General features: G+C 36.3%; 1 protein-coding gene and 1 long non-coding RNA gene across 3 annotated transcripts; one reads left to right on the top strand and one right to left on the bottom strand.

The window, feature by feature from the left end:
• Positions 1–9474: 9474 nt before the first annotated feature.
• On the bottom strand, positions 9475–108584 carry miga1 (mitoguardin 1). 2 transcript variants are annotated; one of them, XM_039736057.1, is made up of 17 exons: positions 108484–108581; positions 108274–108320; positions 84938–85117; positions 81932–82112; positions 80386–80507; positions 78155–78287; positions 66116–66252; positions 62447–62570; positions 42070–42170; positions 37220–37338; positions 37017–37089; positions 36486–36572; positions 29491–29589; positions 29223–29357; positions 20758–20811; positions 18213–18329; positions 9475–10466 (listed from the first exon to the last, which is right to left on the bottom strand). In XM_039736057.1, the coding sequence occupies exons 3-17, from the start codon at positions 85034–85036 to the stop codon at positions 10248–10250; spliced, it is 1800 nt and encodes a 599-aa protein (XP_039591991.1). In that variant the 5' UTR covers positions 85037–85117; positions 108274–108320; positions 108484–108581; the 3' UTR covers positions 9475–10247. The 2 variants fall into 2 exon arrangements, with proteins under 2 accessions (XP_039591991.1, XP_039591990.1); XM_039736056.1 differs by lacking the exon at positions 108274–108320 and having other exon boundaries at positions 108484–108584.
• LOC120515239 lies at positions 64999–70622 on the top strand. Its single transcript, XR_005630622.1, has 3 exons — positions 64999–65106; positions 70182–70382; positions 70471–70622. It is a non-coding gene; the product is annotated as an uncharacterized LOC120515239 (long non-coding RNA).
• Positions 108585–124218: the final 15634 nt, after the last annotated feature.

The following is a 124218-nucleotide window of genomic DNA, read 5'->3' as shown; positions in this document are numbered from 1 at the left end:
TGATTAAACATTTCAATCCATTGGATATAGGTGACCTTTACTTTTATAGTGCCTTTCTAGAGTGAACTGTAATTGTTTGCCTTTTGTTTTCACAGCAAGACCACTGGGACCTCCAGTGAGGCAACGAGGGGCATCATGTTGGCAAACCTTTCGCTAAGTGATCTGCCACACTGCCTTCTTTTTTAATTGCCATGGCTTTCCATAAAGCCAGAGGGCTGCTTGAAGTTGAAGGTTTTTAATTTGCATTTCTCTCTGGCAAAGCGAAATCCTGACTTTCACGGCCTTGAATGGAGTTTGCCAGTTCTGCCCATGTCCAAGTGGCTTTTTCTCCCACATCCCAAAGACATTAAAGTTAAGTAGTGACACAGAATCAATCCAGTATGGCAGTGAATGTGTCATGTGATAGACTGGCACCACATTCAGGGGTCGTCCAGTGCTCGTCAAACTTACAACATTAAAATACAGAACCTAAGTTTCTGGGTGCTTCCTGCCTTGCCCCCAAGCTGCCGGGTTCGGCTGTTGCCTCCATGACCCTGAATTGGATCACGTGGGGACAGGAGATGAATGGATGTTCTTTTATTTTACACTCTTATTACTTTATACAACGTAAGACTTTAAAAGAAATGAATGAAGTAAAAGTAGGATTATGTGCAGACATGTCGGCTCCATTAAGGTGGCTTTAGGGACCGGGAGTTTAATGAGCAATATTTAACAACTGATCTTTGACAAATCGTATAGTACTAGGATCTAATATCACATGCTGTTTTAAAGGACAGTAAAATTAAAACATAATTAAAGAAGAACAAGAAATCCACACCACTAGCCACCAGGGGGGCATAAAAAATGGGACAAGAGAAGCATGGCCAGTGTTGTATGACGCACCCAAACAGCCATACTTGATCAGAGGACGACTTACCTTTCTGGAAAGGGACTCGAGAAGAAGTAAAATCAGCCCACGAGATCTGCTTCACTAGACGTTTTAAAGCACCTGCCATTAAGTCTACTTAAGTATTAAAAATACACATATAAACAGTATATATGGTCAAAAATATTCTTACAATCTTAAAATAATTCAGGCTACCTTCTTTTTGTTTGTGATGAGCCATGTAAAGGCAGCTTGGAGCAGTGACATTCTGCTGAGCGAGCATCTTAATGATTGTACTTTTAGTTCAGCGGGGTGCGCAGCGCTGACGGACTGCTAATGTTTCAGGAGTGCCATGTTAAACGGCGCGCTTGTTTTTTATACCATCATTTGTTGAGCAGACAGGATGCCAAATGTAAAAATGGTTTTTCTTGTGTAGAATGTGAAATCATTTATTTAAATGGGAAATATATAACTTAAATGGTAAATGTCCAACTTAAACACTAAATATTATGCTTAAATGCTAAAAATCCTGCTTATATTCTAAATATACAGCTTAAATGGTTAAATGTCACAGTTAAATGCTAAATGACCAAATTAAATGGTTAAATTTAACAATTAAATGCTAAATGTACAACTTAAAATAGTTAAATGTCACACATAAATGCTGAATGTCCAACATAAATTGTTAAATATCACACATAAACAAATACTAAATGTCGAAAGAAATAATGATAATCAAATCCTTGATAACAGCAACACTCATAACACTCACAAAACAAATACTGTATATTGACAGTCATGTTACGTTATTTTTAAAATGTTCCCTTTTCTTTTTCATAACTTTTTTAACACACTACTTCTCCGCTGCGAAGCGCGAGTATATATATCTATGTATATATATATACCCCGATCTACATACTCTCAAATAGACAAACCACACGCCGTGGCACAATGGTAGAGGCTTTGCTTCTAGCGCTCGTGACCGAGGTTTGATTACCGAGAGGGGGTGCACCGAGTATGTACGCGCGCTTCCTGATTCATTTTAGCCTCGCATCCCCTTGGTTTGAGACGTATGAAAAAATATGCGGTTAACGCAGAAAGACAGATCACCAATTGAAGCTTTATGAATAATGGATACTTTATTCGCCATCAATGATTGTTTTGGTAAAGCCATACTCAGTGTATTCATTAGATGAACGGTAAAAAAGTAAGAGCGAGGGGAGGGTAACTTATTGAGGCACGCAGGTAAAACCACATTAGCACGCAGGCTCGATGTACTGTAGTGCGCGTCAACTCGATCTGAATTGCGCGATCACATTCGAAAAAATATATCTTTTCAAGTTCTATTTAGTCGACACAAATATCTTTGGTTGGAATGTAAGGCGAATTTACTCTTTACATTTCTATGGTGAAGATTTAACTTACATTCCTACCAAAGACATTTCAGTCGACTAAATAAAAATTCCTTCTATTTAAAATTTAAATAGAACTTGAACAGATATGATAGTTCATAATATCCACGCAGCACTAAGTGCACGTAAGAGCAGGAGTCATCCGTTTTAACAAGCAGCGTATTGCACTGATACGAAATAGCCTGCCCATTTAATTATTTAGGAATGGATAAATAAATTAAGATTTTGTACAAATAATGTTTTTCATTTTTCTTCCTTGATGGATTCTGGCACCCCCAGCAACTGTTGCTCGCACCCCAAAGACTGTATATATATATACACACACAAACCGGATTCCAAAAAAGTTGGGACACTAAACAAATTGTGAATAAAAAGTGAATGCAATGCAATTTGTAATAGAACGTAGATGACAGATCAAACGTTTAATCCGAGTAAATGTATCATTTTAAAGGAAAAATATGTTGATTCAAAATTTCACGGTGTCAACAAATCCCAAAAAAGTTGGGACAAGTAGCAATAAGAGGCTGGAAAAAGTAAATTTGAGCATAACGAAGAGCTGGAAGACCAATAAACACTAATTAGGTCAATTGGCAACATGATTGGGTATAAAAAGAGCTTCTCAGAGTGGCAGTGTCTCTCAGAAGCCAAGATGGGTAGAGGATCACCAATTCCCACAATGTTGCGCAGAAAGATAGTGGAGCAATATCAGAAAGGTGTTACCCAGCGAAAAATTGCAAAGACTTTGCATCTATCATCATCAACTGTGCATAACATCATCCGAAGATTCAGAGAATCTGGAACAATCTCTGTGCGTAAGGGTCAAGGCCGTAAAACCATACTGGATGCCCGTGATCTCCGGCCCTTAAATGACACTGCACCACAAACAGGAATGCTACTGTAAAGGAAATCACAGAATGGGCTCAGGAATACTTCCAGAAACCATTGTCAGTGAACACAATCCACCGTGCCATCCGCTGTTGCCAGCTGAAACTCTACAGTGCAAAGAAGAAGCCATTTCTAAGCAAGATCCACAAGCTCAGGCGTTGTCACTGGGCCAGGGATCATTTAAAATGGAGTGTGGCAAAATGGAAGACTGTTCTGTGGTCAGGCGAGTCACGATTCAAAGTTCTTTTCGGAAATCTGGGACGCCATGTCATCCGGACCAAAGAGGACAAGGACAACCCAAGTTGTTATCAACGCTCAGTTCAGAAGCCTGCATCTCTGATGGTATGGGGTTGCATGAGTGCGTGTGGCATGGGCAGCTTGCATGTCTGGAAAGGCACCATCAATGCAGAAAAATATATTCAGGTTCTAGAACAACATATGCTCCCATCCAGACGTCATCTCTTTCAGGGAAGACCCTGCATTTTTCAACAAGATAATGCCAGACCACATTCTGCATCAATCACAACATCATGGCTGCGAGGAGAAGGATCCGGGTACTGAAATGGCCAGTCTGCAGTCCAGATCTTTCACCTATAGAGAACATTTGGTGCATCATAAAGAGGAAGGTGCGACAAAGAAGGCCCAAGACGATTGAACAGTTAGAGGCCTGTATTAGACAAGAATGGGAGAGCATTCCTATTTCTAAACTTGAGAAACTGGTCTCCTCGGTCCCCAGACGTCTGTTGAGTGTTGTAAGAAGAAGGGGAGATGCCACACAGTGGTGAAAATGGCCTTGTCCCAACTTTTTGGGATTTGTTGACACCATGAAATTCTGAATCAACATATTTTTCCCTTAAAATGATACATTTTCTCAGTTTAAACTTTTGTTCCGTGATTTATGTTCTATTCTGAATAAAATATTAGAGGTTGGCACCTCCACATCATTGCATTCAGTTTTTATTCACGATTTGTATAGTGTCTTTTTTGGAATCCGGTTTGTATATATGTGTGTGTATATGTAGATATGTATGTAAATGTATATATATGTTTAAATATGTGTGTGTATGTATATATATATATATATATATATATATATATATATATATCTGGATGTATGTGTATATATGTGTGTGTGTGTGTATATATATATATATGACAGCAACACTCATCACTCACAACAGTGACAAAACAATTACATTGACAATCATGTTACGTTATTTTCAAAATGTTTCCTTTTCTTTTTCATTACTTCTTTAACACACTACTTCTCCACTGCAAAGCGCGGGTATTTTGCTAGTATTTTATATAAAGGGCAAATGCCTTGTTTTAAAGTTGCATGTGGTACCTAAAGGTAGTCTAAATGATGCAGTTAATTGCAAATGTGAAGTGTCATATGTACAGTAAATAGAAAATGCTTGAACTTTCAATGCCGAGTGTTACACTATATGCTAATAGGTAGCCCCCACCTTCTCTTCCGGCTGCGTATCAGCTCAGACGCCATAAATAAAGTTTGCGCAAATCTAAGCAGAGCACACAACATTCCAAGACCCCACAGCAGATGTGGGAGAAGTCATTGAGTGTGCAGCAGCAGCCAAACTTAAGAGCTGCTTTGTGAGCTCAAGCTGATGCCAGACCACGTCCACTTGTAAATCACACATTGCGACGTTGGTTAATGCCATCAAAGTGACCGATGAGGTTTTTTATTATTATTATTGTTTCCCTGTCTCTCTCTCTCTCTCACTCACTCTCTATCGTTCTTTCCTGCTTATTTTTTAAGCTTGTCTGCTTTTATATCAAATCAGTCTTCCTCTTTAATTTCAATTGGCAGTTTGCATGTTTAGACCGTGCAGAAGTAATTAAATGAGCACTGAACATATTTGATATACAGTGCATCTGGAAAGTATTCACAGCACATCACTTTTTCCACATTTTGTTATGTTACAGCCTTATTACAAAATGGATTAAATTCATTTTTTCCTCAGAATTCTACACACAACACCCCATAATGACAACATGAAAAAAGTTTACTTGAGATTTTTGCAAATTTATTAAAAATCAAAAAACTGAGAAATCACATGTACATAAGCATTCCCAGCCTTTGCCATGAAACTCCAAATTGAGCTCTGGTGCATCCTGTTTCCCCTGATCATCCTTGAGATGTTTCTGCAGCTTCATTGGAGTCCACCTGTGGTAAATTCAGTTGACTGGTCATGATTTGGAAAGGCACACACCTGTCTATAGAAGGTCCCACAGTTGACAGTTCATGTCAGAGCACAAACCAAGCATGAAGTCAAAGGAATTGTCTGTAGACCCCCGGGACAGATTGTCTCGAGGCACAAATCTGGGGAAGGTTACAGAAAAATTTCTGCTGCTTTGAAGGTCCTAATGAGCACAGTGGCCTCCATCATCCGTAAGTGGAAGAAGTTCAAACCACCAGGACTCTTCCTAGAGCTGGCCGGCCATCTAAACTGAGCGATCGGGGGAGAAGGGCCTTAGTCAGGGAGGTTACCAAGAACCCAATGGTCACTCTGTCAGAGCTCCAGAGGTCCTCTGTGGAGAGAGGAGAACCTTCCAGAAGGACAACCATCTCTGTACCAATCCACCAATCAGGCCTGTATTGTAGAGTGGCCAGACGGAAGCCACTCCTTAGTAAAAGGCACATGGCAGCCGCCTGGAGTTTGCCAAAAGGCACCTGAAGGACTCTCAGACCATGAGAAACAAAATTCTCTGGTCTGATGAGACAAAGATTGAACTGTTTGGTGTGAATGCCAGGCGTCACGTTTGGAGGAAACCAGGCACCGCTCATCACCAGGCCAATACCATCCCTACAGTGAAGCATGGTGGTGGCAGCATCATGCTGTGGGGATTTTTTTCAGTGGCAGGAACTGGGAGACTAGTCAGGATAAAGGGAAAGATGACTGCAGCAATGTACAGAGACATCCTGGATGAAAACCTGCTCCAGAGCGCTCTTGACCTCAGACTGGGGCGACGGTTCATCTTTCAGCAGGACAACGACCCTAAGCACACAGCCAAGATATCAAAGGAGTGGCTTCAGGACAACTCTGTGAATGTCCTTGAGTGGCCCAGCCAGAGCCCAGACTTGAATCTGATTGAACATCTCTGGAGAGATCTTAAAATGGCTGTGCACCGACGCTTCCCATCCAACCTGATGGAGCTTGAGAGGTGCTGCAAAGAGGAATGGGTGAAACTGGCCAAGGATAGGTGTGCCAAGCTTGTGGCATCATATTCAAAAAGACTTGAGGCTGTAATTGCTGCCAAAGGTGCATCGGCAAAGTATTGAGCAAAGGCTGTGAATACTTATGTACATGGGATTTCTCAGTTTTTTGATTTTTAATAAATTTGCAAAAACCACAAGTAAACTTTTCTCACATTGTCATTATGGGGTGTTGTGTGTAGAATTCTGAGGAAAAAGATGAATTTAATCCATTTTGTAATAAGGCTGTAACATAACAAAATGTGTAAAAAGTGATGTGCTGTGAATACTTTCCGGATGCACTGTATTAAGCCTCACTTTAAAACTTGTCTCTTTAGAAGATCCCCACTCTAAGGTGTGCTGTCGAGCAAGTACACCTCATCTTAGCGAATATGCAGACATACGAGACAGTGGCCAGAGCTAGTTTGCATATACTGTACTGTAACACTCGGCTTCACATTTTGACATTGAATATTTAAGCATTTTCTGTATAAATAGGACACTTCGAATTTGCATTTAACTTGGTCATTTAGACTCTTCTTCTCACTATCATGTTCTAGTGTAAAGATTAGAACTTAGACTATCATTAGACACTACATGGTACTTTAACACAAGATAGTTGCACTTTATAGGGAAAACCTGCTAGGCAAAGATGAATCTTGACATTTAAGTTGGACAATTAGCATTCAAGTGTGATATTTAACCATTAAAAGTGGACACATACAGTAAGTTGGGCATTTACCATTTAAATTGGATATTTAGCATTTCAGTGGGATATTTAACCATTGAAGTGGGACATTTACTATTTAGAAGGATCATTTAACATTTAAGTTAAATATTTGCCTTTTAAACATGTAACGCCACATTTTGCACATCAAAAATATATATTTGAGAAAAATAGCATTTTTGCATTTGATATCTTGAAATGTACAATAAAATATGGCACAAAAAAAACCAAGTACACCATTTTACAAATGGTATCCCTAAATGTTCAAATCTTGATAATTGTAATTGATTATTTCAGTCTAAGATGGGGACATAACATGTCAGTTTCAGCATGTTTAATAAATAAGGAGTCTTATTCGTGACCTGTTGCGTCTGTCTCGTTCTGCTCACTTGGAGTGTTTAATAATCATTTTTGCATATTGTAAGTCAACCCCATCTCAGCAGCACTACAATATGAATAGCGGAGATGTGCGTGCCTCCCCTGCTTTAAACAAGGGGCAAATGCATTCTTGAAACACCCAATTACAGTTCATTTAAATAGAAAACATTTCTAAGTGTTCCCTGGCCCCATAAAAGACCAATTTTTGTTAAATCAATACTTAACTATATGTAAATTGAAAAAAAATAAATAGCAGTTTTCAAAACAAACCCTAATGAGACATTGTGCTTCATTAAATAATATTTAATAAAGCACTTCCTCACCTTGTCCCTCCTCCAGTGAGTGGAAACACTCGCCGAACTGAACCAAGCGCTGGGATTTGCACATTTCTCTGGATTAAAACCATCAGCTAAACAAATAAAAATAAATAAGCATAACAGCCAGCTTTATGAAATTTACAAATCTTTTCCTATATGGCACAAAAAATATGTATTTATTTTTTAAACACAGATTAAGATGGATGAATGTTAAGAGGTTATCTCACCCAGTGACTTGGGCAACTCCTATCCCATACTGTGCCAGACTTGGAATTTCTTTAGAAGACTAACTGCCAAAAATTAATCATTTCTGTATCCATGAAGATAAACACAGTGAGCTGAATTCTGGCTAACCTCACACTGCATAAGGAGGCCCACTGACTTAGGAAATACTTTTTATTTAGGGTTGATTAATGTCTGGGAATGTCTAGCAGTGAGTGGAAGAATTGTTGACTTAATTTGTCCCCTTGTTGTCCAAGATTATATTGTCAGATCGAAATCTGGCCAAGACATTTGGAGACTGTGTCCTGGGCAAGTTTCTGTTGTGCTGGTTGAGGGCCATCCAAAAACGGGCTTCAGTTCCAATCTCCTTTAATGTAAAAATGAAGCCTCAAGAATAACTATTTCAGGTTCTTTTTGCTGCCTTGTTGAATATCAACAAGTAGCACCACAAAGTCACTGCATCCCTTAAAGTCATTAAAATCGAGGGAGTTTAGCCATTAATACTGGATTGGACTGACTTCAAATTGATAAAACAGCATCACAACTCGCTAATAATCCCAGCACTTCTTAAAGATAGTAATCATTATTTTTATTGTATTCAATAGACACCTGATTACAAAATACATTTTCAACATCAGGAACACTTGTACTGCACAACAAACCCTTTTTCCCAAATGTATATTAAAATTAGCTTTTAGAGTACCTTTTATATTGCAGTGTTTTGTAGAAAATTCAAAATGTTCAGCTATACGAGAAGTTCATAGCAGCTTTTTAATGAATTTCACATCTACCAAGTACACAAGCAACAGTAGAATGACAGTGGTACATTAAGGACCGCCAAAAGTCAGCCTGATGTCATTTTGCAGACATTAGGAGGAAAGGACTGACAGCTTTTGGGCTGGATGCCCTGGTCTTGTCAAAATTGTTCTAATGTTGTAACCCATCCACAGTTCCATTGTCAAGCCCATTTATTTCAGTTTTGGGATGCAGAAGCCAAAAGAACCAAAACTGGACAGGGCACTGAATGGCACAGCCATGCATGGACCCACAGGTCGGGCTCATGGCAGCCTTGAACTGTCCAAGCAAGTACATAAAATTAATGGAAAAGTGCAGAGTCAAAGGTTGAGAGAAATACAACAACATTATGTGTACCAGAGGCCAACATTTCACTCTTTTCCAATGATAAAAATAGAATGTTATGTTACACTTCAGACTTGCTTCACCTGAAACCTCAAGGGTTAGCCAAAGCTAGTCCAGGATGAAGGCCGGACTCAGTCCCTGGATAGGATGCCAGGATACACTTAAGTTCAACTACATTCAACTGGCAATTAATCTTACCTGTGCATTTGTGAGATATGGACGGAAGTCAGAGTAATCTAAGAAAACTCATGGATGCAACAAATAAAAAAATAAAAAATGTTTAGGAGAGAAACTTATACACGCATACTAAGGGCAACCATACAGAATAAACTGTATTTATTACTTTATGTAGGTATAATATATACATGAATGAACATTTATGAGAAGTTTTATACACTCTGAAAAAAACTGAAAATATGTATATTGAAAAAGAAAACAAAACTTTTAAATACCCTGTAAATTATAAAGTGAACCGTGGTCAAAATGCATGGATTGTATAAGGCTTTCTTTAACAAAGTGATACATTCATAATGGCCATACATTTTATTATAAAAATGTAGGATCCTAAAATATTTAAACATTGTATTTCATTCCAGAAACAAGACACCCAACCTAACGTCAAAGTCTTAGAACTACACAGATTGGCGTGCTAAATTAATTGTCTCTGCTAGGCATTTCAAGCAGCAATGTGAGGTTGCATACAGTACAGCAGAGCAGACTGGATGTGCAGTCATAATGGATTGTCCCATTTCTACAGCACAGACTCAATTTATAACTACATACCACTTCAAAACGAAAATAACAAATACGTTTTGGCAGCTTTCTAGATAATCCATAAAGTGTTGCAGTTGTACGTACTGTAAGTTCTAAAAGTGACAGAGAAACATGTTAAGAAACAGAATGTGAATTTTCAATTAATACTCTCTTTGTTTTCTCTTTACAAGTTAGATAATGGGTGTTTCACTCTACCTTCTAAACAGCGGAAACCTCCCTGAGAGTCTTTTTTTGTACAGGAACTGCTGTACGTACAGCAAGTTGTTTTTATAGCTGTTACAATATGAACAATGAGCCAGGATGATAGCGAAAACTATTGCATATCTACTTCCAGTTCACTGTTGCCCACTTCACCACTATGGGAGACCACACAACCGTTGACATGCCTCAGCGAATCTACACCCAAATAGGCCATTAGAAGCTCGGAACGCCGGTGAAGCAGTTGCAGGATGTCTTCAGCCAGACTCTCTAGACTGTTGTACCTCACCTTTTCAAAGTCAAAAATGTCTTTCAGAAAGAACAGGACTTGGTCCTATGGGAAAGGGAGAGAAAAAAACAAAAGATTTGTCTGACTGCCATACAGTACTTCTGTAGATTCTCCAGTGAACATTAAACATGTTTCAAGAAACATGGTTCCCACATTTCACATTAACTATTATTCATCAAGTTTGCCTTTCAATATAAATGCAGTCTGGCTTTATTAGAAATTCTATTAATAATTTAACTGAAAATTTTTCATTTCCCAGATGCTTAGCTGTACCCTTCAATCATATCATCGAGAGTCTGGCTTCAAAGCAGTGGTCATTACTAAATATAAGAAAGTAAAAGAGACAAAATATTATAGTATACTGAATAACATTTAAAACAAAATATTTCAATTGGAACGTTAATGGCAGCAACAGAAAGATTATGGCATAGACATGAGTAAGATATTTACTCAGAAATAATAAATAGTAGGAATCAATAAAAAAAATGGAAGAAAGCTTAATAAATGTGTAGATTACAGTTGTAATACATGAATTTGAGGGCTTTTGTATTCCTGACACAGTGATATTCGCACACAGCTCAAGGAAGCCAAAAGAAATTAAGAGAAAACGTATTCCCATATGGAAGTCACAAAGCATATCTTGCACAAAGTATCACTTAAATGAGGAACAAACTACCAGTGGTTGAAGTGGAAAGCTTCAATACTTCTAAAGTATCCAAATGAGATACTGGGATATCTTAGCTAGTAGCTACCAAACACACTTGATGGACTTAAAGGTCTCCTCTCATATGTGAATCATCTTGCGATTTTATATACTTGGATTAAGTAAGTTGATAAGGAGACCAGCATTATATATTTTTTTTTTGTCTTGTAAATTCCTAATCAAAATTAGTATAGTACACAAAACATCATTTACATGTTAACAAATTTTCCACAGTGTTGGAGTTGATGTTTATGAAAAAAGTGAAGGATTCATAGCTGGAAGTTATGTTTCTCAAATGTTGTTCCAATGGCATATTTTACATTTTGTGATGTCATTTACCAGACCGCGTGTCACTATGTGACCTTGTACTCCATACACAGACAGATAAGTTGGAATATTCCTGGTGTAGTGCATTCCACTCGACAGTGAAACTATTCCAGTTAAGCTGCGCTCAATGTGGTTGAAGTATTACTAACAATTGTGGCCACTCTGCTGGCACTGGTACAGCGTGTCTGTTTTTGCAGTTTCTTTATTTACCACAGACTGCACAATAGGTTTTGGAGGGAAGGCACAGACCAGCCTTTCTATAGGTTACTGGAGAATGCATTTACTACTCCTATCTTTAACTGTCAGTTTTCTCTGACCCAAAAAGAGTTGCTTTTGCAAGTTTTCCAGGTCACTAAAAGAGCTACTTTTAGTGTACCTCATTCTCAGATTAAGACTGTCCGTGCATTCTGATCATCTGTTCATTTCTGTGACTGTGGATTTCTACTTAACACATCTGCCACTTTACTTTGTATCTCAGGTCAGTATAAAGACGTTAAATGGATATTAAATGAGACCTTGATCTCATGTCCCCTTTGTGGTTTGTATATAGTGTGAGATTGCATTTCCTTTGTGTTTGTAGTTATTTTTGTAGATAGGTCTGGAGGCCAGTCATATTTTTATTAATATCTTCCACTTCCAAATAATCACACCAACATTTGTCACCTTCTCACCAAACTTCTTGCTGATGGTCTTGTAGCCCATTCCGGCCTTGTGCAGGTCTACAATCTTGTCCCCGACGTCCTTTGACAGCTCTTTGGTCTTGCTCATGGTGGTGGAGAGGTTGGAATGGAAGAAATTGATTCTGTGGATAGGTGTGCTTTATACACATAACCAGTTAAGATCAGGAATATCTAATTGATTGACTGATTGACTGATTGATTGATTGTTCAATTGCAATTGGCACACAACCAATCTGTGGGAGCAAGGATTCTGGCTGGGTTGTAGGGGATCAAATACTTATTTCACTGAATGACATGCAAATCAATTTATAACTTTTATGTAATGTGTTTTTTAAGGATTTTTGGTTGATATTCTGTCTCTCTCCATTAAAATGAAAATACCATAAAAAATTGAGACTGTTCATTTCTTTGTAAGTGATCAAACTTACAAATTCAGCAGGGGATCAAGTAATTATTTCCCCCACTGTACACCGTCCAGTGTATTACTGAAGATATTTAGAATCGTAGACACATTCACATTTCAATTTAACATTTGAATATTCAAAATTTAATACATATACAAAATCTGAATATGTACAGTATGTGTACTTCATTTTTATATAAGAATACTTGCAAACAGCATATTTCATATCAAGCTTTTTCCATCTATGCAACACTGTGAAATACTGAAATCAAAATAAACCCAACCACTTCACTTAGCATTTAGTAGTGACCAACACTTTAGACATGGATCAAGAGATATGCTGATTTCTGCATTGCTTTTGCATTCATCATGTTGGTCTCTTGGTCTGTTTTTTAAATCTTACGTAAGAAAACACCAGGACTTGGTTGATAAATTATCAACAGCTGAGAATGAAACAGCTAATAGTGAAAACTACCTTGAAGGACACTGGTGGAGGGAGGGTTAGCTGGAATAAGAAAGTGCTTTAGAGCCTGAATTGATACTAAACTGATTTAATTTCTATTTGATTAAAGTTTATTAAAAAAAAACAAGAAAACAAAACAAATTGGGATTTACAGCAAGATAGTAGAGCAGTCTAGCAACCACAGCTGATTGGGTTTAAATGCTAGCCCGGTCAATTATCTTCATGGATTTTACACAAATTCCCTGTGTCTGTAGAGAATTTTCTGTAGGTTCTTTGGTTTTCACATGACATCCCAAAGATATATGTGTTGCGTTAACTGACAGCTTTAAACTGAATGAGTGTGGTGGTGTTGCCAGGGCAATGTGGTAGCAAGTGTTGGTTTTTGCCTTGCTCCAAATGTCAGTGACTCCCATAAACTCTGCATTACATTAAATGAGTCTGAAAGGGGAGGTTTTTTTTTTAAATCATAAAATCTAAAAATACTTCAAGAAAAATATTGCTTGCTTTTTTTTGCTAAATATATGTTCTGCTTATATCTATTTCTCTATCTCTGCAAAGCTATTGCAGCTTTGTTTTCTTAAGACTGTCTAAATGAGACGTAGACAGAGCAGGACATTAGTCATAAACCAGAATCAGCTCAGAAGTGAAAAAACAAACATTATGAATAAAAACATAAAAGTATAAACAAATTATTCTTATTATTCTAAAAATATTAGTAAATGCTCATTTACAGTCATCACATATTTCAGCAAAGGAAAATAAGCTTTATGTGCTTCTTTGTTATACACCAGACAGAAATTTGGCCATAGTAATACAATAAAAATACATAAACCTTGTACTACTTGTGTGGTAGAAATGTTTACTGGCCTTTTAGGAAAATCTAAAATGCTCCTGTACATAGTATAAATACTTCATCATTTAAAGTAAAGATTTCACAGTTAAGTTGTCTCAAGGTATTTGCAACTACTTTTCTATATTTTGCTTTTTTATTTGTGAAGATTATATGAAATGTAGGGTACTTCAACAATAAAACATGCACTATTTTAAAAGTCAACAATTTAACTTAAAGCCAAATACAGTAGTAGCACATTGCCTGTTAACAACATACATTCACTGAGTAAATGCATACTTGAATGTTTTTTATCTGTGTTTCACTCTAACTGAATTTTGAGCTTTCAATATCTAGAAAATCTAAGATATAACATATGAGCATTTAGGGGCCAACATATTATAGATTTGAATGCTGCTGCTTATGACCCCAGAATGGAAATTCAATTTTTAAATAAATGAGTAAAGGCAAAATATTTGAAGATATCTGTAAATGATGTATTTCGTTAAACTGTGTTTTGTAGATACCTTAATATATTCCAAATCTGTAAACAATTTAGAATATATTATCTTCAAATCACCTCGTGCCCAGCGCTACCCAGGACAGGCACTATCTCCCCCCAACAACACAGTACTAGATAAGTAATACATCTTGGAAATATTTCTAAATAGTTTTAAATTATAATTTGACTTGTCATATTTGTAAGTACTTTGTTTATAGTAAAATTAAGCAACTTTTTTTTTTTTTTAAGTTAGGGTAAATTAGGTGTAACATTCAAAAACAAATTCCCAATAGATGGATTTCAGGAATGACAAGGCTATCTTAAAATCACTTTTGATAATTTCAGGAACAGCATGAACGTGAGACACTATGCTCAAACAAAGTGATCATAATAGCTGTTTAACAAATTCTAATGTGCTTTTACCTGCATACTGTGGTAGATTAATTAATAGCCATAACACATATTGAAGCAGCAGTAAAATAATAATACTATCTACAGTATAATGTTCACAGTTGTAAAACAACCAAAAACTATTTGGGCATGTGTGTGTATATATACATATAACTTCCTTGTGTTTTCTTGCCCAGAGGGAGCTTGGCGGTCTTGTGGCCTCAGAACCCCTGCAGATTTTATTTTTTCTCTCCAGCCGTCTCGAGTATTTTTTTTGTTTTTTCTGTCCTCCCTGGTCATCGGACCTTACTCTCATTCTATGTTAGTTAGTGTTGTCTTATTCTAATTCTTAATTTCTCTTTTCTTCATTATGTAAAGCACTTTGAGCTACATTGTCTGTATGAAAATGTGCTATATAAGTAAATGTTGTTGTTGTTAATTTGATAAAAACCTAAAAAAGGAAAATTACATTTATATTTTGAGGTAATTAAGTAAAGGTCCTCTCTTACATGAGTGCTACAGTAGAGATGACTACATGCTTTTTTTCCCGCAAAGTAGACCCTGGTGTGTGGCAGATCTATAACAACATGAAACACAACAACTGTCTCTATGTCTTACAAGTTAACTGGGTTTCAACTTTCACAACTCACTTGTCCTGAACACTAGCCCCAATATTTTGCACAAATTAAGGAGCACTGTCATGCTATATGTTGTATAAACTCTCCTAATCTTCCTGATAAGAGATCAATCAAAGATTTAAAAACAGATATACAACTGTTTGTAAAAATAATGCTGCAACTCACTCTCTGCGCCTAAATGGTTTATCCAGTCTAGTTCCTTGTCCGGACAAACACAACTCTGGACATCCATGGTCAACTTCAGCCAATGGACATGACCGTCTTTGGGGGATTTGAAAGGAAAACCAACACACAAACACACAAGAAGACCATGGGTTTAATATAGTATCTATCTATCTATCTATCTATCTATCTATCTATCTATCTATCTATCTATCTATCTATCTATCTATCTTCACACAGAAAATTATTAGCTGTTACACAGGATGCTTGATCAATAATGAAGCAGCATGAACCCTGTGCTGTGTTATTGCTAAGGTAAAGAAAAAGATATTTAAAGAAATAAAAAGTAACAACTGTTACAAACTCAAGTTAATAATGGGCTGGCAGCAAAAGGTACAAGGCTGGAACCAATGGTAGATGGGGTGACAGATTGCTGCAGAGCAAATTAAATTAACATGCATGTGTTTCTATATGTAGGAAGACACCTGGAATACCCAGAGAAGACCCACATAGAAATGGGGAGAAGCAGCAAACACATGTGCCTGGAAGTGGGTTTGAACCCAGCCTACTCAATCCATGAAGCTGCTGCATGAATCACTGTGCCAGCAAAGGAAGTAAAGTTTAGTTTCCTTCAAAAATTTTTAGGGAGCCTAATAAAAAGAAAAACGGAAAACAAACTCCAGTAGCAGCTATCAATGGTGCTGTGTTGGACACAGTGAGCTCTCCACCATTTTGTTAGGCTTTCAAGTAGCAGACAAGTCCTTCTTTGTGGAAACACAGGGACACAGAAAGCCAGCTGCTTCTCCCCCACCTACATTCCAGAATGATACTAAATTGAGTGGCTAAACTATTCTGCCATTTTTATGTATGGTCAGCTTGCTTTCTGAGCTTTACCTTATCACAAAATGTACTAATCAAAAACAAGCTAACATGTTTGCACAGACCAAAGAGACACCTTGTAACCACAAGGCGATCTACGTGAGAGTGGACTAGTGGCTATTACCTTCTCTTAAAAACTTGTATCCTGTCTTTGTAAGTTGACAACTGTTTTAGTAGTTTTGAATGTTCTGATTATTGCCCCAGTAGTGCTAAGAGGTATATTTAAGGTTTAACATTTTTTATGCTTTACTCATTTGTGAAAATCAACAACTATCTATATCATGATTTTAAAAGTTGTTATTATTATTAACTACAAAGCATTTTCTCATATGTTACTTTTTACACTGTTTTTTATTTACTTTTATACAGTAGGTTCAGCACTGATTTTCATTTAAGAAGAACAATTTCCTGCATGGTTTCATTCTACTTTGATATATTGATTTTCAGGTTGGGGGAATGGATTGAAAAAATCTGATACAACTACAATACAGTAATGGAAATACCTGAAGAAGAAAATTGATTAACAATTCAGTAAGAATATAAGTCAGTAGTTTTGCCATTTTCCATTCTTAAAATATACAGTACACCTCATTATCTATACAACTATTACACAGGTTATTTGTTTGTGTTTCATCATTGAGTACACTACATATATAAAAACAAATGTGCATAAATAAACAGGTTTACTTACATAATAACCATCACACTTTAACTAAAACACACAGGAGAAAACAGAATGATTTTCATAAATAAATCTGCTATTTTCTTTGATGAAAACTGGCCTTAATTTTTGGAATCAAATATTTACATATGGTTTTGCAATGCATGCTAGCATAGAAGAATAAAACTTTGTCTTTTACATCTTCAATGTTCTACTTAATATTTATTTTATTATTCTTTCACCTTCACAACAATTTAATGCAACTTCTACTCATACCACATTTCTTAAATGTGTCATAACTAATCTATAGATTTGTTTTTCAGCTAGACTGTATGACTCACACTTTTCAATTAAGGAATTTGCAAATTGACCACTAAAATATGTATTTTGTTTGCATAACTTTAAAAGAAGTTACATTGAAGGTTTTGATCTCACCACTTATTTAATACCCACACTTATATATTTTTAAAAAGCCAATATGTTTCAGACTGTAAGCAATGTCCATGTCAAATTAATTTGCGAAAGAAATAAAATTGTGATGAAAATTTCAATATATTCTCCTAAAAAACACATACACACTACTTAAGCTATGAAGTATGATCACGACGAGTGTTTCAGAAGAAGGATTAATTAAATTCTGTTTTTAGAAAATGAAATCTGTCCATAAATATTATTAATTATTTAAATAAACACAAATTCAATATAAATGCACACTTAGCTGGTGGAGGAGGCATGTGTTTTTCTCATGAGAACACTTTCAAATGTTCCACCTTATCAATCACTCATATTCTAATTATTTAGTTCAGTCTTTAAGATGACAACTGTTTAACACAAAGGTCATGCAGCTGACCCTAACTCTAACATTTGTTCCTATTGCAATTTGAAAATTCCTTTCTCTTTCTGGCAAGCCTTGAAGCCCATGAATATATGCCCCTCTTACAATTTTCCTGGCATCAGCCATCCTGATATGATTAAAAAGCTGTTGCTAAATAACAATATTACATAAGTGACTGATAAAAAACAAGTATATTGGTTCATTAGTATACTTTTATCAGGTTTCTGATCATCAATAGCATCAAGCATTGGCAAATCCTTGAATGACATGGAAAATCCATACATTTGTAATTATAAATTGAATGAATAACTATTTTTACCTTAAAGAAGTTGCAGATGTCATGCAGAGGGCTTTTGTGACCAAGGAATCCCCACGCAAGGACTGGACTAACATGTTCACAAATAGCATAAAAGTGTGCAATAAATCCATTAGGGACCTGTTAACAAAACATTCAAAATTGACTAAATTTAACACAATTTATGTTTTATAGAACCTGCATCTTACAATGGGCATTTTTAAAAATATACCTTCTGGACATAGCTTTATTATAATCACAGGGAAGGCAATACAAAGGAGTAAGCACACAAACAGAAAGTGAGCATTTCTATTGAAGTTTTTAAAAGCCATTAGCTGTCTCTGGGCCTTTGCCTTGTACAGCAGTTTTTACACTACTTGTTGATATCCATCACTTTTTCAAACTTAATAAATTCCAGGCCTTTTCTATGTGTCCATTTACGTTGGCACTATTTTTTTTTATTTTTCTCCTTTTCTATATGTGAACATAGTTATATAATTCAGGTTAATCAAAATATTAAAAAGATAGGCAATTCCCTCCGAAGCTAGGTTTTACGGAAGGCTTAACTTTTAGCTCAATCATTTAGGCAATAGCCCATTTACATTCAGGTGACACTAAGTGCACTTAAGTGTAAAATCTTCAAATTTTTGAAACTGCAGACTGCTTATATTAAGTTTTAAATTTACTTAAACAAACCAGGATGAACTATAAGGCAATTTCATTACAGGGGCAATTATCATAGAAAGTATTTTCTCTTACGTATTCTTACTGTATTGCACCTGTATTGTAATGTACTGTATTGTAATTTAACTTTAATTCATCTATTTCAGTCAGTTTATAACTTAATGCTAGAGGTAACAGAAAGCAGTGCAGATGCCACAGGATCAAAAGCTGTTTTGGTTAGTTTATACCTTGAGAACAGAAGACAGGCACATACAGGTCCAAAGACTGAGTAGAGTCATCCAGCAAAATGATAGCTAGTCAATCAAAAGTTTGTTATGTCAATTGTACTGGAGCTCCAATGTGGAATTTCAACATAAATAATGGCCCATTTGAAAAACTGAGAAGGAATGACTCCTTTTGCATAGGAAGCAACACCACAGACCACGATATGCCAGAAAGAAAGAGAGAGAAACTAAAATGTTTGGATGTCGTAGAATGCAAACTTATGCTCTATGCTAAATTAAAAAGCCGTCCAGGACAACATCATCCTTTGACAATGATAATTTTCAGTAAGTTTTATCCAGATTATTGCTATTTTATTTGCTATTATTCTTTTGTTCTATAGGTATTATTATACTTTAATAAATACAGCATTACTTTTACTTTTATATACTTTGTCTTTATATCTTTAGTAGTTGAAGTAAATATTGGGACAGCTGGTGTGGGAAGATTCCTGGTTTTTGGATTGAGAAGTTGCACCTGAAAAGAAGAACAAGTGCGGCAAAAGGAAGACCCTGTTTGTTGATTAAGTGATATATAACAAAATGGATGAGACACCCATGTTTTTAGTGCTGGTCACAGTGAGTCCCAATGTGGAGTCCTGAGAAGCGACAGGCTTGAAGCATCACTCTTATGTACTTGTGTGGAAGGAATCCCATGTGGGATATTCTAGAATGACTAGCAGTAGAGCATTACTCATGCAAAGTTGTGTAAAAAGAATCTCTGAGTGTGTGTATGTGAATCTTGAGGTGAGGGACACAAACCTAATAATGAACTTAGTCTTACCCGGTTCACAATAATAAACAAGGGAACACCAAAGCTCTATATGGATGCATCCACACTACTACACTTTCATTTTTAAACTAAAATGACATCTGTCCATACTAGTGTTTTCACACCGTTCACAAAATTCTCTCTATCTACAGTGAAATGACTGAAAATATGAAGTAGACATTTGTTTACAATGGATATTCATGCATCGGTGGAAACATTCTTGGAAGAGTGGTAACATCACTGAACATGAGATTTATCGCAAAACTGGAGAGACTGGTAAATTATTAGACTTTTATTAATGTATGCAGCACTCAAACTGCACGGAAACAACTCCTTTATACCTACTATGTTGGAATATGGCTTTCCTTCCATGAAGGTTGACTAATCAGGGAATTAAATAATGTAATGAGCAGGGTACAATCAGATAAATGATACATAATAAGCACAAACTAATCAGAGTACAATTAGTGCATTTTTTAAAATCTGCATTTTCAAAAATAAGTGCTTCCACCTGTCCATGTTATAATGTTAAGGTTGCATTTGAGAAATATATGGCTCTGGAGAGCATTTTCAAAAATCTCCATTTTCAGGGGTTAAAAATACAGATTAGTTTGCATGAAAGGTGAAAACAGAGACTAAAGTAAGCGTTTTTAAAAAAAAAAGGTAGAAATGTTAATGGGGACTTAGGGTGACAGGACCTAAAAATGGGTATATTCCTCTGATTTGCTGTGTGCTATAGCAATTGTTATTTTAGTGTCTGTTCGTGTGACTTTTGAAACCATTTGATCAGTAAAATGGAAAGCAAATCAAAGAAATAATATAAAAGCTAACAATAATAAAATGCATTGCCTACCTTTACTTGTTGTTTCTTCTGTTTTAAAACTGACCAACAGCTTGAAGCTACAGCCTGTCACAAAAAATAAACAAATGTTACCTACATACTGGTTAAAGTCTAGTTCTAATAATCTTATTATAAATTGAACCTCCCAGAAAGGCTAGATTTCACTGGTTTGCCACCGAGTAATGTTTTATATACTGTTACATATCAGAAATAAGAAATCTCCTGAAACAGATTAACCAGTACACTATATCTCTAATTCAAATAAATTGTTGAGATAATGCTATAACATTTTCTTTACATTTACAAATATGGTATCTACTCGTCAATTTTCTAAATTTACTTCATCCAGCTCAGGGCTGTGGGGAGCAAACAAAACCAGGCATAAGGCAAGAACCATCTCTAAACAGAGCAATACTGCAAGGCTCATGTGGAGTTGCCAGTCAAGGTAACCTGCATGTCCATGAGATTCAGCAAGAAATCCAAATAAACTGGACACGAAAATCTGTGCAGGCCTGAGATTATTCACAGCACCTCAGTGTATCCTCAGTTTTTAAAATGCCAGTTAGTCAGTCATTTTTCTAACCCGCTTAGTGCTGAACAGGGTCGTGGGGGATGCTGGAGCCTATACAAGTTAATAAGGCAACAAACAACACAGGACACAGTGCCAGTCCATTGCTGGGCGAACACACACACACACACACACACACACATAAACTACACACTACAGCCAAATTAGTATCACCAATCCACCTAACCTGCATGTCTTTGGACTATGTGAGGAAGCCAAATCAGTCACAGAGATAACATGCAAACTCCACACAGTGAACAGTGGGATGTGAAGCCTATTCTCCTTACTTTGTGGCAGTAGCGCTGCCACTGTGCCACCATACTGCCCATTTTCAAAATACAAAAAGTGAAATAGAACACAATAAACCAAAATATACAGTGATTTACAAATGCTTACCATTTCCATGACCAGTTCTTTTAATTTTTCTATGTAAAAAAATCCTAAACTGAAATTTTGTTCTCTGTAACAATTTTATTTCAAAGCACTGACACAAAAAATGTTTTTTATTAATGTGACAATACTTTATGTTAGAAAAAAGGAAATGTGCTTTCTGTATGAGTATTCAATTCCTGTATCTGTACAGTATTTGAAATAGGTTTTTTTTAGAATTATATAACAGTAACATACATTACTAGTCGGGGAACAAACACCAAGGTGCTTGGAAGGCTGCTTGACAATGGAACTTTGTAAGATCATCAAGTACTTCAATCCAAACTGGAACAGCAACAGACTTGAAAACAAATCTGCAATGCACATTCAGAAGAAGCAGAAGCTGTCTGAACTGCCAAAGGAGTTGCAACATGGCAGGCTGCTGGGAAAGTGGCAAGTACGTAGGGCAGCTTGAATTGCAGACACTTTTTTGGTCATTCTGTTCTAATACTATTTTTTGTTATTCTTTAAGAAAACATGAAGATAAAAACAATAAATCCACTATAACTGCACAAGTATTTGTTAAAAATGGCTATAAATTAACAACACATTTCACAGACTACCAATCTGTCAAAATGCTATATAACTTCACCATTTGTGCCATCAGTGTGAACTCGACAATACCTGCATACTGATGTATTTTTTCAAATGAAACCCATCACAAACTTTGGCAATGAATCTATAAAATAATGTGCAAGCAATTATACATGGTTCATGTCTGATGTTACATTCAGCTATTATTTTCTTCAGACAAGTTTGTAAAGAGAAATTTTTTACATTTTTAAGCTCAAAAACAGCACGCAAGAATGTACAGCCACAACACTGAAATTTTAGCTTTTGGAATCTACATATCAATGATTCAAAAAATTTTCCAAATAAGGCATGAAATAACTAAACCCCCACCAAAACAATGGCCAAGTATTCTGAAGGATACTGGAGCAGAAGCAGTTCTATTTCACAGAAACTCCCAGAAATACTTCTAAAAGAATAAAAACAAATTGTAGATTTTTCAAGTCTCTTTTTATAATAAAACTAATGCAATACCAATTGAAATTTTATTTATGGCACAACATTGTGAATGTACTGTGTGTGTGTGATATGTATATATGCACGCACACATACGCACATTTCTGTTTATGTAAATAACCCTGAAATTTTTGTTTCCTTTTTTAAATAACATGAAATTGTGTAGTATTGACTGTAATAATAATTTTCAAAATTAGAAACCGAGACATTAATTGGTGAGTGACAAGGGTAAGTAATGTACATAAACTTTCAACTTTACTGCTTAATATGTGATAACACTAACATTTTTTTTTTTTTTTTACTAAGCTGTTAAGTTGACTTAGTGATGTTGGTTTAGGCCTACTGACTATAAATTGAACAACAAAGAAAAAACAAAAACTAACACTGCACAAAAGTTGACTGCAAAACAAGCTAAACACCAAATTTAAAATTTTAAAACTTCTGGTGTGGTAAAACAGTCAAATGAGGTTCTCTATGTCATACTGATTTCATTACAAAAATACAACACACCTTACTGTCCAGCAGGGCATGGCGTAGAACAATCTAGAGAAGAAAAGACCATTCAGTTTAACAAATCTCGCTAGTCCTATCCTCTTCATTCTTCTAAAAAAACATCAAGTCTAGTTCTGAAAATCCTTAAAGTCTTACTGTCTACCATGCTACTTGGTACATGCTATTATTCCAAGTGTCTATGGTTAGCTGTGTAAAAAAAATAAATAAATAAAAAAAATCCTGATGTTTGTGTGAAATTAACCCTTAAGTTTCCAACTGTGTCCCTTTGTTCTTAATGGACTCATTTTAAAATAAGTCTTGATCCACTGTACTAATTTCCTTCAAAATTTTTAATATTTCAATCATGCCACCTCTTAATCTTTTTTTGCTTAAACTGAAAATGCCCAGCTCTCTTACACTTTCTTCATAATTCATCCCCTGTACCCCTGTAATTAGCCTAGTCGGTCTTCCCTGGACCTTTTCTAGTGCTGCTATGTCCTTTTTGTAACCTGGAAACCAAAACTGCACACATTACTCCAGATGAGGCCTCACCAGTGCATTATAAAGGTTGAACATAAATATCTTGGACTTGTACTCCACACTTTGTGCTATATAACCCAACATTCTTTAAGCCTTTTTAATGGCATCTGAACACTCTCTGGAAGTTGATAGTGTAGAGTCCACTATGACTCCTAAGTCCTTCTCATAAGGTGTACTTTAGATTTTCAGATTTCCCACTGTGTATTCAAACCTAACATTTTTACTTCCTTTGTGAAATATTTTACATTTACTTACAATCTTCATCTACCACCAATCTGTCCAAGTCCCTCTGTAATGATTTAATGGATTCCAGATTATGTGCCAATCCACCTATTTTGGTATCACCCTTACAAAGTCATCAGCAAACATCATAGTTCACGGGGACTCCTGTCTAATCTCGTCTGTCAACCTGTCCATCACCATTGCAAATAAGAAAGGGCTCAGAGCCGATCCCTGATGTAATCCCACCTCCACCTTGAATGCATCCGTCACTCCAACAGCAGTCCTCACCACTGTCACACTTAACTCGTCAATATACTGTACAACTGTTACATACTTCTCTACCCTGTCATATGTTTTCTCCAGGTCCACAAAGATACAATGCAACTCCTTCTGGCCTTCTCTATACTTCTCCATCAACACCCTCAGAACAAACATTGCATCTGTGGTGCTCTTTCCTAACATGAAAAAATACTGCTGCTCACTAATTATCACCTCAATTATAACCTAGCTTCCACTACTCTTTGCCATAACTTCATGCAGTGGCTCATCAATTTTATCCCTCTATGGTTACTACAGCTCTGTACAAACCCCTTTATTCATATAAATAGGTACCAGTACACTTCTTCTCTAAACCTCAGGCATCCTCTCACTTTCCAAGATTACATTACACAATCTGGTTAAAAACTCTACTGCCATCTCTCCTAAACACCTCCATGCTTCCACAGGTATGCCATCAGGACCAACAGCCTTTCCATTCTTCATCCTCTTTACAGCTGTCCTTACTTCCTCCTTGCTAATCCATTGTACTTCCTGATTTACTATTTTCACATCATCCAACCTTCTCTTTCTCATTCTCTTCATTCATCAGCCTCTCAAAGTACTCTTTCTGTCTGCTCAACACACTCCCCTATCTCACTTGCAAGACAGACGGACAACATTTTTGCTCCCACGTTTCTATCTTCTACCTTTATCACCCTAACCTGCTGCACATCTTTTCCAGCTAGGTCCCTCTGTCTAGCCAATCGGTACAGGTCCTTTTCTCCCCCCTTATTGTCCAACCATTCATGCAGCTCATCATGCGCCTTTTCATTAGCCTTCACCACCTCCCTCTTCACCTTACACCTTATCTCCTTGTACTCTTGTCTACTTTCTGCGTCTCTCTGATTATTCCACTTCTTCTTCAGCTACCTCTTCCTTTAGGTACTCTCTGGTACCTCCCCATTTCACTACCAGATCTCCTTTTTCTCCTTCCTCAATCCAGATGTCACGCCAAGCAAACTTCTTACTGTCGCCATTTCTACTTCTGCTGCAGTTGCCCAGCTGTCTGTTAACTCTTCACTGCCACCCAGTGCCTGTTTTGCCTCTTCCCTGAACTCAACATTGCAGTCTTCCTTTTTCAACTTCCTCCATTTGATCCTTGGCTCTCCTCCTCTTCTTGCTCTCCAATGTCATCCTACGGACCGTCATCCTACAGACCACCATCCTATGCTGCCTAACTATGCTTTCCCCTGCTACCACTTTGCAGTCTACAATTTCAGTTAGACTGATCCATTCGCATATGGTATAATCTTATCTGTGTGCATCTTCCTCCACTCTTACGCCTCTCTCCCATGTTATACTCTCTACCACTTCATTCAACACACTCAAGAAACCTTCTTTCTCATCAATTGCACACCCAACGTGCAGGGCATATGCACTAACAACATTCTTCATCACACCTTCAATTTCCAGCTTCATAATCATCATTCTGTCTGACACTCTTTTCACCTCCAAAACACTCTTGACGTGCTGTTCCTTCAGGATAACCCCTATCCCATTTCTCCTCCCATTCACACCATGATAGAACACCACCTCCAATCCTTTGGCCTTACTTCCCTTTCATTTAGTCTACTGCATGCACAATATATTGCATCAAATCTCTATCACATCAACTATCTCCTTGCTCAATTAATTCCTTAATTAACTTGTTTAATATTTCCTTCTATTAATTTCCTGTAAGACATGTTAAGCTTACTGGCCCATAGTTGCTTGGATCTGTCCGAGCTGTTTTTCATAAATTTGCAAAAACTTCAAGTAAATTTTTTTCACATTGTCATTATGGGGTGTTGTGTGTAGAATTCTGAGGAAAAAAATGAATTTAATCCATTTTGGAATAAGGCTGTAACATAACAAAATGTGGGGCTGTAACATAACAAAAAATACTTTCCGGATGCACTGTAAATATAGAAATAGGTAAACAATAAATGATTCATCAGTTTTTATGAGGAGACATTTAAGACTCATTTTTAACAATACTTGCACTCTGTACAGAAACTCATATACAGTGGAACCTCAGTTTGCAAGCATAATTCACTCCAGAAACGTGCTTGCAGTCCAAAGCACTCATATATCAAAGTGAATTTCCCCATAAGAAATAATGGAAACTCAGATAATTTGTTCCACAACCCAAAACTATTCATATAAAAATGATTAATACAAAATATAAAGTAAAAATACATAAAACAAATTAACCTGCACTTTACCTTTGAAAAGAATCATGGCTGGTGTAAGTGAGTTTCTAAATTCTTGTGGGATTCCACCCAACGGGACGACATGCGGAAGAGCGTCCCAAAGCTGCAATTGCAGTCTCCCAGTGCTGTAGCAGTTCGCTGTAAAAAGCGAATCCAGAAAGATTGCAGACATGCTATAAGCGCCTGCCATCAGTGGGTGATACAAGGAATATCATAAATGCGCAGGGCACAGTACTACTTGGCCACGACCCTGCCTGACTGCTGTGTCTGTGTATAGAGTGGCAGATCCTGCTACAATAAAAAACCGCTGTTGCTGTTTCAAGCTGAGTAAAGCTGGTGGTGTAAGACAGGGACTTGCACGTCACCGTGCACACACACACACACACAGTCACAATGCTGTAGTAAACAGTATATGCTCGTACGGATGTTGACTATATGAGTGAGGCACACAGACTCAGACGGAGAATGGGAGACGATTGCCCACAATCGAGAGAGAGAGAGAGAAGAACCAGCTGGAATTACATGACGCTCAGCAGACAAAGCGCATACATACTACTCATATTGCAAGACGTCGCTCGTTTATCAAGTCAAAATTTATTAAAAATTTTAGCTCATCTTGCAAATCACTCATAAACCAAGTTACTCGCAAACCGAGGTTCCACTGTACTATAAATTGACATTTGGCTTCATACAACATACACACATACATTTAATAGAGAGCATTTAATGGCATTGACTTTGACAGACTGTGGTAGGCTGGCGTCCTGCCCAGGATTGGTTCCTGCCTTGCACCCTGTGCTGGCTGGGTTTGGCTCCAGCAGACCCCCATGACCCTGTAGTTTGGATATAGCGGGTTGGATAATGACTGACTGACTGACTTTGACAGACTTTGATATGCCTGAATTTTTTTTTTTTTTTTGCCAAAAAAAAATCCAGATTGATGTGAATTTTTGTGTACTGTATTTTATTTTTTAGGTATAGTACATTATTGAAGCTACATACTTTTTTTTTTTGCAAATTTTTTTTTTTTGAAAAAGAATGTTTGAATATGGATGAAATAACCATATAAATGTTATATTGTCAGGATTCTCCCTTGCAATTTGGTCACAACAAAAAGAGGTAATTTTGCACTTAAACTCTTCACAAGTATATGACTATATTATCTGTACACATTTAGTATAACAGGAAACACTTCTCTATCACAAAATGTCCTTTAGTCAGTTGTCCCAATTCTTGGTCACTTGATATGTGCAGATAAAACATATAACGTCTGTTTTTATCAGACATTATAGGATAAATTTGGCATTTTTCAAGTCAATGTTATTTCTTAATCTTGGTATGTAGTACCGTATGTTACTCTTTCACATAAAATTGTCTTCTAAAGCATACTGATTTTTTATAAATTTTAAATATGCCTTCCGTATTCTTGCAGCTTACAATAGGGCTTAAGGGTACCCAAGTCTATAGGTGAATAAAAACCTTAAAATTTAGCAAATATGTCCCCTTCGACATTTCACTTTAGAAAGCAATTTTATGTGACAAATTAATATATACTATGATTGAGAAGAAATAAGTTTGACCTGAAAAATAGCAAGCTTATCCTTTGAATTATATATGCACAGAAATAGTTATATTCTATATATTCGCCTCACAATGTATTCACCCTTTTATTTTAAATCCATCAGAAATAGCAAATTTTACATTACTGTTTTATTATTAGATAAAATTTAATAAACTTTATTAATCCCATGGAAAAATGCAAATGCATACAGAAACAGAAACACAAAATAAGGACACAGACTCACAGGGCAGATAATACAATTAATCAATTGATAAATAAATAAACAGTACAATGGGTGGAAGTACTGAATTGCAGTGGGCAGAAAAGACCCCTAGAGGCACTATTGTGGTGGATTGAGCGTGTGGCTAAAAGTGCTCAAAGAGAGCGCCTCCTGGAGGAGAGTTTTTTGAAGATCATCCTGTTATCTACAACAGCTTCCAGGGTGTTGTAATAAAAATGTCTTCAGTATAGAACATACAGATCATCTTTCCCCAACTGGACAATATTTGGATCACAAACAAACATGAGCCTACTGTAGTGTTATAAGTAACAAGTTCAGGAAGGGGTTGAATTCTCTTTTGTTAGGTTTTGTCTTTTTTTGTTCTTGCTTGCTTTCTGGTGCTTTTTTTCTAGTTTGACTATGACGTCATTTATTAAATAAGTTTGACTTGATTGTATGCAATGTTATTTTTTTCAATAATAAAAATTTTCAAAATCTTGCAAGAATTACATACAGTTAAATGTAAAGATTGTAAATTAATCAATTTATAATAATATTTTTATATTCTATTACTTTGGTGACAAAGTTTCATATGAAGTTGACAATTTTTTAGTAAAGTTTATTGCATAAGTGGTAAACAATATATCCCATACTAATACTGGATATGAAAAGCAGTTTATTGTAAAAACACTACCAGTAAACATGTAGTTACATATCCATGTTAGAAAATGAATTCTGCCTTAATATTATGGAAAACTGGCACAAATACATTTTTGGTAAATTACTCATTTTAGTTTTTCAAAATAAACAAAAAGCTAATTTAACATTTTCACACTGAACAGATAGTACTAAAACGGCACACCCCATACATTCTTTACTTCTTTAAGGAAAAATGAACAAATTACTTACAGTTTCTTTAAATGAACTGTTTAGCCATCGATTGTTGACTACATTCTGTATAGAAATAGGTGGATTTTCCAAATCTTCAAATGAATCCATTAGAATGAAGTCAAGGACAATGTCATAAAAATTCAAGTGCCTTACCTGTCAAAGGTACACAGTATGAATATTTATTATAAACCTATCCGTTATGTTCTCAAGACAACAAAGTCAAAGCTACAATAAAAATAAATTACATACTTGTGTAGAATGATAATAACAAAAAAAACAAACTTACCCCTCTGGCAGCAAGTTCAGCTTTAGTGTTCTCCCAGTGGTCTGTCTGCTCTAAAAACAGCATCATTTCCTCATAAACCTCCTCAAACCTCTTTGGGTTCTAAAGTAATAAAACTAATTTTTACTGTACATCTACACAATGTATTTTATCAAGTGATGCACTGTATAAAATCTAGTGGTTTGGACTAACAATACTTTTCTCTGTAAAAATTGGAATTTTGTTATAGAAAAAGATTGCAGCATATTTAGTTATACAGCTTACCTCTGCATTATAAGGAACATGTGAACACAGTGTATCAAACACAGTGTTGAAATAAACATCACGTATATAAACAAAAAAATGTAACTATTTATTGTTTATTCTTTTAATTAAAAATGTAATACATATATTCCAGTGAATATAATTTAAAAATCACTTGTGTATCTGCAGTTCATCTGAACTAACATGAAGCTGACAAGCTTACTAAAGAAGTCAATGAATTTCAAAAATATACAATAGTTGTGTCAGATTTATAGTAACAATTGTGCCTCTTTACAAAGTCTATGTCAAACTAAATTAAAGGTTATAAATTCATCAGTTTCCTCTAGTCCATCTCTAATTTGTAGCTGGGCAAACTATTCAACAAAAGTATGATTTATCTATTTAACTTTAATTAATTGCTTATATAAACCATGCAATTGTCTTTCCAGGCATGTGTGTGCTTTTGATTTCTAGGTTAGTAACAGAATATGTTTAAAAAAAAAAAAATCAGGAATACTATGCTTTTCCTATAAATTTTGAAAGCACCCATTTGTAAAATCATTGAGTTTTTATATCTTGTTGGTCTAACAGGCTTTGTTGGGACTAAAACAAATATTTAACATTATTGATAATGTTAACAAAAATAATTTGTCAAAAAGGAATTTCTGTCGTCAGTTATTTATATGCATTTTTAAATGAACCCCCAACTAAAGGCTTGCATAGGACTGACCTTTTGCACAATTTTAACAATTTTTAATGAGCCAATATATTAGAAAGGCAGAGCCATTCAGAGCTGCTGAAAAGTAGAAGGATGACAATGCAAGGTGATGAATAAGTATGCAGCAAAGCTGCAGGCTGTTGTTGCAATGAAGTCTGCAATGTGAAATAGCGTATACACTGAAAGTTAGCATAAAAGTTTTACAAATTATAGTTTTATTTAGAGAATGACAAAAGTAAGTCATGTTATTTAAATCTTATTGATGAATGTTGATGTTCCCTGTTATAACTAAATAGTAAGTCAGTGAGACACTAAATTCATGTTTTGGAATATTAAGTGTCTGAATGCTGAACAAGTACTTCAATAATAAGTTGACTAAGTATAATAAATGACTTTCCCTCCCCACACAAAGAATATTTAAAGCAGAGAAAGGTGTCAAGGGAAATCAAAGTTGTGATCTCATTACGCTTTAATAGCTAATTTTGCAAAAATATATCCGAGCATTGACTATTGGTTTGTAGATGAACTGTATGTGTTGTCTGAAACTTCAGAACTATCATAAAATATGAACAACTAAGAAATGTTACAAATAAAAAACAACTATGTAGTTGTTAGGATGTCATAGAGCAAGATGTCCTACCTTATGAGCAAGTTAGAATGTTTAGAAAATTTTTATCTATTGACTGTAGCAGGTGTTTATGGGCAATACTGGCAACTTAAACTATATAGTGCTGCATAAAATTACAAACTGACGAAGAGATGGAAAACCATGAATACTGACTGGGGTTTCAGCTATAAACTACTTACTTTATAAGTGTACTGCTAGAGTTGAAGTGGCAGTGGGGGGTGTGGGGGGGTATTGGTAGTAAAAACAAGATCAGGAGACAGAAGGGTAAAACATATGGTCAAAGAGCTGCAGAGGTCAAAGCCTACAAGAACAAATGAATCAGAATACCAAAACCCAATGCCAAATACAAAATGTACAGTTAAAATCTTCACAAAGGCCTAATCCCCTGAAAGATTTTTGTACTAGGTAGCACTACAGAAAAAAGAGAAAAAAAAAAACCCAAAATCAGGGACACCTGTAGTATTGACCAGCATACTGAATAGGGGCATCATGTATAAATAATGTGTATGCACAAAAATGTTGCATATACCTGTTTCCACGCACATGTATAAAAACTAAACTTGGCATAAAGCCATGCACATTTTCACAGCAGCCTCACACAGTGCACATGCATATTTCTGCTGGGTTTTGCAAACGGTCAACACCCAGCGTTAAAGTAGAGTTACTGTTTCTGTGTAGTGTCCGTTTCTTTTTTACATTCACATCCATGATGCAGTGTTTATGAAATACACTGAAATTAATTGCATATTGTTTACAAATTTAATTAAATTGATTATAACCTTTCTATAACAATAGTCCACAGAATTACGAAACTACTCCAACTACCTAAACTGCTTTAGCATTGTTACAAGACATCTCAAATGGAAGAATAAGAAGAGAGAGTGCATTTATGGATGATATATCTATCCTCTTGGAGCTGTGTACTGGACTGGCACTGGATTTACAAAGGCAGACTGTGTGGAATTGTGCTGTACGTACTTTGGAAGTTCTGTCCACCCTTAGGTTTTTAGCTACAGGAGCTTTTCAACGTGAAAATGCTGACCAATGGGGTATTGCACAATCATCACTGAATTGCACCATGCCAACTTTATAGGATGGTATTATCCACTTGTCTTTCACATATATATTTCCTTACACTGTAGATGAACTGACAAACACAAAAGCACAATTTACAGCACTGTTCAGTTTTCCAAATTTAATCGGAGCTGTCAACTGCATGCACATTCCTATTGAAACAGTGCTGGACAACTTACATCAGCCAGGTATGAATCACCAAAAGAATGAGCTGACATTGCATCATCTATAGCAGGGGATCCTACAAAAACAGAGACTCCACACAGTTGCAGGTGCTTTTCCATGTCTGGCAAAATGCAAACAATCCTTTCAAGGATAGCGAGTCACCTCAAAGAGGCATGCAAAGAGCATAGAATCTATCCGTTGTGGTGCTTGGTGCTGTCACTACACTATAAAGGCTCCTTCAGAGAGTGAATTTGGTTATGTAAACAGAAAACATTTGTACTCTACTAATGTGCTGTTCTATAGTACATCAAAAGTGTGTTGCATTGGGCAAGCATATAGCGTGCTGCAAAATGTGGCACATGATTGTGGCTTGCCCTGAAGAGATGCAGTATGATGAAACTGACCCTGATTCACCAAATGGTCAGCCAAATCGGACAGCGTTACAACTTCTTTTGAATGTAATTAACAGAATGTAAAAACAGGTAATCAGATGCAGAATTTATTTTTTAACCAATTCATTTAATTTATGGTCAATATCACATAGTACAGCAGTCATTATATTCCTTAGTTCATTGGCCACATGTCTTACAGCATCCACTATTGCATTTTGTGACTCCAGAACAGCATCCGATGGTCGCCCGGCGGTTTCCAAGGCAGAGGTGTGTGCACAGCCAGCTCCCAAAGATTTGCAGGGCACAGCAGCACCATCACCACCTGGAGATGCAGCCCCAATACGGGGTGCAGCTTTTATAATATTGTCTGAAACAGAATAAACAGACAGTGGGCTGCGACTCGTCTTTTCACATCAACTTTGATATCTGACCAGTTCTTTTTTATTTTGGGCACTGCGTGACTTTCTGAACTTGAACTTTCAAGTGTCATTGCCACGAAGTATTACTCCATCAATTTCATTTTGTTGCTTATACCACTACTTAAGCCAACAAATAGTACATTTTTCCTTGACTCACATTCTCTGAAATTCTTTTCTCCGTGTGCTTTTGCCATTGTCATTTAACAAAAAACTGAACAGAAGGGGCTATTTATAAAGATTTGCATATTCAAATATGTGAAATGTTTGGAGGGTGGGGCTGTAGGTGCATGCATGTGTGTTAAAATTCACATTGATTGGAATTTATAAAGGGAAAGTGCATTGAACTATTCTTACGTACAGCTTTATGCAGCTGAATTTTTTTTTTTGTACGTATGCACATTTCCAGTTTTATCATCTGTACACTGTGTTTTAGTGCAAATTCTACACATGGCGTTATACATGAGACCTTACGTCAGGGGTGGATAAAGTCAGTCCTGGAGGGCTACAGATGCTGCAGGTTTTTGCTCCAACCCAGTTGCTTAATTAGAAAACAATCCGTGCCAATAATTTAATTTGATGGCTTGTTAGTGCCTTAACTCTGCCATATCAGGCCATTCTCATATCCTAGATGTTCTTCTCCTTTGTAAGGATATCATCCAAATGATTTGAAGGCTAAAATGGACGAGTAATACTCAATCTTTCACTTTTTTCTCTTCACTTTCCTTCCAATTATTTAATTAAATTATTTAATTAAACCCAATAATGCATGATAAATACACACAGGTGTAAATTGTTAAGAAACTAAAATGAGAAAAGCTGCTTTCTTTTGTCATTTGAATCTTATAAAAAGCCATTAAACCAAGAGTACAGCTGTTTAAGACTAAAACAAGCAATAAGGGATCAGAATCGTAACAAGCAAGACAACTAAAGTGAAGCACAAGTGTTACTTGAGCAATAAGTGTTTCTTATTAAGCAACTGAGTTAGAACAAAAATCTGTAGCCACTGTGGCCCTCCAGGAAATCCGCAATGCCATAACAGCAATTACCTACACAGATGGAGATAAAAATCATAGACCATAAAAATATAACCCACACATCTACAGAGTACTAGACGTCCTTATATTCTACTAAGTCTAAAGAAGAAAAGACACAATCTAATGAGTTCCTTGTCTCATTACAGATACAACAGCTAGATACTCTTAATGCTGTGGAACTGGATAAACCTCTGACACTTAAAGAATTACTAGACACTATAAATTAATTTCAGTGGGAAAGCAGCTGGCCCTGATGGCTAACCCAGTGGATTTGTATACAAAAAATTTCAAATAAGTTAGCTTCACTATTATTAGCAACATTTACAGAAGATAAAGACAATATAATTCTACCTGAAACTTTTCGCCAAACATTAATTTCAGTCTTTCTTAAGAAAAATAAGGACTTACTACAATGTGCATAATGCAGACCAATCTCATTCCTGAAAAATGATGTTAAGATACTCTCCAAATTTCTAGCGAGAAGAATTGTGAAAGTGCCCCTACTATAATATCACAAGACTAAACCAGATTTATAAAAGGCAGACATTTAACTTCTATCTTCTACATTTGTTTAATATAATATATTCACTCCTTAAATCTAACACCCCAGGGATTTTATTGTCTTTGGATTCAGAAAAAGCATTTAACATGGTGTGAGCAGTCCAAAAATACACTGGCAGATTTTCAAAAGATATCTAAACTCAAAATTAATTTGAATAAAAGTGTGCTTTTTCCAGTGAACTCTCTAGCACACAATACTAGACTGGACAACTTCCCATTTATTCTAGCAGATCAGTTTTAAATATCTAAGAGTAAATATCGCAAGTAAATAGAAAGGTCTTTTTCAACAAAATTTTGTTGTCTGCATGGAAAAAATTAAACAAGATGTGAACAGATAGTCCACCATCCCTCTCACATTAGCGAAGAGAATCAACACTATCAACATGAACATCCTTTCCAAGCTTCTTTTTCTATTTCAAACCAGAGACTTGCATACTAATAATATTTTTGCATCCTACAAGAAAATTAAGCTTCAAATTTATCTTCTCATCAACACCATGTTTCCACTATTTTCCAGCTAGAAACTTTGCTAAACTGAAGTTCCTTCACCTTTACCTATTTCAATTCTGGAAGAAATGTTTCATCAGTCTTGAAGAATCTGAAAGCATCTCCAAAATTTATAAAAACATTTTAAAGTCCCTTCCTTTCAGAGATCCCAGGGCACAATAGAGAAAGTTTCTTTCACTTAACATTTCAGAGAAGGAGTCGAAGGCAGCCATGCCCAGAATACAGTCTAGCTCCACATGAATAAATCACTCAGTTATTCAACTTGAAATCTTCTATTGAGCACATTTATCTCAATTTACAACTATCCAAAATGTTTCCAGGGCAAGATTCGATCTGTGAACACTGCAATCTAGCTACAGCCTCACTCGGCCATACGTTTTGGGCACGCACGAAATTAACATCGTTTTGGACAAAAATCTTTGAATGCCTATCAGATAGCCTTGTTGTCACAATCACTCCTAACCCATTAACATCTGTGTTTGGTGCACTCCCAGAAGCGCTTAAAATGGAGGACAAACAAATCGTAATTGCCTTTACCTCACTACTAGCACATAGACTTATTTTGCTCAACTGGAAGAATCCCAACCCACCATCTTTAAGTCAGTGGGTAACTGATGTCCTATGCTATCTGAAATTGAAAAAAAAGCTCTCACTCAGAGGATCTGTTCAAAACTTTTCTAAAATATGCCAGGATCTAATCAATAACATTTTAGAATAAGCTTCTATATAGGAGAAAATGATACTTTTCTTTCCTTGCTGCTTCAAAGATTTGCTTTGTTGGCTAGCTCTCTTCTCTTTCTTTTGGGGAGGGGGGTTTGGGGGGTTGAATTTTGGTTTTGTTAAGTTTGATTTGATTGTATGGATTATTATTTGACTTACATTAAAATTGTTAAAATGAAAAAATTAATTTTCACCTATCTGTCTAAGCTGGATCAGTTAAAATACAATCAAATAAATTATATAAGTTATAACGTTTGGGTAAGTTATATTTACATTCAACTGGAATATCAAAAACTATATACTTTAATATACATTAAACAGACTTCTTAAAAACAAACATCTATAAATCTTTACATCTTATCATGATGCATATGTCTTCTACTTTAGTACATTTTTAGAACTACTGTAACATTTTTAAAGTTCAAATTATTTTAAAAAGCTGCACATTTTACAAGAAGTTTTAATCCAAAAATGATTCTGATTAAATGAATGAGATTTAGAAATTACAGTATTAGTGAGACTAAAAATTGAAGATACCTTTCGTGCTTTCAGAATAATAGAAGACAAAATATTTTTTCCTGCTTCAGCCAAAAATTTCTGAGTTGTACTTTCTGACAGAATAACCTGAATATAAAAAAGGCACTTAATATTGTGCTAAGCAAACACATATGCTTGTAATATACAAAAAAAAATATTTTCACAGTTTAGTCATTCATCATTTCAGATGCATTTCTAAAACCATTTAGTCTTCATGCATAAAAACAACATATGACAGAGCTCATAATATTTTCAGTTTCTCTTAGGTTAAAAACACATTTACAAATGATCACCATTTCTATTTAATCTAAGATAAATTTCAAGACTGGTACAGCAGGATGACAAATTTTCAAAAGACTGACATTTATTTGGTCACAATAGTTTATAATGTTTAAATTCAAATACCCCGTATTTCTGGCATCACTCAATTTTCTAACTTATGTCTAACGTAAAAAAATCATTCAAAGGGTGAATCTGCCTACAAAATATGCTTTTCATCATGATTTAGATTTGTGATAGAAGAAAGAATACCTGGCAAGCCTGTCGCACACAATGCAATTTGGCAAGAAAATCAGAATCTCCCAGACATTCTAGCATTTCTGTTCTGGAAGATAATATTGTGAAGAGAAGTTTATGAAAGATTAAATTAATGGAATAACATAGACAACTAACATAAAGTGTATTTACAAAGAATTTGATAAAAAGGATCAAAATTACACGTGCCAAATGCATACCTCAGTATTCTGCAGGTAATCCTCCCTTCTTCTGCTAGATGTAAAGCTTCCTCATACAATGGAAAGTGACAGAGGTTACCCAAAGCATACGCACTGCGAAGTTCTCTATGCTCTGAAAGCTAAGGACATAATAATAATAATAATAATAATAATAATAATAATAAAGAAAAACACTTTTGAAGGACACATTCTGCTGTAGGCTAAAATAGATTAAATTGATATAGAAAAACATAAAACATTATAAGAAACATGCAAATTACCATTAGATAAGTAAAACAAAAAGATTCAGGAATCCTGGGTTACAAATATGGAAACGTGTATTTTTAAAACAGAATGGTAATTCAGTGATTTTTAGACAAGTATCTTGTGACAGTCAGCCAGTCATTTTGATATCTAAGAGTCCGAGTCCGATATAATACTGGTTGTTGGTCCTATTTCTTGCAGTTTATTTTATATTGGAAAAAGGTGGTCTGGTATTATTCAGCCTGTGCCTCTCACTCTTTAAAAAAAGAATGCACTGTTATCTGTATTTCTGCCTGCTATCACAGTCGAGAATTCAAGTAGTGCTATTATTGGCAACAGAAGTGATTAGGGCCATGCATTATGTAATCTGTACCGACTGTAAGTAGAAATATTAAAACCATCTGAATTAACAACAGAAAGTAAAGGGAATAGAGAAAAACCAACTGATGCAGATGTAATGTTTATTATTTGTATCAACTGAATTACTCTAATTCATTACCAAATTTATAGTCTAAACGTTCAGCATACATTGTACAGAATTAAAATCAGAGTTAAAAATTAAAATTACACTTCATCTAACATCTACATACAACAGTCAATTTGTTTAAAACAATAGTTAATGATTTTTAAGATAAAGTTATTAAGAATTTTCTGGATCACACAACATTAAAGAATTCTACTGTAGTAGCATTGTCAGAAACAAAATTGAAATGAATTGCTAATTATTCACATTTTAATGGACATAAAATGCATAAACAGCATTTAAAAATAAAAAGAAGTAACAACTTCAAACTTTTAACAATTTATAACAGGATAACAGATTTTAAACTCAGGGGAAGGAGAAAGATTTGACTGGGCACTTCCAAACTCTAAACATTTGTATCTTGGTCTTAATATGTCCTTTGTGGTTAGGAAAGAAAAGGAAAATGATGAGGTACATCTGATTTTAATAGGTTTAGCATATGTGTACATGCATCATCCTAAAAAATTAAAGCTACGAGAAACAGGCCAAGCATAATTTTGTGAGGCCATTGACAATATAAAGGAAGTGGGTTTCTTCCCTAGTGGCAACAATTCATCACACTTCTGCCAATAGATTATCCTGAAAACTAGAAAGTGATTAACCAGAACAGAGTTGCTGTAAAGTATTTACCCACTTCATCAGGCTCGACTTGTCAGTGAGCTGGTATGTCTGACTAGACAGCAAGAAATCTGAAAATAGAGGAGCAGCTGCAAGGCTGTCAGCCAGGGGATGGCAAAAGAAGAGTGCTTCACAGTACAATCAGCTGTTTCATAGCACCAAACCAGTAATCTTATTAACAAATGTTGGCTAAAAAGAACTTCTCAACTTAATTTTTTTTTACAGAATAATATATATGTGGGCATGTAAGTGCTATTTATGGTATATGGGGGTTTCCAAAGTTATTTTTACAAATGAACATATATTACAACTGAGCTCAAGTTCAGTTCTGATGACCCCTTGCAGTCCATAATTGGCCGTGTCTATCAGAAATTATAAACTGGTCATGCTAAATTTTACTAAATGCAGCATGGATTCATGTGTGTTAGATGGGTAATGATTTGCTTTTTAGCATTTTATTCTTTTTAATGTTCTGGATATTTAGTAACAGAACACAAGTTGGTAACAGTGAAGCAGCTATTGCCCATTAATATTCAGTGCTGTTTGCACTGCTCTCTTCATCATCAATTTTCAATATTCAGATACAGTTAAGACATCATATTACTTAGAATTAAAAAGAAATTTCAAGACAGAATCAAACATTTGAATAATGTAAGCTGTATTTCTTAAGTTCTTCTAAATATAAATTTGACACTACTGTACTCTTCTAAAGTAAGAGAAGCAAATAAATCCAGCTATTTAAACAATGAGTTCAGTTAAAGGTATAGATGACTTGCTGATTGTAAAATTCATTGGAAAAAAAATCTGCAGCCACAAGGAACACCCAGGACAAACCTAAAAAATAATGGTATCTATATAACACATGCACCTGATGAAAGGAAAACATGCTGACATTTTTTGAGAAAGACACCTCACACTTTTAAAATTCAAAGAAAGTGGAAACTAGAAAAGGTCTGGCAAGATAATAGCAAAAGATGATATTATTCCTGTGTGCCCCACAGTAAGGAGATCATGTGTTCCATCGGGTCCTCCAAAGTGTTTTGAGTAGTGAAAAAGCACTATATAAATTTAAAGAATTATTATTATTATCTTTGTTTAAAGTCTAACTTAGGATCTGCCTGGCCCTAAAATTCACAACAGATGCAAAATATTGTACATTAACATTTCAATTTATTCACAAATAGTTCTGTGGTAGAGGCATGAAATTTCCAGATGCACACAATACACACCTTATAAAAAAGAGGGGAAAATGAAAACACATTTTGGACAAAGATGGCAAGATCCAACTATGCGTAAAGTGATTAATTGTGATCTAAAAGTTTGTCTAATGCTGAATTAATCTTGTAAATGTCAGTTTAAAAATATGTAGAAACTGAGAAGTTCCTACAAATTACACTTCTGAAGGAACAGTTCTCTACAGAATTTAAATTTTTAAAACCAGAAAAATATTTTTCTTCACTTATATCAATAATAAATAATTCAGTATATACACACACATCTGTGGTTATCAGAATATTTGATTTTACTATAACAAACCACTGTAACAATAATACATACATTCAGTTTTAAAAGATGCTAGAAAACATTACTTGAAACAATAACTACCAAATAAAATATTTTTACTTTGGTTTTCAGGTAAAAATAAGTGCCATTATGAGTTTCTAAACTGCATTTTACCTTTTTTGGGCTTGAAGGCACAAGGTATATGAACCATATTTTTTTCTCTCTCTATACCCAGAGTGCATTATAGAAAAATGTGATGCTTTTGGCTCCTGTAGCATCTTTGGCTGAAAGCAGAAAAATCCATCATAAATCAATCCCATGGGCCAGAGTGCTTTGTTAAAACATTCCAGAGAATAGTCAAAATATTAAACTGCAGAAGTCTCTCAAACTTCTTTGTTGCTACTATATACAGATACATGAATAGACTGTACCCAAGCCAAGGAAAAAATGTAAATGAAAGACTAATGCAATATTGCAATATAATTAACCCAACAAACAGGTATTTGATTTGTGAGAAATACCATGCAGACATAGAGAGAACATATATAATTCGTATACGGAGTGACCAACACAGATAGGCTGAACAAATTATTTGATGTTCTAAAAGCAATATCTTTTTTCTTGTGAGCACTAATTTCTAAGATATCAAAATATTTACAGTAATGAAGGTATTTTCTAACCATTGTGGCATTGAGACACAAGCTCCCATTGCAATGATACACTTCAAACAAATTGTTCTAAACAATCTTGATCTAGCAACAAATGCAATGCATCCCTACATGGAGTTTCACTAAAATTCAATGCTACAAGATTCAAAGAAATTATTTGGAATTAATGCTGTTGAATATTGAAATTAACCTCTGCAAGAGTTTTCAGGGAAATGTGCTACGGCATGTACTTCTCATACTTAACACAAATAATAGCATAATCCAAATAAGGAATAAAATCACTGCACCATTATAACATGCCCTAACCAAACACTGGTAACTGCTTTCAAAAGTTGTTTTATTATGTAACCCTGAACACATGAGCAACACTCAACCTGTGCAACTGTGATAAATAGATCAATATCACTTGGTCATGAAACAGTTCTGCTAAATAAAGGCTATTATAAAATGTCTGGTGGGGAATAACGGAGGCTACTGTTAAAAAAAAAAAACAAAAAAAAAAAACCGGTCACTTCACTGACAAACTCTAAATCTGGCAGACAAATATTACTTGGAGTTGGAGGTATTTTGTGGGTCTTTTCTTTTTTAATTGATCATCATTTACTACTGGCTCTCTGAGTTACCAAATGTTACTGGATAAAATAAACCAAACAATGTTAATACACATTCCTCTTTAACAAAATCAGAAAGCCATTCCTTTGGTAGCAGCCCGCTAGTAAGCATAACAATGTTTTTAGCCTATTATTTTGTCTGATTGGTAAAACAAGGTCAGCTTTAGGTTGCTTAAAATAAAATAATGGAAATATTATAATTTTTACATTTATTACCTTTGCTGATTTATTAACATGTCTGTCAGTTTTGAATTACATACTTAAATGAGGCCTATACTTTGTGTTACCTCAAATAAAATAGAGTAAGAAAATTTCACATTCAACTTAAATGGAGCAGGGTGGCCACATTATGGCTGCCTAAAATTTCTACAAAGTATTAAATATGATCTATTTAATAAACAACTTTACACCTATGGTCTCTAATGATCTAAATCCACTAGAATTGTCTTTTTTTTTTTTTTTTTTAAAACCGCTGGAGAACCGACAGTTCTGAGGGTCTTAATCAGGATCACATATGGAGGTGGAGAAAGAATTAACCAACAGTCTTCTGGTGTAAAGTCCAATTTTTTTGACACTAGGTCATGCTGTCAGCACAGATGTAGTAGGTATATTCCCTCAATGAAACAGGTACAAAAATATATATATATTTGGCAGTAAAACTGGTATCTCTGACTGTGATCTTACCTCAGCTGCAGATACAAATGAATCTGTAGATGCAATGCTTATTGTATCTTTGAGACAGAAGTCATCAATATCTTCCTTAACTGTGACATCAGTATCTTTATCTTTAAGAAAAAGAAATGTAAAAAATTAGCAAATTTGCTTCAGTAATGGCCATGATATTTACTTTGCATTATAAGCTGCCACATTTCCAAATACCCAGATGGGATAACCAAATTATTCCCTAGTTTTGAGTGTTGTCCTCTCCCTCCCAACTCTGCAAATTTCTTTTATCCTGCACCTGGAAATGCTTCCGGTGGCCCATTAGTGTGGTCCAGAAGCACTACTGGGTGAGGCGGAAACCCAACAAATTAGGGCTCCGCAGTCCCTGCAGTACTCTAAGGCATAGACATAGAATTGCTAGACGCCACATGACCAGCAGCATCGTATGTCAACATTGCCGCCATATTGCGAGTGGCACTGCTGTGGAGTGAAGTAGTGGATAAAGATGCCTCACGCATGTGCTGCTTGGGATTGTACAAACTGCTATATGCTCCAAACCAGATCCCGGGGGATTACATTTCATAGGTAAGGCTAAACAATTGTTTTGGTTAGATTTGGCCATTAGAAAATCCCGTTTTATAATACGCCAGGCTATGCTAGCAATGCTATGCATTCATGTGCTTAAATGAGCCTCCAAACAACATTTTGGCTAAATGTATGTAGTCACTAACTATGTAGATTGTTGTTAGCAAATAACATTTCTCAAACTTTGAAGGTTTCCCAAAAAATCCACCTCAGGAAGTAGTGGGAGGTAGCCCTTAGACGGGATTTTGAGAAAGCTGTCCTGGGATGTGTGCCATGCTAGTTTGGTAACAGATGCTGTACTGGCATCATATAATCAAAGCTACCACTTGATCACATTAAAAAATGAGGTTTGATGCTTCCTTCTGAGGGTACAGTCTAGGTGGTCAAAGTAGCTGAGCGTGTTATCCAACAGTCGACATTAGGGCAAGCTGTCAGTGTATCTTTGATGAATCAGTTTGTTCGGGCTGAGATTGGTGCAGATGATGTGTTTTTTCTCAAGGAGCACAGTTTGAAATTGACAACCATCATTTCATGCTCATGTCTTTAGTTGTGTCCATCGTCCACAAACTAAGACTGCACCATATTGACAGACTGAATACTCTCAAATTACAGAGTATCTACACACGGAAAAAGCTAAGACAGTTCTGTTTCAAGGATTTTAGATCCTATCCTGTATATATTTAAGTAACCACATTGTGTGTCTGTGTGTGCGTGTGTGTGAGAGACAGATTGAGATTGAGAGTGGAATGAGTGAAATGTTTTCAGAAATTATTAAGCTAACTTGTATACAATAAAAGTGTTTATTTTTGTCATTGAGTATATAATTTCACTGTTAAAAGAAATACCAGACTGCCAGTTGCAGTCTTACTATTTTGACTTTCAGACATTGATCAAGTTTTTGTCTCAATAATGGCCATTATTAGTGTATACAGGGATAAAAATAATTGTATTTAAACGATTCACCAAAATCTGTTGTATGTAAATGATACTGTTTGAAACGTTATTGTTTTTTCCATCAGAAAACCCAGTTTCCACGTCTACCTGTATTAGCTTAAATGGCACATTTGCCACTCGCAATATGGCAGACGTGCTGACGTATCGTGTCCGACTGGGCAACACAGTGAATGCGGCGTCTACCTATATATGTCTATGCTATGGTGGCACCTCCAGAACCCAATAGGGCTGTGCTGAACTTCAACTCCCAAGGTACCTTGTGGTAATCTGAGGCACCACTGCAACCCAGGGGTGCTGCCATCTAGCGCCCTGGGGGAAATAGTGCTCTGTGTATATACTCTCCCCCAGTCCTTCCACTATGGAGGCGTCCTGGCCGGGTAAGGGCCCCCCAGCCTTCCACCACAGTAGTTACTGTATAATATCTAAAACACCTATTTAACGAAAGACTGTCAGTAGACCCTCTGCAATATCAGCCTGACTTCTAAAACAGAATACATTTAGCACAGAATTGTGCATGATCACAAGAAGAAAAAAAAAAAAAAGATTTTGTTTTAGGCTACTATACAGTGGTAAGGATATGTATACAGTTACAGCCTTCTGTTCAACACTTCTCAAATCTGGAAATAAATGAAACATAAAATAATACTTTAAAACCTAGGCTATTTTTAACATTTAAAGCAGATTTGGCCATTAGGGCAGCTGTTTGTCTTCACCATCCTAGATGAGCTATTTAATCTACTATTTCAACATTGTTCTAAAACCGTGAAACTATGCTATGAATACGAAGCACAGAATATTCAAGTATTAAGAATACCATCACTCTGAGCTAAAAAGACTAGCATATAAAAACAGTGTTAAATACATTAAACAGGGCATTAAAGAGTGATAGGCAGCCCAGAAAAAGACGTGTCTTCCTGTTCTGTTCAGTAAATGACAAATGCAAAGTAAATGTACAACACCCACTGAGGACTAGTAACCCTTGAATTACTTTTGAAGACATATTAGTTTTAAAGGTCTATTCTTTGATAGAATATCACTGAACCTAGAGAAGGTGAAAATTATTGAAGACTGGAAAGTACAGACGTTAAGCAAGAATGACAGAGAGAACCTAACACATTAAAGGAAGATTTCTGAAACTACTTCAGAGGGAAGTACAACACCTCCTATAATGCATCAAGTTTCAATCTACATAAGCCATCATTGCAAATCCAATTTCTTCAGGTATCTATAAAAAGCATATGGTATGTGAAAGACTGCTATCAACTGCGTGGTTTTAAACAGTTTCACTGAATATAAACCCCTTACTGCAACTAAAACTCACTCATGAAAATCTGATCATGAAAAACTCTATTCTCAGCTGGGCCTGTAGATCTGTTTCACTTATAAAAAAGAGGCTGTGAGCCACTGTTTCCTGTGTAGATCAGCTTTCAGCTACCTAATGTCTCTACTATCAGTTGCTATGGCTATGCTAAATTAGACCTATAACAAAGCACAAATGGCTTGCTGCCAGTAGACTTGTTGAGAAGTCTAATGGTTCAAATGCCTCTACAATGATTTCAGTGATTGCTATGAGTGAAAATAAAAAAGATTTTTTTTTTTTTTTAAAGAAGAGAGCTTTAAATGTTTCTGCAACAGTCTAGTCATTATGCATTATAAAGTGGCGTGTTGGCCTATTTAGATAATTTGGTATTTATTGGTAGACTGCTCTGTTTTAACAGTGCTAATTGTAAATAACCGGAATTAGGCCTATATTATTTGACAAAGCTAATATATTTTAGTTATAGTATGTCCTGTTGTTTTTCAATACTTGGGTCAACGCTTGGAGATCATTTGCATTTAAGTCTGTTTTGAGGGGCAGGCCACACAGTGTGTTAAAATGAAATTAGTTAACTTTAATGGAACATATTATGTGTGGCACAAACGTAAACCACTATTTTCACTGTAGACTTGAAGCTTTAGAATTTCATCATACATCCTTTATCATGTATTAGCCCCATAACCACTGAAATTTTACAGACTAAATGTAAGAATATCGGGGCTAAAGACAATTTTCCAAACGCAGATTAAAAATATCCTTACACTATATTGTTTCATGAAAAATGTTCTGTCCCATTTAACATGCAGTAATAATAACCATGCTCTGAATAAGAAAACAAGCTTTAATATTTTATTGTTTCACTTTTTATATCCCTTAAATCTATGCCATTCAAAAGGGCAAGATACACCACACATGGGTAGCATGGTCAGTGATATAGTGTGCAGTACTTCTGCCTCAAAAGCATCAGAGTCCTAGGCTTGAATTATAGCAGTGTGTAGACTGCATGTTCTCTCAGAGTCTAAAGGGGTTTTCTCCAAGTATTATAGTTTTTTCTTACACTGAAAAGATTTGCAGATTAATTCTAAATTGGCACCATATTAGTGATTATGGATGGGTCTAGCACTACAAATGGACTGGCACCTCATTCTGTTTTAGGTTCTTAATTTGTGTCTGATGCTGTTGGGACTTGCACCAGCTAACTGCATCCATGAATGGAATAAGTTAGAAAATGCATGGCTTGATGAATAATGTGTTAGTAGTAGTCCTGAATGAACAAGGTTGGATCTAATGTAGTGTTATATTATACAGAATAATCAAATTTGGTGATAAAAATAATCAAAGCATCAGGCATTCACTATTATGATTTTTGGACTCTTCTGTTTAATATTCAATATTAGTCACAGTAAAAATTTTCCATGTTTGTTTATCAGCTTACCAAAGATGCTCTTGTCACCATTACTAACTCAATCACCATGGGCATCAAATGGCCATGAACATGTGGGGGGTGGCAAAAATCATAGGCTAAAACATAAATAATAACAATTCATTTTGGATGTATTCACTGACCTAATATTGACAACACTTACTGTACTTTTGAGGGTATAGATTAGTCATTGGTATCGGTAGATTCAACAGCAGCATTTAAATAAGGCAAAACTCTGTAATCTGAGCATCTGGGGAGCACAGGTGTTGAATATTTGTTCAAAATTATCATATGCTACTTAAGTTTTTTTTATTATTATTGATTTTTTTATTTTTTGGTTCATAGGTAATATTTCTCATATTTGGAATAAAGACAAGTTCCATGTAAATTCTTTGCTTGAAACTTATTTGTAGTTTTAAACATCCACCACAACAATTGAATCAACAATAATATCTTTCCAACTTAATTAAGACAATAAAAGTAAATCATCAACCTGACAACAGGAATGTAACACTAGGCTTTAAAGGAACAGATACAAATTTTAATTCAAAGCATAAGCACCAGTCAGGTGGGTTTACATTAAAACTTGTTTTAAAACTTTGCAAATATATCATCATTCTTTGTTCACCATTATCAAAAAGATCACAGTATTAATTTTTGCTCCTGAATTGCTAAAAAGCTCTACACAGTCAATTACTCATTAGAAAAACTGTGATGACGTGCATTGCGTGAATGCTTACATTCCAATTCTGGCATGGGCTGCCTTGGATACAATGAAATGGAATTATGGCAAGTTTTTAAAGATGACTATTATACTTTGAATTAATTTATATATATGAAATTTTTTATAGTTTATGGAACTGCTTTGGTAATATGATTTTGCTGTCACCATCATCATAAGGTACATGATAGGCTGACATTTTATGTACAAAATATCAACTAATTTAAACTATATTCACACTGAAACTCATTCACAACTTTTTCTCTCACATTTGAAATGGGTCTGATATTTTTTTAGAGAGCTGTAAACATTAAAGATCACAATGAATCTCAGCTTTTCATATCGGATTTAGACTAGTTTCATATGTAGTAATATATATGATACAGACATATGCTGACATATATTAAAGGTGATCCAGGTTTGAATGAGGCGAGTTGTCTGAAAACATATAATCTCCAACTGGACACCCTGAAGGTCATTTCCTTGGAGCAGCATAATGCAAGGCCCTTTAACATATGTAGGCAAACAAACACATTGCTAACTTACTAGTTCGACTGTGTGTGGTACTCTGCACCTGCCACCTGCCAATAAACCTGACTGCTATGTGTTTTCTGATAGAAATTATGGATCTCAACTATTTTTCCAAGAGAGTTTTGCCGACAGACATTGACATAAGTAATTGAATGTCCTCCTAGACATTCTGAGATTGTCACACCAATGCTTTGCATCAAATTCCTCCACATCTTGCACTTAAACAGCCTTGATTTTTTGTTTGCTAGTTCTCTTCCTTACCATTATGAGCTTAAGATTTCACAGATGTCAAGCACTGAAAATGATATGAAGTACCAAAATAGACAGCATGTTTTTGATCACGTGTCTATTATGTTGCATCTGTCTAAGGACTTTTATTTGAACACTAAAAAGGATATGAGCCAAAAATGGGTACTTTTGGCAGCATCTGATATTTGCCTTAATTGTCCATAAATTTTACAATCTCAACTTTTTTTTAGCTTCATTTTTGGATTGAGTTGAGTGACGGGTTTCCATTTGATCCAATGCAAGATGGTTATTAATATCAATCGTTTTTTTCATATTTCAATTTTTGCAATTCCAGTACTGTATATCTAGGCCTCACAAACTATTTGCAATGACTCTTTTAATCTTTGTACCTTTAAAGAAGTTGACAGTTATTTTTACAAGGTTTGTCTGTACAGTCTTTTAAATTATTACTACATTAACATATTGCTGGAACAGAATAACAGTACCACTCTGGTTTTTAAAAAAATACAGATTTCAGATTAGGTTTTCAAAATTATTTAATTTTATTTCAGTGACTAGCAGAATACCCGCGCTTCGCAGCGGAGAAATAGTGTGTTAAAGAAGTTATGAAAAAGAAAAGGAAAAATTTTAAAAATAACGTAACATTATTGTTAATGTAATTGTTTTGACATTGATATGAGTGTTGTTGTCATATCTATATATCTCTATCTCTATATATCTATATATATATATATCTCTATATATATATATATATATATATATAGCAAAATACCCGGAATATATAAAGTCAAAACCTGAATATATAAAGTCAGCGTGAATATATAAAGTCAGCTGGAATATATAAAGTCAAAACCTGAATATATAAAGTCAGCGTCGAATTTATAAAGTCATTCCTGATTATATAAAGTCAAAATCGGAGTATATAAACTCACTCCTGAATATATAAAGTGAAAGTCAAAATCTATTGATTGAAAAGACCCTAAACTGAACTAAGTTAACAAAAACGTATTCAGAAAAATACATTAAAAAAACACTGTTCGGTTAATGTTTTGAAAATGATGCATGTGCCCGGCCCAGGATTGGTTCCTGCCTTGCGCCCAATGTTGGCTGGGATTGGCTCCAGCAGACCCCCGTGACCCTGTGGTCGGATTCAACGGGTTGGGAAATGGATGGATATTCCAGCGCTGACTTTATATACTCAGGTTTTGACTTTATATATTTGGGAATGACTTTATATATTCAAGTTTTGACTTTATATATTCCAGCAGTGACTTTATATAATCAAGTTTTGACTTTATATATTCGGAATGACTTTATATATACAAGTTTTGACTTTATATAGTTAAATTTAGTCATCATTGCATAACTTTTTCTTTACCATAGAAATTTAAAGACTAAATTCAACTTCCATTCCTAACAAAGATATTTCTGGCGACTAAATAGAACCTACTTATATCCAAATTTGAGCTATTGAGCTGTCGCCTGCCTGCCTGAATAAGTCACCCTCGCTTCGCTCTTACTTTTTTACCGTTCATTTAATCATGGCTAGTGGCGGAAAAATTATAAAATGGAAGGAGGATTACACTGAGTATGGCTTTACCAAAACAATTATTGATGGTGAATCGATTATTCATAAAGCTTCAATTGGTGATTTGTTTTTCTGTGTTAACCTCATATTTTTCATACTTCTTCTCAAACCAAGGGGTGCGAGGGTAAAATGAATCGGAAGCGCTGATCAATGTAATCGGTGTACCAGGAAATCATGCATTGACAGAAGTTCCCTTTGTTTGTAATGCAAAGTGTGATTAAATGCGTGATTTTTAACGCGTTATGGATTACATGCATCAAGCTTCTCAGCTGTGCTTGTGCTAAGAAAAGGAAACATTTTAAAAATAACGTAACACGATTGTCAATGTAACCTTTTGTAAGTAGTGCCTGGAGGATTCAGTGTGGAGAAACTGTAGAGACAGCGTGTGTATTAACTTGTGGATTTTTCTGTGAGTATTTGGTGGCAGCGCTACAAAGTCGCTCGTAACACTGCGTTAGCTGCGGAGCTCAGCTCAGAGCGAAATGAGGTGAATGGGAGGGAGATGATGACGTGACTCCCCACCCGCCTTAACTGTCAATCCCCACAAACACAGTCTCGGAATTTGCATAAGCACAGCCCTTCACCTGCAATTTTAACTTAGTTACAAAGTGATCAATACTCGCTTATATCCCGCGCCTCTCATTAAACTTGTATCCCGCATTACCCATGGGCATGACAAACGCCAGCGGCAGCCTGTCTATGAACTTAATTTAAACTTTAGGTTTACACCGTGCTTTGTTTCTGAAGTAGCAGCACTCATGAATATGGTTGTATATGTCACTCGCTCGCTTCTTATTGTTTCGCTGCCTTCTCAATTATATAATGCATGTTTTCTTCAGCGCTTTTTGGAGCTCTTCCTGGTTTTCTACGTACTGCGTTGACAGTCAGTTCACGTGATTACGTGGAGGCGTGATGATGTCACACAAAACTCCGCCCCCACGGCTTTCGAGCTCAACTCCATTACAGTATATGAAGAAAAATAGCTTCCAGTTATGACCAGTACGCATAGAATTTCGAAATGAAACCTGCCCAACTTTTGTAAGGAAGCTGTAAGGAATGAGCCTGCCAAATTTCAGCCTTCTACCTACACGGAACTTGGGAGAATTAGTGATGAGTCAGTGAGTGAGTCAGTGAGTGAGTGAGGGCTTTGCCTTTTATTAGTATAGATTAAAATGGCAAAATATAATGTGCTTATTTATAAATACTATTTGAGTTGCAAGTAAATTTCTTCTAAATAAAAATACATAGCTAGATTTATTTGATACGCTAAAAAGCAATGTTCATAGTTACGGCAAAAAACTGCTAGTGGTCTGGGACTTTCTATGCCAAGAAAAATATTTTAAAACCATCTCTTTATTTTATGATGTATACAATGAAATACTGAAGGATATGCATTCTAGCCATTGAGAGCAGCAGATCATTAAAATTCTCAAGCAAAATCAGGAGATACATGAGAAAGTCTATTTGACATATACACCTTGGCTAGTTGTTAGAAGTTTTACTAATTCAGGAAAATATATAAATACTTCATCATTATAATTACCCATTTTATTATTCTATGCTCACTGTGAAAAGTAAAATAAAAGCACAAAATAACTTTATTGAAAACATGCCACCATAACTTAAATACTGTCAGAACTCAAAATAACATATTACTGAACAATACAAAAGTACAAACCTCTCCCATCCTGGACTTTTCAGGTTTTACTGTACTCCAACTTCAAAAGTGAATTTAATATGGCTTTTTGCAATAATCAACAGAAAAAATATCTTTAAATGTTAAACTGAAAACAAATCTATGGAAATCCATATAAACTGTTCACAGTTGTGTTTGGGGATATATTTTATAGTGCAAGCGTGTTGTTCAAATATGCTGTATACTAAGTATGTGCACATTGATATTCTTCAGACTGTACTTTAACAATAATGCAGTAGAATAGAGTCATTTCATCTTGGTACAATATGTGTTTATTTTTTCATTATTACATTAATGTAATTGTACAAAAACATAGCCACAATCATTAAACAAAAATAATGAATTACTTAAGTTACTATGATGTATATAATTCATCAATTGTGCAGTGAAAATGTTTGGGTGATTGTAGTGTAATACATCTGGAATGTCCAACTGCTGATGGGTCAGTTTCCTAGCAAAACTAGAACATGAAGGAAAACGAACATTCCAGATAGCTAAGGACAAGGTTGATTAAAAATACCAGTCAGGATCGAAACAAGAAAATTTAAAAGTAGTGAATATTCCTAAGGTTACTGTTACGTTTATCATTAAAAAAAAAAAAAGAAGAAGAAGAAGGAATATGACAAAACTTTAAATCTGCCCAGAGAAGGCCAACTGAAAAAAAAAAAAACTGAGTTAATGTGCAATTAGGGGACTAATGAGGGAGGCCACTGTGAGACCTATGACTCTGAAGGAGTTATAACCTAATCATTATTAATGATTTTATATTATAGGTTATACCAGTTAATCTTCATTTTGATTTTTAAAATCAAATTGTGATGTTGTACTTCCATATTTAGTTTACTTTCTATTTTCAAATACATTTAAAATAAATTTTAACACACCTGGAACAAAGACAGGTTAAATAACTTGCTATGGGTCACTCAATAAGTCATAATAAGCCATTTTGTATTATTAAGTCAAACAACCTAACCAATACTTTACAGGGCAAAAGACAGAGGAATAGTATTGGATAAATATATATCTTAGCCAACTGAAATCATTTTTATGAATCTACTTTTTCCAGCACAATATTCTGTGAGAAATCAAACCAGTCCCCAAAGGTTAAAGAAACTGGGCAAACAAAAACACACTTTGCCAGTTTTAGAGCTGCCAATCAATCTATTCCTCAGGGCGAACCCAGCTCAGAAATGAACTAGAATACACAATGATTTGATTAAGTATTAAAGAATTTGCATGAAAAAGAGGAAACTATCTCCTACATTCCCCACTTCCTGAAAAGTGGCTTCAGGAAGGCTCACAACATTGGAAGCCTATGAGCCATGTCCCATCTGCTGAGTAAAGGAGCAGAAGAATGCATTAGAGCCAAACTATATTTAGATTTGCTATTCCCAAAGGAACAAAGCTCCCTTTAGTAACAAGATCTTGGAAACATCAGAAAAACATAAAAGAATTACTGTAACATTTTCCTGAATATCATAAACTATTAGTTTGGGCAACTACTATTTTGAAATGCAACGATGCTTTGTTTAAAGTATTTTGCAGCAATTCATGTTTTACAAGTGGATTGCTTAATATCCATCCCAGCAAGCACTGGGTGTGAGGCAAGAACAATCCTTGGATAGGAAACCTGGTTACTTAATATATGAGAGAATTTACATCCAAGCTAACATGTCAATTTCCAACCCACTATATCCTAAACTTATTTACCTGAAAAACTTCAGTACATTCACCTAAAATGTAACTTATAAAACAGTAACTGTACTGTTGTGCAATATTAACTCTACAGCCCAATAGAAACAAAAGATTTAAAATCAAAACTTATTATTTGTTTGCAGATTGTATGTTTACACACAAGAATGTACCCATCTATAGTCAAACTTGCTTAATAAAATGATAGGATTACAGGCAAACAGATCCTATCAGCAGAGTATCTGGTGTAAGGCTGGAACCAAACCTGGACATGGCATACTCACGCTTGGCGATTTACAACCTCCAATTAATGTTAACATACAAGCCATTTTTCAATGGCCAATAGAGAATGTACCAATTCAACAGATTATGCATGGAATCATCCTTGGACATGTGATAGAACAATTAGCTGGCACCAATCTAATGCAATCTAATAATATTTCAGAAATAGACCAATTAAATAAATTTACTCTTGTACTAATCTCAGGAAATATGTAGTTTGTGCCTTCTGTATTTTTTCAATATTCACTTTATTTCTTTCAAGAGAGCACTCAAAAATACCTTACATGTGATGTTTACCTTTACACAATCTTAAGCATGTAATCTACAAAGTGTTTTTTCCCCAAGAGGGAAACAAGACATCTCTGCCATATATTAGCTAAAACATCATAAAATACTGTACCCATTATAAATGTCCATTACACTGACACCATTACATGCTTTGAAATTATTCTTTAGTATAAAAACTTGACACAAATTTGTGTCGTTTGTTTTTATACACAAAGAGAAACAGGTGAGTAAATTGCTTGTAAATTTAAGCAGCCAGCTGTTATTTGCTGTATAGACTGACTTTCAAGGAAGTTTCCTTTTTGTTCTGCTGTTGTAGCTATTAAAATCAAATAAATGTTGTAATCTGTTGAACTTTAAATCCACATTAACTAAATTTACCGGTTAAAACATTACACAATTTAGTAAAATACACAAGATTAGGTTGCTTTAGATTGAAAACCTTATTGTAGGCCTCATTCAAATGTCTATCAAAGTGTCAAGCATAAATTAACTGACACGCCAGCTGGGTCTGTAGGAAACTAGGCTGCAAACAGACACCAGTTTATTTTAATCACCTGACACAGAGATTCCAGGGTTGCCGTTGAAATCTATTTTAAGCTTCAGCGACATCAGTTGACCAAAAGCACAAAAACAACACTAGCAAATGGTACATAGCTGATGTTGTTTCTGTTTCATGATTAAAACCTTAACTTTTGTAAGCTATTACACTCAGGGAAATAAAAGACCTCTGAATAACAATTATTGTTGGCAAATTACGTATCTACTTTTACGACATTGTCACTAGTATAAGAAAAACTCAAATCAGTATAATAACCTTCACTTTTCTAACATCGGTCTTTGCTTTAAAGCATATGTGATTATATTCTCAGTAATATTGTCTAAAGTAAAGTACCAGGAGAACTATATCCAATGAATCACTTCAAAATAAAATATGATGAACTCAGGACAGTTTGTAGCCAAGCAATTTTTAATTTACTAGAGTTGAGTTTTATCTGTAAAAAGCCATTCTGTCACAAGAATAATGTCCTGCTGTTGCAAAGAAAATTATTTTGTTAAGAGTACTTCAGAGGAATTGTACCCAATGGAAACAGAACAGTGTTTTTGACACACGTATTGCAACATCTGGCTGTTCACTGTATTAGGAAATATTTCGTGAATTTCTTCTTCAAATATCAATGAATTTCGTCTTAAAATGGACATGATAGGACACTGCTCATTTATTTATTAAACTGTGGTAACTGCAGGGGGATAAAATTGATGAGCCACAGCATGAAGTTATGGGAAAGAGTAGTGGAAGCTAGGTTAAGAAGGAAGGTGATGATTAGTGAGCAGCAGAATGGTTTAATGCCAGGAAAGAGCACCACAGATGCAATGTTTGCTCTGAGGATGTTGATGGAGAAGTATAGAAAAGCCTAGAAGAAGTTGCATTGTGTCTTTGTAGACCTGGAGAAAGCATATGACAGGGTGCCTCGAGAGGCGCTGTGGTATTGTATGAGGTAGTCGGGAGTGGAAGAGAAGTATGTAAGAGTTGTACAGGATATGTATGAGGAAAGTGTGAAAGTGGTGAAGTCTGCGGTAGGAGTGACGGATGCATTCAAGTTGGAGCTGGGGTTACATCAGGGATCGGCTCTGAGCCCTTTCTTATTTGCAATGGTGATGGACAGGTTGACAGACAAGATTAGACGTGGACTATGATGTTTGCTAATGACATTGTGATCTGTGGCGATAGTAGAGAGCAGGTCGAGGAGACACTGGAGAGGTGGAGGTCTGCTCTGGGGAGGAGAGGAATGAAGGCCAGTAAGAACAAGACAAAATACATCTGTGTGAATGAGAGGAAGGCCTGGGAGTACAGTTGGTGAAAGTGGATGAGTTTAAATACTTAGGATCAACAATTCAGAGTAACAGGGATTGTGGAAGAGTGGTGAAAAAGAGAGTGCAGGCAGGGTGGAATGGGTGGAGAAGAGGGTCAAGAGTGATTTGTGACAGACGGGTATCAGCAAGAGTGAAAGGGAAGTTCTACAGGACAGTAGTGAGATCTGCTATGTTATATGGGTTAGAGACGGAGGTACTGACCAGAAAGCAGGAGACAGAGCTGGAGGTGGCACAGTTAATAATGTTAAGATTTGAATTGGGTGTGATGAGGATGGACAGGGTTAGAAAGGAGTACATTAGAGGGTCAGCTCAAGTTGGAGAGTGTGCAGAGGAGAGATGCTGGGTATACTGAGAAAAGGATGTTAAAGATAGAGCTGCCAGGCAAGAAGAAAAGAGGAAGGCATAAGAGAAGGTTTATGGATGTGGTGAGAGAGGACATGTACAGTATGTGGTGGGTGTAACAGAGCAAGATGCAGAAGACAGGATGATATGGGAGAAGATGATCTGCTGTGGCAACCCCTAACAGGAGCAGCCGAAAGAAGAAGAAGAAGAAGAAAAAATGATCACATCAGGAAAAAATATTGTCTGCTATAGATCCAGGGTATTCAGAATGGATATTGTCAGGTATCGGTGTACTGATTCTGATAAGGACATTTTCACTGATATCAGTTTGAAATGCCTAAGGTTTAATGAACTCAGAATATCTAACTTCTTAAAGTCCTGTTAAACTCGGGAATCATGCAACTGTGTGTGATTAAAAACAAAAATATCACAATAAGACTTTTCTAAATAATTAAGTACTTTTATATTTGACTTCAGGTCAAACGTTTTAAAAGAGGACATTAAATGTATAAAACATTTAGATAAAGTGTTTTTCCTCAAGGAATCAAATTAAAATCTGTGCCAATCTGGACATTTGCACTGTGGTAACTGCTGGTGTCCAGTCACAATCCTACAATATTTGGATTACAAAGGTCCTCAGAAGAGCAACATGAGTTATCCTACACTCACAAACACAGGGTCTGTCTCTAAGCACTGCAAGCAGAACACCAGCACAGTTCTCACCCACCAGGCCTCCACCTTTAAGTGCAGCACAGCCATTACATTCTGCCTGTCCACAGTACAAATACTACAAACTATCCCAAGTGCTTTGTCCTGGAATCACACTGCAAACCATCCAAATCCAGACATTTGCACTGCAATAATTTCCAGCAACCAGTCGTAAACCGCAATATCTAAATTACAAGGCTCCATGGCAAAGTGATTAAGGGTGGGAGGTGTGCGGTGTCATACTGCCAAATTTGAGTGTAGTGGTAAAAGCTTGTAGAATGCTTTACACAATGTAACATATGGCATACTGTATATAGTCTGGCTTTACATGTAGGGAAGGGAATGATAAAATTCCAAAGTGGGTAGGAGGGAAGAGGAGAAGATAACAGAACTTTACACATCTTAAGAACTAACTTTAGTTGAGGATACAATAGGAAAGGATGAAAAGGGACCAGGAAATCTGGATCTTAACTGCTTAAATATATCCAAAGCTTGTTTTTATCAGAAATATCTCTGAGTATGCTAATTTTTATATGACCCAGAATGAAAATCTGTAACAATGTTATAAGTCATACTTTGTTTTTTTTGAGTTACATGGTGTTAACATTGATATCCAGTTAAAATATTTATTTTAAGTAAGGACTGTGAACATTTTTTTTTCTTTATATTGATTTTTTTGCAGGCATTTAAATTACATCATAGCTTTATGTTCATATAGCAACACAACTGAAAGTTTCTTGTGTTATTCAGTTTCATACAGGATATTCAGAAATTATGACTACAACTTCTGGCCATAGGTGGCATATTTTACATGTGTACTAGATGTGTTTTAAACAGAATCTCTCTGCAAATGTATTTGAATGGTTTTATCCCAACATTGCACATTAAACCAAACATGCAGCTGCATTTAGCTCTGTTACTCAATTTTTGTAGTTACAATTTTAAAGTGCTTCATTCTAGATAAAATTATAATGTAGTCATACAGTATACCTCAGTAATTTCAGATTTTGTTTCTAAGCAGGGTAAATGTCAGCAATATATTTTTACATGATTATTTGAAATTGCAGGTTTCCATTTCCTATGAATTAGAAAGTGTGCCTGTGTGTTACAATAAGCAAGATAATGGTTGTTGATGCACTTCAAAGTAGGATATGAGTTCAGGTAGTATATACTATATTTGTTCATCCGTAGGGTTATACTTAAATTCTTATTTCATCCTTAGTTATTCAGAAAAACGTTTATTTATTGAAAATTTATTTTTGTGCTTGCTATTATTTTTAACCAATTTGTTTTATTAAATTATTGTGCATTGTTACTGTTATTAAAAATATTTGGTAAATTTTAAAAATATTTGGTTGAATTTACTGAGCTTTTTAATTAACCATATTAATACTATACAAAAAAGTAATCATCATAACCAATTAAGCAATTGAATTAAAAATGTATATAGAATGTATATAAAATGTATAAAATAAAATCATAAAAACCAAAACATAATGGAAATAGTCTTGTGACCAAAATAGTGAGATATGTTCCAAGGGGTGCTTCCTCTGCTAGACTAGATTATTGTGGGAAATAATCTAATAAATAATAAAGTGAGGAAACCACTTTATAGTCTTTAAAATGTGTTGGTAGTTAGAGACAGCAATCTTCTGCACTAAGTAAAAAATGTCTAAGCGAAGGCAGTTAAATGAACTTCTTTTTGGAATGGGTGGTGGAAGAGACAATTGCTGACAAAGGCTATTTAAAGGAAGACAAGTGGACTCTTCCTTATAATCAGACACTGCTTTAAAAAAAAGTAAACAAATTAAGGAGGACAGAAGAGGTGTTCCAAGAAAAAGAAAAAAAAAAGGAAAGTCATCAGTATATATATTTTTTGGGGGGACATAAGGTATATTAATATGGATGATCAAATCAAATTTATGAAGGCAATGTCAAGAGAGTGAACAGAAAGATTAATAAATCCGTAAGTGTATTTATAAGGTATAACATTCAGAAGCATTTGGGAGCTTGAAACTCAGATCATTTTAAATTTCTGTTTATTAACTTCAAAGATAGAAATATCAAATTTTTGCTTATTAAAATGTTTTTGCAGGAATAAGTTGTATTCTGAAAGAACAGTACAAGCACAATGTAATAATCAGTACAGTACATTAACCACGAATAGGCTTATGGTGGATAAAAGCAATTTCACAGTCATTCTAGTGATATGAAAACTGCATTATTGATGTGCTATTAATAGTTTTTGGTGGTGTTGGGTCTATAGCTAATTGTAGTTCATATTTCTTAAAAATAAGACTTTTGAAAAAAATGTGCATGAAGGAGAATTAAAATCTATGTTGAAGACTCAAGCTAAAACGGTTGTCTGTAACAGTGATGACAATGATGGGTAGAAGGCTGTTGTGGCGCTTTGCCAGTAAATTACAGTACCAGTGAAATACTGAATAATTAAAATCTGTAGATAACATAGCCTATAGTTTTATTTTAGTGCTGAGTACATCTTCATTCACTTACTATATGTACAACAGCTTACTGAGCCACATCTTAAGGAGTTCTTTTCCTCTTACATTTCTAGATAAATTAGATGACCCTTTGTATTGACTGCTTAGATTGCTTACTGAAGATCACTTAACTTACTTGGTAAGACTTCATGCAACAGAAGAAGGAAGTTGTTGTCACATAAGATTGCACAAGCCTCTTATCTGATGGGGGTGTTCACATCCATTTGTATGAATACTGGCATTTCAATAACTTGTGTTGGGGATCTGTTTTGCCATCAGGTGTGGCTATCAAATGTGTAAGATAAAAATATACAAGCTCTAATAACATCTCTCAAGGTACATTTGAGATAGTAAATTAATCAGTAATTAATCAATAATTGTAGTCAGAGAGAATGTTTCTCTGTTTTAAGATTTCAACAGTACACCAATGGTTTTAAACAGGTATTTTTTTTATTTTTAAAATTTTGCACAGTGAGCTCTATCTGCTCAGCAATTCTGGCATTTTCTTAACAAATTTCCTTGATGTATTTGTGTACCACTCTTAAAAAAAAAAAGACAGCTGAGATCAGAGTTGTTTCATGCAAACTAGACGGACATGGTAAGTGCACGTAAGTGCTTTTAGCTGCAGTGGCCAAAACAGAGACCCATGTGTAAATGAATATTAGTGAAGGCATGAAGAATGACTTGGCCTAAAATATACTGCTCAAAAAAATTAAAGGAACACTTTTTAATGAGAGTCTAGCATCAAGTCAATGAAACTTCTGGGATATTGACCTTGTCAGTTAAGTAGCAGAGGGGGGTGTTAATTAGTTTCAGCTACTTTGGTGTTAATGAAATTAACAACAGGTGCAGTAGAGGGCAACAAAGAGACTACCCCCAACACAGGAATGGTTTAACAGGTGGAGGCCACTGACATCTTTTCTGACTGTTTTTTCACTAGTTTTGCATTTGGCTATGGTCACAGTCACTACTGGTAGCATGAGGCGATACCTGGACCCTACAGAGGTTGCACAGGTAGTCCAACTTCTCCAGGACGGTGGCACATCAATATGTGCCAATGCCAGAAGGTTTATGATGGTGGCCTGAGCGCCCGACGTCCTCTACCTGGCCCTGTGCTCACTGCCCAGCACCATGAAGCTCGATTAGCTTTTGTCACAGAATACCAAAATTGGCAGGTCCACCAATGGCACCCTGTGTTTTTCGCAGATGAGAGCAGGTTCACCCTGAGCACATGTGACAGACATGAAAAGGTCTGGAGAAGCCTTGGAGAAAGTTGTGCTGCCTGTAACATCATTCAGCGTGACTGGTTTGGTGGTGGGTCAGTGATGGTCTGGGGGGGCATATCCTTGGAGGGACGCACAGACCTCTACAGGCTAGACAATGGCACCTTGTCTGCCATTAGGTATTGGGGTGAAATCCTTGGACCCACTGTCAGACCCTATGCTGGTGCAGTGGGTCCTGGGTTCCTCCTGGTGCACAACAATGCCTGGACTCATGTGTTGAGAGTATGCAGGCAGTTCCTGGAGGAATAATTGATACCACTGACTGGCCCCCACGCTCACCTGACCTAAATCCAATAGAACACCTCTGGGACATTATGTTTTGGTCCATCTGATGCTGCCAGGTTGCACCTCAGACGGTCCAGGGGCTCAGTTATGTCCTGGTCCAGATCTGGGAGTAGATCACCCAGGACACCATCTGTCGTCTCATTAGGAGAATGCCTTGACGTTGACAGGCATGGGTACAAACACGTGAGGGCCATACAAACTACTGAGTATGATTTTGAGATGCTGCAATTAAATTTCGGTAAAATGGATTATCCTGCCGCATTATTTTTTCACTTTGATTTTCAGGGTATCTTTGAATTCAGCCCTCTTTAGGTTGATAATTTTCATTTCCATCAAACGAAGTGGCATCCTTTTGTTCCTAACACATTACTCGGTCCATATCAGTATATCCAACATGATTTTTTTTACCCCATTGAGATCTGATGTGTTTTCAAAGTGTTCCTTTAATTTTTTTCAGCAGTTTAGTTCTACCAGACCACTCAATGACTCAGGATGGGTAGACAGGAACTCATCCCATCATGAGGTCCAGGTGGAAATGCTGAAAGCCTTGGATACTGTAGGAGATGTTTTGGCTAACATATCTCTTTACTGTGATGTGTAAGACAGGGATAGTGCATTAGGACTAGAAGAGTAGGATGGTGATCCTTGATTTTAAAAAAAGAGACAAGAGTGTGTTTCAATACCTAAAGGACCATATGACATGGCCTCCCTAGAAAAGCCTCTCTTGGATTACTGGAATGGAAACTCCACTCAACAGCTAAAACTCAGATTCAGGAAGAACAAAGTTGATTTGTCTTGGTCATGGAACAGTGGACCAAGTTTTTATCCTTGTATGGATATCTGAAGGGATCACGTGAGATTAGTAATCTTGTCTACTTATGCTTTGTGAACTTGGGAAAAAGTTTGATGATGTGCCCTGTGGTATCCTGGGGAAGGTATTTCAAGAGTATGAGTAAGAGTTCTTGCACAGTAACAACTGTGTTTTTATACTGTGTTGGCACTGGACTTTACAAATGGTACATCTTGTGTCTTCTCAATTTTATTATATTCATGAACAGGACATTAAAGTCTATGCAAGTTTTAAAAAGTATTTAGTTTGAGAACCTAACAGTTGCACCTCTGTTGCCTGCAGATGATACTTTCTTCTTCATTTCTCATAACACACTGGCTCACACTGCAATATTTAACATCTGGGTAGAATGAAGTTGGAATGAAAATCAGAATCTCCAATCTAAGGACAAAATTCTTTCCTAGAAAAGAGTGCTTTGCTCATGCAGGTAAAGAGGGAGCTGCTGCCCCAAACACAGAAGTTCAAGTACGTTGGTGTCTAGTTCACAAGCAAGGGCTGACACGACTGTAAGACTGACCAATAAACCAGTACTGTGTCAGCAGTCTTATGAATAGTACTGGACTACAACAGTGAAAAAAGAATGCACAAAGCCACTGTTTTTTCCCTGTCTGTGTACATACTCACCCTCACATCTGAGTAGTGGCTAAAGGAATGATGTTGTGTGTACAAGAGCCCAAAATAAGGCTCCTTTAAAGGGTTGTTAGGCTTGCTTTCTGTGAAAGGGAAAGCAGCTTGGCATTATGGGAGAACTTTAGAGTAGGACTACTGTTTCTCAGATTTGACAGGAGTTGCCAAAGGTGCTTTGAGCATATAGCTCAAATGCCCCTGACTGCGTTCTCTGGGTGATATACAAGGTAAAGCGTCTGTCCAAAAAAAATTGGATGACAGGATGTACTCCAAAATAGGCAATGCATTAGTTTTGAATCTGTTCAACTATAAGTATTTGTTATGCAAGGAAACTTCCAGCCATTGGTTAACAATGTGGAATGGCATCTACTTCAGATATATGCAATTTAATCCATAAATACCATATTGTATCATGGTGGTTGCTTTAATGTATAGCATGTATCATCCTTCCAGATGCTACAAAAAAACAACATGAAGACTGTGAATAAATTAATACTATTCTAACAATGTTAAGTATTCCATGTTTTTTCAAGCCCATCTTTGCATCCACCAATCTGGACTTTAAATGCGAGAACATGCAGAGTTTACAAAATAATCACTCACCAATATCATTGGCAAGAGAGGAGGGATCAGAGGCTCCCAAAGTGGCTTCAAACTCCTCCTGCAGGCGATAGGCTCTTTGAAGCAAAGACTCCAATTTGTGAATAAACTCTGCACTAATAATGTCCTAAAAAATAGAATTCATTATATTTTAAACATAACTACAATGCACAAGTACCAAATACAAATATTACCACAAATAATAATAACTGTCATGTATTTTTTTTTAAATAATGTTTTACTCAAACAACATTTTTTTTATAATCAAGAGTGGGTGCACTTGAATATCCTGCTTACAGTGTTACACTGTTATATTGGGATATACTGTAATTACAGCATAATGTGCAATATATTACACAGGGTGACATCTGAGAAATGAGTGGTACTAGATTCCCATTGGCTTTCCTAGTGTATGTATATTTGTCCGTAAGCCACAGAGCAATTCATCTAAAAGATTCACGACATTTAATAACACAGAAGAAACATGAGAATACCCCAGGTACCTTCAAGTATGTGTGTTTTGTGATTTCCAGAAAACTAAAATGCCTAAAAATCTTAAAAGTTTCCAAATTACATTTACCTATACATATTCCCTTTCTTGCTAATATCTTTTTTTCAACTTGACTTCTCATCTTTCCCTTAAAATTATACAGAAATGACCATTTGCTTTTGAAACACTTGCTACAAAAATTGCAATATCCTCCTGTTGGATCTGTAGTAAATGTTGTCTTATTTACTCACTTAATCCTTTAAAAACGTGCTCTTGAATGTTCTTTGATCCACTGTAATGCCTTGTCATTTGTCTTTATACAATGGCAAACTGTTCCAAGTATTTTACAGGGAATGTGAAACTGAAACAGGTCTAATTAAGTAACAGAAAAATCTTACTTAAAAGATCAATAAGCAAGTTTTAGGCTATAATATTATTTCCCTACTTACTGTAACTAAGTAATCAGCACTGCTTTTCATGGATAATTAAAAGATTTGGATGCATTAAACTGTACACTGCCATCTAATAGTGTCACTTAAATCAGTGGTTTTTAAACTGATGAGGTAGACAAAAAATGAATTCCAACTTTTATCTTTAAATTGCCATAGTTTAAATAAACATAACAGACAAAGTTCTGCAACTGTTTCATGAAATTAGTTCTGTATCAGTGTAGTTATACACTAGTTCTCATCAGGTATTGTACACATGCAGCTAGCTATCAGGTGAGCAACAAGGAAACAAGAAAAAAACAGTGGGTGAGGAAGTGAACCTTAAAATAGAGTGTTACTTATATAGCAGCTGAACTTAAGTCTCCATGCTATGCTGCATTTCAGTTCTTTTGCTCCATCTCACAGTGCTCAAGGCCCAGTGTTGCTCAACAAACCTCACTATTCTATTCTTTTTCCACTACCTGTGCTAACTGTTACGTGCTCCTTCTCACTCCCCACATCTCTCTGAGTTAATCCATGCTAGAACAGAGACAGACCAGGGAATAACACACCAAGAATGATGGATTTTTGTAAAAGAGAGCCTTGTCAAGTACCCCAGCCTCAATCTATTACAGAATATTTGATTACATATTCATGATATCCTGCAAGGCAGAAGGAATTTTAGTTTTCACCAGCATGGCAGTGACTATCTTGACAGTATTAGGCACATGGTAAATAACAATCAAATTACCAAACAATTAAAAAAAACAAAACAAAACCAAAAAAGAGTGAGATCAGGAAGTTAAAACACACTATACCAGATAATTCTGTATCAAAACTTGCACTGATTTTCATTACAGTAAGTGTTTTACTTAAAAAGGTGATTTTTCTTTCACATGGAAAAAAAAATGTCTCTTTTAATAAGTATGTGTTTGCCTGTGCTTTTACATGACTTGTGATGAATTAGTTGGGTTTCATCTTGAAACAAAATTCTTCCCAAATTACAGCCATGTTAAACTTTGACAACCTTGTAATCCTGTCTATTGCAGGAAAGCAGGAAATTAGATTTGTAATTAAAGGTTAATTCAAAAAGGAACATAGTGTGTTGACGGGTAAAAATTCAATTTGGGGGAGAAAGTAGAAAATAATCATGTACTCTAGAGAAGACATATGACATACACAGACTCTGGAGGACATGGTTGCCAGGGACACGCATGAATAAAAGGATTACAGCATAGAAAATCAAGGAGACAAAGAATGAAAGTTTACAAACTTGTAGCCACAATAAAAATGTTGCAGAATCCCAAAAATGACTATTAGTTGTCATCAAGGAAAAAAGAAAATAATCAAAGATACTCAAACAAAACAATATCTTTGTTAACTGTGTTTTTTGTTAACTAAAGGAAACATTCAAAATTTTCTGATACAATTTTAAAATGTAAACAAATTCTTAGTTAAAAATAACAATTGGTTAATTAAACATCTAATAAAATGTAACATCAAACTTAATTTACCAATATAGATTTTGTTTTACTGAATTTCACTTGGACTGTATACTACTATATATTAAAGATACATTTCTGAGGTTTCTATAACTGTTTTTACTCATTTTTTTTAAGGCTATGCAGCTGTAAGTACCAGGCATGATTATCCGGCATCCTGTCTGGAAGAAAAGCAGGACCCTTACCAAGACGGGAAGCACAAATCGAAGGACAGGAATGGACTGGCATCCCACCCAGGATGGGGTATGTGACCCTTACCCAGACAGGAAGACAAAACATAGTAGTCTTAAGGGTATGCTTCCTATTTTGGAATATGCTTACCCCACTAATAACTCCAAAAGACGGCAGCATCCCAGGACCTCGGTAACCATGTGGACACCTGCAGGGCATGCTAGGAGCTGAAGCAACGATAGACTACCCTGATGGGTCCCATAAGTGCTGTGGGGATTTATGATCCCATTTTTTTGGGGCTTCCATCTGGCCTTACCCTGGCATGGAAAGTATTCCTCAAGCTGTGTCAGAGTTGGGAGGAAGGAAGGCAACACTCACTGAAGGGAGGTGAATAGAGAGAGAAGGAAGGGAGAGTTTGTTTGTAATTGTGCTTCTGAAAGCTTTGAAGAAACCTTTATGAGATTATTTTAATAATAAAAACCTCTCTTTTGAAGCCGTGACTGTATTTGTGCTGGTTAAGTCCAGGGTTTGAGGCTCAGTGGCACCCCCTATCTGTCACAAATATTTTATTAACATAAAACTCTTCAAAACACTTAGTGGGGAGAAGACAGACAAGGCAGTGACTTTAAAACGTTTGAAGCACCGCACAAAATGCAGATCACACTGCACAGTAGCAGCAGCAATCCAGCAGCTGATCGAGCAAAGAGGAGTTAAAAAAAACAACTGTTATTTGATTCCCATTGTATCACCGTTAAAGAGGGGTGTCAGAGGAGCGACCACGTCTCCTTGGGGTGCGTTCAGCCCCACTCTTCACAATGTTTGCAAAGCCTCCTAGTAATGTAAAAATATCTATAAACCGCTTAATATCTATTAACCGCTTCATTAAGTTTTTACTGTGGCACACTGTGCCGCCCTTCATGAAAAGTCAAACCTTCAAATTATTTTTGAAAAATATGAAGAAATTTCTGTTTTGCAGACTGTCAGTTATGTAATTCAAAAATAATGTTTTTCTATCTGTATTATTGGGCAATTTAAAATACAAAACTGCTGTTTTTTGGTAGCTCTGGAAGTGATGATTTACCTCTACGCTTTCTTCCGCGATTGCATCACCAGCTCCCAGCTTAATAGAACCACAACTGGCTTCATCTTCAGCCTGTCGACTGCGAAATGATAGTGCTTGCTCCCAGCGCCGCAAGGCCTCTTCAAATAGCTCCATGCCTGTAAGATAAAAAACCATTAGAAGATAACACACTATAAATGTTTAAAGTGAATCAGTAATTCTCTGCAACCATAATGAAGAACAATGCGCATCAGTTAATTATTCTTTAACTGATTTTTTTTTTAAAAAACAAAACATTTACAATAACACACAGCTCACACAAAAGATACATACTTGCAGTACAAACATTGTATTCTAAAAAAAAGAAAAAAGCAAAAAAACTTCCATCAAAAGACACACATAGAAAATATAATTCAAAAAGTACAATGCGCACGCCACACACACACACACACTAATGAATAAACTACTCCCAAGAATATGATGCCAAAAAAACAAGAATTATCTATATAAACAAAAAAGGAGGAGTCAAGAAAGGGAGTAAAGGAATCAACAGAATAAATTAGCAAAGCAAACACCTATCGTCTCACTGGGCTTGACTATACTGTTATCCCCCACACCAAATGTACCAAGATGATGTGGCTCACCCACTTTCTGTAGATCTCTACAGAAGCAGTCTACATAGGCAGGTCTATAAAGTCCTAGGTCAACAAGGCATCAGTGTCCTCTGGCAGTACTTGAAACCACTGTGCCCCTGAAACATTGTGCATGTTTGAAACATTAGCTATGAATAGCCTCCATCTGTCCTGCTTGCTGTAAAGCAGTTCCCAAAGTCTCTCTCTCTGAAAATCAACATGAACCAAGACTCTCAAGAGTGACAGTTGCATATTAAAATGAATGTTATTACTACATAATCTGCACATTGTAATTGTTTTGCAATTTTGACTAACTTAACATATTATTGATATCTCTAAAATAAAAGTTTACCATTTCTAGCATTAAGTATGGACTAAATAAAACAGGAGCTAATTTGTCAATTGTGTTCAAACCAGGCGCTGCGTCAAATCTTAAAAATCTAGAACCTTTGAAGACCCTTTTTGCAGTACCATGCACCCACAACAGGACAGAAAGGCCTAAATGTAAATAAAAACTGCATCTTCATTAATTACAATAATCAAGGAAGATAAGTATTTATCTTATTGTAAAATACAAAAGCAAAGCAGTATATTAACAGAGCCCTGCTACCTCTCTAAGCCTGGCTTACATAGATTTAATTTGACTGGTCGGATAACTTGCCCACTTGCAAATACCAAAAGAACTTTACACAATTCCAGTTTAATTCTGTTATTGACAATGGTCTCTGTCTTCTTTTGCAATTTGAGAATTCAGCAACTATCTACTCATTGACTCTAGTGGCCCTTCTATCATATCCCTGCACCCTTAAACCTTCTTTTGCCATCAAAGAGCCAGGTCTCTATTATCTTGGAGGAACACCATGGTCCCATACCATCCCACCTCAGACCATGACTGCCCTCTAACAGGTGTACAGAAAAATATCAGACTAGACTAGAGTATGTATATACAGTGGTGTGAAAACTATTTGCCCCCTTCCTGATTTCTTATTCTTTTGCATGTTTGTCACACAAAATGTTTCTGATCATCAAACACATTTAACCATTAGTCAAATATAACACAAGTAAACACAAAATGCAGTTTTTAAATTATGGTTTTTATTATTTAGGGAGAAAAAAAAATCCAAACCTACATGGCCCTGTGTGAAAAGTAATTGCCCCTGAACCTAATAACTGGTTGGGCCACCCTTAGCAGCAATAACTGCAATCAAGCGCTTGATAACTTGCAATGAGTCTTTTACAGCTCTGGAGGAATTTTGGCCCACTCATCTTTGCAGAATTGTTGTAATTCAGCTTTATTTGAGGGTTTTCTAGCATGAACCGCCTTTTTAAGGTCATGCCATAGCATCTCAATTGGATTCAGGTCAGGACTTTGACTAGGCCACTCCAAAGTCTTCATTTTGTTTTTCTTCAGCCATTCAGAGGTGGATTTGCTGGTGTGTTTTGGGTCATTGTCCTGTTGCAGCACCCAAGATCGCTTCAGCTTGAGTTGACGAACAGATGGCGGACATTCTCCTTCAGGATTTTTGGTAGACAGTAGAATTCATGGTTCCATCTATCACAGCAAGCCTTCCAGGTCCTGAAGCAGCAAAACAACCCCAGACCATCACACTACCACCACCATATTTTACTGTTGGTATGATGTTCTTTTTCTGAAATGCTGTGTTCCTTTTACGCCAGATGTAACGGGACATTTGCCTTCCAAAAGTTCAACTTTTGTCTCATCAGTCCACAAGGTATTTTCCCAAAAGTCTTGGCAATCATTGAGATGTTTCTTAGCAAAATTGAGACGAGCCCTAATGTTCTTTTTGCTTAACAGTGGTTTGCGTCTTGGAAATCTGCCATGCAGGCCGTTTTGCCCAGTCTCTTTCTTATGGTGGAGTCGTGAACACTGACCTTAATTGAGGCAAGTGAGGCCTGCAGTTCTTTAGACGTTGTCCTGGGGTCTTTGTGACCTCTCGGATGAGTCGCCTCTGCCTTGGGGTAATTTTGGTCGGCCGGCCACTCCTGGGAAGGTTCACCACTGTTCCATGTTTTTGCCATTTGTGGATAATGGCTCTCACTTGGTTCGCTGGAGTCCCAAAGCTTTAGAAATGGCTTTATAACCTTTAGCAGACTGATAGATCTCAATTACTTCTGTTCTCATTTGTTCCTGAATTTCTTTGGATCTTGGCATGATGTCTAGCTTTTGAGGTGCTTTTGGTCTACTTCTCTGTGTCAGGCAGCTCCTATTTAAGTGATTTCTTGATTGAAACAGGTGTGGCAGTAATCAGGCCTGGGGTGGCTACAGAAATTGAACTCAGGTGTGATACACCACAGTTAGGTTATTTTTTAACAAGGGGCAATTACTTTTCACACAGGGCCATGTAGGGTTGGATTTTTTCTCCCTAAATAATAAAACCATCATTTAAAAACTGCATTTTGTGTTTACCTGTGTTATATTTGACTAATGGTTAAATGTGTTTGATGATCAGAAACATTTTGTGTGACAAACATGCAAAAGAATAAGAAATCAGGAAGGGGCAAATAGTTTTTCACACCACTGTATTATTTTTCAACATCTACTCATTTCACGGGAAATAACACACCCTATCTGTGCAAACTAATATATACACAACACTTCTATAGTGCACTAGGTTAGTGAAAAAGCCCAAAAAAAAAACAAAGTTTGGCATCTTTCATTCTTCATTATTCTTTATTTTGAAATGACTGTGCCAACTTGAAAATGAATTTTTGGGTTCACAATACTAAATTGAGTTTGCAACTCAAATTATCATGAAGGTAAAATGTTGAGTATCAACATTTTGATCCATCCAGCTTCTGTAACACATTAAACATGTTAATGTATACTTTTTCCGAATCATGCTTCAAGGCACCTAGGTTTGATTACTAGTTTACATAGGCAAATACTTTTCCAGCATATATTGAAAAATAACATATTAAATTAATAGTAAATTAAAATTGTGTTATTTTTTTCCTATATCAGAGATCTTGTAATTCAGGCACTATAATGGCTTTGAAGAGTAAAAGCAACTCTGTTCTTGTATTCACTGAAAAGACTTGGGACTAGTTTTCAGTATTTTAGGTATTTTTATACAGTTAGAAATACAGCATTAAAATTCAGGGTTGCAGAAAACAAATTATCATCATTATTATTTTCACTAGTGAAGGTTGTAGTTGTAATACATTAAGCTTGGTTGACCAGGCAGTCCCTACTATTTTTTTTGTTTTGTCTTTTTTTAATCTGAGGTGTGTGATTGTGTGTATGTCAATTATGTAGCTTATAACTGGAGAGTCGCCAAAACCAGAGTCAAATTCCTTGTATGCATGCATACTTGGCCAAGAAATCTGATTCTGATTTCAGCAGTTTCCTCTAGCCCTTCTTGTGGAGCAGCTAGACGGTTGTGGAATAGTCAAGATATGTAACATTATGTAGTATATTTTGTTTCTGGCTTTAGGTCTTCCCCAGGTGAGATGTTCCTTTTACATTTCCCTGAAGATGTGTCCAGGAAGCATTATATTTACATCGAACAACCTTAACTGGCTCCTCTCGATAAATACGCCCCAAGCAACTTTCTATTTAGAATTGAAACCCTGCTGGTTGCGTATGTGTAAGCCACCCTGAATGGCCAACGGCTATGCTGAGCTTAAGCACACCGGTTGGTAAATCTCATATATTCACAATACGGGATTCCCATCTCTGATTCAACCTTGGTTACAAAAGCAAATGCCGGCTTTTTCTTCCAGGCACTCTGAACCTTAAACTGCCTGCGCTGGATAGGCTGCGAGGACCCCGGCGTGTAAAACTGAACAAGTGTGGAGGAGCCTGTACTGGCCATTATACCGGCTCCACATGTGCCCAGACACACCACACCTTACAGCGCACCCACTAGATGGACCCGTTCCTGTGGCAGCGCCTTCAACACAAAAAAGGTAAGCACCCTTCCTTTATGCTGCCATACTTTTAGTCCTATAAATAATGCTGCTCATTTAAGGTTTCTTTAACTTAAATTTGTCCCACAGGGCAACTCGATCAACTGAGTCAAATGCTTTATGAAAACTGACAAAGGCTGCAAAGAAACTTTGCACTCCAATAAGAACCATCACTGCCAGGATGCAATCAATGGTAGACTTCTTAGGCGTAAAACCAGACTGTTCCGGTCACTGGCAGGTGAGCAAGTGATCATGGATTCTATTGAGGACTACCCTAGCAAGGACCTTACCCAGCACCAAGAGCAGTATTATCCCCCATAGTTGCCACAATCCAGGCGATCACCCTTCCCTTTCTAGATAGGGACAACAAGTCCCATTTTCCAGTCAGGTGGGATGATGCCGGTTCCCCAAATAGAAGGAAAGATTGCTTGCAATGCCAGGAGGTCAGCCTTACCACCAGCCTGGAGAAGTTCACCCTGAATACCACGGATCGCTGAAGCCTTCCCTACCCTCAGTTGGTTTGCCACCTCTGCAATCTCAGTAAGATTGGGTGGTTCACAGCTAATTGGAGAGTCAGCCTCAAGAACTGTGGTCCCAAAGATATCAAAGATCCTAGCCAGCAGATCAGCTTTAAAGAGTGTGTCACAACTGCAGTGTCATCCATAAGGACCGTTTCATCAGTCGCCCTTACTGCGACTCTCATAGGAACGAACTTGGAGATGTATAATACTTCAATTCTTCTGCAAGCAGGACATGGATCACTAGACCACAGATGTGTCACCTGTTCACAGATTCCTCTAACAAATGCCTCCTTATACTTCTGCAAAGTTCCCGGTACAGACCAGAGCTGCCATCAAGCCAGAGTACTCTGTAAAATGAAACACCTCCTTCTGGGAACACTGGTAACACCAAAAACCCTCAGCAACCTTCACGGTCTTGTTGCAGAAGGTCTCCCACATCACATTAGAATCCACAGTCTCACCCAAGTCTGCAAGTTCCTCACACAAACTGCATGCAAACCTGTCAGAAGTAGCCTGATCTTGGAGTCTGGCCAGGTCCAGCCTCATTTTCCTAGTAGGTGGTGGCCTACTGGACCTAAGCTGGATCTTCAGAGTAGCAACAACAAGTCTGTGGTAAGAATTCACAAACTGGGCAACAAAGTCCATTTACCTTTATTTATTTACTTACTTCCTAAAGCCTAAAGTCACAAGTAGTGTGCAGAGAGCATGGTCAAAAATGTGTGTAATGCCACGAAAAGTGCCTGCTGACACTTTAGTATGCAAGCAATGGTATGTGCATTCTTGCTTCAATGTAGAAGGGAGCTGAGTTTACCTCTGTTACAGCGCATCTATGTGAAAACAGCAGTGTCAGATGCGGGGTGGGGTGTGTTTGGTCTCGTGAACGTGGCTGAGATAAAAAACTGACTTTAAAAAAAAAAAAACAAAGCTAACCTTTACAAGTATTATAAATTACATCGGCTGTTACAGACTGAAATCAAATGTATGTCTTTAATCTAAAATAGTAAGACTAAGAGCAGTTTACTTCTCAAAACGGAGTGGTGCAGGATCAAACTCGCGACCTTTTGATTCACATTTGACAGCCGATTCTATTGTGCCACAGAGGCAGTCATAATAAACGGGTGTCAATGTTGCATGTTAAGGCGGCTTTTTGTTTCTGCAGTTATATTTTTGAATAAAAGCGCAATTGTTGTGTTAGATTTGTGCCTTTTGTGAAAGTATTTCTTTGATACTTCAGGCTTCATACATTATATAGTTTATGCCTACATTTTGTCATCTACTACTAGAATATAAAAAACATTTCTGTTTTAACAATGTGTTTACACAGAATACTGTAGAAACGGAACAGACATGAAATGTGTGTGTTCCAAACAACGATCTATTATTTCCACTCTAAAACTCCACTTCACTCCCAGAAAATCAATCAAGGCATGAGCTGGGAGAAGTTTGTGCACATTCTAAGTCAGTGGGGGGATGGAATAGCCGGCATCTTGCAGCCTGATTTTATCAGCACATTTAGATGACAAAAGACGCTGGCGGAGAGGTGAGAACAATTTTAAGATACAATTTAAGGTGGGATGGATTTACAAGTTTTTTCATAGGCTCTGGTAATTCTAGTGTTAAGCATGGTAGTGACAGCAACATGCTGTGGTGATACCTCTCTGCAGCAGGCCCTGTAAAGCTTGTGAGGGTAGAGAGTACAATGAACACAGTAAAACAGATGGAAATCCTGGAGGAAACCCTGATCCACTCTGCATGAAACCTGTACCTTGGGAAATAACTTGTTTTCCAACAAGACAAGAATCCAGTATAAAGCCAAAGCTACACTATAATAGTTTAAAAACAAAATTTTAGTGTCCTAAACTGGACATATCAAGAGTCCAAATCTCAATACAAGAATGAATATTAAGGATGACAACCTCTATGACCCAAATTTGACAGATTATTCCTTGTTCTTCTCATCAGTACATTGGTTATTCAAGAATTGATTCTTTTTTATTTTAATATCCTCTATTAAACCTCGCAAATACAAAGCTCTGACCGCGCTCCTATTATTTTGTATCTCAAATCAGTATGCACTATAACTCCAACATACAACTGGCAGAAGCTTTTTATTTTAGCAAAAAAATCATGTGTTTTGCACATCATGAGATAACTATTGAATAAATGGTACATAGATTATGTGACACCAGTGATATGAGATTTTTTCCCCCCATCAAAGTTTTTTCATATCATTTGACAAAGTTCAGCACTGGTCACCATTGGCTTGTATTATATTATAATTATGTAATTTTTATTTAATTCTCACAGCAAATACATTTTTGTTTTCAAGGAGCCCTACAAAAAACAGTGTAAGTAAAAATAAAAAATATAAAAAGTTTTGGTGGAGTACACCTTTAACCTTAAACCTGTTTTCTGTTTTTTTAATTAGCAAACTATAATCACTGTAGCACTACCCCTTTGCATCCTGCTAGCACTGTCACACTTTTAAAGCCTTTCGACTTCTTTGATCATCAATGGCATCTTGCATGATTTAAATCTCTGCTAAATGGAATGTCAGCAGTTTACAGTGTAAGAATCTATGTATTCAGCTTCTTTTAATCTATTAACTCTTCTATCTCTAAACCCATGTTACTGGGCACACTCACACACACCCTCATTCACTAACAAGGGGCCAAATTAAAATCACCAATAAAAATAACACCTATGTCCTTGAGATATGTGAAAATACTAGGAAAACAGGTAAACTCCATAAAGAGAGCTACCAGGTCAGTATTCAAATCTTGTACAGGTTGACAATCAAATATCCGGCTATCGAGAATCCGGTTCCTTCAGATTTCCGGCTTGGATTTCGGAGCGCATTTTCAAATTTACCGCATTGGCACGCCACTGTTTTCTGGAGGCGCCGTTTATGTTTTGATGGCGCTGTAGTCGATAATCAGTTGTTGGGTCTTAATTGCACCTGCTAACAGGCATTCCTGCTCATTCCTTCTCATTTTATCATTTATTTGCTGCTGTATAGCCCCATTATGGATTCAGCAAAGAAAAGAGGTGGCGTAAAACGTAAACATTGTGCATTGTTTTATTTAGTTGGTGAACATTAAAATGTAGTTTGCTTTTCATTTAGTGTTTCATTTTCTGTCTTTAAAGGACTGTACAGGTAGTCATTTTCTGTTAAATATATACAGCATATATAACCATCCAAAATCCGATATTTTTGAAAATCTGGCACTCCTCAGGTCCGGAGGTTGCCAGATTTTGTAAAGTCAACCTGTATTTGTTTTGTCTGTTCAACAGTAATAGCAACATATCTATGTGCAAGTCTCACATTTCTTTGGTTTTGCCCCATAATAAAAAAATAAAATGGCCATGGCATATAATTGCTTCTAACTTCTTATTCAGGCATTAATTCAAAATTATGCATATTAACTCCTAGTTTATTATAAACTGTTTAATCTGAGCAATATGTTAGCCTGGAGTGACAACAGTAAATCTGCCGCTTGACTAATTGCACAGTTTATTCCTGTACAATAGCTTTAATATGTTTATCTGCTTAACAAAGTATTATTGAACATGTTTGTGGAACTATGTGCATATAGATTTTTAAAGAAGATTAAAGGAGAAAAAAAAATGTAGAAATACAGTTAACCTAACCATAGAAAAACATAATATGCTATTATAGTATTTTAAACAATCTCACTTTAAACTGTAATAGTCATTTTTCTGCTGAGCATCAATCTATCTACTTTCTAATATTGCATATTCCAATTCATAGCTGTGCATAAAGAATCAATATCACAACATGGTATATCTATACTAATAAAAGGCAAAGCCCTCACTCACTCACTCACTCACTCACTCACTCACTCACTCACTAATTCTCCAACTTCCCGTGTGGGTGGAAGGCTGAAATTTGGCAGGTTCATTCCTTACAGCTTCCTTACAAAAGTTGGGCAGGTTTTATATCGAAATTCTACGCGTAATGGTCATAACTGGAAGCAGTTTTTCTCCATTTACTGTAATGGAGATGAGCTTCAACGCCGTGGCGGAGTTTCGTGTGACATCATCACGCCTCCCACGTAATCACGCAGTACATAGAAAACCAGGAAGACCTCAAAAAACCGCTCAAGAAAACATGCATTATATAATTGAGAAGGCAGCGAAACAATAAGAAGCGGCGCGAGTGACATATACAGAAACAAAGCATGATGTAAACCTACACTTTAAATTAAGTTCATAGACAGGCTGCGCTGGCGCTTGTAATTTAGTGCCTGCCCATATAAGGCCGTCCGTCAGCGGCAATCCAATAGCAAACTGCCACGGGTAAATATTCACGGGTGAAGGACTGTGCTTATGGAGAGGAAGATGAGATGGTCAGGGTGGTGTTTGACACAAACTCAGCGAAACTGTGAGAGAAAGTTTTAAGTGCCAGGACTAAGGTAACATTAAATAAAGCTATGGACATAGCACGAGATGGCACCAGCACAGCTGGGAACCTTCGATGCATGTACACCGAGGGCTCACGGAACTGACGCAGTGCACAGATAAAAGCAACAGTTCCAAAGAGCTGAACAAAACCGAATTACACAATTGAAAAGGCAGCAAAAATATGAAGCGCCTGATAAGCATATTCATAAATGCATCTACTGTGGAAACAAAGCACACGGTGGAAAAAGTCAATGTCCCGCTAAAGGAAGACAGTGTAAAAAACCCGTGCATGCAGTGTGTCAGGTCTCAGATAAAGAAGAAGACGAGCTGTTTATTGATGCAGTAAGAAACGAATCGATGAATGAAACCTGTCATCTTTACAACGATTGACAAACACGGAATGTAACTTGAACACAACACATCCTACAAATACGAACCTGATTGAAAGAAATAATGATAATCAAATCCTTGATGATAGCAACACTCAGTAACACTCACAAAACAAATACTGTATATTGACAGTCATGTTACGTTATTTTTAAAATGTTCCCTTTTCTTTTTCTACCTTTTTTAACACACTACTTCTCCGCTGCGATACGCTGGTATATATATATGTATATATATATATCCCGCTCTACATACTCGAATAATGGATACTTTATTCGCCATCAATGATTGTTTTGGTAAAGCCATACTCAGTGTATTCATTAGATGAACGGTAAAAAGTAAGAGCGAGGGAGGATGACTCATTGAGGCATGCAGGCTGTAGTGCGTCAACTCTATCTGAATTGCGCGATCACATTTGAAAAATATATCTTTTCAAGTTCTATTTAGTCCATATGTGTCAAACTCAAGGGCGCGGGCCACATCCGCCCGGCGTAATTATATCCGGCCCGCGAGATCATTTTATATACTGTATTATTGTTATTAAAGCCCGGGTATATGAAGCGCTGGTAACACAATAAACTACAGATCCCATAATGCAGCGCTTGGCTAGAGTTATTGCGCACTGAGTTTGCACGGCGCTTTGGTGACTTTGAAGAACAAAAAAAGTCCGTCTACATGCGGCTCGAACCTTGTGCATGTTTGGTAGCACATACAGTATCTGTGTGAGAAGCTCTTCTCAGTGATAAAGACTAACAAAACAGCACACAGGAGTCGCCTCACTGATGAGCACCTGCAATCCATCCTGAGAATCTCCACAACACAGAACCTCACACCAAACAGAAACGAACTTGTGGCCAAAAAAGATGCCAGGCGTGCAGCTCTAAAATGACATATGAGCAAAGACAACTGAATGATTTGATTTGTTATTGCACATAAGAGCGGAGTCAACGTTTTAACAAACAGCGTATTGCACTGATACTGAAATAGCTGTGTGTGTATATATGTAGATATGTATGTATATGTATATATATGTGTATATATGTGTGTGTATATATGTAGATATATATGTATGTATATATGTGTATATGTATAGATATGTATATATATATATGTTTATGTGTGTGTGTGTAAATATATATATATATATATATGACAACAACACTCATCACTCACAACAGTGACAAAACAATTACATTGACAATCAGGTTACGTTATTTTCAAAATGTTTCCTTTTCTTTTCATTGCTTCTTTAACACACTACTCCGCGAAGCGTGGGTATTTTGCTATTCACTATAAAAGACAAACATAACAGAGGATAACTTGATCCCAAAAGTCATCTTTTAGCACGATTTTGCATTACATTTTCCATGAAAAGTTATGTTTAGAACATTAACAATGAAGTCCAACATTACTGGATTTGCTTTTCAAAGCCCCAGATTTCAGCCAGTGATTCATAATAATCCCCTAGCCCACCAGCAGTGTTAAGAGTTTAAAGACTGCCTTGACCAGACATGGGCTCTCATGTCTGACATCAACAGGAGTTTAGAAGAGACATTTACATAGTGACTGAGACAAGCTAGACTGTAGAAAGGCTGAGCTTCACAAAGTGTTAAATATATCACATAGAGAGAGAGAGAGAGAAGGTGGAACTGAAGAACATGTTGTTACCATATGCAAGCAAGTTAGATGGTACACTCCACAGTAGTACTGCAGTTTTAAACTTGTTTGTTCATGTATATAGGCATACATATTTACTAGTGTTGATGTCAGCTAACTGTCTTGATTGTTACAAGTAAATGCTAAAGTAAGTACCTAACAGAGCAATTTATCCGAGCAATTTAAAAGTCATTTGGCCCCAGTGACCCTCAGCTAACATAATAATTGACTATCAGTTGGGGACCACAATTTGAGAACTAGTCTTTTACAATAATCCGAGGAATATGTGTGTGTTTTTTTTTTATTTTTGCATTATTGGGAATAACTACTATTATCTTTATACCATATGTTTTGTTTTCAATTAGAAAACAAAATCTGAATTACTATGCATTAGAACTTGTAACAGGGATAAAATGAATAAAGAACTTTCCCAGATTCTGCAAATGTAAAGCAATTACAGCATATTATCAATAATTGCTTTTAATACATCTCACCACAACTTTACTCACCCATAAGGTACAGATTTTCAGGAGTTGTTACTGGTATATTAACCAAACTAATTTCATTGTCATCAGTGACTTTGTCCCAGCAGCTAGAGTTATTGGCACAAACACAGCTACTTAATGTGTTTACGCTTTTACCCTGGAAAATGGGGGGAGGAAAAAAAAAAAAAAAAAAAAACATAATTCTCATATGAAAATGATTGAAATCTTTATAAATGTAATTAATAAATAATAATCTATAATGACTTTATAATCCTTAAAATGAAAGTTAACTTGTGCCGAAACTACATAAAGTTGTTAAAATTTTCAAAATCAATCCCCAAACAAATTATCAAAAGTATAACAAAACATTTTTTTTAGGAAAGACTAATACACACATACCATATATAAACTCATATATAATGACACACAATTTTACTCAGGAGGCAGGAGTAGATTATGGCATATGATTTATTTAATATGTATTAAAAAGACATTGTGAATAAACAGAAAAAACAAGGCAGAAAGCAAATACCTAGATATATAATGCCACATACACCTTGCTGCAAAAGAAAAGATCCTTGAATAATTTTTAGGGATTGCTCTCATCTTTTCTCATTCCAGTGTGAGCTCTAACTAATGTTATAATGGCTAACCCCCCATCTTCCAAACAACTCAAAACTTTAAAAGCTTGGGATACACTGGCAGCAATGTTTACAGCTCTGTGCAGATGCTTCTGGGTCAAACTTCACCCAATAATATAAAAACAACTTCAAATTTATACCCTTGAATTTTAATTTTTGAAAGATGAGGCACTACTCATAAAATAATATATTTCATTTAAACCTGTTTTCTCACAAGTTGTTTAGGAACTGTAGAGGGGTAAAGGTACAATGGCAAAATATTGATCAATATATTTTAGCAAAGCGGCAACAGTTTGCTCAAATCAGCCACCTAGAACTACACTATTTAGGAAAATACTTGAAACTCTTCAATTTCTTGTTCCAAGGCATTAAAACAGGAGAGGTATGCCCTCTGGAGGTCCCACATCTATATCACATGTATGGAACTTGCCATTAGTATTTGAAATTTTGCTGCATTTTAGCTCCTTTATAAATTTAATGATTGACACAGAAATACAGAACTACATATGAATATAAAATACTTAATTTTTTTTTCCACTTTATTTAATACAATACAAATATAACACCACACAATACAATCAAAGACACACTCAGGTCAGCAACAGACTAGTACAGTAATTGTGTTCCAAAAAATATCACACTAAAAGAAAAAAAAAAAACACACACAACGTCCTTCCCCTACTTAAATAACTATAAGACAAAAAGGTCCAATGTGATTACATGATGAATCACCGATTTCCAATAAGCATGCATTGTTTTTACACATGCCCTGTCTGATCTGTATTGGGCAAATGTATTTTATAACAACTTTGAAGATTGTCTTTCGCAGGGAAAATTTAACCCCACTTTATGGAAGAGAGAGTAAAGTGAATTGTTCCTGTGTGAGTGTAAACTTTATAGTTACAAGTTATGATAACTAATCTATCATTTTTTAATTTGATTTATAGCTATCATCATTAAATTATTAATCCAGGAAATAAATCTTTGCAGAATAATATTCCCTTAAGGGAAATATACCTGTCAAATGAAAAACGTTTTTTTTGTGCTGGCACAGTAGTAAAATGTGACAGTGAAACTCATGTATGTTGCTTAACTGTGTAGTTCACATAGTTTTGACAGTTTTGGCAATGGTCAACTTTTCTAGAATTGCAGTATTTACAACAGTTGTCTCTGTCTTGACATTGAACTCAGAATGTCCCCACCACACATACACTCAAACCCTGTAGATGGTACATTTAATAAATATCAAAACTGTAAGTAAATAAAAAAATTAGAATAAGCTGCTAAATTAATTTGAATATTTAGTAGCAAATAACTGCTTAAATACAGGGCTTTGTTGAGATTCTACAATGCCCTTGACAAAGTTTATAAAAGTATTTAAATACATTTAGAAAAAAAAACTTTACATTAAATGAATGTAGTTAGAAGTGTGTCAATCCAAATTTTTGAACTTCTATTAATATGACTACAGTATTAGAAGTACCTGCCAAGCTCAGAAAATGATTATGGCAGTTTTACAAAAGTTTTGTATATTTATGTAATAATTAACCATAATTTAAAGAAAAAAATATGCTGTCATCTTGAAAAAAAAGCACAGAAAATAATACAACTTACCGAGGCCAAGCTCTGTAATGAACCAGAAAATTTGCTATATAAACCCCCATTGGTGTGTATATTGCAACCCTTGGAATTCAAAGACAAGCTCAGATTCTGTCGACTACTTGAGCGACTGGAATCTAAAATAACAAGAACAATTGGTAATAAGGAATCATTACAGGTATATCAACCAAACTAATTCCATTCTCATCAGGTATTTTTCCCAGTAGCTGTAATTATTGGCACAAAAAGCATGTGGGTGGCAAAACATAATTCTCTTATGAAAATGATTGAAATCTTTATAAAATGTACCAAATATATCAAACAGAACAATAAAAAGAGAGAATTTAGTGTGAATGCAGAGGCAAAACCCTAACATACTTTGTTTAATCAACTTGAAACATCAGTGAGTGAAGACAAACGGTTAAAATTTTCAAAATAAATCACAGACGTGCAACAGAACAAAATATCAAAAGTATAACAACTAAAATATATTTTAGAAAAGACTAATACAAACATACCATATATAAACTTATACATAATGACACCCAACTTTCCTCAGGAGACAAGAGTAGACCATGGCAAACCAATGTGTATCAAAACAAGGATTATGATTTATTTATGTATTATAAACAAATTGTGAATCAACAGAAAACACAAGGCAGAAAGCAACTACTTGCAGGTATAATGCCATATACACCTAGCTGCAAAAGCAAAGATCCTTGAATAATATTTAGGGATTTCTCTCATTATCTCTTTTCTATGTTTTTTCTACCTCTAATTAGCTTCAATTAGTATGAATTAATATTTCATAGCTTGATAATTATTTACATTTATATAGTGCTTTTCTCACTACTTAAAGTGCTTCAATAGTTAGGTGGGAGCCACTTAAATCACCCCTAATGTGCACTATTGATCTGGATTATGCAACGGCAGCCATTTTTCACCACTACGCTCACCGCACATTAGCTGTTAGGTTATGAAGGGGTGTGAGATAGTCAGCTAATTAGAGTCAGAGCATGATTAGTGTGCCAGAATGACTAGGCCGTGGTGTGCAATTTACCCCAGACATTGGAATACACGCTAATTTTTATGAAAAATGCCCAGGGATCTTTTATGACCTCAGACAGTCAGCACCTCAATTTTATGTCTCGTCTGATGGACAGCTCCATTTTTACAGCACAGTGTCCCCATCACTGTACTGGTGCACTGGAATCCATTTTCAGACCACAGGGTAAGCGCCCCCTGGTGGCCTTGCCAATACCTCTTCCAGGTTAGTGATACAAAGGTACCTACATTTAAAAAGAGGACTCTAAGATAAAAATAATTGCATACGTTATCTTCAGTCTTTATTTGTTATTATTATTTGTTCTTAATTAAAATAATTCAGTTCATAAATAAAATGATGCCCACAACCTAATAATTAATACATTCATTATGTAATTTTTCCAAATATTTTACAAAAAATGTTTTATCTTTCACTTTAAAGATCAGTGTCAGGCACTCTGTAAAATATATATCAAATAAATAATTAAAGAAGTAAATAAATAAGACTGCAGATTACCTTTTTCTGATTTATTATTTCTAAGCAACTCTGGTATTAACGGATCCTGTTTCCATGGTGAGCCAGTTGATTTTATAGTTCTTCTTTTTCTACGTTTAAAGTGATGGGCAAGTAAGATCAAGGATACAGCACTAAAGGCTGTCACTACAAGTAGCTTTTTTACGGTAGGAGTGAAGTTTACCTATAGTAAGATAAAAATAAGCCTTCAGTCTATTGTCCTTCAGAAGTGACAGGGTAAAATTAACTTATTTTACTTTCAATAAAAAAGTAACAACTGTGCATTTATAATCATGGATGATCCATAGACATTCATAAAACAATAGCAATCATTAAAAAGGCATCTATCATTACTTTTTGAATATACCACAATAGTAAAGTTATGTAAATGTCTGATGCTTTTGCCCATAGGTAGAGAGATTATGAGATACAGTAGACAGCACATTGGTGACCCAGTTTCTCTCAATACTGTGAATACATGCAACCCAGCCTCTAAATTACTCTATTGTAAGTATCTGAGTAACTGTGGTTAAGAGCACTCTGTATATTTATATCATAACTTATATATGTTACAGTCATTTACTACATCCAAGCATTATAAAGTAAATATGCAATTAAAATATCTTGACACACTTGTTTGCACAGTCTTCTTTGGTTACTGATAGTCAGCCCTAGGGAAGGCTGAATAGCATACTTACTTAAGTCTATAGAATGATTTATATATGCAATAAATTTTGACCCCATATGTGTTATATTTTCCAACGCATTCACATAATGCCAAAGGTTTATTTTTGCAATTCCCCACTGCCACGTAAACTTTTAACATGTATCTGTAATATTTAACTAAGAGCAACTTACCTCAACAGTATGCAAAAGTATGCATGTCTGTACTTTAATGTTCATCTTTTGCATTACTGACGAATTTTTAGTATTTGAAATATGTTTAGGAGAGGGAGTTCAGTAATAAGAGGATCACTAATATAAAAAAAAATATTTAACATGTTTGAAACATTTCTATAATAAATTTGAAATCAGTATAAACCATTTTCTGTTATGATGATTAAGAAAAGAAAGATTTCCTTCTAGGTTTCCAAAGCTTAGTCTGACAGGTAAAATCATTAATAACCTCTGAAATAAACTTACAATTTTTGATCTTCTCAGATTTCTTTGCAATGCCCCATAACTCCGGATCACTATTTCCATTTAAGAATTACATCACCTAATTTATATTCTCATCATTTTCAAGTTTCTGTTTGATGGCTAGACATGCTATCACATTTACAAAATAATCAGACTACCTATTTCTAATCCTCTGGACTATTAAAAGACCTCCTAAAGTTTTGGTTTCTCATCTCCAATTCAGATCAGTCCTTAAAGTAAATGGTGTCCAACTATCCACTCCACAATCTTACCATACACCATTTACCATTTCTGCATATGCCCCCCAATTTTAGCTTTATGCTCTACCATCTCTGACTGCCTGTCTTTATTCCCACTGTTAATATTAAATTTTGCCTCACATTTTCTTCTCCTGGACTTCTCTGCTCTTACCCTTGTCTTTACCTCACAAGGACTATTTTGTCCGAGTACAATGACTGCTAAAATGGTATTAGCCCATTGCTGGAAAACTCCAAATCCTTCCTCTCCATAAATTTCTTTCTTTAACCTAGTTTAACCTGAATTTTCAGCATAGTCAATCAAATGGTGTGGCTTATCCCAGATATGTGAAGTGCTACCCTGAAGTTTGTTTGGTGGAGAACAACAGTACTTGGGCACTGGACAGTGTCGCATTCCCAATCTTAATTTCCAATTTGTCCCTTTTGATTTTCTTTATTTTCATACTTGTTATATCTGTTATGTATCTCTGTGGTCTGCTCAGGATTTAATATCAGTTATTTTTTTTTTTATTTTTTAGAAAACTCTTTTACAGAATGGTTTGCATGGGATGTGTCAGAAAGGAGATTGTTATGAATCAAAAATGGAACAATGTTCATGCTGTTTACTTGTTTAACTTCAACAGACAGATATATACTGTAGCACTTTATTTGTTCAAAGAGGAAATTTAACTTTTACATAAGCTCAACAAGTATAGCAGTATTAGAACACTACCACCACCACCCACCCTCACATTCTCACGCAATAACAAAATAAAGATTAATCACAAAAGAGTCCCAAATGTTTGCTGCACTAATAACAGTTATTCCATAATTAATTCTTCAAGCAAAATAGCAAAAGTTAAAATTGGGTAATCCAATTAAAAGTAAGCTTACTAAACACAGGAAGCATTTTTTTCTCCCACAAACAGGAATGTGTCACGTAATTGAACTAGATACCAACACATGTTAAGTATCTTACTTATCCATTTCCCAAGCTCACTTTTTTCATTAAATGAAAGACACATTCTACAATTCATTTCATTAACTCATTTCACATATTAATATTTTCCAATACAGGTTTTTATAAAACACTGAAGTTTATTCTGGTAGCACCAGACACAAGGCCATAACCAACTGTGAAAGGAGTTCATTCATGTAATAATATTTAGTACATTTCCCACTGCAAAATAACTTGCAATATATGTGTATGTGTAATTTTTTGTAATGTGCAGGTATAGACAAATAAAGCGTAATCAGATAACCAAACAAGACTGACAAACTGAAGCATAAATTCTTGCTACTTACAAATTCAATTGACTGTTGATTTTTTTAATATCCTTTAAAACTTTTCAATTTTTAATTAAAACAATGCAATGAAAATACTTTGGTTTCTTGTATTTTTAGAAAGAAAAACAGTTTCAACAATTTATAACTGCTTCTTCAAATATTCAAATTTATTTAGTAATGGAGAATATTCATCCCCTAACACCTTTCAATAAACACACTTAAAGATGATCAGGATTAACATGGATAATAAAATTACTATACTCCCAAATTAATCTGTTAATGGAATAACCAATAAATGAGAGAAAAAATAAATAAATACATGTCTTTCAATTAATGATGCAGTTACCTGAGTAAAACTGTTGTAGAAAGAAACCGGTACACCAACCACCCTCAAAACCGCGGCTTTAAAGGAAGACTGTGAGCTGTTAAGTGTTTCTTCGGCCATTGTTCTTTCCTTCCATAATCTTTGGAGGCAGCAGAATATTTATATATGTCCAAAGGTACTTTTCAAGTGTGTGAAATCCTTCTGTAGTATAAATATAATAATAAAAAATATTTTAAATAAAAAGTCAGAAGTAACACTTGACAAAAAATTTGAATTGTGCATAATTACAGTAAATATATGTGAGTAATGTATTCTGTAATCCAAAAATAAACATATCTAAGAGCAGATTAGATGAATGTCTATGCCAGAAGGAGGCAGCAGACAGATGAAAGTGGAAATGTAAAAATTGAGTAATAGCTCAATACAGGTTTGCCTTGGCAACAACTGCAGGCAATATGTCATTTTAAAAATGAAATAAGGAGTGACAAATGACTCTAAAAATATAAAAAATATGAAAGCAATAAGCAGATAACATGTGGCAATTTTTCCAGAATTGGTTACCTGCCTTGCTGTGACAGGCTCCAGCTACCTTGTGGTCCTGCCCTAGATAAGAGGGGCAGGACGATGGATGGTTGGAAGGATGGATGGATGGTTGGTTGGTTACCTACTATTGACACTGTACTGCAAAGCCTAATTTCTTTGATTTTAATCACATATTCATTCCTTGGTAGTACTGTGATGCACAATGCATAATATTGTGATCCAAAATCAATGCTGCCTGATGTGACATTCAATAATGACAAATAATACAGTGAGAAACATATGTTACTGGTAAAAGGATGCAACTTCAATTTTCTCCCAAAATTTCCCACCTACAGTTAACTAACTGCCTATAATACATCCAGTTAAAACACAGTTCACACATAGTATACTATTTACAAAATACACAAAGGTACTTGTCATTAATGTCTGTTATATAATCAATACACTAACTACCTCAGTCCTAACCTTAGTGTATGTTGTACAGATAACAATTAGCAAAAGCAACAAATAAGTTTTCGTTTCTTTGATTTCTTAATGCACTACTGGGCAAGGAAAAATATGACTAACAAGTACTCACAGAGCTAATGAATAGTGTTTATTAATTATTATAAATTATAAGTACACAGAATTACCAACTCTAAATGTTTCTGGTTTACAGTGTTTCTAATCACAACTTGGATTTTCATGCATACAGCAGTAAATAAACACAGCCCCATCTTCAATTCAAACGTCTGTTCTTAGTAATATTTTAAATACTTATCAAATCTGGTAATGTCATGAATAATGCTGTATTAACTTTAAAGAACATTGTGGCTATAGTACTTTTACAATGCATGATGAAATAAGTTACAAATCCAGCACTGCCAAACTTGCACACTTTTCTGTGCCTTGCTTCAAAGGCAACTATACAACACCACTTGACTAACTGAAAAATACATACTTGTCCCACTCTATTTTTCTGTAATACATATCCTAATACAGGGTCAAAGGGGTCCGCTGGAGCCAATCCCATACAACCCTTGCAAAAATATACCCTTAGTAGTATCAATCTTTTGATTGATATTTGAGATAACCAAAAGATTTATTTTTAAACTGCTGAAGAACTTTTTGGTCTTCAAGCATCCCACGGACTTTGTTCCCATTTCACCAAGGAAAACAAATTAACTGTCAAGCATCACCACTGGGAGCTACCCTCATTTTGCATGTCTGACACAAAAGCTGAGGCATATTTTACTGTCCCTCTAGAACAATTGATCATGCATTAAAAAAGGACTTCCCCAACAGAAGATCTGCAAGGAAAATCACCTTCCAAAACCTCCCACAGCAGCAGCAACAGATTGCAATATCCTGGAAAATAAGAGCAAAACCAGTTAGGAAAAACAAAAGTTATGACCTAGAGTCCTGGACCGCTTCCTAACCTCCCCTAAAGCATTTTGTCTTTGCCACCTTACTACAGTGTTAAAGTAGTCCTTAAAATTGTATATATGAAGTGTATGCATATATACTGTACATATGAAATGATAATGTTATACTGACATCTTTGTTGAGCACCAGTAAATGAAACAGCCTTGTAAAAGAAAAAAATCAGTATTGCAGACATAGCAGCAAAATAACCATGCTGTGAGGTCACCATCAAGACAGCATTGCTTCAAGAATACATACTTGAAAATTGCAACTGCTGAAGTTTAAACTCATAAATGTGACATTTCATTTCTATCAGACCTGGTCTAAAATGCAAAGACAATTCATGTCATGGAAGAACAGAAGACCGAGCACAAGGAACCCATTAAAATTGAGAGAATGCATCTGTGTTCCAGCTTGACCAATCAATACAAGTAGATGCCAACAGTCCTACAAGACTTGAATCACCCCATAAACCTTAAGTGAGGAAGGCAAATATTCCCCTAAGCAACAGCCACCACATGGAAAATGGAAACAACCAGTGTGATAATTGAGGCCTAGCTACTTCAGAGACAAAAGCGGTAGTTGCAGTAGTTGTGATCACGAACCACAGAACTGCTTTAGAGCCAGTCAACATTTAGAGTGATCAATGCATAACCTTAAGTAAAGGGTTTATTTCTGAACAAGACTGTAATAGAAGAATAACAAGAACAATCTGATTAACTACTTTTTACTTACAGGCTACCAGATTACAAAGATTGTGCTAGAAATATGCATGGATGTACTGGCGGCAAATCCAGGATGGTGGGTTAAACCTTCCCCAGTTGGATGAACATGATAATGGAAGGACAGTCTAAAAAAACTCCTCCATGGGAAATACATTCACCCAGTATGCTGGATGGCACCATCACTCTGGTAGAGCTTCTGTTTAGACATCCACAGGGCTGCATAGGATATATACTATACACTTAACAAGCAAGTATTTTTGTTCAACAAGTGAGTATTTTAAACATGAGAACTGTTTTGGTGTACTTGAAGCCTGCATTTGAAAGAACAACCTGTATTGTCTACAACATGTCAATAAAGAAATTCATACAAAGTATTTGGTACTGTTTAATTCTGACAAGTGAAGTGATGATCTTAAGACAGATATTTCAAAATTCAAGCAAACTTTCATATGAACAGATTAAGCTGAATTCTTGTTAAATAACTAGTAGATAAGTAATTTTATCAATTCTTTGTATTTAGTAGTTTTGAAAATTGATGGCTAGATATATTGGCAGTGACTGCAGCTGGGAAATTACAACTTTGTGTTTAATAAAGAATCACATTCAAAACTAATGTAAAATCTGCAAATTACAGAATATTGAACCTAAAGCACTATTGCTTCCTATTATTCTATCAGGGCCTTCTTCTGATTCTAAAACTGTAGTTCCCAACATTAAACAAATGGTCATACAACTCTACAGTACATATTATGAGCATCCATCCATTTATGCATTTAAAAATCACCCGGAAACCCACCCTTTTCTCAGTTACATTTTAGATCTGCTGTATGTTACTTTACAACTATTAGATCATCCTGGGTGAAACAAAATCTTAGTTCTTAGTGGTAATTAACATCCTTGACTACTTGCTCAATGTAAGGACAAGCCTCTTCCTACTATCTCCATATTTTAATATAGTTTCCTGGGGTTTTACATATCTTGTAATCTACCTTGTTACCCGTTTTCCTTTCTAGGTTTTTTCAATTGCATTCACGTGTTTCTAAGTAATTCTGTATGACAATCATTGTCAAATTTCTATGGCTTGCAGTAAATTATTGTCGAAAACAAATATACAATATATATCTTGTAAAAAGTCAGATACAAAGCATTTCTTCCATTGTAGCAAATATAACAGACACTCCACAAGTTTAAACAACTACAGCATATTATAAAATTTTAATATAACAGTTGAAAGATTCATAGGGTCTGAATTGTCTTCAAAGATAATATTCAGCACTAGGTCCACTGTTATTTTTAAAATATAAAAATGATTTGGATAGGAATATACAGTACATAATAAGCTGGTTGGACTGGAAGAAAATCTAAAATCCACTGAACTTAGACAGCATACAAGCTTGGGCAAAATTGTGGCAGATGAAATTTAATTTATGTAAATGTAAATTAGTATATGTAGGACGTAAAAAAGTTAGGTCTGAAAACTGAAAGTACACCTTATGAGAAGGAAACATAGTGGGCTTGTCACTACCAACATTCCAAACAGTGCTTGGAAACCATCATGAAATCTAACAGAATGTTAGGTTATATACAGTGCATCCAGAAAGTATTCACAGCGCATCACTTTATCCACATTATTTTATGTTACAGCCTTATTCCAAAATGGATTAAATTCATTTTTTTCCTCAGAATTCTACACACAACACCCCATAATGACAACATGAAAAAGTTTACTTGAGGTTTTTGCAAATTTATTAAAAATAAAAAAACGTGAGAAAGCACATGTACATAAGTATTCACAGCCTTTGCCATGAAGCTCAAAATTGAGCTCAGGTGCATCCTGTTTCCCCTGATCATCCTTGAGATGTTTCTGCAGCTTAATTGGAGTCCACCTGTGGTAAATTCAGTTGATTGGACATTATTTGGAAAGGCACACACCTGTCCCACAGTTGACAGTTCATGTCAGAGCACAAACCAAGCATGAAGTCAAAGGAATTGTCTGTAGACCTCAGAGACAGGATTGTCTCGAGGCACAAATCTGGGGAAGGTTACAGAAAAATTTCTGCTGCTTTGAAGGTCCCAATGAGCACAGTGGCCTCCATCATCCGTAAGTGGAAGAATGTTCGAAACCACCAGGACTCTTCCTAGAGCTGGCCAGCCATCTAAACTGTGCGATCGGGGGAAAAGGGCCTTAGTCAGGGAGGTGACCAAGAACCTGATGGTCACTCTGTCAGAGCTTCAGCGGTCCTCTGTGGAGAAAGGAGAACCTTCCAGAATCTCTGCAGCAACCGACCAATCAGGCCTGTATGGTAGAGTGGCCAGACGGAAGCCACTCCTTAGTAAAAGGCACATGGCAGCATGCCTGGAGTTGGCCAAAAGGCACCTGAAGGACTCTCAGACCATGAGAAACAAAATTCTCTGGTCTGATGAGACAAAGATTGAACTCTTTGGTGTGAACGCCAGGCGTCACGTTTCGAGGAAACCAGGCACCGCTGATCACCATCCCTACAGTAAAGCATGGTGGTGGCAGCATATGGTGTGTTTTTCAGTGGCAGGAACAGGGAGACTAGTCAGGATAAAGGGAAAGATGACTGCAGCAATGTACAGAGACATCCTGGATGAAAACCTACTCTAGATCGCTCTTGACCTCAGACTGGGGCGATGATTCATCTTTCAGCAGGACAACGACCCTAAGCACACAGCCAAGATATCAAAGGAGTGGCTTCAGGACAACTCTGTGAATGTCCTTGAGTGGCCCAGCCAGAGCCCAGACTTGAATCCGATTGAACATCTCTGGAGAGATCTTAAAATGGCTGTGCACTGACACTTCCCATCCAACCTGATGGAGCTTGAGAGGTGCTGCAAAGAGGAATGGGCGAAACTGGCCAAGGATAGGTGTGCCAAGCTTGTGGCATCATATTCAAAAAGACTTGAGGCTGTAATTGCTGCCAAAGGTGCATAGACAAAGTATTGAGCAAAGGCTGTGAATACTTATGTACATGTGATTTCTCAGTTTTTATTATTTTTATTAAATTTGTAAAAATAATCCATTTTGGAATAAGGCTGTAACATAACAAAATGTGAAAAAAGTGATGCGCTGTGAATACTTTCCAGATGCAACATATATGGAGTACAAATCAAAGGATGTTGTGCTCAAACTTTATAATGCACTGATTAGACCTCAACTGGAGCAAAGGGTACAGTTTTGATCTCCAGACTACAAAAACACATAGAAGTACTACAAAAAGTCCAGAGAACAGTAACTAGCTCGATTCCAGGACTGCAGGGGATGAATTATGAGGAAATATTAAGACAGCTGATCCTTTTCAGTTTAAGCAAAAGGAGATTAAGAGGCAACATAACTGAAGTTTGTAAAATTATGAAGGGAATCAGTACAGTGGAGACTGTTACTTTAAAAAAATAATTAAGAACACAGGGACATAGTTGAAAACTTGTTAAGGGTAAATTTCATACAAACATTAAGAAGTTTTTCTTTACAAAGAGAACCACGGACACAAGAAATAAGTTACCAAGTATTGTGGTAGAGAGTAGGGAATTTTAAAACTAGACTTGATGTTATTTTGGAAGAATAAAGTGAATAGGATGGGTAAGCTTTATTGAGCTGAATGGTACGTTCTTGGATAGATTGTTCTAATATTCTAAAAAGTAAAGTACCATGACACAGGACAGTATATCTGGCAGACTATTGCTTCCATAGCCTATATACTGATGCAGAAAATTGAAATAGAAGATGCAGCCATTATCATCTCATATCTTTCCCACAGAAATAAATTGGTAACAAGAAGGTATCAGAGCTAATCAGTGAAATTACTAGAATAGATCATGAACATGCCAGGTGTCCAAGTGAGGCACTTCATAGGAAAAGACAGGCTCTGCATTCAGAACTCAACCTCGTAACAACTAAAGTAATTGAACAATACATTTCTAAATCAAGACAGCATTACTACGAACATGGAGAGAAAGCTGATAAGATGTTAGCTCAACAAATCCACAAGCAGGAAGTTCACAATGCAATCCCAACAATCACCAACACAGACGAAGAAAAAATCATTGACAATAAAAATTTAATGCACACGTTTACAGACTACTGTAAGTCCTTATATTGTACTGAGTTTAAAGAAGACAAACACAACCTAATGCATTTCTGGATACATTACAGACACCACAAATAGATACTCTTAGTGCAGAGGAATTGGATAAACATCTGGCACTATCAGAATTAGTAGATGATATTAACTCACTTCAACAGTGGGAAAGCAGCAGGCCCTGATGGCTACCCTGCCGAATTTTATAAAAAAATTCAACTCAGCTAGCTCCCCTTTTATTAGCAGCATTTACAGAAGATAGAGACAATCAAAATCTACCTCAAACTTTTTCCCAAGCATTAATTATGGTCTTTCCTAAACAAAATAAAAACTTACTACAACGTGCATCATACACTTCTGAATAATGATGTTAAGATACTCTCCAAAGTCCTAGCTAGAAGGATTGACAAAGTGCTTCCTTCGGTAATATCGCAAGACCAAACTGGATTTATTAAAGGCAGACACTTAGCTTCCAATCTTCGACGCCTGTTTAATATAATATATTCACCCACAAAGTCTAAACCCCGGAGATATTATTGTTGGATGCAGAAAAATTATTTGATATGGTTGAATGGAACTGCCTTTTCACTACACTGTGCATGGATCAAACTACTGTATACCAGTCCAAAAGCTTCAGTTTGTATAAACAACATTAATTCAGACTAATTTAAAGTAGAACGTGGTACCAGACAAGGATGCCCCTTGTCACCACTGCTTTTTTTAATTCGCCATTGAGCCACTGGTAGTTCACTGTCGAAATGCTTATGAGATAAGAAATGCTTATGAGATAAAGGGGATTATTAAATTTTCTCTATATGCAGATGATATTGTACTGTATATATCAGATCAACAAAATACTGTGCCTGCAGTCCTAGCAGCAAAAACTTAGAATTAACTTTGTTAAGATGAATATCCTTCCTAATCTTTTTTTATTTCAGAACATTCCAATATACAGTACATCAATAAATATTTTTTTAAGAAATTAGATTCAACCATAACCTCATTTATTTGGAATTCAAAACGTCCACATATCCAAAGGGCGACCCTACAAAGACCTAAGGGAGAATGTGGCATGGCTCCACCAAACTTTCAATTTTATTACTGTAGTGAATATACAAGGTATAAAAACCTGGACACGGACACAAATAGATGAACATACACAGGCTTGGTCCGCAATAGAAATAAAATCCTGCAGTACGTCTTTATATTCCTTGCTTTGTATCCCTATAATTGCAAGTTATCGTCAATATACTAACAACCCAATTGTGCTTCACTTACTCAGAATGGAACCAATGTTGGAAGTATTTTAAGATAGAGAATCTTTTATCTGTGGCACCCCTGCACGAGAACCACCTTTTTCCACCCTTTCAAACATACGCAGTTTATAATGTCTAGAAAACATTTGGGATTAAATTACTTGGAGATCTGTACATAGACAACGTCTTTGCATCCTACGAACAAGTACACTTCTTATTTAACTTTCCAGCAACACATTTCTTTCACTACCTTCAAATATGAAACTTTGTTAAACAAAACCTGTCCAATTTTCCTCACCGCCCACCTACCTCTATGTCAGAGAGCATCTCCGTAATATATAAAACCAATTTACAGATCCAAGAGTATAGTGAGAAATGGATCTTTCACTCAACATCTCAGAAAAGGAGTGGAAGGTAGCAGTGCACAGAATTCACTCGAGCTCCATATGCGCAAAGCATACAATTGTAACTTAAAATTATAAATCAGGCACATCTGTTTTGTTTAAAATTGTCCAAAATGTTTCCAGGGCAAACCAACCTGCGAACGTTGTAATCAAGTTCCATCCACACTGGGCCACTTGTTTTGGGCGTGCACCAAATTAACATCATTCTGGACCAAAATCTTTAAATGCCTTTCAGACAGCCTTGGTGTCACAATACCTCCTAATCCATTAACAGCTGTGTTTGGTGTACTTCCAGATAGGCTTAAAGTGGAGAAGGACAAACAAACTGTAAATGCCTTTACTTCACTATTGGCACATAGACTTATCTTGCTCAATTGGAAGAATCCTAACTTTAAGTCAGTGGCTAACTTGTGGTATATACTATTTGAAACTGGAAAAAATCAAACTCTCACTTTGAGGATCTGTACAAAACTTTTTCAAAACCTGGCAGGAACTAATCAATAACATTTTAGAATAACCATTTTCATTGAGGAAGCACATTCACTCCCCTCTGGCCTAGCTCTCTCTCATGGGTGGGGGTTGATTTGTTTCAAACCAAGTCCTGTAAAATCTGACTAATTTGTATGGAATGTTATTTGATTTTAATAAAATCCAAAAGAAGATAGAGCTATTAAGGTCCAGTGTGCACACTTTTGAAAGGCATGCTTAATCAATGTAATATCATTAATGTAACAATTACCTTTTACTTGTTTGAGTACACTACCACTTTGGTTAATATGGCATTTTCTCCCTGCAGATATCCAGTTTGTGTCTGTTGGCAAGTATAAGAGAGATGCTGGATTACTGAGAGATTTGCATTGGTTCAGTAAGTGCTTACTTTAGAAGAATTAAGTGGATAGGACTGGCGAGCTTTATTGGGCAGAATGGCCTGCTCTTGTCCACATTGTTCTAATGTTCTAAACAAATTGCAATGAAGAGGCCTCAGAAAAAAAATAATAAAAAAGTACTGTTACACTAAGCCTTAATTTCTACAAAATAAAGTGTGACAATTTTATTTGGTTAAGCCTTCAGTAAAGTGAATTTGTTACAGCATTAAACATATGCAACAGCTATTTTCCTTTCTTTAGTTTTATTTAGTTGTGCCTTGAATGACAGTTCAATGGACCATATATTGTTGTTCATTTTATTTTTACTGCTTTTTTGCTTTTCAACCTGTAACATTAAAGTTAATGAAGCCAAGAAGCTAGTTATATACAGTATTTTATTTATATCCATATCACTGCATAAATCAAATTCCTGTTTGTCATTTTATGCCTAGCAAAAATAAACTTATTTGATTAAGGCTTCATTTTCACAGGTATTCATCAAGAGACAATGAAATACAAAGCATATGTATTTACACCAAGGTTATTATAGTTAACGAAAACTAAAATCAAAACTGAAACTATTATTAAAAAAACATTTTCGTAAACTGAAATAAAATAACAAAACCAAAATGAAAAACTAAAACTAAACAAAACTACTAAAGTAGCTGGAAAGACTAACTGAAATAAAATAATTTACTAAAATATTTTTAGTTTTCGTTTTTGAATGAATATTCTTGCCGTTAAGTCTTTAACCCTTGTAACTTTTAACTCTAAAACAGAAAGTCATCCACCACAAACCACCCACATAAATTGATCCAGTTGACAGAGGGCAGGTATTCACACAGCATTTGCGGTGACAGAGCAAGCAGAATGTGGGCGCATAAAGCGTGTGAAATAAAAAGCGATTTACGTGCTTCCTTTTTTTGTGCTTGTTCTATATCAAGATGTAAACTGCTTAAATCGGAATGTGCTAGTCAACAAAACCTTTACCATATAGACAGAAAAATCACAAGTGAGTAACATTTCGGTTTATTTCTCAGGTGACTGCTTTTTGTTGACAGTAATTCACCTGCCACTTCTCATAGGAGAAATCATTTTTACTTTCTCGTATACAAAGTATAAAGTATAGTAAACATTAAAGAAATTCCCAAAATGAATCTTGATGTTACAGACCTCCCTGAGTCCAAATGTACCGTATTTTAGAATTATTTGTGTGTGTGTAAACACGATAACTCAAAAATGCAATGAGATAGATGGATAAAATTCAGCATGTGGTTGTTCCAAAATTGTAGATCTGTATTAACTTTTAGGCCAAATCCATCAACTAGAAGTGGTACGTTACCTGAACACATACTCAGTTTTTTTTTCTTTTTAATTCATGCTGCTGCAGAGTCCGATTTATTCAACTTTACTTTTATAATAATTGTTCAATATATTATTAATTTGATTTGTTATTAATGGTTCTTTAATGTACATAATATAAAAATATAATCATTGTCTTGTGGTTTACTCCTCAAATATCCATCCCCATATCTGAGTTTATGAGAAAGTCTAGGGGAGACCACTCCCGGCTTTTGAAAAAACAACACTGATCAAGAGACTGACTAGGTCATCATACAAGATCAGCATATTGTTACTGACCAATCACTTTTGCTTTAAAAATATCATTTAACAATGAAGCGATACAAACAAAAGTAGGCAGGCGAAGCCAGTCTGCCAAGTGATGAAAAACTAAACATACTAATGTGTTTTTGTATTTATTTTATATTTATTAATTTATCTTTTTTAGTTCATATTCACAACTCAAAATACCTGATATTGTGAAAATAATCCATTAGCAGAATTACATTTTAAAATATTTGTCCCCCTTTTTTCAAAGTTTCTCTCTCTCTCAAAGTAGGAAGTTGAAATATCATATTCTTTTTGTTCTTGACATCAGGTATGTCATACATATTGCATACCAGGGCTTTTTGCTGCCTTGCATCCTAACCTGCTGGGATAGGCTCCAGGTTTCCTGTGATCCTACTCTGGATAAGCAGGTTTAGATAATGTATATATTGTTCTTAATCTCAGATGCTGTCTCTGTCGTTTTGGGCCTGTCCATACTCCTATTACCTGCTGTTACTCTGCTCATAAAGGGTTTACCTTTCTTATACATTGGCTATTCAAGTCTCACCACTCCTAACCTTCAGACTACCTGCTTGTTTTTCAGCACACTGATTCAAGTCTAAGAGTCCTTTTCTTTCTAAGCCACGTGATTTTCATGATCACACCTGTCAGAACTCAGTACAATCTGTTTTCTGACTTTTGATATCTTTTTAGGCCTGCAGGTGGCAAAATTCTGTCTATAAATTGTATGTGCCCAAGATGGAATCACAGATCAGTATGGCTGGTAGAAAATAACAAATCCCAGTATGGGAGATTTTTGAATGAAATATTGAATGCATTCATTTTAAGCACATTGTCTTGGAGCGAGATATGTATTAACTTTTAGGTTGTGTGCTGTAGACATTTTGAATAAAAAACCCTCAAACCTTAAAATTCACTTCAATTTCATTACAAATTGGCACATTTTGGGCAATAAAGAAAAATCTAAAAGTGCCAACAGTCAGCACAGATTTGTTCAGCACAAATGACATAGAAAATATTTTAAAAATTACAAAATTGTGTAAAATTGTTCATATTCAGTACATTCTGGTTTTGATTATGCTTTTTTTTATCAGACAAAAGCAAAACCAGATAGTAAACCAAATAGTGTAGTAAGCTTCTACTAACATTAAACTCATATCCAAATCCATTAAGTGTACTGTTCTGTCAGATTGTGACACAAAACTGAACTCCGTAGGAGCTCCATGCCATAATTACTAAAACTGAAACTGATAGATATAAAAATAATATAGAAATGTCTCTGTGAAATAAAAACTAAAGGAAAACTAAAAATACACAATGAAGGAAAACTAAAACTAAATGGAATTTCCAAGTAAGGTCAGAAAAAATATAGAATAAAAACTAATATAAAAAGACAAAACTATAATAACCTTGATTCACACCATATTGTATTAATACAAAAACTAGAATTCTGAAAAACAGACCCAATCGAAGGCTTAGTCCACACTAACACAGATGAAATTGACAACAGCATTTTCATTTTCAAAAATTTCTGTCCACATTACTAGTGTTTTCAGATCGATTTTTTAGTTCCACACTGAAACGCCAAAAATGGATAAATATTGAGGACAAAATAAACTCTGCAAAAGTGAATTAGCAGCAAAATGAACTACTATACTGTGCAAAAAAACTGAAACAAATGGTGCCACTGACACAAAAAGAAAGGTGTTTATTTCTATTAGTGTTTTCATACATTAAAGGAATACTCCACCTACATTTTTTCATATGTTATTTACCCATGTTGTTTGTAAAAATGGCTGAGAAAAACTGTTAATCTCATGTTTTCATGGGACACAGAAATAAAAATCTTTGCCATAATGCACGTCTAAGGAGACCATATCTGCACCATAGCAAACAGCATAAAAATATCCTTAAAAAATCCCATAGTAGTCATCTTCCATAATGGATAAAATGCAGACATTTTTGCTACAATATTGTTAAATAAATACTTTCGTAAAAATCAGAGCAGTGCACACGGAAGAAAACATATTCACACAGGAATGAGCTTTATGAATTAAAGACAGGACTCTTGACCAATGAATGATGGGAATGATGCCATGTCAACAAATAATGTGTTTATGCAGGTTAAAAAGGTGTCTATGGGCAATCAGTCCAAATGTGAAACAAATGCATTAAAACTTACCAAATACATCAACTTTAAATTGGTAAAGGTTTCAGTTTCAGAATATATGCCTTCTATATTTCTAAGGTATATTTGTGACAACAAAAGGAAACTGGAAACAATATGTTTTATTTCAGATTTGTGCCACTGTTTTTCCTGAGATAACATGTTGATTCACCTGTCTGTTCACAGAGGATCATGGATGTACTTTTCATATAAACAAGAATATAAAATTCCACAAATCACCTGCTTCTTTAAACATCATGGATGTACTTTTCATATAAATAAGAATGTAAAATTCCACAAATCACCTACTTCTTTAAAGCCGCATAAGCACATTGAAAAACAGAACCATATAGAATAAGTAATGGAAATGCTTACTGGAAAACATAATACTGTAAATAATACTGTATAAATAAGTAGGTCTTATATATGGTGCTATGATAGCGCTGCTGCTTTATGGATTTACCCTCTCTCTTGTCCACGTACAACTTACATGTTCTTCCAGATGGAGTATGAGGTTTCCTCTTGCATACCCAAAGACATGAAGGGGTGACCTGGCAATTGATCCCAAGTTAGTTTTAGTAAGAGTGTGAATGTGTGTGCATTTGTGGGTATAAAATGACAACCTATTTCTCTAAACCCTAAAAAGAATCAGCACCCCAGCAAATTTAGAGGAACTTTGGGCTTTCAGGAGTATCATATGTTGCATGATTACAATAAAAGCCACAACATTTGATTAACAACAACAAAAACTTGGAGTGCATACACAATAGGCTAGAATAAACAGATGATAAACCCACACAATGCAAAACCGCAGGTTTGTACTGTTGCTCAAGAAGCCTAAAGAAAAGCAGAGGCCATGTATATCAAACATGCATAAGGATACACCACAGAGTGTAGAAGTGGGCAGAGATAGACTTGTCTGTTTTGGGAACTAAATAACTGCAGCAGTCCATGATCAAAATCACAATCACCTACTGTACAGGAAACTATTACATTTTGCATTTTTTCCCCAAACAGTAGTTTTTATACAGTTCACTTTTACTATATAAAAAACAAACATTTAAAATGTACATTTTATATGCAATTAAGGTAGCAAACTCCAAAGGAAAAAATGGTAAAAAAGTTAAGCATTTAAAGCTATGTAAAAAATACAAATTTCTTAATTTCTTCTAAAGGTAATTATACTAGCACACTTTTCTGAATGCAAAAAAACAGAAGAAAAAAGGGCACGCTAATTTAACAGTTACACGCTGACCCAATGAATTAAACAGTTACATAATTTATTTAATGTTAGCTCAGACCCGGCACTTGAAAGTTTCTCTCCTGGAATAAGCCTACTTTTGCTGAGTTTGTGCCAAACACTATTCTATCCCTGACCATCTCATCTTCGTTTGCATAAGCACAGTCCTTCACCAGCAATTTTAACTCCGTTATAGCAATTTTAACTCCGTTACAAAGTGATCAAAAGTCTTGTTTATACCCTGTCTATGAACGTCTTCTCATTGCTTTCCTAAACTTGCATCTTGCGATATCGCTCGTTCGTCATAGGCATGACAAACGCCAGCAGCAACCACTCTATGAACTTAATTTAAACTTAAGGTTTACACTATTCTATCCCTGTGCTTTGTTTCCGCAGTAGCTGCACTTATGAATATGCTTGTATCGTATTCGTCACTCGCTTCATATTCTTTTGCTGCCTTCTCAATTGTGTAATGCATTTTTGTTCAGCTGCTTTCTTTGGAGCTCTTGCTTGTTCTCTGCGTACTGCGTTCACAGTCAGTTCACATGAGCCGCTCGGAGTACATGCATCAAAGGTTCTCAGCTGTGCTTGTGCTCTCTCGTGCGATCTTGCGATGTCCACGGCTTTATTTAATGTTAGCTAAGACCTTAAGACTTACTTAAAAGTTTCTCTCGCACTTTCGCTGAGTTTGTGCCAAACACTAGTCTATCCCTGACCATCTCATCTCCGTTTGCATAAGCACAGTCCTTCACCCGCGAATATTTAGCGGCAGCGTGTCTATTGGATTGCTGCTGACGGACGGCCTTATATGGGCAGGCACTCAATTACGTGGGAGGCGTGATGATGGGGGATGCAACTCCGCCTCTCACGGCGACCGAGCTGCAGGCTATGGCCGTATATATGTACGTAAGTAGGTTCCAGTTATGACTGTTATGCGCAGAATTTCGAAACTAAACCTGCTTAACTTTTGTAAGTAAGCTGTAAGGAATGAGCCTGCCAAATTTCAGCCTTCTACCTACACGGGAAGTTGGAGAATTAGTGATGAGTGAGTCAGTCAGTCAGTGAGGGCTTTGCCTTTTATTGGTATAGATACCTCAAACACAACCTCCCTTGACTTATACTCCATTCTTTGAAGTGTAATACTCAACAACCTATTAACCTTTTTAATTGCTTCTGTAAAATGTCTCGATTGTAGACACTGCAGAGTCCACTACAACATCTACTTCCTTCTCATTACGACCTCAATTTATATAGGTATAGTAATTACTGTGAAGATTACTGTACAATTTAAGTATCCCTAATCAGAAATTCCAAAATGTAAAACTTTTTGAGCGCTGACATTACCTTACTTACGTTTCTCCTTTTTTATTTAAACATATGTGAACAACATATGTGCAGATTACAAATATATTTATTCATTCAATGCGGTTTTGTTCTGGTCTCCAGTAAATCATTTGAGCGCTTTAGTACATAAATAATGATCATACGGTGGTAAAGCCATACCCCATGAACTGCCACAAAGCTATGCACACAACTGACGATTGAGGTTACCATAATTCAGTGAGCTTCATGACTTCATCAACTATCGGGGTTTGGTCATAATGCTAACTGACTTAATCCAATTTTATTTCCTCCCTTGTTTGAGGCATTGGGAAATACTGATATCATTTTGTAATGCTAATGTCGTTATTAGTAGTATGTCAACATTGCACTAGTACCTAAAGGCAATGAGACTGTACAGGTGAAAAGCACACTTTGACCTATTAAATATTACTTTGTTCCTTCAGGAACAGCTAAATAAATATAGAACGCTTCATGGATAAAATATGTATGCATCTGAAATGTGTTCAAGCTGTTTTGTATGGTGTCTCTGAGCATCAACCAACACCTACTGAAAATATTAGTGTTAATCAAAAAGCCTGTATGGACTGACATCAAATGATTTCTACAATAATGCTGACAGGAGTTGCTGGCAGCATACAGTTCTTTGACACGTGGTTGCAATAAATGTTGTCATGATCTAATGTTTTACCTTTTGTTTCTCAGTAACCCATTGAATACCTACTATTTATAAAGAGCTTCTGTTAACAGTAAGAATGAATAAAATGCTGTATAGTATTCACTGGGTATTGTTTGTGAAGTTTTCTCTCGCCTTCAGGAGATCCAAAATGCAGATGCTAGGCTTTTAACATGTTCACACAAATGGACTCGCATCTCCCCAACTTTGCACTCTCTACATTGGATCCCAATTAAAAATTTTGGCACTTACTTACAGAGCTCTGCATGGTCCCCGACATATCACAAACCTCCTTCAGCACCACACTTCAGTCCATACTCGGAGATCTGCTCAGTTAGATCTCTTTTCGGTTCCTCATACCAGATTAAAGACAAGTGGGAATTACGCATTTCAAACCACTGCTCCAAGGTTACGGAAGTCTTCCAGCGACATAAAGATCAGCAGAGTCTGTTTAAGTGTCAACTTAAGACATATCTATTCAGCCAGGCATTTAGGTAGTGCTGCTATCTGTGGGTGTTTTTTCATATTGCCCTTGTTTTGTATTTTGCTTTGATATTTAATTTTATTCTGTTTTATTGTTCAGGGCTTTGTGACTTTTGTCTGTGATAGGTGCTTTATAAATAATTTTTACTTACATTACTTAAAACATAAAATTAACTGATACAATTACAATACTTCACATGTAGCTACCTGAGTAAGGCCTTTTTATGCAAAATAGCAATGTGTGCTATTTGCTTTTACTTAAAGCTGCATAGACAACAAATATTTCCAAAACATTTTCAGTTATTGTCACAACCTCTGTATTAAGCTATGTGTCACAGTACGCTGGGATACAGTGACACTGAATCTGAAGATGAAACATGTAACCAAATTTTACATATAGTGTTATTGCTATGATAAAGGAACACTGTAACAACTTTTGCTATAACAACTTGGACCCCTCTCATCTATGCAGGTGCATCTTATTGCACAATATCTATGACAAAGTAGTTAGCAAGCAACATTCCATCTCCACCTGTAGCTTGGGTAGGAAATGTAAGTGCTGGATACAAAACTGATCCACAGGTGTGCAACCAGTTGTCACGACAGTCCTTCCAAAGGTGTTTATTACTTCAGCTCTTTGGATCATATGATATCAGAACCAATCATAAATCTCATCTCATCTAATCTAATCCTTGTATGTACTGCTGTAGGAACCTGAGGGATTGATTCTTAGCTAGAGTCAATAAACTGGCTATAATCACTTTTAAGACCTTTTTGGTTGTTGGCTTCTTGTCATTATAAATTTGTTGCATGTCTTTTATGGTGCAAATAATGGTTCTTAATGGCAGTGCAGCAGCTAACATGTTGTCCAGCGCACACTTTGGGTGTTGAATCATCTGTTTGTAGAACACTTTTAAGAGCATGGCTTTGAGTCTGTCTTGTGATGGCACAGATTTCACTCCCAAATGGTCCAGCAGAACTTCATTTAAATCAGTTGACAAGAGATCTCTTTCACAGTGACTCCAGTACAGTGGCAAGGAGTCAAAGATCATCTGACACAGAATGTTCTCCATAAATAAGTGTTGCTGCAAATGCTGGAACTAAACATAAGGAAAAGGACCCATGACCCATAGATCCTTATGCCAATATCCTTTCCACAGACCATTTTGCCAATAATGATGACACTCTCATTTCTGTCACTCTGCTGTACAATCTAGAAATTCTGTTCAAAAAGCTACATACACAGTTCTAGACACCCTGGCTGTATCATGGACCCTTTCAATGATAAAGTTGTTATTTATGGGGTAGTTCGCATTTTTCATCTTTGAGTTGGCAAATCATTTCTTGTATGAGGGTAACTCTATGAAGTTTGACACCTATTGAAGGTAACTCATAGCAAATAAGACTTAAAACTTTACTTTAAGCATAAGGGAAGAAGTAGAAATGGCAATATGATATCAATATTACATCAATATATAAATATTATTTATTTCAAATACATGCGTTATTAATATTTTAATAAATTGTAATATGATAATAAATGGCAATATGTTACAAGATCCATCCGTCAATCCTCTTCTGCTTATCAGAGGTCGGGTCGCGGGGGCAGCAGCTTGAGCAGAGATGCCCAGACTTACATTTTCCCCGGCCACTTCTTCTAGCTCTTCCGGGAGAATCCCAAGGAGTTCCCGAGCCAGCCGGGAGACATAGTCCCTCCAGCGTGTCCTGGGTCTTCCCTGGGGCCTCCTCTGGTTGGACGGGCCCGAAACACCTCACCAGGGAGCCGTCCAGGAGGCAGGAGGCATCCTGATCAGATAGATGCTCGAGCCAGCTCATCTGACTCCTCTCGATGCGGAGGAGCAGTGGCTCTACTCTGAGGAACAGATCAACTGGTAAATTGAAAGCTTTGCCTTACGGCTCAGCTCCTTTTTCACCACGACAGACCGATGCAGAGCCCACATCACTGCGGATGCCACACCGATCCACCTGTCAATCTCACGCTCCATTCTTCCCACACTCGTGAACAAGACCCCAAGATACTTAAACTCCTCCACTTGGGGCAGGATCTCTCTCCCAACCCTGAGAGGGCACTCCACGCTTTTCCGGCTGAGGACCATGGTCTCGGATTTGGAGGTGTTGATTCGCATCCTAGCCGCTTCACACTCAGCTGAGAACTGATTCAGACAGAGCTGAAGATCACAGCCTGATAAAGCAAACAGGACAACATCATCTGCAAAAAGCAGTGACCCAATCCTGAGTCCACCAATCCAGCAACATTAACCCTAACCCCTCCTCGAACCGCCACCTTATCGTGGTGTACGGGTTTGGGTGTCCCAATGATCCCAGGAGCTCTGATGTCCAGGGCTTTATGACCCTGGTAGAGCCACCCAAGGCAAACTGGTCCTAGGTGAGGGATGAGACAAAGAGTGGTTCAATAGACCTTCTATGATGAATAAAAAATTTGGACTGCATTTTCCCACGCCCAGATGCGGGTCACCGGGCCCCCCCTCTGGAGCCAGGCCTGGAGGTGGAGCTCGATGGCGAGCGCCTGGTGGCCAGGCCTGCACCCATGGGGCTCGGCCGGGCACAGCCCGCAGAGGCAACGTGGGTCCCCCTTCCCATGAGCTCACCACCTATGGGAGGGGCCAAGGAGGTCGGGTGCAGTGTGAGTTGGGTGGTGGCCGAAGGCAGGGACCTTGGCAGACCGATCCTCGGCTACAGAAGCTGGCTCTTGGGATGTGGAATGTTACAAGATCATACCCCATAATTACAAGATCTTAACTTCTCATAATTATGAGAAAATGTCTCCAGTATTTTTTTGTTTGGAGAATGCAGTTCACTTCAGTAAAGTTCCACACCAAGGGAAATATTTATAAAACTTAGATTCAAGCATGAAAATATGCATTCGATGGGGAAAAAAAAGATTATTTATTAAACCTGGCATATGCACAGTTCTATGCAGGTAAACGTGTGTACATCAGCACACCTCAAAACTCATCTTGCTGTCACAAATGACTTGTGTGTTAATGGACTGTCACTGCTTATGGTTAATAAGAGCATCGTCATTCTAACTAAGCACTCTTATTGCAACATTAGTGCAGAAAACTGCTCTTAGTACAGGAGGGAAAACAGGATATTGTTTTAAATTGCCTTTTTTTTGGCAAAATCATGTTATGGTTTATGTATGTACACCCACACCATATGAAAATGTAATGTAGCACCCAATAGTTGGTTAATGGCTTTCGCCACAGCGGGAATGATGGGATTGAAGGTTGAATGAGATATTCCTGATCTGTCAGTCAGGTCCTTGAGAAGTGACAACAGGTAGCCTATGTAAATTAAAGCGAAACCAAAAAGGATTTTCAGTGCAAAAAGTCTGCATGTCATTTTCATCACTTTTGAGGTTTAATATTTTGCCATGTCAATGAACAATATATTAACTGCTCTGTGATACGAATTATTATATATGTGAGTCGTCATTTAGCAGGACTGACTGCATTTCCCTACATGATAATGTGCGTTTCCAAGATATCTCAGAATGTACATGGAAGTATTCTGAAATCTGAAATACTTCTGGTCCCAGGTGTTTCGAAATTAGGGATACTCAACCTTTATCGATTTTTCCTTCCATATACAAAGAACCCCAGGAGAAAAAAGCATAAAACAGACATGATCACTCACTGTAAATGAGTATTGCATTCCTTTAACTCAACAGTAAAATTGCTTGCATTTTCAGAACACTGTAGGAGAGCAACAGAAGTTCAGAGTTTACAGGTAAGCAAACTGATGACAGCAAAAACTGGATTATGTTTGACTTGAATGAATAATTTTCCAGGTAGAATAATAATTCAAACACCTATAGCCATATTAGAGCATCTTAAAAAAGTAACGATCATTTAATAATAGACCTCAATAGCAAATGCGTGGAAAGGGTTAAAAATTGTTGTTCAAGTGGTCCTAATGGAGGTTGAGCTCTTTTGCAAAACATGTACATATATGCATGAAGCTGGCTTACAGTATAAACTGTAATCACTGCAAAATACTCTCTACCAAAATCTGACTGAATCGGAGTGAGGTGAAAACTTCTTATAATTAATTTAGAAGGATCTGTAACACATGGCTGACACTTGTTGTAACTGGAAATTCTATTTAAATATATGAAACATGAACATTTTCAAAAGATACATTTTCATAAAACACATAATACCAGTCAATAGTCTGTAAAAACCCAGAAATTTTCATATTGTTGATAGAAATTGAGACCTTTTTTAACAGGACAGATTAAATTGATTTAAAAATATAGCACATACATTACTGGTGTTTCTAGTGGCTGTTACTGCTCCAAATTAATGTATTACTCACATGACTGCCAAGCCTTATTTTTACCACAAATTCATCAGTGTCCCAATAGTAAGCCCCTTCGGTTTATCTTTAATTGCTTACAATATAAATGCTAAATATAAACAAAATATAAATGTTCATATCACAGCTTCAGCGGATTCAAAACTCTGCTGCAAGAGTCCTAACACAAACCAGCAACAGCGAGCACATAACACCCATCTTGCTTTGCCTCAGCTGGCTTCCTGTGCCTTACAGGATTGAAAATAAAATTCTATTATTAACCTACAAAGCTTTAAATGGCCTTGCTCCAGACTACATCAATAGCCTTCTCCATCACTATGCTCTTGTTCGCCCACTAAGGTCCTCTGATTCTGGCAAACCTGCACTCTATGGGTCACAGGACCATTGCTGTATAGCACCCAGACTTTGGAATGACCTCCCGAAATTAATTATATCAGCTGACTCAATTCATTCTAAAAAAAAAAAATTTCAAATACATCTGCTCAGGAAGGCTTTTAACTTAACCTGACATTCTGCCCCCTCTTTCAGTCATCCTCTCTGTCCAGATGCTTAGCGTAATTTGTGTGTGTTATATCACAAATGATGTTATCTGCTAGGCTATTCTTTTAGTACATAATTTAGAATTTTACTCTGGTTTATTGTGTTTTATTCTATTTAATGCTTTGAGTATCCTGTATCTATCTGTTTTACTGTTCTATTCAGAAAACATTTGTATCCAGCGTTACATACATCTGCTCTTTCTTTATGAGACACTGTGAAGCACCTTGAGCATGGGAAAGGCGTTAGAATCCTAAATCCAAAGAGGACTGTTTCATTTATATTAGGTAGAATGCCCAGAGGGGACTGGGCGGTCTCATGGTCTGGATTTTATTTTTTTCTCCAGCCGTCTGGAGTTTTTTTTTTGTTTTTTCTGTCCCCCCGGCCATTGAACCTTACTCTTATTCGATGTTAATGTTGATTTATTTTGTTTTATAATTGTGTCTTTCATTTTTCTATTCTTTAATATGTAAAGCACTTTGAGCTACTGTTTGTATGAAAATGTGCTATATAAATAAATGTTGTTGTTGTTATATATAAATAAAATGTATTATTATTAAATGGTTATTAAAGAAACCTTTCTAATTGCATTAACACCTCTGAATCCTGCTATTCTGTTAACTTCAGTTGCAAGGTACTGGCATTCCTAAAGTTTAGTTGTGAGCTCAAAAAAGGACAAATTGAAATAACTTTGTCAAGAAACATGTCTTTGTTTTTTTGTAGAATGAAGGTTATTTCATGTGACAGATTGCTAAGAAACTGAAGATTTCATACAAAGGATGACTGTTACTGTCTTGAGAGAAGAGGGTAAACTGACAGAAGATAAGTACATCAAAGTGTGTAGTTTAAGAAACAAAACACCTTACTGGTAATCTTAAAAGCATAATAAGGATTCTCCAATAACCTATTAGCATTTATACATGAATAATTTAGGATAAGCTACAAGAGGGCAGTAGGGCAGAGGAGGAATGACTCCTGTGCAATCATATGTGAATAACAAATTAAAATCAGTAATTTCAAGCAGCAATAGCCTTTAGAAACACTATTAATGTCTTAGCTATATTTTTAAATCAGTGTAATGGTCTCTTGATAAGGTATCAATAACAAACATTTCTGGGTGTGTCCAAAGTTTTGACTTGTAGTGCATATCGCACATCAATCATACTCATTGTACCTTTTACAACTACTGCAAATAATTCCTCGAGTCAGTCAGATGAAAGAAAAACAAAACAATCTATTAAGTTATGCAATGCGGTCTAGCGATAGTACGCAGTAAATTACCAATTAAACTGAAATTGGTGCACAGCTTAGTACAATCCAAAACATACTTTAAATGTCTCCTACATGTGTTTTTGTTACATTTCGTTTTCTCTGTTGCAAAATAAGTTTAAACATACGCTGGACCACGCATGTTGTTTCTGTTAATTCGGTATTTTTTTGCACGACGACATGTGAACGGATTTGGGCCAAAAACATAAGGAAAAGAGACATTAATGACAGAAGAACGTGTCACTTTAAGTCAAGGTAGACGGGTCGACAATATATACCAGATGTAACACTCGAGAGAGATAAAAAAAAAATCAATGATGCACATCTCACAGTAGTAAACTTAATGTGTACTCACATCACCCCAGTATATAGTAATGAATGAAGTGATGGCACGTACATTCCCTACAGGGAAAAATAAAAGTAATTTTAATGCGAGAATACACCACACATAACTTCAGGCAAGGTCATTAACAAAAACGAGCGCTTATGTTCCTGTTGCGGAGACACAGGTGTATCTTTGAAAACTGGGAAGCAATTTAGTGATGCATGCATTGTAAGCTCTCACCTTACAATTTAACATTGTAGCAGCGCTGTCAACTCCGGCTGCGACCAGCCTGGTAACCAAGTTTGAGCAGTGCGGGGGCGGGGGTTTCGGCAGAAGAGTATTACTTCCGGTGTCAGAGAGGACGTTCGAATTGAAAGGTTTCTGGCTGACATGCGCTCTGTCGAATCGGCTTGATTTTAGAATTAAGGCAAAGAAGCGCTTTTATCCTAGCTGTATCTTCCAGAACAGATCCACGTTTCTTCGTTCTTTTAATATTTCTTTTTTCTGTCATAATATTTAAGACACATTTGGACAACAAATTATGCTTTTAAACAGCCAAACCTAGCACTACATGTTCCAAAGTATTTACTTTTTGCATCACCCTCCCACCGTTTATGTTCTTGCCATATCCCCACAGATTCTGCGTTTAGAGTTTCCACCTGATGAAGACCCAGCAGTAGAAATGTATATAATTTTCTCTTTTATGTATTAGCATGAAGTTAACTTTCTGGTGTATTTTTTTTTTTTTTTTTGCAGTTGTAATTATTTAGACATTTATTAAATTCGATCATTTCCTGATTTTTTGTCATCGCCTACGTTTTTTTGTGCTGGTAGCTCAACTGTCTACAACTTTTTTGATTATGATGCCATCGACTGAAATGAATACCTTGATTTCTTTTTCAATTCACACTAATTACTATTGTCACCTGTTAAAATATCGGAAATCTTCTGACTGTATAATACAATTTATTTTTGTATAGCCCAAAATCACACAAGGAGTGCCGCAATGGGCTTTAACAGGCCCTGCCTTTTGACAGCCCCCCAGCCTTGACTCTCTAAGAAGACAAGGAAAATCTCTCAAAAAAACCCTTGTAGGGAAAAAATGGAAGAAACCTCGTGATAGGCAGTTCAAAGAGAGACCCCTTTTCCAGGTAGGTTGGGCGTGCAGTGGGTGTCAAAAAGAAGTGGGTCAAAACAATACACAGAGCAGAACAAATCCTCAATATAGTATAAAAATAAAAAAGTTTGTAGCAGAATTTGACAATGGATGACATCACATAATATGATTTGGATTTGTTTATAGTCCTGGAGACCTCATCCATCAAGCTGCCTCCCCCATTTGGCCATTACACATCTGAAACAGTGCTGGGCCAGCCAATCCAATGGAATGATCTCTCTTTCCCATGATTCCAGCGATCCTCCATCAGGGATGACTTTACCATAAGTAGGCACAACAACTTGGCAGATGGGCCATGGCACCAAGTGCCACATTTGAGTACAGAGAAGAGAAACAGAATAGGTGAGGGTTAGTGTGAAATTATAACTGTAATGTTACTTATGTTTTAGAGCTAATGACTGACAACAGAGATGCAGTATGTACAGTAAATCAGCAGCTCTAGTCAGGATATGCTAAACTGAAGTAGTGAGTCTTCAGCCAGGATTTAATAGCTGAGACCGAAGGGGCATCTCTTATTGTAGCAGGCAGACCATTCCACAGTTTAGGGGCCCTGTAACTAAAAGCTTAACCTCCCACTGTTATTTTATTAATCCTTGGAATCATACGCAGACCGGCATCCTGAGATCTTAATGTGCTCTCTGGTTTGTAAGTCATGATAAGTTCAGACAAGTAAACCGGACCTTGACCACTTAATGCTTAATATGTTAAAAGGAGGATTTTGAAATCTGCCCTAAACTTAACCGGGAGAAAGTGTAAGGATTTAAGAACTAGAGTTATATGTTCGTATTTTCTTGTTCTTGTGATAATTCTTGCAGCAGCATTTTGGATTAACTGGAGGCTGTATAAAGAACAGTTTGAACATCCAGTGGACACCGCATTGCAGTAGTCAATCCTACTAGAGATAAATGCATGAATTAATTTCTCAGAATCCTGTTTATTTAGAAAGCGCCTTAATTTCCTAACAATTTTAAGATGGAAGAAGCACGAATTGGACAACTTTGTAATATGTGCTTTAAATGACATGCTAGAGTCACTCTAGACTGTAGCCTGCACAAGTTGCAAAACACACCTTAGAGTCCACAAGACAGAGGTGTCATGCACCATAAAAATATAGGGGTGGGGATATACCTCTACCAGCCTTCTAATTATTAGGTGAACATTTTACTCTGTATTTTCATTCTGTAACATTGTACAATAGTTAAAAAACAGTCTACACTGTGTCTTAAACATGGTCAATAAACCATTTATAAAATGTGCTTGATTCGTTACTTAGGACCCATCTGTTTGTATTTAGCAAATAATTATTTTATTAAACAGTTATCCAACCTGTAAATAAACAATCTTCCCAAAACAACATGGACGGAGTTTGTTCACACTGATGACATTAGTGGTGCAATTGTAGGAAATGTACGTAATGTGAGAAAATGTTATTGTTTGATAATAATTAATCAATTAATTAATTATGAGTTTTCTTTTCCTTTTGCTATGCTAGTAATTAATTACATATTTAGTAAGGCTCCCACTTTATGTTTCTTACCTTTATCTGAGTTTACAGCTGTTAGACATACACTCACCTAAAGGATTATTAGGAACACCTGTTCAATTTCTCATTAATGCAATTATCTAATCAACCAATCACATGGCAGTTGCTTCAATGCATTTAGGGGTGTGGTCCTGGTCAAAAAAAAAATCTCCTGAAATCCAAACTGAATGTCAGAATGGGAAAGAAAGATGATTTAAGCAATTTTGAGCGTGGCATGGTTGTTGGTGCCAGACGGGCCGGTCTGAGTATTTCACAATCTGCTCAGTTACTGGGATTTTCATGCACAACCATTTCTAGGGTTTACAAAGAATGGTGTGAAAAGGGAAAAACATCCAGTATGCGGCAGTCCTGTGGGCGAAAATTCCTTGTTGATGCTAGAGGTCAGAGAAGAATGGGCCGACTGATTCAATCTGATAGAAGAGCAACTTTGACTGAAATAACCACTCGTTACAACCGAGGTATGCAGCAAAGCATTTGTGAAGCCACAACACGCAGAACCTTGAGGCGGATGGGCTACAACAGCAGAAGACCCCACCGGGTACCACTCATCTCCACTACAAATAGGAAAAAGAGGCTACAATTTGCACAAGCTCACCAAAATTGGACAGTTGAAGACTGGAAAAAGTGTTACCTGGTCTGATGAGTCTCGATTTCTGTTGAGACATTCAAATGGTAGAGTCAGAATTTGGCGTAAATAGAATGAGAACATGGATCCATCATGCCTTGTTACCACTGTGCAGGCTGGTGGTGGTGGTGTAATGGTGTGGGGGATGTTTTCTTGGCACACTTTAGGCCCCTTAGTGCCAACTGGCCATCATTTAAATGCCACGGGCTACCTGAGCATTGTTTCTGACCATGTCCATCCCTTCATGACCACCATGTACCCATCCTCTGATGGCTACTTCTAGCAGGATAATGCACCATGTCACAAAGCTCGAATCATTTCAAATTGGTTTCTTGAACATGACAATGAGTTCACTGTACTAAAATGGCCCCCACAGTCACCAGATCTCAACCCAATAGAGCACCTTTGGGATGTGGTGGAACAGGAGCTTCGTGCCCTGGATGTGCATCCCACAAATCTCCATCAACTGCAAGATGCTATCCTATCAATATGGGCCAACATTTCTAAAGAATGCTTTCAGCACCTTGTTGAATCAATGCCACATAGAATTAAGGCAGTTCTGAAGGCGAAAGGGGGTGAAACACCGTATTAGTATGGTGTTCCTAATAATCTTTTAGGTGAGTGTATATCAAGATAATATAATCAAACTCGTTGTAACAAACAGAATAATGCAATTTATTGGTAAACACAAGGATTATAGAAATATGATAAGTGCATATATATTAACATAGAAGACAGGACACAAGACAGACGAGACAAGCAAAACATAGAAGAGGCTGACTGTTGACTGACTAGTGTTTTAATTTATCTTGGCACAGATAAACAGTTTTACAATACCAGTCCTTCAAGAACCTTGTCTGATGCTGTGTAAAACTGTGGCTGCATTGGAGTGTATTCTTGGTTTTTGCTACATGGTTCTTTGTCCATAGTATGATGTTATATTGCCTTCCTGAGCTTGCTGTTAGGGTGTTTTCTGCAATTTCAGAGGGAAAAGCATTACTGTTTCTGGAACAAGAGTGTAGAGTTTTTGAAGTAATGGCTGCTTTTCCTTCTTCTCAGACTGAGCTCAGTCACAGGCAAAGAGTTTGGCTTTGGCAGAGTGGATAGAGATAGTTTAGGGCATCCAGTTCCAAGACTCTATAGAGAGTTTCCAGGCCAAAGAAAGTTTGAGAGCTTTTTTGCTCAACAAAGACAGTGGCTCAACAGCTTTCCACTTCCTCAAAGAGAAACAGATCCTCAGCTGTTAGCTCACCAACAATAGAGTAGAGATCAATGCGAGTAGTTTTGAAGAAAAGTGTAACCTCTAGTGATTGGATCAAAGTTTTTTTTTCAGTTACAAATCCAGTGTCTGATTATAGGTACCTTACATTGTCTGTCATATTCAGTTTGAGGATTCAAGCCTAAAATGAATGTTCATTTGGGCACCTTTTTGTCTGAAGGAGTCTCTGCAGAGATAAAAGTTTAACTCTGATTAATACCTTTGTTATCAGATGAAGTACAGAGCTGCAGTTCAGCCATTCACTTTAGTGTTTGTTCAGGAATGCAGGTGGTGGTGATGGTGTGGGGAGTGCAGCTACATTTCTGTATCCCTGTTAAATCTTGTCTCGACAGATATCGTGTGTCACTAAAAGCCTAGCAAAATGGGCAATGCCCACTTTGTCCCACACAGTACAGGTTCCAATCTTCAGAGACTTAAAATCCAATCTTAATAAAAATAGTGCAGGATTTACCAATTCTGCAGCATTTAAAGCCTTCATATTCACAATGCCACGATGAAGAAGAATTTAAAGTTCTTCATAAATGGCTAATGTCTAAAGCATGATCATAACCCGGTTTATCTTGTTATTTTGGACTGCTCACTACGAGCGTAAAGTAGGAACCAGGAATAACCTACTATCCAAGCTGGTGAACACCCCTGGGATGCAACTGCTTCAAGTATTAGGACAGATGGTCTTATTCTATACTTCTATACAGAAGAATACTGCTCACCTCTCTAGACCAAAACAGATGAGCCCAAGCTTATACTCACACAATTAAACAATACTCCCTCACCTCTGTTACAAGGATAAAATTATTAAAATGGGTGGGCCTGTCCATGCAAAACCAGAAGTTCATCTCCACAGAGATCTATCCTTTCATCTGATTAGACCCAATTCCAATGGATTGGACTTCCAGTCAAACATGGCAAGATGAGGGGGAGTCAGCCAATGTCCAATGTAAAGATCTCATCATCAACCCAAAGACTTGTTTGCCTGGCTTCAACCCTCCTCATTACTTACAAAGCCCACTAAATAGACTTTGCACAAAACAAGGTGTGTGTAGTTAGTCTACATAAATGATGACTGAGAAGTTATTCACTTTATTAATGGGGTGCACTTCAGAAGATCTTGTACATTGATTATTACCATTTAACTAAGTACAGTGGAGCAAATCACACAGATTGTGATGATAACTGAATGGTCTAACTGCTGATGGTACACATGACTTCACATATAACATGTTCTTTTTATTTTGCATTGCAAGATCTGTTTCTTTTCCAGCTGCTAAAATGGAATTTATAATGCAGAGGAGGAAAGGATTATTAAGGATTTTAGGATAAGACCTGGCTATAGTCAATCTTTAGATGTTTGATCTGCTTACTTCAACATGCATGCTTCCAAATGGCAGAACACTGTTAAGAAAGAAATCTGAAAAATATACAAAGTATTAGCAACTAATACTGAATGTGTTTATATGTGTTTTACATACGAAACACAATCAAAAAATATCAGTCAATCACATTCTGCATATTTAAATATTTGATAATGTGACTCACTCAACCAATTATCTTTCTTTAAGTAGGTGAGACTACAGCTTTCTTATTAAAAACTAAAATGATCCATTGTTTTCTTCAAAGATAACTAGGGAAAATAGCAGGGTGCTATTTAATAAAATTGATGCCTCAATTTTAAACATTCTTGGGACAAAGTTTTTGGTTATTAAAAAAACTGTTCACTGTAGTCAGTGTTTTATAAACCACATATAAGGATGAATAAAGCCCCCATTTTATTATTTTTAAAGATGTATGGATCATAGGTATACTCAGGACCAGACACTGAACACAAAAATGGACACTCCCTTCAGTAACAGTTTATAGCAGCCTTTTGAGGTTAAAACATAATGCCCCTTGGTAGTTTGGGGACCATGAAATGTAGTAAATGAATGAATTCTATTTGATTCTGAGTCTCAATAAACCATATACTGTACCTTCATATCAGCACCTCTTATTTGTCACTCAACCTGTTGCTACCACTGTAAATACTACAGATTGCAGAGCAGAGTTCAGGTTTAATTGCTGGATGGAATTCACAATAAAATTGAACAAGCATAGTATAACTTATATGCATACATTCTCAAACAAGATAGTTTGGCGTAAACCCTACGTTATATCAACATTCAGTCAGGAGAGTGAACCGAGCAGTATGGAACACCCTGCTTAAATTTATAAACACCGTATTTAGCTTATTTCATATGTTTAAAGATTTTGTATAGCACATGTGACCACACCTCTTATTGCTTACTAGATATATTGTTTTAGGTCTGAAAGGTGTCCAACATACAGGAGAAGGTGTTCTAATATAATGTTCTAAAAATCATTGGAACCATCATTACAGCACCTGGATGAATACCACTGTTTTCTTGATCAGGACCATTTTAAACTTATTATAGGGCTCTAAACAATATACATATTTTTGGGTTCACACAAACATTAGCATCTCTTTTTTGTGTAACAATCCCTGTTTGATCCACTATCTATTAAAAGGTTTTCCAAATTGCAGCGCCTGTGCCATCAGGACTGTCTGCTTTCACATGTTTTTATTGTAGTCTTATTAAATCAATTTTCTGTTCAAAATCTGCAGGATCTGTCATATCTCCCTAGTCATTTCACAGTATTCATATACATGAAATACTAACAGTTCAGTGTTTATTGTAAAGACTTAATATTTCATTGTTTTAAAGTTTGATGGTGACCCCTAATGTACTTCATTGCTTTTCTTTTATATTGCTTTTTAGTCCAGTTTTGTCCACTCTTCATCAAATAATGGTTTCATTACAAATATTTAAAAAGAGAGAGATGTGCCATTATGTGAATCACTGAAGGTAGTTGTTTCTTTTGATATCTGACAGTTATGTTCCACAGTTGATAGAAACATTTGGTGGGAAGAATTTGTTTATTTTGTATACCTTGTCTGCGGTGGGCTGGCAACCTGCCCAGGGTTTGTTTCCTGCCTTGTGCCCTGTGTTGGCTGGGACTGGCTACAGCAAACCCCCGTGACCCTGTAGTTAGGATATAGCGGGTTGGATAATGGAAGGATGGATGCATACCTTGTTAAAAGTGTAAACTGACATATATGGATGACCCCCACATAGAAGTAGGAAAAGGGTACAACCATCTGCAAATATAACATACCAGTAACGGCGCAGTAACGGTGAATACACTTGACTTGAGCATTCATAGTTTTCATATTGTTTCTTTTTCTGTACGTTTACCAGTCATTTGCTCAGATGTTGATATGCTTGCTGTTTGCTGAGCAGCTCTTCTTTTCTCCACTCTAGCGGCCAGCTTCCTCTCATTTCTTCGGCATCTTTTCGCGTTACAACTTATTAAGTCAGTGTTTGTGTTGCGATTACTTAGTAAGTTTTCTTTAATTTTTCACTTAAGCTGGCACTTAAGTCTCAATCTGCCTCAAGAATGATTTAAGATATGAAGAGGTAGGGGAAGTGACAGAGAAGGTGGTAGGGATGAGAAAGGAGCCCGTACGCGTGCGCTGCATGGCCGCCCTGCTGCACGCTGCCAAGAGTTGATTCTACAGTAAAATAAAAATAAAAAGAGAAATAACCTTGGAGGTCAATCATCACCTCGGAAGAGGACAGTAGACGCCACATAGTATATGTGAACCAAATTTCAGGTTAATAGATCAAACGGTTTGCGAGCTACAGGTGATTTAAAATCCTGGACAGACAAATGAACAGCCACGGTAGCGTATTATATAGAAAGACAGTATTTATCAGTAATACTATGCCTCAGAAAAGCTCCTTTTGCCTATAGGGACCTATTTATGATAAATTCTAGCTAGAGCTTTAGATTCACAACTTGGGGACATAGGTCAAGTCCCAGCCCTTTGGTTTCTTACTTCATTTCAAAGATGTACATATTTAGTTGGCTGGTAACTGTAATTAATTCATGAATTAATCCTGTCATACTGTAGTGAATGTGACTTTGTATGCAATATTCTGGCAACCCATCCAGTGCAGGCTGTTAATCTGTGGATAATGTAGCTACAATTCTTTGAACCTATATAAATCAATAATGGAATGAACACATTTGGAAAGTGGATGAGTGGATGATGGCAGGGTACGGTTGCCACCTGTGCAAAGTTTGTATGCTCTCCTTGTGTTTATGTGTTTTATTTTTTCTAAAAACTGTTTCTATTAAACAAACACATACATTGGATGCAGCTCTGCTCAAAGAATAATTCCAATGGCACTATTCTTTTCCATTGAAAATATGGATCACCTATCATGTCTGTGCAAACAATGCTTTCCAAAATCAAAGTCCTTTACAGCGAATTTACCACTGAATTTGACAAGTTGGCACAAACCAGTGTGTTTCTTTGTGCCGGTCCCAAGCCCGGATGAATGGGTAGGTTTACGTCAGGAAGGGCATCCGGTGTAAAATTTTGCCAAATCTATATGCGGGCAGATGATCCGCTGTGGCAGCCACTAACGGGAGCAGCCGAAAGAAGAAGAAGATTGTGGAATGTTACACGGGATCCGTTAGAAGATTGTGGAATGTTACACGGGATCCGTTAAGGACAGTGTGCTGAGTTTGCCAGTGAATCTAATAGTGAACCAGAATTGGGCAGGACAAACTTCACACACACAAAACAATAAAAAAAAAAACAATTCGTTTTCGATTACTGATAGGGCTTAATACCACGAGTCAATGAATACATTTTACATTTGTATCTTCCCGTTAGCATAGGACTGAGCGAAAAGGGTTACGAATAAGAAGTAAGCCGAATAAATACCACCGAAAATCGAACTAACTGCAGTCTCGTACACAATCTAGAAATATAAAATTAAAACACAACATAATCAAACTCGCTAGGGCAAATTCAGTAGGCAAAAACAGAAAGCATTCTGAGAACCGCTTGTCGATCGCTGGTGCCCAAGACGGTCCCTTTATAGTCAAAACACCTGCGCTGCAGTATGTATGTCAAATATGAAAAGCTTTCCTCCAAAACCTAAAGTATCAGCTTCAAATCGTTTAATAAATGGGATTTACATGCGTCGGTTTATGATTAGGACAAAAACTAATTATCCCCGTAAACAGGCTACGGCTTACCAGAAACCTGTTCTGAATATAGTGGATTCAGAAAAGAGTATGGATAGCTAGATCTATCAGATGAGGTTATGTGTATTCCTCCCCTGTCTCTCTTTTGTAAAACAAACACTTAAGTCGGTCAAGTTGTTGCGATGCAGCGTTTCAGAAACGGATTTAAATCAATGTCGGTCTTTCAGCATCATTCCAGAGAAAGAAAAATCGCAGTATACCTCACAAAGAACAGAGAACTGCAAAAGCTAAAATGCTTCGGGCATTGAAAAAAACTGCAAAAAATTTTCTCGGGCCATCAGGGGGCGCTGTATTGCATTTCTCATTTCTGTCCTTTCAAGAGAACCGGAAGGAGCTGCCGAGGAGCGTCAGCCGTGGGTACAGTGTGTGAAGGGGCGGAGCCGAAAAGACTGGAAACCGTGGTTTGAATTTGCGCTGTCAATCGCTTATATTACATTTGTTTGTTTATTCCTTAAATAAAAATGTAGGCGATTTACAGGCTGTTCGGCGATATCGACGCTCACAGAAAGACAAGCATCCTTCTATTACTGTACCGTCGATCGTCTCTCCAAAAGGTAAGTTGTATGGACGCGTATGGACTTGGTGCAACAGCAGACAGAGCTGGCTTTCACCAGAATGTCACTTTAAGGAATTTAAAGTTTACATATCTGCAGTAATCAGTGGTGTGCTCATATATATGTGTATATCACAACATACCAGAATACGCTTTTTAATTCTGGCGTACGTTTTAAAGTCGTCTTTGCTGCGCTGAATAAACGAGGCAGAAGGGGATGAGCCGCGCATTTAAAATGTGAGCCGCTGCCCCCCTTGCTCAGACACGGCGGAACGAACGGTCTGTAGAGGGCTGTGCAGGTGGGTGGGTCACTTGAGCTTCTTCTTCCACCAACACCTCCTCCTCCTCGTCTTGTTATTGCACGGGCATTGTGTATGTATGACATTTATTAGACCGAATGACAAGTACGCCTGAATTTGGGCCCTGGCCATGCCCTACCTTGCTGATCCGGTCATTATAGCTCCCCATACTGATCAAATAGTACAGAACTCCTCAACTTCGTCTGTTGGTGGGGGATGGGAGCGATCTGATATGTTGCACTGATGTATTTGTGCATTAAAAAAAATATATATATATGACTCAAATTAACCATTATTTAAGTGGTAGTGACGTCTGATCATTTTGACAGAATGCATATTTTGAATAAAAACAATACCGTAATACGTGCAGTATATTCTTGCGGTCACGAATGTTATTCATACTGTACATAATAGGTTTAAATAAAGCATACATCATTTTCATGAAGAACATTTATTGACGCGTTCATTGTGGAACCAAATGTGACGGACTACCGTGTAGTCTGACGTGCACTTAGCAGATGTTACTTATGTACACACCTGAGTTACATGGAAAGTGACAACGGCGACCCGACACAATGAGGTAACGTTTTTACTTTTTAAACATTTTGATGCGTGTTGCATAATTCAGGTTGGAGAAAATAGTGTTACCAGACGATTTTTACTCCTCGTTGTCTCCGTGTGGGTTTTCCTCATGGCACTCTGCATTTTTTCCTCACGTTACAGGTTAAGTGACAAGTACAGTGCGTTAGTGTGTTCCGGCCAGGACAGTTTTGTACTCTGCGCTCGGTTCTGCCAAAGATAATCTTAGCATTCTCACCTCCCCTAATGTTATTAATTGGGTCTAAGAATATAAGGTTACGTTGTGTTAATCATAACGGAGGTAGTCATTCATTTCACTATACCACATTTCCAAGGCCATTATATAATATCTTTATGTAATACTGATTGTTCTACAGTTTGTCAATATTTTTTTTCTAATCTAAATATATTGATTGTGGCCTACTTATTTCAGTGTGCTTGTTCCGTACGTTTTTTTTCATATCGGTGAAAAACAAAGTTGCACACATGTCTTTAAAATCTCTCAGGCCAGTAGCAGTCTTGTAGTAATACATCATCGACGTCATCAGTAATTACATAACGTTGATGTGATGTTTTGTGTGCTTGACGCAGATATTTTACAGATTTATTTGGATTAAAAACTGAGATGAGAGATTTCAGGTGATCTTACTGGACCTCGAACTGTAAAACTTTTGTCAGTCGAGGGTTAGGCTCAAACCTGATAACAAAATTCAGTCGTTTGTTATTGATCGTCCTCCACAATACAATAGATCTTTCTTTAAGTCGTCTGATCTGACTTAACTCTAAAAGGCAGTCTTTCCTAGTGATTCTTTTTTGCACAATTTAACATCTTTATTGATAATCCTGCATGCAACCTTAAAGAAACTAGATTATTTTTTCTTCGTTCTCTTCTTTTTTCATTCCAGCTTTGTGTTTCTTATGTTAATCAATTATTAGGCATTTAATGTTTGATATTAAAATGTATGTAATGTTGCTAATTTGATTTTTTATGCACTGCTAAAGTTAAGCACTTTGACCATGGGAAAGATGCTATATAAATAATGTATTATTATTATTATTATTATTATTATTACTGAATTGATGGGCTGTGTTTCCTGTGGACCTGACTTTAGCTTTTCTTCATAACTGAATGACCGTTCAAGAGGCTAACTGAGTGACCTCCAAATCACTTAACCTTCCAGTGCTCTTGGTGGAAAAAAAAGTTTCCATGTTGCAATTAGTAATATTCTTTTTCTATAATTGAAGAACTGAATAAAATACAAATATAGTATGACACTTTATTTTTTGGTATTTGTGGCAGTTTGTACTTTAGTGTTTTATAAAGATATTAGATTTTGTGTTTCATCTCCCATTGCTGAGTGAGTATAACTAATGGACCAGTTGGTGACCAGATGTTTCTTATTGGTAATACTGTATGCTCCCTGTTGCATTGATTGCGACTGCATAAAAAAGTTGTGAATATGCAGTGTTGTATTTGTCTTTTGCTCTTGCATTTTGTTCTTGTTGGTTTAGACATACTGAATTAAACAACATAAATATGAAGGAGATGTGTATGAAAGAAAGCAAGGAATTAATCCAAGACCATAGCACATAACTGGATAATAGAAAAATTAACAAATTAAAAAAAAACAAACTATTAGCATGTTTAAAATTTGGAAATAACCAGGAGTCTCATTTAAAAAAACCCTTCATCAGGCAAGGTGAAGGGGCCTTAGCTGCCTCGAAAGCTTGCATTTGTAATCTATTTAGTTAGCCAATAAAAGGTGTCATTTCACCCTACTTTCTTCTGTATGAAACAGAAGGAATCTTGGTGTCATTTTTGATTCCTCCCTTTCTTATTCTGCCCACATACACCACATTAAGAAACTTTTTACCTCCGTAACATATCCCATGTTCGCTCATTCCATTCCTTTTGTAATGTTCAGAAATGTGTCCATGCTTTTATCACATCCCACATCGATTATTGTAACTCTCTACTGGCAGGTGGCGCTTGTAATCTCATATCACAGCTCCAGTTGATTCAAAATTCTGCTGCAAGAGTCCTAACACGAACCAGCAACAGCAAGCACATAACACTCATCCTGCTTTGCCTCCACTGGCTCCCTATGTCTTACAGAATTAAATATAAAATTCTATTATTAACCTACAAAGCTTTAAATGGCCTTGCTCCAGACTACATCAGTGACCTTCTCTATCACTATGCTCCTTTTCGTCCACTAACGTCCTCTGATTCTGGCAATCTGGTTGTGCCCCATGCTCACCTGCACTCTATGGGTGACAGGGCCTTCAGCTGTATAACACACAGATTTTGGAATGACCTCCCTAAATTCATTAGATCAGCTAAATAAATTTGTTCTTTTAAAAAAACTACTTAAAACTCAGAACAATTCCTGCCGGCCCCTAAAAGCTTGTTCCCTTCGTATATGACCAATTTCATAGTCTTCAAGTAGAGCTAAACAAGCCATATTGTGTCAAATGATTAGGCTTTGAATAGGCTTTAGGACATGATACTTAGAGCTTGTTATATGGAGGGAGTAAATCATACCTGTGTTTTTCCTGTGATTTGGTTTCTAATCTTGAGAAGTGACAGGTAGCAGATGTAAACTGATGAAAGATAAAGTTCTTCAATGCAAATATACAGCATTGTGCCTCTTAAATTAGAATTAATACAGAGTCTATAAATGATCTTAATCATTTTTGAGCTTTAATAGTCCTGTCAACAAACATTCTAATAACGGCTCAGTGATTTGAATTGTTATATACCCAGAGTCATCATTTAGCTGGTTTAGCTGCATTACCCTTCTTGATCAAGCGTGTTGTCACTTCCCACTTTCTCCAAAATGTTGATTATGGATGAGCCAGACCTGCCATAAATATACACAAGTTCTCACTTCAAGTTATTTTTATAAATCTCAACTTTTGCATGGAGTGTTGCATAATCATATTTTAAGCTTCTTTTTGTGTGTCCATAAGTTTTGTAAATCTGAACCCTGTTTGACCTACTTAAAACTAGTGCAAAAATGGCGAAACATTTGAAGAAAGTTCAAACAATCATCACAGCACAAAAGTGAGTATAGCTATTGTTCATCAAAGATCAAAATTTTGGGAAAAAGTCCACAAACACAAGCTGGTGGGGTTTAGAGAAAAGGTAAAGGTTTATCCCCACTGTCTCAAATCAAATAAAAAAGATAACAGAACAGTTACTTGACTTTCTTTTACCCATATACCTGCTTTTCATAGATTATTTTAAAGCATTTCACAGAGTGCAGAGAGGATATATCTGGAAGGTACTAGATGAGAATAGCTTTCCTAGGAAGCTTATCAATCTAATTAAAGCAGGTTATGACCCCGTCTATTGTGGGTTGTTGCATAATTGTGAGCTTAGTGAGCCCTTCAAAACAGTTTCTGGAGTGCGGCAAAGGTGTGTTCTCTCACTGATTTTATTTTTGTTAGTTCTTGATGGAATATTGAAAAGAATATTTAGGGAGAATTGAAGGGGAATATCTTGGGGACTAAATAAAATCTTAGAAGACCTAAATTATGCAGATGGTATCTGCTTTGTGTCTCATAAGTACAACAATATGCAAGAGTAAAGGAGAAGATCTACAACGTGAATTAAAAAAAAGCAGTGTATGTATTAAAACCTTCAGTGGGCTGGCGCCCTGTCCGGGGTTTCTTTCCTGCCTTGCGCCCTGTGTTGGCTGGGATTGGCTCCAGCAGACCCCCGTGACCCTGTAGTTAGGATATAGCAGGTTGGATAATGGATGGATGTATTAAAACTATCAAGACAATAGAGATACAATTAAATAGGAACAACAATAATATTAATTTTGTAAATAAAATGGGAATGAGGGTAAATACCTTCCCATACCTGGCACTGTTGTCTCAGTTGATAGAGATGTTATAAAAATGTTCTGATCAGAATACAGAAAATTAGTTTTTTTTTCCCCAAAGCTACATGAAATTTGGCAGTCTATCCTCTAGAAATCTCTGGAAAAAGTTTTTTAACGTCTGTTAATCTTTATTGGGTTTCTATCCCAGAAATACTTTCTACTGAGGAATTCGCCCATCGTGTTTCCACCCCTCTTAATCTCTGTCTTCCATGGGGTGACACTGCTGTGATGCAAACTTGGGATGTTAGAATTTCAAGCAGCTGTCTCAGGGAGTATATAGGAGCAGCAAACAGATGAAGACACTTTTAGCAAGACAGACATATTGCCAAATAGGAAATAAGGAGTAACTATGCTAGCAAAACTAGAAAAATGTACAATTTTCCATAAAGTCACAAAGAACCCATTTCCGTTCTGGCTAAGGAGAGTGCTATTTTCAGAGTAGTAAGGGAGAAGCCACTGCTCACTAATAAAAACACGCATTAGTTCTTGCCTCACATTTAGTAAAATTTACCTGGATAGTCCTTAAAGGTTCGGAAACAGTACTCAATGAATAGATCGGTCAAAACTGGGACTATTTGGCTTACATGGGTACCTTATATCTGCAGAAAAGCTAACACAACAATAGACAGTCAAAACCTCTTACTAATGGACAAGATGGCAGTGGTTGTGCAATAGTCTGAAGATCCTTTCCGCAATCTGGACCTGAATAACTTCCTATCTTTAAAGTGACAGTAAATTCTTCTCTGTTTTAAAGGACTATTTAGAAAATGCCTGTCCTTTATTTTATGAGCTGAAGCCAACCTATATTAATGTAAAAATTATTCAAATTAAAGTAATTTGGAGCTTGTAAATGCTCTGGGCTGATATCTGAACCTAACTGTGGTGCTGAGACAGGAGAAGAAACCAACA

Source organism: Polypterus senegalus, chromosome 14, assembly GCF_016835505.1.
Source record: "Polypterus senegalus isolate Bchr_013 chromosome 14, ASM1683550v1, whole genome shotgun sequence".
NCBI classification, from domain to species: domain Eukaryota; kingdom Metazoa; phylum Chordata; class Cladistia; order Polypteriformes; family Polypteridae; genus Polypterus; species Polypterus senegalus.
This window is presented reverse-complemented; position numbering and strand designations above follow the sequence as displayed.

Bases quoted from the DNA above. Each gene is read 5' to 3' on its own strand.
- miga1 (XM_039736056.1), bottom strand. From the start codon at position 85,036: ATGGCCGAAGAAACACTTAACAGCTCACAGTCTTCCTTTAAAGCCGCG. The intron at 42,171-62,446 runs GTGAGTGATTAT...TTTTTCTTAAAG, and splicing joins CTCTCTTGCCAATGATATTG to ATAAAGATACTGATGTCACA. The intron at 10,467-18,212 runs GTAAAAATAGTT...CCTTTCCCATAG, and splicing joins ACATCTGCAACTTCTTTAAG to GACCAAGTCCTGTTCTTTCT.